This window comes from Schistocerca gregaria, chromosome 3 (assembly GCF_023897955.1).
Source record: "Schistocerca gregaria isolate iqSchGreg1 chromosome 3, iqSchGreg1.2, whole genome shotgun sequence".
NCBI classification, from domain to species: Eukaryota; Metazoa; Arthropoda; class Insecta; order Orthoptera; family Acrididae; genus Schistocerca; species Schistocerca gregaria.
In genome coordinates, this window is record NC_064922.1 from 775,170 (window position 1) to 919,348 (window position 144,179).

At 46.0% G+C, this 144,179-nt stretch overlaps 25 non-coding genes across 25 annotated transcripts; all 25 read right to left on the reverse strand.

The window, feature by feature from the left end:
- Positions 1–28,652: 28,652 nt before the first annotated feature.
- Positions 28,653–28,725, reverse strand: Trnar-ucg (transfer RNA arginine (anticodon UCG)). Its single transcript has one exon. It is a non-coding gene; the product is annotated as a tRNA-Arg (tRNA).
- A 1,453-nt stretch (positions 28,726–30,178) lies between these two features.
- Positions 30,179–30,251, reverse strand: Trnaq-uug (transfer RNA glutamine (anticodon UUG)). Its single transcript has one exon. It is a non-coding gene; the product is annotated as a tRNA-Gln (tRNA).
- A 916-nt stretch (positions 30,252–31,167) lies between these two features.
- On the reverse strand, positions 31,168–31,240 carry Trnak-cuu (transfer RNA lysine (anticodon CUU)). The gene has a single exon. It is a non-coding gene; the product is annotated as a tRNA-Lys (tRNA).
- A 452-nt stretch (positions 31,241–31,692) lies between these two features.
- Positions 31,693–31,765, reverse strand: Trnar-ucg (transfer RNA arginine (anticodon UCG)). Its single transcript has one exon. It is a non-coding gene; the product is annotated as a tRNA-Arg (tRNA).
- Positions 31,766–32,654: 889 nt separating this feature from the next.
- Positions 32,655–32,727, reverse strand: Trnak-cuu (transfer RNA lysine (anticodon CUU)). The gene has a single exon. It is a non-coding gene; the product is annotated as a tRNA-Lys (tRNA).
- Positions 32,728–33,179: 452 nt separating this feature from the next.
- On the reverse strand, positions 33,180–33,252 carry Trnar-ucg (transfer RNA arginine (anticodon UCG)). The gene has a single exon. It is a non-coding gene; the product is annotated as a tRNA-Arg (tRNA).
- Positions 33,253–34,138: 886 nt separating this feature from the next.
- Trnak-cuu (transfer RNA lysine (anticodon CUU)) lies at positions 34,139–34,211 on the reverse strand. The gene has a single exon. It is a non-coding gene; the product is annotated as a tRNA-Lys (tRNA).
- A 1,449-nt stretch (positions 34,212–35,660) lies between these two features.
- Trnak-cuu (transfer RNA lysine (anticodon CUU)) lies at positions 35,661–35,733 on the reverse strand. The gene has a single exon. It is a non-coding gene; the product is annotated as a tRNA-Lys (tRNA).
- A 452-nt stretch (positions 35,734–36,185) lies between these two features.
- Trnar-ucg (transfer RNA arginine (anticodon UCG)) lies at positions 36,186–36,258 on the reverse strand. The gene has a single exon. It is a non-coding gene; the product is annotated as a tRNA-Arg (tRNA).
- An 883-nt stretch (positions 36,259–37,141) lies between these two features.
- On the reverse strand, positions 37,142–37,214 carry Trnak-cuu (transfer RNA lysine (anticodon CUU)). Its single transcript has one exon. It is a non-coding gene; the product is annotated as a tRNA-Lys (tRNA).
- Positions 37,215–37,666: 452 nt separating this feature from the next.
- On the reverse strand, positions 37,667–37,739 carry Trnar-ucg (transfer RNA arginine (anticodon UCG)). The gene has a single exon. It is a non-coding gene; the product is annotated as a tRNA-Arg (tRNA).
- A 927-nt stretch (positions 37,740–38,666) lies between these two features.
- Positions 38,667–38,739, reverse strand: Trnak-cuu (transfer RNA lysine (anticodon CUU)). The gene has a single exon. It is a non-coding gene; the product is annotated as a tRNA-Lys (tRNA).
- A 453-nt stretch (positions 38,740–39,192) lies between these two features.
- Trnar-ucg (transfer RNA arginine (anticodon UCG)) lies at positions 39,193–39,265 on the reverse strand. Its single transcript has one exon. It is a non-coding gene; the product is annotated as a tRNA-Arg (tRNA).
- Positions 39,266–40,148: 883 nt separating this feature from the next.
- Trnak-cuu (transfer RNA lysine (anticodon CUU)) lies at positions 40,149–40,221 on the reverse strand. Its single transcript has one exon. It is a non-coding gene; the product is annotated as a tRNA-Lys (tRNA).
- A 1,449-nt stretch (positions 40,222–41,670) lies between these two features.
- Trnak-cuu (transfer RNA lysine (anticodon CUU)) lies at positions 41,671–41,743 on the reverse strand. The gene has a single exon. It is a non-coding gene; the product is annotated as a tRNA-Lys (tRNA).
- Positions 41,744–42,196: 453 nt separating this feature from the next.
- Trnar-ucg (transfer RNA arginine (anticodon UCG)) lies at positions 42,197–42,269 on the reverse strand. The gene has a single exon. It is a non-coding gene; the product is annotated as a tRNA-Arg (tRNA).
- An 883-nt stretch (positions 42,270–43,152) lies between these two features.
- Trnak-cuu (transfer RNA lysine (anticodon CUU)) lies at positions 43,153–43,225 on the reverse strand. The gene has a single exon. It is a non-coding gene; the product is annotated as a tRNA-Lys (tRNA).
- Positions 43,226–45,204: 1,979 nt separating this feature from the next.
- Positions 45,205–45,277, reverse strand: Trnar-ucg (transfer RNA arginine (anticodon UCG)). Its single transcript has one exon. It is a non-coding gene; the product is annotated as a tRNA-Arg (tRNA).
- Positions 45,278–46,160: 883 nt separating this feature from the next.
- Trnak-cuu (transfer RNA lysine (anticodon CUU)) lies at positions 46,161–46,233 on the reverse strand. Its single transcript has one exon. It is a non-coding gene; the product is annotated as a tRNA-Lys (tRNA).
- Positions 46,234–60,072: 13,839 nt separating this feature from the next.
- Positions 60,073–60,145, reverse strand: Trnak-cuu (transfer RNA lysine (anticodon CUU)). Its single transcript has one exon. It is a non-coding gene; the product is annotated as a tRNA-Lys (tRNA).
- A 2,930-nt stretch (positions 60,146–63,075) lies between these two features.
- On the reverse strand, positions 63,076–63,148 carry Trnak-cuu (transfer RNA lysine (anticodon CUU)). Its single transcript has one exon. It is a non-coding gene; the product is annotated as a tRNA-Lys (tRNA).
- Positions 63,149–71,853: 8,705 nt separating this feature from the next.
- Positions 71,854–71,926, reverse strand: Trnar-ucg (transfer RNA arginine (anticodon UCG)). Its single transcript has one exon. It is a non-coding gene; the product is annotated as a tRNA-Arg (tRNA).
- Positions 71,927–87,506: 15,580 nt separating this feature from the next.
- On the reverse strand, positions 87,507–87,579 carry Trnar-ucg (transfer RNA arginine (anticodon UCG)). The gene has a single exon. It is a non-coding gene; the product is annotated as a tRNA-Arg (tRNA).
- A 507-nt stretch (positions 87,580–88,086) lies between these two features.
- Trnat-agu (transfer RNA threonine (anticodon AGU)) lies at positions 88,087–88,158 on the reverse strand. The gene has a single exon. It is a non-coding gene; the product is annotated as a tRNA-Thr (tRNA).
- A 1,429-nt stretch (positions 88,159–89,587) lies between these two features.
- On the reverse strand, positions 89,588–89,659 carry Trnat-agu (transfer RNA threonine (anticodon AGU)). The gene has a single exon. It is a non-coding gene; the product is annotated as a tRNA-Thr (tRNA).
- Positions 89,660–144,179: the final 54,520 nt, after the last annotated feature.

A 144,179-nucleotide genomic window follows, 5' to 3' on the forward strand; every position in this document is an offset into this window, starting at 1 on the left:
AAAAATCCTTCGTCTGATCCGCCCCTACGACGCTTTCGTCACATCGACTACATCTTGCAATTTACAAATGACATTCGCTACATCCGAGGAGCGGACAATGTGGTTGCTGATTTTCTCTCGCATGTAGGTGCTGTCACAATCTTAATTGACTTAACAGACCTACCTCGGTTGCAATCGGCGGACCCTGATACCATGCAGTTGATTTCGGACCACAGCTCCTCTCTCAAACCGGTACGCTCTACTTTCCCCGGCATACCTGAATTAGTGTGGTGTGATGAATCGACTGGTACGTTGCGGCCGTTCATTCCTAAGCCCCTTCAGCGCCAGGTCTTTGACAAATTACACACATTAGCACACCCCGGTGTCAAAGCTTCCACCCGTCTGGTATCTGAACGGTTTGTTTGGAGAGACATGCGCCGCAACTGTCAGTCTTGGGCCCGGACATGCTTGTTGTGTCAACAGAACAAAGTTTCCAGGCACACTTCCCCATCCCTTGGCTGTTTTGCCCAACCGCCAGGCCGGTTTCATCATGTTCATGTGGACCTCGTAGGACCTTTGCCCCCGTCCGAGGGTTTCCGTTACTTGTTTACAGCCATTGACAGGATGACTCGGTGGGCTGAGGCCGTGCCTATTCCAAACATTACCTCTGAGACAATAAGCCGAGCATTCTTAGATTCGTGGATCTCTAGATTTGGCTCACCTGTTACCTCACTACTGACCAGGGACGGCAATTTGAGTCTTCAGTTTTCTCCGATTTATGTAAAATGTGTGGTATTGTCAAAATTCATAGTTCTGCATACCACCCCCAAAGCAATGGGCTTGTCGAGCGATGGCATCGTACCTTAAAGTATGCCTTGCGTTGTCATGACTCACTATGGACAGAAGCACTGCCCTTGGTGCTTCTTGGCCTTCGTGCGACTTTCAAGGTAGATCTCAAGGGTTCTGTAGCCAAGTTTGTGTATGGCCAACCGGTGGTTTGGCCTAGAGAATTAGTCGCTCCGACCCCACTTCCTCGGCCCACCGAACTCCCTTCACTTCTCGAGCGAGTGTGCTTCCACTGCAGCAAACTTCAGCCGCCACTTCCGGCTAGTCATACACCTCCACGCGTGTACATACCGCGCATTCTAGACTCTTGTGGGTATGTGTTTCTCAGAGATGACTCAATCAAAGCCCCACTTCAGTCACCCTACACAGGTCCTTAAAAGGTTGTCAAACGCTCCGGGAATAACATGGACCTCCTCATAAAAGACTCTGTAACCACGGTCTCACTCAACCGAGTGAAACCAGCTTTCATTGAACCTCAGGTGGACCCCCCTGATTCGGCCCCTATCTCTTCCAGTCCTACTTCAAGTGGCCACTCATCTTCTCATACCATACATTCGGGTACTGATTCTCCACAGCGGGCTTCTTTGCCGAGCACTGCTTCTTCTCCGCTCTCATCTAATTCGAGTGGCCAAACTTTCCGAGTCTTCACTCCTCCCAGCCCTCGCAGTCGAGCTGCCAACCACTTGGATTCTACCATTGTGTCACCATCTTCGTGTGACAGCTCTTGGTCACGCCGTTCAATCCATGTGGGCTCCTCGTTGCCTTCGGCCACACTCCCTTGGCCGTCAGTTGATCACCCGAGGTTGTCGCCTGCGCAGTCCAGTGCACCTGCCACACCCCTCTCCGCAAACGCTTCTCCCTGCCATGGCTTCCCCACACCTCCCTGCCGCCCCCCCCCCCTGGCTCGTACAGGTGCCAACCAAGAATTCACAACACATGTACATCCTGATGACATACATAAATTATCTGTTGTTGTTGATGGTGATAAGGCGTGTGTGTTACTCTCGTGTGACAAAATTGAGGGAGGGAGTGCAGAAACTCGTGTGGTGCGTCGCTTTAAATTAAGCACAAGTGCTGCATGTGGCAATTTGCGTGCCTTTGTTAGGCCTTCTGGCAAGGTGATTCTCTGCCTGCCTGCAGACGGAGTGCTACACCTCCACTCCAGGACAGGACGTCGTCTTCGGCCGCCGGCTTCGCTTGCTGATTTTGCCGTTGACATACCGGGTTTCACCCCCCGGTCTCCTACCAGTCGACCGCTTCCGCCTGACGCTGAAGAACTGTATGTTACCTTCCTAACTTCTCACCCCCCCTCCCCCCATTCACAGGGACGTACTCCATAGTGCGCGGGGGGGGGGGGGGGGGGGTGGGGGGCATGTAGCGTGGAGCGCCGTAAATATCGATATTTGTAAAGAGTGTAAGTGTGCTATCTTTGAGATGGAGAGTTTTGGAGGATGTTTTCCGCTAACGAGTTAGTTAGCCTCATGGACTTGTATCGGTGTAGACGTGAAGTGCTAATAAATTGTCATATGAGAGAATACTAGTTGTTTACCTACAACTATCACCTAATTCCCTCAAAACGTTATTCCCACTAATGTGTAAAGTTACTCTTGAGTACATTACTTTTTCAAACGCTTTTGAGAAGGATGTCAGAAGTGAAATAGGATGGTAATTGTTGACGTCTGTCTTGTCACCTTTTTTATACAAGGGTTTAACTATGGCATATTTCAATCTGTCAGGAAATATTCCCTGATTCAAAAAGCTATTACATATGTGGCTAAGAACTCGACTTATCAGGTGTGGACAAGATTTTAGTATTCTATTGGAGATACCATCAGTTCCATGTGAGTTTTTATTCTTAAGTGAATTTATTATTTTCTTAATTTCAGATGGTGATGTGGGTAGGATTTCAATTTCATTTGTTTGCACCAGGAATGCCTCTTTCATATAGAGTTCTGCCCTATCTGGTGAGCAGCTGGTGCCTATATTTTCCACTACATTTATAAAATGATTATTAAAAATATTTTCTACCTGTGATTTTTCATTTATAAGCTTTTCATTGTGCTTAACAGTAATACTGTTGTCCTGTGACCTTGGTTGCCCTGTTTCCCTTTTAACTATATTCCATATTGTTTTAACTTTGTCATCAGAGGTGCTAATCTCAGACTTGATACACATACTTCTGGATTTTTTTATAACTTTCCTTAATATATTACAATATTTCTTATAATGCTTGAGCTTTTCTTCATCTCAACTTATTCTAGTGTCTTGGTATAGTTCCCATTTCCAGCTACAAGAAATTTTAATCCCTTTAGTCAGCCATGGTTTTTTATCAAGTTTATTTGAATTATGATTCACTAATTTCTTAGGAAAACTGTTTTCAAATATACCCACAAGTTTATCATGGAATAAGTTAAATTTAACATTTGCATCAGGTTCCCGATAAACATCCTCCCAGTCTACCCTTTTTAAGCTTTCCTTAAATTGTTGAATTGTTATATGGTTAATTGGGCGTATTATTTTGTTTGTTTTTTTCACATTACTGTATGGAGCAAAGTCATGAATTGAAAGTAGCTGTGCATCGTGATCAGAAAGCCCGTTCTTAATAGGATAGGTGCTTACTTGTTTTAATTTATCTTGGTCTATGAAAATGTTATCTATCAGGGTGCTACTGTCTTGTACAATACGAGTAGGAAAATCAATGACTGATGCCAGATTGTAAGAGCAAAGTAATAGATCAAGGTCGTTCTTCTTGTTTGAGTGTTTAAGAAAATCTACGTTAAAATCTCCACAAATGATAATGTGTCTTCCCTTTTCTGACAGATAATGCAGCAAGAGATCTAGGTTTTTAGGAAAAATTTGAAAATTTCCAAGTGGGGACCTATACACACTCACAATTATGAATTTACCACTGTCCAATTTAAGCTCACAAGCGCATACTTCAATGTGCTGTTCTACACAGAATTTTGTGGTCTCTATGTTTTTAAAACTATGTTCCCCCTTAACATAAATGGCAGCTCCTCCTTTCTCCATATGGTCTCTACAAAAATAAGTTGCTAGTTTATACCCATTAATATTTACATTTTCCATTTGTGTAGTTATATGATGTTCAGACAGGCACAGTACATCAACTTCTGTTCTATTTTTTATATTGCCAAAACAAATTATTAGTTCGTCTATTTTGTTCCTTAATCCCCTGATATTTTGGTGAAATATATTAACAAAACTGTTTCCTCTACCTTTATTTGAACCATTTATTTTTTTACCTTAAAGAGCTGTCTGTCTGGACATCTTGTTCAACCTAAAAAAGGTGCCCCTATGCCCTTTCGGGTCACAGGGGTTTTGCCTTGAGTGCTAGTGGCCCCCTATAGACGACCTAAAATTAAATCAGCTAATCTATCCTTCCCTAGACTATTTAGGTGCAGGCCATGTTGAGTGTATCCCCATCTCCCAATGCTACCAACAGGCACTGTATAAATGTGTGTCTTTGCACCGTCCAGCAGCTTCGCGCTCAACTCTCTGTGAACTCGCCACACAGAAGGGTTAACCGAGGGCTGATCATAACGCTGCAATACCTCAACAAAGCCCACATTCTTACATCCTGTTGCAGCTCCTATTTTATCCAGGTCACTCTTAATATCATAATTCCTATCCTTAGCCAGGCTGTTTCCAGCCCCACCTATTACTATCACCTCATCATTCTTGTCAAAGTCCCTACAGAGTGGTCCTATGTTTTCTATCACCTGGCTAAGCCTAGCACTTGGCTTAAACAAACTCGTGACCTGGTAATCTGCTCCTAATTTCTCCTGCACTAGTTGGCCTACACCCCTCCCATGACTGCTACCTAGCAGCAAGACTTTTCTTTTCCTATTACTAGAATTTCCCGACCTAATGCTGTTACCAATTTTAGTAGTCTGCTGCACCCTACTTTCAACTACTCCTGTTTTTGGCTCCTCCCTTCCTATTTCAGGTAACAAGCAGGCCAGGCATATTGCGGCAAGGTGTCAGGGGCAGTTAGTGCTACGCCTTGTCTCAGTGTCGCCCTCATACCCGTCACCATTCACATTGATTGTACAAGAACATTGAATTTTTTTTTTATTTCCCAGACCATATGGATATGAAAATTTCACCAAACCAACTTTCTCTTTATACATATATCAAGCTGGCCAAACAGATGTAGGCAAGGAGTCAGCGGCCGTTAGTGCAAGACCTTTTCCCAGTGCCGCCCTCATACCCGTCACCACTCACATGAGTGTAAAGGAACATTGAATTTTATGATTGATTTCCCAGACAATATGTATATGAACATATCACCAAACCAACTCTCTCTTTATACATATATCAAGTTGGCAGATAACGATAAGGGTCAGGGGCAGTTAGTGCTAGGCCTTCTCCCAGTGCCGCCCTAATACCCGTCACCACTCACATTGATTGTACAAGAACATTGAAAATTTTTGTTGTTTTCCCAGACCATATGGATATGAACATTTCACCGAACCAACTCTCTCTTTATACATATATCCAGCGGGCAGATAACGATAGGAGTCAGGAGCAATTAGTGCTAGGACTTGTCCCAGTGCCGCCCTCATACCTGTCACCACTCACATGATTGTTAAGGGACATAGAATTTTTTTATTGATTTCCCAGACAATATGTATATGAACATATCACCAAACCAACTCTCTCTTTATACATATATCAAACAATCCAGGCAGATGGCTGCAAGCAGTCAGCGGCCGTTAGGGCAGGGCCTTTTCCCAGTGCTGCCGTCCTACCCGTCATCACTTACATTGATTGTAAAGGAACATTGAATTTTTTTTATTGGTTTCCCAGACCATATGTATATGAACATATTACCAAACAGACTTTCTCTTTATACATATATCTAGCGGGCCGGGCAGATGGTGGCAAGGAGTCAGGGGCAGAAAGTGCTAGGCCTTGTCCCAGTGCCACTCTGATACCCGCCACCACTCTATTTGATTGTAAAGGAACATTGATTTTTTCTTTTGATTTCCCACAGAATGTGTATATGAACATATCAAAAAAACTACTTTCTCTTTATACATATATCTAACAGACCAGGCAGATGGCGGCAAGGTGTCAGCAGTAGTTAGTGCTAGGCTTTGTCCCAGTGCCACCCTCATACCCCTCACCACTCACATTGATTGTAAAGAAACATTGATTGCTTTTTATTGATTTCTTTTTATTGATTTCACAGACTATATGTATATGAACATATCACCAGAGCAGCATTCTCTTTATACATACACCAAGCAGGCCTGGCAGATGGCGGTAAGGAGTCAGGTGCAGTTAGTGCTAGGTCTTGTATCAGTTTGGCCCTCATACCCATCACCACTCTTATTTATTGTAAAGGAACATTGATTTCTTTTTATTGATTTCTTTTTATTGCTTTCCCAGACCATATGTATATGAACATATCACCAAACCAGCTTTCTCTTTATACATATATCAAGCTGGCCAATCACATAACGGCAGGGAGTCTGAAGCAGTTAGAGCTAGGCCTTGTCCCAGTGTGGCCCTCATACCCACCACCACATTGATTGTAAAGGAACATAGATTTTTTATTTTTTTTTTATTTCCCACACCATGTGTATACGACCTTTTCACCAAACCAACTTCCTCTTTATACATATATCAAGTTGGCCATTCAGATAACGGCAAGGAGTCAGGTGCAGTTAGTGCTAGGCCTTGTCACAGTGCTGCCCTTATACCCATTACCACTCACATTGATTGTAAAGGAACATTGAATTTTTTTATTGATTTCCCAGACCGTATGTATATGAACATATCACCAAACCAACTTTTCTTTATAGATGTATCAAGCGGGCCAGGCAGATAATTGCAAGGAGTCAGGGGCAGTTAGTGCTAGTTCTTGTCCCAGTGCCGCTCTCATACTTATCACCACTCACATTGATTGTAAAGGAACACTGAATTTTTTCATTAATTTTGCAGACCATATGTATTCGAACATATCACCAAAATATCTTTCTCTTTATACATATATCAAGCAGGCCAGGCAGATAATTGCAATTATTCAGTGGCAGTTAGGGCTAGGTCTGGTCTCAGTGCTCCCCTCATACCCATCACCACTCACATTGATTGCTAAGGAACATCGATTTTTTTTTTTTAATTAATTTCCCACACCATGGGTATATGAACATATCACCAAACCAACATTCTCTCTATACATATATCAAGCGGTCCAGGCAGATGGCGGCAATGGATCAGGGGCAATTAGTGCTAGGCCTTGTGCAAGTGCCGCCCTCAAATCCGACACCACTCACATGGATTGAATATTAACAAGGAACCTTTTTTATTGATTTCCCTGACCATACGTATATGCACATATCACCAAACCAACTTTCTCTTTATACAAATATCAAGGGGGCCAGACAGATGGCGGCAATGAGTTGAGGAGCCGTTTGTTCTACGCCATGTCCCAGTGCCGCCCTCATACCCGTCACCACTCACATATATTTTAAAGGAACATTGAATTTTGTTAATTGCTTTCCCAGGCCATATGAATATGAACATATCACCAAACCAACATTCTCTTTATACATATATCAAGCAGGGCAGGCAGATTGCGCCAAGGAGTTTCAGGACACATAGTCCTAGGCCTGGTCCCAGTGCCGCCCTCATAACCGTCACCACTCACATTGATTGTAAAGGTACATTAATTTTTTTTATTGATTTCCCAGTCCATGTACGTATAAAAATATCACCAAGCTAATTTTCTCTTTCTTCACATATCAAGCGTGCCAAGCAGATGGTGGCAGGTAGTCTGGATCAGTTAGTCCAAGTCCTGGTCACAATGCCGTCATCATACCCGTCACCACTCACATTGATTGTAAAGGACCACATGTATATGAAAATATAAAAAAGAAACCAACATTCTCTTGATACATATATCAAGTGGGCCAGGCAGATGGTGGCTAGGAGTCAGGGGCAGTTAGTGGTAGGCCTTGCCCCAGTGCCCCCTCGTTCCCGTCACCACTCACATTGATTCTAAAGAAAAATTGATTTTTTTTATTTATTTCCGAAACCATATGTACATGAAGATATCAAAAAAACGAACTTTGTCTTTGTACATTTATCAAAGGGGCCAGGCTGATGGTGGCAATGAGTTCAGGGGCTGTTAGTGCTAGGCCTTGTCCAAGTGCCCCCTCATTCCCAACACCACCCACATTGATTCTAAAGAAACATAGAATTTTTTTATTGAATTCCCAAACCATATGTAGATGAACGTATCAAAAAACCAAATTTCTCTTTATACATATATCAAATGGGCCAGGCAGATGGCCGCAATGAGTCATGGGCAGTTAGTGCTAGGCCTTGTCCCAGTGCCCCCACATACCCGTCACCAGTCACATTGATTCTAAAGAAAAATTGAATTTTTCTTATTTATTTCAAAAACCGTATGTAATTGATCATACCAAAGAAACCAATTTTCTCTTTATACATATATCAAATGGGCCAGGCAGATGATGGCAAAGAGTCAGGGGAAGTTAGTGCTAGGCCTTGTCCCAATGCCCCCACATACCCGTCACCACTCACATTGATTCTAAAGAAAAATTGAATTTTTTTTAATTATTTCCCAAACCGTATGTAAATGAACATATCAAAAAAACCAACTTTCTCTTTATACATATATCAAGTGGGCCAGGCAGATGGCGGCCAGGAGTCAGGGGCAGTTAGTGCTAGGCCTTGTTCCAGTACCCTCTCATTGATGTCACCACTCACATTGATTCTAAAGAAATATTAAATTTTTTTATTGATATCCCAAACCATTTGTATATGAAAATGTCCAGAAAACCAAATTTTTCGTTATACATATATCAAGTGTTCCAATCAGATGGTGGCAAGGAGTCAGGGGCAGATAGTGCTAGGACTTGTCCCAATGCCCCCACATACCCGTCACCACTCACATGGATTCTAAAGAAACATTGAATTTTTTTTAATTATTTCCCAAACCGTATGTAAATGAATATATCGAAAAAGCCAACTTTCTCTTCATACATATATCAAGTGGGCCAGGCAGATAGCGGCAAGGAGTGACAGGTACTTAGTGCTAGGCTTTGTTCCAGTGCCCCCTCATACAAGTCACCACTCACATAGATTCAAAACAAACATTGAGTTTTTTTAATGATATCCCAAACCATATGTATATGAAAATATAAAAAAAACCAACTTTATACATGTAGCAAGTGGGCCATGCAGATAGTGGCAAGGTGTCAGGGGCAGTTAGTGCTAGGCCTTGTCCCAGTGCCCCCTCACACCCGTCACCACTCACATTGATTCTAAAGAAATATTGAATTTTTTTAAAATGATATCCCAAACCATATGTATATTAAAATATCAAGAAAACCAACTTCCTCGTTATACATATATCAAGTGTTACAATCAGATAGCGGCAGGGAGTCAGGGGCAGATAGTGCTAGGACTTCTCGCAGTGCCCCCTCATACCCGTTACCACTCACATTGATTCTAAAGAAATGTTGAATATTTTTATTGATTTCCCAAACGATATGTATACGAATATATCAAAAAAACCTACTTCCTCTTTATACATGTATCAAGTGGGCCATGCAGATTGTGGCAAGGAGTCAGGGGCAGTTTTTGGTAGGCCTTGTCACAGTGCCCCCTCATACCCGACACCACTCACATTAATTCTAAAGTAACATTGAATTTCTTTTTTGATTTCCCATACGATATGTATATGAAAATATCAAAAAATCAACTTTCTCTTTATACATATATCAAGTGGGCCAGGCAGATTGAGGCAAGTAGTCAAGGGCAGTTTTTGATAGGCGTTGTCACACTGCCCCCTCATACCCGTCACCACTTACATTGATTCTAAAGAAACTTTGAATTTTTTTTATTTGTTTCCCAAACCATATGTATATGAAAATATTAAAAATACCAACTTTCTCTTTATACATATGTGAAATGGGCCAGGCAGATGTCGGCAAGGAGTCAGTGCTAGACCTTGTCCCAGTGCCCACTCATACCCATCACCACTCACATTGATTCTAATGAAACATTGAATTTTTTTTATTTATTTCACAAACCATATGTGAAATGTACATATCAAAAAAAACCAACATTCTATTAATACATATATGAAATGGGAGAGGCAGATGGCGGCAAGATGTCAGGAGATTTTAGTGCTAGGCCTTGTCCAGATGCTCCCACATACCTGTCACACTCACATTGACTATGAAGAAACATTGAATTTTTTATTGATTTCCAAAAGCATATGTATATGAACATTTTTAAATAACCACTTTTCTCTTTATACATATATCAAATGGGCCAGGCAGATGGCAGCAAGGAGTCAGGTGCAGTTAGTGCTAGGCCTTGTCCCAGTGCCCCCTCATACCCGTCACCACTCACATTGATTCTAAAGAGACATTGAATTTTTTTTATTTATTTCCCTAACCATGTGTAAATGAACATATCAAAACAACCAACTTTCTCTATTTACATATATCAAATGGGCCAGGCAGATGGCGGCAAGAAGTCAATGGGCAGTTTATGCTAGGCCTTGTCACTTTGTCCTCTCATACCCGTCGCCACTCACACTGATTCTAAAGAAACATTGAAATTTTTTATTTATTTCCCAAAACATATGTAAATGAACATTTAAAAAAAAACAACTTTCTCTTTAAACATATATCAAATGGGCCAGGCAGATGGTAGCAAGAAGTCAGGGGCAGTTAGTGCTAGGCCTTGTCCCACTGCCTACTCATACCTGTCACCACTCACATTGATTCTAAAAAAAAAATAGATTTTTTTATTTATTTCCCAAACCATATATAAATGAAAATGTCAAAAAAACTTACATTCTCTTTATACACATATCAAATGGACCAGGCAGATGGCGGCAAGGAGTCAGGGGCAGTTAGTGCTAGGCCGTCTCCCAGTGCCCCCTCATACACGTCACCACTCACATTGATTCTAAAAAAAAAATAGATTTCTTTATTTATTTCCCAAATCATATATAAATGAAAATATCAAAAAAACCAACTTTCTCTTTGTACATATATCAAGTGGGCCAGGCTGATGGCGGCAAGGAGTCAGGGGAAGTTAGTGCTAGGCCTTGTCCCAGTTCTACCTCATACCCGTCACCACTCACATTGATGCTAAAGACACATTGAATTTTTTTAATTGATTTCCCAAACCATATGCAAATGAACATATAAAAATACCCAATTTTCTCTTTATACGTATATCAAGCGGGGCAGGCAGAAGGCAGCAAGGAGTCAGGGGCAGTTTGTGCTTGGCCTTGTCCAGTGCCCCCTCATACCCTTTAACCCACACATTGATTCTACATAACATTGCATTTTTTTTATTGATTTCCCAAACCATATGCATATGAAAATATCAAAAATACCAACTTTCTCTTTATACATATATCAAGTGGGCCAGGCAGATGGCGGCAATGTGTCAGGGGCACATTTTGGTAAACCTTGTCACAGTGCCCCCGCAGACCCGTCACAACTGAAATTAATTCTACAGAAATACTGATTTTTTTTATTTATATCCCAAACCATATGTAAATGAACATATAAAAAAAACTTTCTCTTTATACATATATCAAGTGGGCCTGGCAGATGTCGGCAAGGAGTCAGGGGCAGTTACTGCTAGGCCTTGTCCCAGTGCCCCCTCATACCCGTCACCACTCACATTGATTCTAAAGAAACATTCAATTTTTTTTATTTATTTTCAAACCATATGTAAATGAGTATGTAAAAAAACAACTTTCTCTTCGTACATATATCAAATGTGCCAGGCAGATGGCTGCAAGGAGTCACGGTCAGTTATTGCTAAGCCTTGTTCAAGTTACCCTCATACCCTCACCACTCACATTGATTCTAAAGAAACATTGAATATTTTTTATTTATTTCCCTAACCATATGTAACTGAACATATCAAAAACCAACTTTCTCTTTATACATATATCAGTGGGCCAGGCAGATTACGACAAGGAGTCAGTGCTAGGCCTTGTTCCAGTGCCCCCTCATACCCGTCACCACTCACTTTGATTCTGAAGAAACATTGAAATTTTTATTTATTTCCCTAACCATATGTAAATGAACATATAAAAAAAACAACTTTATACATATATCAAGTGGGACAGGCAGAGTGCGGCAAGGAGTCTGGGGCAGTTAGTGCTAGGCCTTGTCCCAGTGCCCCTCATAATCATCACAGCTCACATTGATTCTAAAGAAACATTGAATTTTGTTATTGATTTCCACAACAATATGTAAATGAACATATAAAAAAATCTTTCTCTTTATACATATATCAAGAGGGCCAGGCTGATCTCGGTAAAGAGTCAGGGGCAGTTACTGCTAGGCCTTGTCCCAGTGCCCCCTCATACCCGTCACCACTCACATTGATTCTAAAGAAACATTCAAATTTTTATTTATTTTCAAACCATATGTAAATGAGCATATAAAAAAACAACTTTCTCGTTGTACATATATCAAATGTGCCAGGCAGATGGCTGCAAGGTGTCACGGTCAGTTATTGCTAAGCCTTGTTCAAGTGCCCCCTCATACCCTCACCACTCACATTGATTCTAAAGAAACATTGAATATTTTTTATTTATTTCCCTAACCATATGTAACTGAACATATCAAAAACCAACTTTCTCATTATACATATATCAGTGGGCCAGGCAGATTACGACAAGGAGTCAGTGCTGGGCCTTGTTCCAGTGCCCCCTCATACCCGTCACCACTTACTTTGATTCTAAAGAAACATTGAAATTTTTATTTATTTCCCTAAACATATGTAAATGAATATATAAAAAGAACATTCTCTTTATACATATATCAAGTGGGACAGGCAGAGTGCGGCAAGGAGCCAGGGGCAGTTAGTGCTAGGCCTTGTCCCAGTGCCCCCTCATACTCATCACAGCTCACATTGATTCTAAAGAAACATTGAATTATTTTATTGATTTCCACAACAATAAGTAAATGAACATATAAAAAAATCTTTCTCTTTATACATATATCAAGAGGGCCAGGCTGATCTCGGTAAAGAGTCAGGGGCAGTTACTGCTAGGCCTTGTCCCAGTGCCCCCTCATACCCGTCACCACTCACATTGATTCTAAAGAAACATTCAATTTTTTTTATTTATTTTCAAACCATATGTAAATGAGCATATAAAAAAACAACTTTCTCTTTGTACATATATCAAATGTGCCAGGCAGATGGCTGCAAGGAGTCACGGTCAGTTATTGCTAAGCCTTGTTCAAATGCCCCCTCATACCCTCACCACTTACATTGATTCTAAAGAAACATTGAATTTTTTTTATTTATTTCCCTAACCATATGTAAATGAACATATAAAAGAAAACCACTTTCTCTTTATACATATATCAAGTGGGCCAGGCAGATGTCGGCATGGCGTCAGGGGTAGTTAGTGCTAGGCTTTGTCCCAGTGCCCCCTCATTCGCATCAAATCTCACATTGATTCTAAGCAAATATTGAATTTTTTTTACTGATTTCCCAAACAATATGTAAATGAACATATCAAAAAAAACAAATTTCTCTTTATACATATATCAGGTTGGCCAGGCAGATGACGGCAAGGTGTCAGTGCTAGGCCTTGTCCCAGTGCCCCCTTATACCCATCACAACTCACATTGATTCTAAAGAAACATTGAAATTTTTTATTTATTTCCAAAACCATATGTAAATGAACATTTAAAAAAAACAACTTTCTCTTTATACATATATTAAATGGGCCAGGCAGATGGTAGCAAGAAGTCAGGGGCAGTTAGTGCTAGGCCGTCTCCCAGTGCCCCCTCATACCCGTCACCACTCACATTGATTCTAAAAAAAAAAATTGATTTTTTTTTATTTATTTCCTAAACCATATATAAATGAAAATATCAAAAAAACCAACTTTCTCTTTATACATATATCAAGTGGGCCTGGCAGATGGCGGCAAGTAGTCAGGGGCAGTAAGAGCTAGGCCTTGTCCCAATGATCCTCCATACCCGACACCACCCACATTAATTCTAAAGTAACATTGCATTTTTTTTTATTAATTTCCCAAACCGTATGTAAATGAAAATATCAAAAAACCAACTTTCTCTTTGTACATATATCAAGTGGGCCAGGCTGATGTCGGCAAGGAGTCAGGGGAAGTTAGTGCTAGGCCTTGTCCCAGTTCTACCTCATACCCGTCATCACACTAGTTGATTCTAAAGACACATTGAATTTTTTTAATTGATTTCCCAAACCATATGTAAATGAACATATAAAAATACCCAATTTTCTCTTTATACGTATATCAAGCGAGGCAGGCAGATGGCAGCAAGGAGTCAGTGGCAGTTTTTGCTTGGCCCCACACATTGATTCTACATAACAATGCATTTTTTTATTGATTTCCCAACCCGTATGTAAATGAAAATATCAAAAAACCAACATTCTCTTTGTACATATATCAAGTGGGAGAGGCTGATGGCGGCAAGGAGTCAGGGGAAGTTAGTGCTAGGCCTTGCCCCAGTTCTACCTCATACCCGTCATCACACTCGTTGATTCTAAAGAAACATTGAATTTTTTTTATTTATTTCCAAACCGTGTATAAATGAACATATCAAAAAAACTTACATTCTCTTTATACACATATCAAATGGACCAGGCAGATGGCGGCAAGGAGTCAGGGGCAGTTAGTGCTAGGCCTTGTCCCAATGCTCCTCCATACACGACACCACCCACATTAATTCTAAAGAAACAATGCATATTTTTTATTGATTTCCCAAACCGTATGTAAATGAAGATATCAAAGAACCAACTTTCTCTTTGTACATATATCAAGTGGGCCAGGCTGATGGCGGCAAGGAGTCAGGGGAAGTTAGTGCTAGGCCTTGTCCCTGTTCTACCTCATACCCGTCACCATTCACATTGATGCAAAAGACACATTGAATTTTTTTAATTGATTTCCCAAACCATATGCAAATGAACATATAAAAATACCCAATTTTCTCTTTATACGTATATCAAGCGGGTCAGGCAGATGGCAGCAAGGAGTCAGGGGCAGTTTGTGCTTGGCCTTGTCCAGTGCCCCCTCATACCCTTTACCCCACACATTGATTCTACATAACATTGCATTTTTTTATTGATTTCCCAAACCATATGCATATAAAAATATCAAAAATACCAAGTTTCTCTTTATACATATATCACGTGGGCCAGGCAGATGGCAGCAAGGAGTCAGGGGCAGTTAGTGCTAGGCCTTGTCCCAGTGCCCCCTCAGACCCGTCACAACTCACATTGATTCAAAAGAAACATTTTATTTTTTTTATTTATTTCCCAAATCATATATATATGAAAACATCCTAAAACCACCTTTCTCTTTATACATATATCAAGTGGGACAGGCAGAGTGCAGCAAGGAGTCAGGTGCAGTTAGTGCTAGGCCTTGTCCCAGTGCCCCCTCATACCCGTCACCACTAACATTGATTCTAAAGAAACATTGAATTGTTTTTATTTATTTCCCTAACCATATGTAACTGAACATATCAAAAACCAACTTTCTCTTTATACATATATCAGTGGGCCAGGCAGATTACGACAAGGAGTCAGTGCTGGGCCTTGTTCCAGTGCCCCCTCATACCCGTCACCACTCACTTTGAATCTAAAGAAACATTGAAATTTTTATTTATTTCGCTAACCATATGTAAATGAACATATAAAAAAAACAACTTTCTCTTTATACATATATCAAGTAGGACAGCAGAGTGCGGCAAGGAGTCAGGGGCATTTAGTGCTAGGCCTTGTCCCAGTGCCCCCTCATACTCATCACAGCTCACATTGATTCTAAAGAAACATTGAATTTTTTTATTGATTTCCACAACAATATGTAAATGAACATATAAAAAAATCTTTCTCTTCATACATATATCAAGAGGGCCAGGCTGATCTCGGTAATGAGTCAGGGGCAGTTACTGCTAGGCCTTGTCCCAGTGCCCCCTCATACCCGTCACCACTCACATTGATTCTAAAGAAACATTCAATTTTTTTTTTATTTTTTTTCAAACCATATGTAAATGAGCATATAAAAAAACAAGTTTCTCTTTGTACATATATCAAATGTGCCAGGCAGATGGCTGCAAGGAGTCACGGTCAGTTATTGCTAAGCCTTGTTCAAGTGCCCCCTCATACCCTCACCACTCACATTGATTCTAAAGAAACATTGAATTTTTTTTATTTATTTCCCTAACCATATGTAAATGAACATTAAAAAAAAAAAAACTTTCTCTTTATACATATATCAAATGGGCCAGGCAGATGGTAGCAAGAAGTCAGGGGCAGTTAGTGCTAGGCCTTGTCCCAGTTCTACCTCATACCCGTCATCACACTAGTTGATTCTAAAGACACATTGAATTTTTTTAATTGATTTCCCAAACCATATGTAAATGAACATATAAAAATACCCAATTTTCTCTTTATACGTATATCAAGCGGGGCAGGCAGATGGCAGCAAGGAGTCAGGGGCAGTTTGTGCTTGGCCCCACACATTGATTTTTCATAACATTGCATTTTTTTTATTGATTTTCCAAACCATATGTATATGAAAATATCAAAAAACCAACTTTCTCTTTGTACATATATCAAGTGGGCCAGGCTGATGGCGGCAAGGAGTCAGGAGAAGTTAGTGCTAGGCCTTGTCCCAGTGCCCCCTCATACCCGTCACCACTCACATTGATTCAAAAGAAAAATTTTATTTTTTTTATTTATTTCCCGAACCATATATATATGAAAACATCCTAAAAATACCTTTCTTTTTATACATATATCAAGTGGCCAGGCAGATGTCAGCAAGGAGTCAGGGGCATTTAGTGCTAGGCCTTGTCCCAGTGCCCCCTCATACTCATCACAGCTCACATTGATTCTGAAGAAACATTGAATTTTTTTATTGATTTCCACAACAGTATGTAAATGAACATATAAAAAAATCATTCTCTTTATACATATATCGAGAGGGCCAGGCTGATCTCGGTAAGGAGTCAGAGGCAGTTACTGCTAGGCCTTGTCCCAGTGCCCCCTCACACCTGTCACCACTCACACAGATTCAAAAGAAACTTTTAATTTTTTTTATTGATTTCCAAAACCATATACATATGAAAACATCCTAAAACCACCTCTCTCTTTATACATATATCAAGTGAGACAGGCAGATGTCAGCAAGGAGCCAGGGGCAGTTAGAGCTAGGCCTTGTCCCAGTGCCCCTCATACTCATCACAGCTCACATTGATTCTAAAGAAACATTGAATTTTTTTATTGATTTCCACAACAATATGTAAATAAACATATAAAAAATCTTTCTATTTATACATATATCAAGAGGGCCAGGCTGATCTCGGTAAAGAGCCAGGGGCAGTTACTGCTAGGCCTTGTCCCAGTGCCCTCTCATACTCATCACAGCTCACATTGATTCTAAAGAAACATTGAATTATTTTATTGATTTCCACAACAATAAGTAAATGAACATATAAAAAAATCTTTCTATTTATACATATATCAAGAGGGCCAGGCTGATCTCGGTAAAGAGTCAGGGGCAGTTACTGCTAGGCCTTGTCCCAGTGCCCCCTCATACCCGTCACCACTCACATTGATTCTAAAGAAACATTCAATTTTTTTTATTTATTTTCAAACCATATGTAAAAGAGCATATAAAAAAACAACTTTCTCTTTGTACATATATCAAATGTGCCAGGCAGATGGCTGCGAGGAGTCACGGTCAGTTATTGCTAAGCCTTGTTCAAATGCCCCCTCATACCCTCACCACTCACATTGATTCTAAAGAAACATTGAATTTTTTTTATTTATTTCCCTAACCATATGTAAATGAACATATAAAAAAAACCACTTTCTCTTTATACATATATAAAGTGGGCCAGGCAGATGTCGGCATGGAGTCAGGGGTAGTTGGTGCTAGGCTTTGTCCCAGTGCCCCCTCATTCGCATCACATCTCACATTGATTCTAAGCAAATATTGAATTTTTTTTACTGATTTCCCAAACAATATGTAAATGAACATATAAAAAAAAAACAAATTTCTCTTTATACATATATCAGGTTGGCCAGGCAGATGACGGCAAGGTGTCAGTGCTAGGCCTTGTCCCAGTGCCCCCTTATACCCATCACAACTCACATTGATTCTAAAGAAACATTGAAATTTTTTATTTATTTCCCAAACCATATGTAAATGAAAATTTAAAAAAAAACAACTTTCTCTTTATACATATATCAAATGGGCCAGGCAGATGGTAGCAAGAAGTCAGGGGCAGTTAGTGCTAGGCCGTCTCCCAGTGCCCCCTCATACCCGTCACCACTCACAATGATTCTAAAAAAAAACTGATTTTTTTTATTTATTTCCTAAACCATATGTAAATGAAAATATCAAAAAAACCAACTTTCTCTTTATACATATATCAAGTGGGCCTGGCAGATGGCGGCAAGTAGTCAGGGGCAGTTAGAGCTAGGCCTTGTCCCAATGATCCTCCATACCCGACACCACCCACATTAATTCTAAAGAAATATTGCATTTTTTTTTATTAATTTCCCAAACCGTATGTAAATGAAAATATCAAAAAACCAACTTTCTCTTTGTACATATATCAAGTGGGCCAGGCTGATGGCGGCAAGGAGTCAGGGGAAGTTAGTGCTAGGCCTTGTCCCAGTTCTACCTCATACCCGTCATCACACTAGTTGATTCTAAAGACACATTGAATTTTTTTAATTGATTTCCCAAACCATATGTAAATGAACATATAAAAATACCCAATTTTCTCTTTATACGTATATCAAGCGGGGCAGGCAGATGGCAGCAAGGAGTCAGTGGCAGTTTGTGCTTGGCCCCACACATTGATTCTACATAACAATGCATTTTTTTTATTGATTTCCCAAACCGTATGTAAATGAAAATATTAAAAAACCAACATTCTCTTTGTACATATATCAAGTGGGCCAGGCTGATGGCGGCAAGGAGTCAGGGGAAGTTAGTGCTAGGCCTTGTCCCAGTCCTACCTCATACCCGTCATCACACTAGTTGATTCTAAAGACACATTGAATTTTTTTAATTGATTTCCCAAACCATATGTAAATGAACATATAAAAATACCCAATTTTCTCTTTATACGTATATCAAGCGGGGCAGGCAGATGGCAGCAAGGAGTCAGTGGCAGTTTGTGCTTGGCCCCACACATTGATTCTACATAACAATGCATTTTTTTTATTGATTTCCCAACCCGTATGTAAATGAAAATATCAAAAAACCAACTTTCTCTTTGTACATATATCAAGTGGGCCAGGCTGATGGCGGCAAGGAGTCAGGGGAAGTTAGTGCTAGGCCTTGCCCCAGTTCTACCTCATACCCGTCATCACACTCGTTGATTCTAAAGAAACATTGAATTTTTTTTATTTATTTCCAAACCGCGTATAAATGAACATATCAAAAAAACTTACATTCTCTTTATACACATATCAAATGGACCAGGCAGATGGCGGCAAGGAGTCAGGGGCAGTTAGTGCTAGGCCTTGTCCCAATGCTCCTCCACACACGACACCACCCACATTAATTCTAAAGAAACATTGCATATTTTTTATTGATTTCCCAAACCGTATGTAAATGAAGATACCAAAGAACCAACTTTCTCTTTGTACATATATCAAGTGGGCCAGGCTGATGGCGGCAAGGAGTCAGGGGAAGTTAGTGCTAGGCCTTGTCCCAGTTCTACCTCATACCCGTCATCACACTAGTTGATTCTAAAGACACATAGAATTTTTTTAATTGATTTCCCAAACCATATGTAAATGAACATATAAAAATACCCAATTTTCTCTTTATATGTATATCAAGCGGGGCAGGCAGATGGCAGCAAGGAGTCAGCTTCAGTTTGTGCTTGGCCCCACACATTGATTCTACATAACATTGCATTTTTTTTATTGATTTTCCAAACCATATGTATATGAAAATATCAAAAAACCAACTTTCTCTTTGTACATATATCAAGTGGGTCAGGCTGATGGCGGCAAGGAGTCAGGGGCAGTGAGTGCTAGGCCTTGTCCCAGTGGGCCCTCGATCCTGTCACCATTCACATTGATTCTAAAGAAACATTGAATTTTTTTTTACTTACTTCCTTAACCATATCTAAACAAACACATAAGAAAAACCAACTTTCTCTTTATACATATATCAAGTGGCCAGGCAGATGTCAGCAAGGAGTCAGGGGCAGTTATGGCTAAGCCTTGTTCAAGTGCCCACTCGTACTCTCACCACTCACATTGATTCTAAAGAAACATTGAAATTTTTATTTATTTCCCTAACCATATTTAAGTGAACATATAAAAAAAAACTTTCTCTTTATACATATATCAAGTGGGACAGGCAGTGTGCGGCTAGGAGTCAGAGGCAGTTAGTGCTAGGCCTTGTCCCAGTGCCCCCTCATACTCATCACAGCTCACATTGATTCTAAAGAAACATTGAATTTTTTTATTGATTTCCACAACAGTATGTAAATGAACATATAAAAAAATCTTTCTCTTTATACATATATCGAGAGGGCCAGGCTGATCTCGGTAAAGAGTCAGAGGCAGTTACTGCTAGGCCTTGTCCCAGTGCCCCCTCACACCTGTCACCACTCACACAGATTCAAAAGAAACTTTTAATTTTTTTTATTGATTTCCAAAACCATATACATATGAAAACATCCTAAAACCACGTCTCTCTTTATACATATATCAAGTGAGACAGGCAGAGTGCGGCAAGGAGTCAGGTGCTGTTAGTGCTAGGCCTTGTCCCAGTGCCCCTCATACCCGTCACCACTCACATTGATTCTAAAGAAACATTCAATTTTTTTCTATTTATTTTCAAACCATATGTAAATGAGCATATAAAAAAACAACTTTCTCTTTTTACATATATCAAATGTGCCAGGCAGATGGCTGCAAGGAGTCATGGTCAGTTATGGCTAAGCCTTGTTCTAGTGCCCACTCGTACTCTCACCACTCACATTGATTCTAAAGAAACATTGAATTTTTTGTATTTATTTCCCTAACCATATGTAACTGAACGTATCAAAAACCAACTTTCTCTTTATACGTATATCAGTGGGCCAGGCAGATTACGACAAGGAGTCAGTGCTAGGAATTGTTCCAGTGGCCCCCCATGCCCATCACCACTCACATTGATTCTAAAGAAACACTGAACTTTTTTATTTATTTCCCAAACAATATGTAAATGTACATATCAAATAACCAACTTTCTCTTTATACATATATGAAGTGGGCCAGGAAGATGGCGGCAATGAGTCAGGGGCACATTTTGGTAGACCTTGCCACAGTGCCCCCGCAGACCCGTCACCACTCAAATTGATTCTACAAAAACACTGAATTTTTTTTATTTATATCCCAAACCATATGTAAATGGACATATAAAAAAAAACTTTCTCTTTATACATATATGAAGTGGGCCAGTCAGATGTCGGAAAGGAGCCAGGGTTAGATTGTGCTAGGCCTTGTCCCAGTGCCCCCTCATACCCGTCACCACTCACATTGATTCAAAAGAAACATTTAATTTTTTTATTTATTTCCTAAACCATATGTAATTGAGCATATAAAGAAGTCAGGGGCAGTTAGTGCTAGGAATTGTCCCAGTGCCCCCTCATACCCGTCACCACTCACATTGATTCTATAGAAACATTGAACTTTTTTATTTATTTCCCAAACAATATGTTAATGTACATATCAAATAACCAACTTTCTCTTTATACATATATGAAGTGGGCCAGGAAGATGGCGCCAATGAGTCAGGGGCACATTTTGGTAGACCTTGCCACAGTGCCCCCGCAGACCCGTCACCACTCAAATTGATTCTACAAAAACACTTAATTTTTTTTATTTATATCCCAAACCATATGTAAATGGACATATAAAAAAAAAGCTTTCTCTTTATACATATATCAAGTGGGCCAGTCAGATGTCGGAAAGGAGCCAGGGTTAGATTGTGCTAGGCCTTGTCCCAGTGCCCCCTCATACCCGTCACCCTGCATTGATTCAAAAGAAACATTTAATTTTTTTATTTATTTCCTAAACCATATGTAATTGAGCATATAAGGAAGTCAGGGGCAGTTAGTGCTAGGAATTGTCCCAGTGCCCCCTCATACCCGTCACCACTCACATTGATTCTAAAGAAAAATTGAATTTTTTTTTACTTACTTCTGTAACCATATCTAAACGAACATATAAGAAAAACCAACTTTCTCTTTATACATATATCAAGTGGCCAATCAGATGTCGGCAAGGAGTCAGGGGCAGTTAGTGCTAGGCCTTGTCCCATTGCCCCCTCATACTCATCAGAGCTCACATTGATTCTAAAGAAACATTGAATTTTTTTTATTGATTTCCAAAACCATATGTAAATAAACATATAAAAAATCTTTCTCTTTATACATATATCAAGTGGGATATGCAGATGGCAGCAAGGAGTCAGGGGCAGTGAGTGCTAGGCCTTGTCCTAGTGCCCCCACATACCCGTCACCACTCACATTGAATCTAAAGAAACATTGAATTTTTTTATTTATTTCCCAACCCATATGTAAATGAACATATAAAGAAACCAACTTTCTCTTTATACATATATCAAGTGGGCCAGGCAGATGGCGGCAAGGAGTCAGGTTCATTTAGTGCTAGGCCTAGTCCCAGTGCCCCCACATACTCGTCACCACTCACATTGATTCTAAAGAAACATTGATTTTTCTATATTTATTTCCTTAACCATATGTAAATGAACATATAAAAAAAACATTTCTCTTTATACATATAACAAGTGGGCCAGGCAGATGGCAGCAAGGAGTAAGGAGCAGTTTGTGCTGGGCCTTTTCCCAGTGCCCCCTCATGCCTGTTACCACTCACATTGTTTCTAAAGAAACATTGAATTTTTTTTATTTATTTCCCAAACTATATCTAAATGAACATATAAAGAGACCAACTTTCTCTTTATACATATAACAAGTGGGCCAGGCAGATGACGGCTATGTGTCAGTGCTAGGCCTTGTCCCAGTGCCCCCTTATACCCATCACCACTCACATTGATTCTAAAGAAACATTGAATTTTTTTTATTTATTTCCTTAACCATATGTAAATGAGCATAAAAAAAATCAACTTTCTCTTTGTACATATATGAAATGTGCCAGGCAGATGGCTGCAAGGAGTCACGGTCAGTTATTGCTAGGCCTTTTCAAGTGCCCTCTCATACTGGTCACCACTCACATTGATTCTAAAGAAACATTGAATTTTTTTTATTTATTTCCCTAACCATATGTAAATGAACATACAAAAACCAACTTTCTCTTTATACATATATCAGTGGGCCAGGCAGATTACGACAAGGAGTCAGTGCTAGGCCTTGTTCCAGTGCCCCCTCATACCCGTCACCACTTACTTTGATTCTAAAGAAACATTGAAATTTTTATTTATTTCCCTAACCATATGTAAATGAACATATAAAAAAAAACTTTCTCTTTATACATATATCAAGTGGGCCAGGCAGATGGCAGCAAGGAGTAAGGAGCAGTTTGTGCTGGGGCTTTTCCCAGTGCCCCCTCATGCCCGTCACCACTCACATTGTTTCTAAAGAAACATTGAATTTTTTTAATTGATTTCCAAAACCATTTGTAAATGAGCATATAAAAAAAACTTTGCTCTTTATACATATAACAAGTGGGCCAGGCAGATGACGGCAAGGTGTCAGTGCTAGGCCTTGTCCCAGTGCCCCCTTATACCCATCACCACTCACATTGATTCTAAAGAAACATTGAATTTTTTTCTTTATTTCCCAAACCATATGTAAATGAACATATAAAAAAACCAACTTTCTCTTTATACATATATGAAGTGGGCCAGGCAGATGGTGGCAAGGTGTCAGGTTCATTTAGTGCTAGGCCTTGTCCCAGTGCCTCCTTATACCCATCACCACTCACATTGACTCTAAAGAAGCATTGAAGTTTTTTTTATTGGTTTCCCAAGCCATATGTATATGAACATATAAACAAAACCAACTTTCTCTTTGTACATATATCAAGGGGGCCTGCCAGATGGCAGCAAGTAGTCAGGGGCAAATAGTGCTAGGCCTTGTCCCAGTGCCCCTCAAACACATCACCACTCTCATTGATTCTAAAGAAACATTGAATTTTTTTTATTTATTTCCTTAACCATATGTAAATGAGCATATAAAAAAATCAACTTTCTCTTTGTACATATAGCAAATGTGCCAGGCAGATAGCTGCAAGGAGTCACGGTCAGTTATTGTTAGGCTTTGTCCCAGTGCCTCCTCATACCCGTCACCACTCACATTGATTCTAAAGAAACATTGAAGATTTTTTTATTGGTTTCCCAAACCATATGTATATGAACATATAAACAAAACCAACTTTCTCTTTGTACATATATCAAGTGGGCCTGGCAGATGGCGGCAAGGAGTCAGGGGCAGATAGTGCTAGGAATGTCCCAGTGCCCCACAAACACGTCACCACTCACATTGATTCTAAAGAAACATTGAATTTTTTTTATTTATTTCCTTAACCATATGTAAATGAGCATATAAGAAAAACCTACATTCTCATTACACATATATCAAGTGGGCCAGGCTGATGACTGCAAGGAGTCAGGCTCAGTTAGTGCTAGGCCTTGTCCAAGTGCCCCCTCATACTCGTCACCACTCACCAAACATAGACAGGAGAACAAGACCACACACTTTGCGCATTCGGAATCGATGGCAGGGTATCCCTCGCCGCATTTGCTAAGATGGCCATTTGCTACTTCTGCAGAAGCGGCAGCGGCGACGACGACGACCGCGAGAGGCTCATAGATTTGTGAGAAATACATCCATAAAATGTGATTCAAACTGCCTCGTTCCACCTTATGCTGTACCTTTTTTTTTTTTCCTTTATTGTCATTTTATACCTACAAAGGTAGGCCGGCAGCGGCCTAATATGCCGCTCTTCGGCCACAAGAAACATACAAGAGATAAAAACAGGAAGACATAATCTCAAAACACAGACATGGAGGACAAAAATCAGAAGACAACAGAGAATAAAAAGAATTGAAGTCGTTCACCGACGCAGCACTGTTTCAGTTTTAAAAAAACGGGCAGCACAGCACGGAACAGAGAACACTAGCACAGGTGAACGGTGGAGCAGAAACGAAGAAACACTCGAGGCACAGACGGGACGGAAGACACTGCGGAGATGGGCTTCGGCGCTTGCAGGGGCACTGTCCACACCGAAAAGCTGGGGGCCTGCCAAGGGTAAAAACAGGGGGAGGGAAGGAGGGAGGGGGAGATAGGATGCCATATAGGAGGAGGGGAGAAAACGAAAAGAGGTGGGTGGAAGCCCAGGGAGAGGGGGAGGGGAGGTAAGGATGGAAGGAGGGAGAGAGAGAGGGAGAGAAGGGAGAGAGGGTGCCCACAGGAAAATGAGAGGAGAGGGGAAGGCAAGGCTCAAAGTTGGTAGGAGGGGTAGATGGGGGGGAGGAGGGCATCATCCGGGAGGGGGAGTCGGCGGAAGCCACCTTGGGAGAGGGTGTGGAGAGTGTGAAGATGGAGAGCAGGTGGTATACAGGAGTACAGGCGCGGCAGTGGGTTGGGGTGGGAGAGGATGGAAGAGACAAGCGGGTGGGGAGGATCAAGCTTGCGGGAGGTGTAGAGGATCCGTATCCGTTGGAGGAAGAGGAGGAGGTGTGGGAAGGGGTTGAGGTCATAGAGGAGCCGCGTGGGGGAAGGGAGGCGGATGCGATAGGCGAGGCGGAGTGCATGCCGTTCAAGGATTTGAAGGGATTTGTACAAGGTAGGCGGGGCAGAGATCCAGGCGGGATGGGCATAACAGAGGATAGGGCGGATGAGAGATTTATAGGTGTGGAGGACGGTGGAGGGGTCCAGACCCATGTGCGGCCAGAAAGGAGCTTCAGGAGGTGGAGTCGGGAGCGTGCCTTGGCTTGGATTGTCCGGAGATGAGGGGTCCAGGAGAGGCGACGGTCAAGGGTGACGCCAAGGTACTTGAGGGTGGGTGTGAGGTTAATAGGACGGCCATAAATGGTAAGGTAGAAATCAAGGAGACGGAAGGAAGGGGTGGTTTTGCCTACGATGATTGCCTGGGTCTTGGAAGGATTGACCTTGAGCAACCACTGGTTACACCAAGAGGTGAACCGGTCAAGATGGGATTGGAGAAGGTGTTGGGAGCGTTGCAGGGTGGGGGCAAGGGCAAGGAAGGCGGTGTCATCGGCGTATTGGAGAAGGTGAAGGGGGGGTGCAGGTGGAGGCATGTCCGCCGTATAAAGAAGGTAAAGAAGAGGGGAAAGGACGGAACCTTGGGGCACACCGGCAGAGGGGTAGAAGGTGTAGGAATCAGTGTTGTGGATAGTGACACAGGAAGGGCGGTGGGAAATGAAGGAGGCGATCAGACGGACGTAGTTAATAGGAAGAGCAAAGGTTTGGAGCTTGAAGAGGAGACCAGAATGCCACACACAGTCATAGGCGCGTTCAAGGTCAAGGGAGAGGAATATGGCGGAGCGACGGGAGTTGATTTGTTTGGAGAGGAGGTCCCGACGGGGGGTGAGAAGGGAGATCGGGGCTCCGGGGAAGTGCTGGCGGAGGAGAAGGGTAAGATTGCGGGCCTCCAGGAGAGAGGGATCAGGGTGAGAAAGGAGGTACCTGTAGTAGGGGGAGGTAGAGGAGGGAGTAGATAGGGCAGGTGGGGTGGTATCCATGGCATCCTGGGGGGTTGGAGGGGGGAGAGTCTGCGACTTCTTGGGAGCAGAAGAGGCTGGGGTGCCGCTGGGACGTTTCACAGCGGGAGAGGGATGGGAAGAGGTGTGGGGGATGGGGACGACCGGGAGATGGCGGGAGATGGCAGGTCCCACCGGCGGTGCAGGCACTGGTGGTGGTGCTGGTGCTGGCGCTGGAGCTGGAGCTGGCGCCACTGAAGATGCAGTGGCAGTGGTTGGCACTGGCGATGGCGAGGGCGATGGTGATGGTGATGGTGATGACGATGATGATGGTGTGGCGTGGGTGGTGGCCTGACGGGCAACAACCCTGGCGGGGGTGGCATGAGTTACATGTGGGACGGGAGGGAATGGGTCACGTGAGGCATGGGGGGTAGGAACAGGGGAGGGAGCAACAAAAGGAGCGGGGGTGGGAAGAGTGAGGAGGGGGGGAATATATGGGGGAGGCGGTGATTGAGCACACCACGTGATGGTGGTGGCAGCAAGTGAGGGGGACGTGTACACGATTGCAGTGGTAGTGGCGGTAGTTGTGGGGGTTGTCATGGTGAGAGGATAAGTGGGAGAGGGGAAAAGAGGGAAAATAACAGGGGACAGTCAAAGGACAAGGACAAGAGACTGACAAAGAGGAAGGGTAAGAGGGAAGCAGAGACGACAGAACGAAAGACGGGCAGGGAGCGGCGGCGGCGGCGGCGGTCGGCATCAGCAGCAGCGGCAGGAACCGGATACGATGGCGGCAACCGGCGTCGGCGGGTGACCGGCGGCGGCGGTGGGTAACGGTGGCGGCGGCAGCGGCGGCTGGGACCAACGGCGGCAAAGGCTCGGGACAACGGCAGCTGCAGCGATCACTGAAACTCCTAGCACTTCGATATTAACGACAATAATATCGAAGGGCGCAACCCTCTCGAGTTACGCCGAAGATTGCCTTACTGCTTTGGCAAATGCTTTATCTGCGCCATTCGCCTTAGTCACATCTGAGAGTAATTCTTAATAATGCGCCTGTCGCTAATTGTTCCTCATCACAGATACTGTTTGCTATACGGTCATGACGCACAACTGATTTCCAAAATTCGTCTTCATCCAGTGAGGATGGAACTCACGTTCTTGGTTTACTAGACCAATGCTCTACCACTGAGCTAAACAGGCGCCGCCTAGCGGCACTTTTGCGTACTTCGTCCGTATGGTCGTCTGAAACATCAGACTTCTGCTAACAACACTTCATATTTTCGACTAATATTTGCAGCTATGGCGACCCATTACTGCTTGGCTACACATCTGACACGTAGCGGATTTCTCTCCAAACAAATTTACCTGCACTTCAGAACATGACTTTCACACATGTCTACAAAATCACCTTCATCTTCAAATACAGTTTTCTTGCGACTGATGGAGACGTAGGCAAATTTTAAAGTTGCTACTTCCATTACATCACGTTAATCAGAAAATCGGTAATTTAAATCTGCAGCGGAAAAAAATACCGTTCCGTCCAGCATAGGGCTCGAACCCACAACCCTGTGAATAAGAGTCTCATGCTCTACCGACTGAGCTAGCCATGCTGCCTCGTTCGATACCTGCTGGGTAGCAGATCACACAGTACTCGTTTGGGTTGGTTGGTCCCATACAGAATCTCTCCATGCTTCCTAATGTTTTCCTAACGTCACACTCGTCACGTACTTCACTTTTATTTCATAATCATTTCTGAGAGGTAAAGGATTTGCATGACATTCTGCAGAGCTAGCGGCGTCAAAATTAACACACATACTTGATGTGACTCAAACGCCGAACGAGTTACTTCCCGACGTTGTTTTAGATGTGCAAGTGCCAGTCAAAACTCGCGGTGAGGGCACTCTGCCGAACATTTCGCTAGTTAACACCGGTCTTGTTGTGTGTGTTTCAGGCTCAAGACCATCTCCAAGCACAGAATGGTCAACAGCAACATTCAGACGGTTTCGTACTGCTCAATTGCTACATTAAAACGGTATGTTTGTTTTTCAGAACTGGAAAAACACGACCGTGACGGGATTCGAACCTGCAATCTTCGGATCCGAAGTCCGACGCCTCCTCCATTAGGCCACACGGTCACTGACGACCAAGCACAACTTATATACGACTCATATCGAAAGGCTCACGCCCCTGAGGAATTGTGTTTTCGTTCCACACAGCCGCTGCCCCTTAATCTTTCCCACCCATTCGTTACATTCAACCTCTTACGAGACCGACCAAACATAGACAGGAAAACAAGACCACACACTTTGCGCATTCGGAATCGATGGCAAGGGTGTCCCTTGCCGCATTTGCTACGATGGCCATTTCCTACTTCTGCAGAAGCGGCGGCGGCGACGACGACGACGACGAAGTCGACGACGACGACGACGACCGCGAGCGGCTCTGAGATTTGTGAGAAATACATCTATAAAATATAATTAAGACTGCCTCGTCCCACCTTATGCCGTACTGCTTTGGCAAATGCTTTATCTGCGCCATTCGCCTTAGTCACATCTGAGAGTAATTCTTAATAATGCGCCTGTCGCTAATTGTTCCTCATCACAGATACTGTTTGCTATACGGTCATGACGCACAACTGATTTCCAAAATTCGTCTTCATCCAGTGAGGATGGAACTCACGTTCTTGGTTTACTAGACCAATGCTCTACCACTGAGCTAAACAGGCGCCGCCTAGCGGCACTTTTGCGTACTTCGTCCGTACGGTCGTCTGAATCATCAGACTTCAGCTGACAACACTTGATATTTTCGACTAATATTTGCAGCTATGGCGACCCATTACTGCTTGGCTACACATCTGACACGTAGCCGTGTTCTCTCCAACCCAAAACATCTTGCACTTCAGAACATGACTTTCACACATGTCTACAAAATCACCTTCACCTTCAAATACAGTTTTCTTGCGACTGATGGAGACGTAGGCAAATTTTAAAGTTGCTATTTCCAATAAATCACGTTAATCAGAAAATCGGTAATTTAAATCTGCAGCGGAAAAGAATTCCGCTCCGCCCAGCGTAGGGCTCGAACCCACGACCCTGTGAATAAGAGTCTCATGCTCTCCCGACTGAGTTAGCCGTGCTGCCTCGTTGGATACTTGCTGGGTAGCAGATCACACAGTACTCATATTGGTTGGGTGGTCCCATACAGAAACTCTCCATGCTTCCTAATGTTTTCCTAACGTCACACTCGTCACGTACTTCACTTTTATTTCATAATCATTTCTGAGAGGTAAAGGAATTGCATGACAATCTGCAGAGCTAGCGGCGTCAAAATTAACACACATACTTGACGTGACTCAAAAGCCGAACGAGTTACTTTCCGACGTTGTTTTAGATGTGCAAGTGTAAGACAAAACTCGCAGTGAGGACACTCTGCCGACCATTTCGCTAGTTAACACCGGTCTTGTTGTGTGTGTTTCAGGCTCAAGACCATCTCCAAGCACAGAATGGTCAACAGCAACATTCAGACGGTTTCGTACTGCTCAATTGCTACATTAAAACGGTATGTTTGTCTTTCAGAACTGGAGAAACACGACCGTGACGGGATTCGAACCTGCAATCTTCGGATCCAAAGTCCGACGCCTTATCCATTAGGCCACACGGTCACTGACGACCAAGCACAACTTATATACGACTCATATCGAAACGCTCACGCCCCTGAGGAATTGTGTTTTCGTTCCACACAGCCGCTGCCCCTTACTCTTTCCCACCCATTCGTTACATTCAACCTCTTCCGAGACCGAACAAACATAGACAGGAAAACTAGACCACACACTTTGCGCATTCGGAATCGATGGCAAGGGTGTCCCTTGCCGCATTTGCTACGATGGCCATTTGCTACTTCTGCAGAAGCGGCGGCGGCGACGACGACGACGAAGTCGACGACGACCGCGAGAGGCTCTGAGATTTGTGAGAAATACATCTATAAAATATAATTAAGACTGCCTCGTCCCACCTTATGCCGTACCGCTTTGGCAAATTCTTTATCTGTGCCATTCGCCTTAATCACATCTGAGAGTAATTCTTAATAATACGCCTGTCGCTAATTGTTCCTCATCACAGATACTGTTTGCTATACGGCCACGATACGCAACTGATTTCCAAGATTCGTCTTCCTCCTGTGAGGATGGAACTCACGAACCCTGGTTTACTAGACCAATGCTCTACCACTGAGCTAAACAGGCGCCGCCTAGCGGCACTTTTGCGTACTTAGTCCGTACGGTCGTCTGAAACATCAGACTTCAGTTAACAACACTTCATATTTTCGACTAATATTTGCAGCTATGGCGACCCATTACTGCTTGGCTACACATCTGACACGTAGCGGATTTCTCACCAAACAAATTTACCTGCACTTCAGAACATGACTTTCACACATGTCTACAAAATCACCTTCATCTTCAAATACAGTTTTCTTGCGACTGATGGAGACGTAGGCAAATTTTAAAGTTGCTATTTCCATTACATCACGTTAATCAGAAAATCGGTAATTTAAATCTGCAGCGGAAAAAAATTCCGTTCCGTCCAGCATAGGGCTCGAACCCACGACCCTGTGAATAAGAGTCTCATGCTCTACCGACTGAGCTAGCCGTGCTGCCTCGTTGGATACCTGCTGGGTAGCAGATCACACAGTACTCGTTTGGGTTGGGTGGTCCCATACAGAATCTCTCCATGCTTCCTAATGTTTTCCTAACGTCACACTCGTCACGTACTTCACTTTTATTTCATAATCATTTCTGAGAGGTAAAGGAATTGCATGACAATCTGCAGAGCTAGCGGCGTCAAAATTAACACACATACTTGATGTGACTCAAACGCCGAACGAGTTACTTCCCGACGTTGTTTTAGATGTGCAAGTGCCAGTCAAAACTCGCGGTCAGGGCACTCTGCCGAACATTTCGCTAGTTAACACCGGTCTTGTTGTGTGTGTTTCAGGCTCAAGACCATCTCCAAGCACAGAATGGTCAACAGCAACATTCAGACGGTTTCGTACTGCTCAATTGCTACATTAAAACGGTATGTTTGTTTTTCAGAACTGGAAAAACACGACCGTGACGGGATTCGAACCTGCAATCTTCGGATCCGAAGTCCGACGCCTTATCCATTAGGCCACACGGTCACTGATGACCAAGCACAACTTATATACGACTCATATCGAAACGCTCACGCCCCTGAGGAATTGTGTTTTCGTTCCACACAGCCGCTGCCCCTTACTCTTTCCCACCCATTCGTTACATTCAACCTCTTACGAGACCGACCAAACATAGACAGGAAAACAAGACCACACACTTTGCGCATTCGGAATCGATGGCCATTTGCTACTTCTGCAGAAGCGGCGGCGGCGACGGCGACGACGACGACGAAGTCGACGACGACCGCGAGAGGCTCTGAGATTTGTGAGAAATACATCTATAAAATATAATTAAGACTGCCTCGTCCCACCTTATGCCGTACCGCTTTGGCAAATTCTTTATCTGTGCCATTCGCCTTAATCACATCTGAGAGTAATTCTTAATAATACGCCTGTCGCTAATTGTTCCTCATCACAGATACTGTTTGCTATACGGCCACGATACGCAACTGATTTCCAAGATTCGTCTTCCTCCTGTGAGGATGGAACTCACGAACCCTGGTTTACTAGACCAATGCTCTACCACTGAGCTAAACAGGCGCCGCCTAGCGGCACTTTTGCGTACTTCGTCCGTACGGTCGTCTGAAACATCAGACTTCAGTTAACAACACTTCATATTTTCGACTAATATTTGCAGCTATGGCGACCCATTACTGCTTGGCTACACATCTGACACGTAGCGGATTTCTCACCAAACAAATTTACCTGCACTTCAGAACATGACTTTCACACATGTCTACAAAATCACCTTCATCTTCAAATACAGTTTCCTTGCGACTGATGGAGACGTAGGCAAATTTTAAAGTTGCTATTTCCATTACATCACGTTAATCAGAAAATCGGTAATTTAAATCTGCAGCGGAAAAAAATTCCGTCCCGTCCAGCATAGGGCTCGAACCCACGACCCTGTGAACAAGAGTCTCATGCTCTACCGACTGAGCTAGCCGTGCTGCCTCGTTGGATACCTGCTGGGTAGCAGATCACACAGTACTCGTTTGGGTTGGGTGGTCCCATACAGAATCTCTCCATGCTTCCTAAGGTTTTCCTAACGTCACACTCGTCACGTACTTCACTTTTATTTCATAATCATTTCTGAGAGGTAAAGGATTTGCATGACATTCTGCAGAGCTAGCGGCGTCAAAATTAACACACATACTTGATGTGACTCAAACGCCGAACGAGTTACTTCCCGACGTTGTTTTAGATGTGCAAGTGCCAGTCAAAACTCGCGGTCAGGGCACTCTGCCGAACATTTCGCTAGTTAACACCGGTCTTGTTGTGTGTGTTTCAGGCTCAAGACCATCTCCAAGCACAGAATGGTCAACAGCAACATTCAGACGGTTTCGTACTGCTCAATTGCTACATTAAAACGGTATGTTTGTTTTTCAGAACTGGAAAAACACGACCGTGACGGGATTCGAACCTGCAATCTTCGGATCCGAAGTCCGACGCCTTATCCATTAGGCCACACGGTCACTGATGACCAAGCACAACTTATATACGACTCATATCGAAACGCTCACGCCCCTGAGGAATTGTGTTTTCGTTCCACACAGCCTCTGCCCCTTACTCTTTCCCACCCATTCGTTACATTCAACCTCTTACGAGACCGACCAAACATAGACAGGAAAACAAGACCACACACTTTGCGCATTCGGAATCGATGGCCATTTGCTACTTCTGCAGAAGCGGCGGCGGCGACGACGACGACGACGAAGTCGACGACGACCGCGAGAGGCTCTGAGATTTGTGAGAAATACATCTATAAAATATAATTAAGACTGCCTCGTCCCACCTTATGCCGTACCGCTTTGGCAATTTCTTTATCTGTGCCATTCGCCTTAATCACATCTGAGAGTAATTCTTAATAATACGCCTGTCGCTAATTGTTCCTCATCACAGATACTGTTTGCTATACGGCCACGATACGCAACTGATTTCCAAGATTCGTCTTCCTCCTGTGAGGATGGAACTCACGAACCCTGGTTTACTAGACCAATGCTCTACCACTGAGCTAAACAGGCGCCGCCTAGCGGCACTTTTGCGTACTTCGTCCGTACGGTCGTCTGAAACATCAGACTTCAGTTAACAACACTTCATATTTTCGACTAATATTTGCAGCTATGGCGACCCATTACTGCTTGGCTACACATCTGACACGTAGCGGATTTCTCACCAAACAAATTTACCTGCACTTCAGAACATGACTTTCACACATGTCTACAAAATCACCTTCATCTTCAAATACAGTTTTCTTGCGACTGATGGAGACGTAGGCAAATTTTAAAGTTGCTATTTCCATTACATCACGTTAATCAGAAAATCGGTAATTTAAATCTGCAGCGGAAAAAAATTCCGTTCCGTCCAGCATAGGGCTCGAACCCACGACCCTGTGAATAAGAGTCTCATGCTCTACCGACTGAGCTAGCCGTGCTGCCTCGTTGGATACCTGCTGGGTAGCAGATCACACAGTACTCGTTTGGGTTGGGTGGTCCCATACAGAATCTCTCCATGCTTCCTAATGTTTTCCTAACGTCACACTCGTCACGTACTTCACTTTTATTTCATAATCATTTCTGAGAGGTAAAGGAATTGCATGACAATCTGCAGAGCTAGCGGCGTCAAAATTAACACACATACTTGATGTGACTAAAAAGCCGAACGAGTTACTTTCCGACGTTGTTTTAGATGTGCAAGTGTAAGTCAAAACTCGCAGTGAGGGCACTCTGCCGACCATTTCGCTAGTTAACACCGGTCTTGTTGTGTGTGTTTCAGGCTCAAGACCATCTCCAAGCACAGAATGGTCAACAGCAACATTCAGACGGTTTCGTACTGCTCAATTGCTACATTAAAACGGTATGTTTGTCTTTCAGAACTGGAAAAACACGACCATTATGGGATTCGAACCTACAATCTTCGGATCCGAAGTCCGACGCCTTATCCATTAGGCCACCCGGTCACTGACGACCAAGCACAACTTATATACGACGCATATCGAAACGCTCACGCCCCTGAGGAATTGTGTTTTCGTTCCACACAGCCGCTGCCCCTTACTCTTTCCCACCCATTCGTTACATTCAACCTCTTACGAGACCGACCAAACATAGACAGGAAAACAAGACCACACACTTTGCGCATTCTGAATCGATGGCAAGGGTGTCCCTTGCCGCATTTGCTACGATGGCCATTTGCTACTTCTGCAGAAGCGGCGGCGGCGGCGACGACGACGAAGACGACGAAGTCGACGACGACCGTGAGAGGCTCTGAGATTTGTAAGAAATACATCTATAAAATATAATTAAGACTGCCTCGTCCCACCTTATGCCGTACTGCTTTGGCAAATGCTTTATCTGCGCCATTCGCCTTAGTCACATCTGAGAGTAATTCTTAATAATGCGCCTGTCGCTAATTTTTTCTCATCACAGATACTCTTTGCTATACGGTCATGACGCACAACTGATTTCCAAAATTCGTCTTCATCCAGTGAGGATGGAACTCACGTTCTTGGTTTACTAGACCAATGCTCTACCACTGAGCTAAACAGGCGCCGCCTAGCGGCACTTTTGCGTACTTCGTCCGTACGATCGTCTGAAACATCAGACTTCAGCTAACAACACTTCATATTTTCGACTAATATTTGCAGCTATGGCGACCCATTACTGCTTGGCTACACATCTGACACGTAGCGGATTTCTCTCCAAACAAATTTACCTGCACTTCAGAACATGACTTTCACGCATGTCTACAAAATCACCTTCATCTTCAAATACAGTTTTCTTGCGACTGATGGAGACGTAGGCAAATTTTAAAGTTGCTATTTAAATTACATCACGTTAATCAGAAAATCGGTAATTTAAATCTGCAGCGGAAAAAAATTCCGTCCCGTCCAGCATAGGGCTCGAACCCACGACCCTGTGAACAAGAGTCTCATGCTCTACCGACTGAGCTAGCCGTGCTGCCTCGTTGGATACCTGCTGGGTAGCAGATCACACAGTACTCGTTTGGGTTGGGTGGTCCCATACAGAATCTCTCCATGCTTCCTAAGGTTTTCCTAACGTCACACTCGTCACGTACTTCACTTTTATTTCATAATCATTTCTGAGAGGTAAAGGATTTGCATGACATTCTGCAGAGCTAGCGGCGTCAAAATTAACACACATACTTGATGTGACTCAAACGCCGAACGAGTTACTTCCCGACGTTGTTTTAGATGTGCAAGTGCCAGTCAAAACTCGCGGTGAGGGCACTCTGCCGAACATTTCGCTAGTTAACACCGGTCTTGTTGTGTGTGTTTCAGGCTCAAGACCATCTCCAAGCACAGAATGGTCAACAGCAACATTCAGACGGTTTCGTACTGCTCAATTGCTACATTAAAACGGTATGTTTGTTTTTCAGAACTGGAAAAACACGACCGTGACGGGATTCGAACCTGCAATCTTCGGATCCGAAGTCCGACGCCTTATCCATTAGGCCACACGGTCACTGATGACCAAGCACAACTTATATACGACTCATATCGAAACGCTCACGCCCCTGAGGAATTGTGTTTTCGTTCCACACAGCCGCTGCCCCTTACTCTTTCCCACCCATTCGTTACATTCAACCTCTTACGAGACCGACCAAACATAGACAGGAAAACAAGACCACACACTTTGCGCATTCGGAATCGATGGCCATTTGCTACTTCTGCAGAAGCGGCGGCGGCGACGACGACGACGAAGTCGACGACGACCGCGAGAGGCTCTGAGATTTGTGAGAAATACATCTATAAAATATAATTAAGACTGCCTCGTCCCACCTTATGCCGTACCGCTTTGGCAAATTCTTTATCTGTGCCATTCGCCTTAATCACATCTGAGAGTAATTCTTAATAATACGCCTGTCGCTAATTGTTCCTCATCACAGATACTGTTTGCTATACGGCCACGATACGCAACTGATTTCCAAGATTCGTCTTCCTCCTGTGAGGATGGAACTCACGAACCCTGGTTTACTAGACCAATGCTCTACCACTGAGCTAAACAGGCGCCGCCTAGCGGCACTTTTGCGTACTTCGTCCGTACGGTCGTCTGAAACATCAGACTTCAGTTAACAACACTTCATATTTTCGACTAATATTTGCAGCTATGGCGACCCATTACTGCTTGGCTACACATCTGACACGTAGCGGATTTCTCACCAAACAAATTTACCTGCACTTCAGAACATGACTTTCACACATGTCTACAAAATCACCTTCATCTTCAAATACAGTTTTCTTGCGACTGATGGAGACGTAGGCAAATTTTAAAGTTGCTATTTCCATTACATCACGTTAATCAGAAAATCGGTAATTTAAATCTGCAGCGGAAAAAAATTCCGTTCCGTCCAGCATAGGGCTCGAACCCACGACCCTGTGAATAAGAGTCTCATGCTCTACCGACTGAGCTAGCCGTGCTGCCTCGTTGGATACCTGCTGGGTAGCAGATCACACAGTACTCGTTTGGGTTGGGTGGTCCCATACAGAATCTCTCCATGCTTCCTAATGTTTTCCTAACGTCACACTCGTCACGTACTTCACTTTTATTTCATAATCATTTCTGAGAGGTAAAGGAATTGCATGACAATCTGCAGAGCTAGCGGCGTCAAAATTAACACACATACTTGATGTGACTAAAAAGCCGAACGAGTTACTTTCCGACGTTGTTTTAGATGTGCAAGTGTAAGTCAAAACTCGCAGTGAGGGCACTCTGCCGACCATTTCGCTAGTTAACACCGGTCTTGTTGTGTGTGTTTCAGGCTCAAGACCATCTCCAAGCACAGAATGGTCAACAGCAACATTCAGACGGTTTCGTACTGCTCAATTGCTACATTAAAACGGTATGTTTGTCTTTCAGAACTGGAAAAACACGACCATTATGGGATTCGAACCTACAATCTTCGGATCCGAAGTCCGACGCCTTATCCATTAGGCCACACGGTCACTGACGACCAAGCACAACTTATATACGACCCATATCGAAACGCTCACGCCCCTGAGGAATTGTGTTTTCGTTCCACACAGCCGCTGCCCCTTACTCTTTCCCACCCATTCGTTACATTCAACCTCTTACGAGACCGACCAAACATAGACAGGAAAACAAGACCACACACTTTGCGCATTCTGAATCGATGGCAAGGGTGTCCCTTGCCGCATTTGCTACGATGGCCATTTGCTACTTCTGCAGAAGCGGCGGCGGCGGCGACGACGACGACGACGACGACGAAGTCGACGACGACCGTGAGAGGCTCTGAGATTTGTAAGAAATACATCTATAAAATATAATTAAGACTGCCTCGTCCCACCTTATGCCGTACTGCTTTGGCAAATGCTTTATCTGCGCCATTCGCCTTAGTCACATCTGAGAGTAATTCTTAATAATGCGCCTGTCGCTAATTTTTTCTCATCACAGATACTCTTTGCTATACGGTCATGACGCACAACTGATTTCCAAAATTCGTCTTCATCCAGTGAGGATGGAACTCACGTTCTTGGTTTACTAGACCAATGCTCTACCACTGAGCTAAACAGGCGCCGCCTAGCGGCACTTTTGCGTACTTCGTCCGTACGATCGTCTGAAACATCAGACTTCAGCTAACAACACTTCATATTTTCGACTAATATTTGCAGCTATGGCGACCCATTACTGCTTGGCTACACATCTGACACGTAGCGGATTTCTCTCCAAACAAATTTACCTGCACTTCAGAACATGACTTTCACGCATGTCTACAAAATCACCTTCATCTTCAAATACAGTTTTCTTGCGACTGATGGAGACGTAGGCAAATTTTAAAGTTGCTATTTAAATTACATCACGTTAATCAGAAAATCGGTAATTTAAATCTGCAGCGGAAAAAAATTCCGTCCCGTCCAGCATAGGGCTCGAACCCACGACCCTGTGAACAAGAGTCTCATGCTCTACCGACTGAGCTAGCCGTGCTGCCTCGTTGGATACCTGCTGGGTAGCAGATCACACAGTACTCGTTTGGGTTGGGTGGTCCCATACAGAATCTCTCCATGCTTCCTAAGGTTTTCCTAACGTCACACTCGTCACGTACTTCACTTTTATTTCATAATCATTTCTGAGAGGTAAAGGATTTGCATGACATTCTGCAGAGCTAGCGGCGTCAAAATTAACACACATACTTGATGTGACTCAAACGCCGAACGAGTTACTTCCCGACGTTGTTTTAGATGTGCAAGTGCCAGTCAAAACTCGCGGTGAGGGCACTCTGCCGAACATTTCGCTAGTTAACACCGGTCTTGTTGTGTGTATTTCAGGCTCAAGACCATCTCCAAGCACAGAATGGTCAACAGCAACATTCAGGCGGTTTCGTACTGCTCAATTGCTACATTAAAACGGTATGTTTTTTTTTTCAGAACTGGAAAAACACGACCGTGACGGGATTCGAACCTGCAGTCTTCGGATCCGAAGTCCGACGCCTTATCCATTAGGCCACACGGTCACTGACGACCAAGCACAACTTATATACGACTCATATCGAAACGCTCACGCCCCTGAGGAATTGTGTTTTCGTTCCACACAGCCGCTGCCCCTTACTCTTTCCCACCCATTCGTTACATTCAACCTCTTACGAGACCGACCAAACATAGACAGGAAAACAAGACCACACACTTTGCGCATTCGGAATCGATGGCCATTTGCTACTTCTGCAGAAGCGGCGGCGGCGACGACGACGACGAAGTCGACGACGACCGCGAGAGGCTCTGAGATTTGTGAGAAATACATCTATAAAATATAATTAAGACTGCCTCGTCCCACCTTATGCCGTACCGCTTTGGCAAATTCTTTATCTGTGCCATTCGCCTTAATCACATCTGAGAGTAATTCTTAACAATACGCCTGTCGCTAATTGTTCCTCATCACAGATACTGTTTGCTATACGGCCACGATACGCAACTGATTTCCAAGATTCGTCTTCCTCCTGTGAGGATGGAACTCACGAACCCTGGTTTACTAGACCAATGCTCTAACACTGAGCTAAACAGGCGCCGCCTAGCGGCACTTTTGCGTACTTCGTCCGTACGGTCGTCTGAAACATCAGACTTCAGTTAACAACACTTCATATTTTCGACTAATATTTGCAGCTATGGCGACCCATTACTGCTTGGCTACACATCTGACACGTAGCGGATTTCTCACCAAACAAATTTACCTGCACGTCAGAACATGACTTTCACACATGTCTACAAAATCACCTTCATCTTCAAATACAGTTTTCTTGCGACTGATGGAGACGTAGGCAAATTTTAAAGTTGCTATTTCCATTACATCACGTTAATCAGAAAATCGGTAATTTAAATCTGCAGCGGAAAAAAATTCCGTTCCGTCCAGCATAGGGCTCGAACCCACGACCCTGTGAATAAGAGTCTCATGCTCTACCGACTGAGCTAGCCGTGCTGCCTCGTTGGATACCTGCTGGGTAGCAGATCACACAGTACTCGTTTGGGTTGGGTGGTCCCATACAGAATCTCTCCATGCTTCCTAATGTTTTCCTAACGTCACACTCGTCACGTACTTCACTTTTATTTCATAATCATTTCTGAGAGGTAAAGGAATTGCATGACAATCTGCAGAGCTAGCGGCGTCAAAATTAACACACATACTTGATGTGACTAAAAAGCCGAACGAGTTACTTTCCGACGTTGTTTTAGATGTGCAAGTGTAAGTCAAAACTCGCAGTGAGGGCACTCTGCCGACCATTTCGCTAGTTAACACCGGTCTTGTTGTGTGTGTTTCAGGCTCAAGACCATCTCCAAGCACAGAATGGTCAACAGCAACATTCAGACGGTTTCGTACTGCTCAATTGCTACATTAAAACGGTATGTTTGTCTTTCAGAACTGGAAAAACACGACCATTATGGGATTCGAACCTGCAATCTTCGGATCCGAAGTCCGACGCCTTATCCATTAGGCCACACGGTCACTGACGACCAAGCACAACTTATATACGACCCATATCGAAACGCTCACGCCCCTGAGGAATTGTGTTTTCGTTCCACACAGCCGCTGCCCCTTACTCTTTCCCACCCATTCGTTACATTCAACCTCTTCCGAGACCGACCAAACATAGACAGGAAAACAAGACCACACACTTTGCGCATTCTGAATCGATGGCAAGGGTGTCCCTTGCCGCATTTGCTACGATGGCCATTTGCTACTTCTGCAGAAGCGGCGGCGGCGGCGGCGACGACGACGACGACGAAGTCGACGACGACCGTGAGAGGCTCTGAGATTTGTAAGAAATACATCTATAAAATATAATTAAGACTGCCTCGTCCCACCTTATGCCGTACTGCTTTGGCAAATGCTTTATCTGCGCCATTCGCCTTAGTCACATCTGAGAGTAATTCTTAATAATGCGCCTGTCGCTAATTTTTTCTCATCACAGGTACTCTTTGCTATACGGTCATGACGCACAACTGATTTCCAAAATTCGTCTTCATCCAGTGAGGATGGAACTCACGTTCTTGGTTTACTAGACCAATGCTCTACCACTGAGCTAAACAGGCGCCGCCTAGCGGCACTTTTGCGTACTTCGTCCGTACGATCGTCTGAAACATCAGACTTCAGCTAACAACACTTCATATTTTCGACTAATATTTGCAGCTATGGCGACCCATTACTGCTTGGCTACACATCTGACACGTAGCGGATTTCTCTCCAAACAAATTTACCTGCACTTCAGAACATGACTTTCACGCATGTCTACAAAATCACCTTCATCTTCAAATACAGTTTTCTTGCGACTGATGGAGACGTAGGCAAATTTTAAAGTTGCTATTTAAATTACATCACGTTAATCAGAAAATCGGTAATTTAAATCTGCAGCGGAAAAAAATTCCGTCCCGTCCAGCATAGGGCTCGAACCCACGACCCTGTGAACAAGAGTCTCATGCTCTACCGACTGAGCTAGCCGTGCTGCCTCGTTGGATACCTGCTGGGTAGCAGATCACACAGTACTCGTTTGGGTTGGGTGGTCCCATACAGAATCTCTCCATGCTTCCTAAGGTTTTCCTAACGTCACACTCGTCACGTACTTCACTTTTATTTCATAATCATTTCTGAGAGGTAAAGGATTTGCATGACATTCTGCAGAGCTAGCGGCGTCAAAATTAACACACATACTTGATGTGACTCAAACGCCGAACGAGTTACTTCCCGACGTTGTTTTAGATGTGCAAGTGCCAGTCAAAACTCGCGGTGAGGGCACTCTGCCGAACATTTCGCTAGTTAACACCGGTCTTGTTGTGTGTATTTCAGGCTCAAGACCATCTCCAAGCACAGAATGGTCAACAGCAACATTCAGGCGGTTTCGTACTGCTCAATTGCTACATTAAAACGGTATGTTTTTTTTTTCAGAACTGGAAAAACACGACCGTGACGGGATTCGAACCTGCAGTCTTCGGATCCGAAGTCCGACGCCTTATCCATTAGGCCACACGGTCACTGACGGCCAAGCACAACTTATATACGACTCATATCGAAACGCTCACGCCCCTGAGGAATTGTGTTTTCGTTCCACACAGCCGCTGCCCCTTACTCTTTCCCACCCATTCGTTACATTCAACCTCTTACGAGACCGACCAAACATAGACAGGAAAACAAGACCACACACTTTGCGCATTCGGAATCGATGGCCATTTGCTACTTCTGCAGAAGCGGCGGCGGCGACGACGACGACGAAGTCGACGACGACCGCGAGAGGCTCTGAGATTTGTGAGAAATACATCTATAAAATATAATTAAGACTGCCTCGTCCCACCTTATGCCGTACCGCTTTGGCAAATTCTTTATCTGTGCCATTCGCCTTAATCACATCTGAGAGTAATTCTTAATAATACGCCTGTCGCTAATTGTTCCTCATCACAGATACTGTTTGCTATACGGCCACGATACGCAACTGATTTCCAAGATTCGTCTTCCTCCTGTGAGGATGGAACTCACGAACCCTGGTTTACTAGACCAATGCTCTACCACTGAGCTAAACAGGCGCCGCCTAGCGGCACTTTTGCGTACTTCGTCCGTACGGTCGTCTGAAACATCAGACTTCAGTTAACAACACTTCATATTTTCGACTAATATTTGCAGCTATGGCGACCCATTACTGCTTGGCTACACATCTGACACGTAGCGGATTTCTCACCAAACAAATTTACCTGCACGTCAGAACATGACTTTCACACATGTCTACAAAATCACCTTCATCTTCAAATACAGTTTTCTTGCGACTGATGGAGACGTAGGCAAATTTTAAAGTTGCTATTTCCATTACATCACGTTAATCAGAAAATCGGTAATTTAAATCTGCAGCGGAAAAAAATTCCGTTCCGTCCAGCATAGGGCTCGAACCCACGACCCTGTGAATAAGAGTCTCATGCTCTACCGACTGAGCTAGCCGTGCTGCCTCGTTGGATACCTGCTGGGTAGCAGATCACACAGTACTCGTTTGGGTTGGGTGGTCCCATACAGAATCTCTCCATGCTTCCTAAGGTTTTCCTAACGTCACACTCGTCACGTACTTCACTTTTATTTCATAATCATTTCTGAGAGGTAAAGGATTTGCATGACATTCTGCAGAGCTAGCGGCGTCAAAATTAACACACATACTTGATGTGACTCAAACGCCGAACGAGTTACTTCCCGACGTTGTTTTAGATGTGCAAGTGTAAGTCAAAACTCGCAGTGAGGGCACTCTGCCGACCATTTCGCTAGTTAACACCGGTCTTGTTGTGTGTGTTTCAGGCTCAAGACCATCTCCAAGCACAGAATGGTCAACAGCAACATTCAGACGGTTTCGTACTGCTCAATTGCTACATTAAAACGGTATGTTTGTCTTTCAGAACTGGAAAAACACGACCATTATGGGATTCGAACCTGCAATCTTCGGATCCGAAGTCCGACGCCTTATCCATTAGGCCACACGGTCACTGACGACCAAGCACAACTTATATACGACCCATATCGAAACGCTCACGCCCCTGAGGAATTGTGTTTTCGTTCCACACAGCCGCTGCCCCTTACTCTTTCCCACCCATTCGTTACATTCAACCTCTTCCGAGACCGACCAAACATAGACAGGAAAACAAGACCACACACTTTGCGCATTCTGAATCGATGGCAAGGGTGTCCCTTGCCGCATTTGCTACGATGGCCATTTGCTACTTCTGCAGAAGCGGCGGCGGCGGCGACGACGACGACGACGACGACGAAGTCGACGACGACCGTGAGAGGCTCTGAGATTTGTAAGAAATACATCTATAAAATATAATTAAGACTGCCTCGTCCCACCTTATGCCGTACTGCTTTGGCAAATGCTTTATCTGCGCCATTCGCCTTAGTCACATCTGAGAGTAATTCTTAATAATGCGCCTGTCGCTAATTTTTTCTCATCACAGATACTCTTTGCTATACGGTCATGACGCACAACTGATTTCCAAAATTCGTCTTCATCCAGTGAGGATGGAACTCACGTTCTTGGTTTACTAGACCAATGCTCTACCACTGAGCTAAACAGGCGCCGCCTAGCGGCACTTTTGCGTACTTCGTCCGTACGATCGTCTGAAACATCAGACTTCAGCTAACAACACTTCATATTTTCGACTAATATTTGCAGCTATGGCGACCCATTACTGCTTGGCTACACATCTGACACGTAGCGGATTTCTCTCCAAACAAATTTACCTGCACTTCAGAACATGACTTTCACGCATGTCTACAAAATCACCTTCATCTTCAAATACAGTTTTCTTGCGACTGATGGAGACGTAGGCAAATTTTAAAGTTGCTATTTAAATTACATCACGTTAATCAGAAAATCGGTAATTTAAATCTGCAGCGGAAAAAAATTCCGTCCCGTCCAGCATAGGGCTCGAACCCACGACACTGTGAACAAGAGTCTCATGCTCTACCGACTGAGCTAGCCGTGCTGCCTCGTTGGATACCTGCTGGGTAGCAGATCACACAGTACTCGTTTGGGTTGGGTGGTCCCATACAGAATCTCTCCATGCTTCCTAAGGTTTTCCTAACGTCACACTCGTCACGTACTTCACTTTTATTTCATAATCATTTCTGAGAGGTAAAGGATTTGCATGACATTCTGCAGAGCTAGCGGCGTCAAAATTAACACACATACTTGATGTGACTCAAACGCCGAACGAGTTACTTCCCGACGTTGTTTTAGATGTGCAAGTGCCAGTCAAAACTCGCGGTGAGGGCACTCTGCCGAACATTTCGCTAGTTAACACCGGTCTTGTTGTGTGTATTTGAGGCTCAAGACCATCTCCAAGCACAGAATGGTCAACAGCAACATTCAGGCGGTTTCGTACTGCTCAATTGCTACATTAAAACGGTATGTTTTTTTTTTTCAGAACTGGAAAAACACGACCGTGACGGGATTCGAACCTGCAGTCTTCGGATCCGAAGTCCGACGCCTTATCCATTAGGCCACACGGTCACTGACGACCAAGCACAACTTATATACGACTCATATCGAAACGCTCACGCCCCTGAGGAATTGTGTTTTCGTTCCACACAGCCGCTGCCCCTTACTCTTTCCCACCCATTCGTTACATTCAACCTCTTACGAGACCGACCAAACATAGACAGGAAAACAAGACCACACACTTTGCGCATTCGGAATCGATGGCCATTTGCTACTTCTGCAGAAGCGGCGGCGGCGACGACGACGACGAAGTCGACGACGACCGCGAGAGGCTCTGAGATTTGTGAGAAATACATCTATAAAATATAATTAAGACTGCCTCGTCCCACCTTATGCCGTACCGCTTTGGCAAATTCTTTATCTGTGCCATTCGCCTTAATCACATCTGAGAGTAATTCTTAATAATACGCCTGTCGCTAATTGTTCCTCATCACAGATACTGTTTGCTATACGGCCACGATACGCAACTGATTTCCAAGATTCGTCTTCCTCCTGTGAGGATGGAACTCACGAACCCTGGTTTACTAGAACAATGCTCTACCACTGAGCTAAACAGGCGCCGCCTAGCGGCACTTTTGCGTACTTCGTCCGTACGGTCGTCTGAAACATCAGACTTCAGTTAACAACACTTCATATTTTCGACTAATATTTGCAGCTATGGCGACCCATTACTGCTTGGCTACACATCTGACACGTAGCGGATTTCTCACCAAACAAATTTACCTGCACGTCAGAACATGACTTTCACACATGTCTACAAAATCACCTTCATCTTCAAATACAGTTTTCTTGCGACTGATGGGGACGTAGGCAAATTTTAAAGTTGCTATTTCCATTACATCACGTTAATCAGAAAATCGGTAATTTAAATCTGCAGCGGAAAAAAATTCCGTTCCGTCCAGCATAGGGCTCGAACCCACGACCCTGTGAATAAGAGTCTCATGCTCTACCGACTGAGCTAGCCGTGCTGCCTCGTTGGATACCTGCTGGGTAGCAGATCACACAGTACTCGTTTGGGTTGGGTGGTCCCATACAGAATCTCTCCATGCTTCCTAATGTTTTCCTAACGTCACACTCGTCACGTACTTCACTTTTATTTCATAATCATTTCTGAGAGGTAAAGGAATTGCATGAAAATCTGCAGAGCTAGCGGCGTCAAAATTAACACACATACTTGATGTGACTAAAAAGCCGAACGAGTTACTTTCTGACGTTGTTTTAGATGTGCAAGTGTAAGTCAAAACTCGCAGTGAGGGCACTCTGCCGACCATTTCGCTAGTTAACACCGGTCTTGTTGTGTGTGTTTCAGGCTCAAGACCATCTCCAAGCACAGAATGGTCAACAGCAACATTCAGACGGTTTCGTACTGCTCAATTGCTACATTAAAACGGTATGTTTGTCTTTCAGAACTGGAAAAACACGACCATTATGGGATTCGAACCTGCAATCTTCGGATCCGAAGTCCGACGCCTTATCCATTAGGCCACACGGTCACTGACGACCAAGCACAACTTATATACGACCCATATCGAAACGCTCACGCCCCTGAGGAATTGTGTTTTCGTTCCACACAGCCGCTGCCCCTTACTCTTTCCCACCCATTCGTTACATTCAACCTCTTCCGAGACCGACCAAACATAGACAGGAAAACAAGACCACACACTTTGCGCATTCTGAATCGATGGCAAGGGTGTCCCTTGCCGCATTTGCTACGATGGCCATTTGCTACTTCTGCAGAAGCGGCGGCGGCGGCGACGACGACGACGACGACGACGAAGTCGACGACGACCGTGAGAGGCTCTGAGATTTGTAAGAAATACATCTATAAAATATAATTAAGACTGCCTCGTCCCACCTTATGCCGTACTGCTTTTTTTTTTTTTTTTCCTTTATTGTGATTTTAATACCTGTGACAAACAGGTAGGCCGGCAGCGGACCAAGTATGCCGCTCTTCGGCCTCAGAGTATACACAGAACAGAGATGAGTGAGATATAAAAACAATCAAGACGGCGGGGTACAAACAGTAGACAAAACAGAGTTAAAACGGAGTCGGTCACGTGCGTAGCACAATGGATAAAAGCGGAGAAACACGGTGCACAAACGCAGATGGCAGATGGCCACACGTGAACCAGCGGAGCACAAACGACGAAACACAAACACACTGCAGGAGAGTCGAGGCACAAACACATGCGATGGTCTTCGGCGTAGGACGATGAAAGTAACTGATGGAAGACAGCAGAGTCGTGGCCTGCCAAGGGGAAAAGGTGTGGGGAAGAGGAGAGAGAGGGGGAGGGGAAGATGCCAGTGGAGGAGAGGGATGGAGGAGAAGGGGGAGGGTAGGGGGAGTGGAAGCCCAAGGAGAAAGGGGAGGGGAGGGAGGGAGAGAAGGGAGAGAGGGTGCCCACAGGAAAAGGAGAGGAGAGGGAAGGTAAGGCTCAAAGTTGGTAGGAGGGGTAGATGGAGGGGAGGAGGGCATCATCAGGGAGGGGGAGTTGACGGAAGCCACCGAGGGAGAGGGTGTGGAGGGTGTAAAGATGGAGAGCAGGTGGGATATAGGAATGCAGGCGCGGCAGCGGGTTGGGGTGGGAGAGGATGGGAGAGACAAGAGGGTGTGGAGGATCAAGCTTGCGGGAGGTGTAGAGGATCCGTAACCGTTCGAGGAAAAGGAGGAGGTGCGGGAAGGGAATCAGGTCATAGAGGATCCGCGTGGGGGAAGGGAGACGGATGCGATAGGCGAGGCGGAGCGCATGGCGTTCTAGGATCTGAATGGACTTGTAGAAGGTAGGAGGGGCAGAGATCCAGGCGGGATGAGCATAGCAAAGGATAGGACGGATGAGGGACTTGTAGGTGTAGAGGATGGTGGAAGGGTCCAGACCCCATGTACGGCCAGAAAGGAGCTTAAGGAGGCGGAGGCGGGAGCGTGCCTTGGCTTGGATCGTCCGGAGATGTGGGTTCCAGGAGAGGCGACGGTCGAGGGTGACACCAAGGTACTTGAGAGTAGGTGTGAGGGTGATGGGACGGCCATAAATAGTAAGATAGAAATCAAGGAGACGGAAGGAACGAGTGGTTTTGCCTACAATGATCGCCTGGGTCTTGGAAGGATTGACCTTGAGCAACCACTGGTTACACCAAGTGGTGAACCGGTCAAGATAGGATTGGAGAAGGTGCTGGGAGCGTTGCAGGGTGGGAGCGAGGGCAAGGAAGGCAGTGTCATCGGCGTACTGGAGAAGGTGTAGGGGAGGTGCAGGTGGAGGCATGTCTGCCGTGTAAAGGAGGTAGAGAAGAGGGGAAAGGACGGAACCTTGGGGCACACCGGCGGAGGGGTAGAAGGTGTAGGAATCAGTGTTGTGGATGGTGACATAGGAAGGACGGTGGGAAAGGAAGGAAGCGACCAGACGGACATAGTTGAGAGGAAGAGCAAAGGTTTGGAGCTTGAAAAGGAGACCGGAATGCCACACACGGTCATATGCGCGTTCGAGGTCGAGGGAAAGGAAGATGGCGGAACGACGGGAATTGAGTTGTTCGGAGAGGAGGTGAGTGAGGTGAAGGAGGAGGTCATCGGCTGAGAAGGACGGCCGAAAGCCACATTGGGTAGGGGGGAGGAGGCGGTGTTGGTGAAGGTGCTTGTGTAGGCGGCGGGTAAGAATGGATTCCAGGACCTTGCTGAAGACCGAGGTAAGGCTGATGGGACGGTAGGAGGAGACAGCGGAAGGCGGTTTGTCGGGCTTGAGGAACATCAGGATCCGGGAGGTTTTCCACAGGTCGGGGTAGTAGCCGGTGGACAGGACCACATTGTAGAGCCTGGCCAATGTGGAGAGGAAGGAGGCAGGAGCTTCACGGAGGTGACGGTAAGTAACACGATCGTGACCGGGAGCAGTGTTGCGTTTAGGGCGAAGTGTAGCAATGATATCTTGAGTGGTGATTGGGGTATTTAGTTCTGTGTGTGTGATGTTGTCCAAGTACTGGAAGCCAGGAGCAAGCGGGGGGACAGAGGTATCAGTTCGATCACGGACATCAGGAAAGAGGGAATAATCGAACTGGGGATCGTCAGGGATGGTAAGGATATCGGAGAGGTAGGAGGCGAAATGGTTGGCCTTACTAAGGGCATCAGGGAAGGGGTGGTCATCATGAAGGAGAGGGTAGTAGGGAGAGGGTTTAGATCCGGTAAGGCGGCGGAAGGCTGACCAGTACTTGGACGAGTTGATAGGTAAGGTGGCATTAAGACGGGTGCATGTCTGTCGCCAGTCCCGGCGTTTCTTTGCCGTGAGTAAGTTCCTGATGTGTCGCTGTAGTTGCCGGTGGCGTCGTAGTGTGTCCTGGTCACGTGTGTGAAGGAAGGCACGGTAGAGCCGGCGGGATTCACGCAGGAGAAGGACGGCCTGTGGGGGTAAGGTGGGGCGGTGCGGATGGATGGCAATGGTAGGGACGTGGGCCTCCACGGCCTCAGACAAGGTCTGCTGGAGAAAGGAGGCAGCACGGGTAACGTCATCAGGTTGGTGGTAGGTGAGGGGGTGGCTATCGACCTGGAGAGCAAGGGAGTCCCGGTAGGCATTCCAGTTGGCACGGGAGTAGTCATGGACATATTTCGGGGGAGGGTCATGGCGCGGGTCGGGACGGGGGCGACGACCGTCTGATACAGTGAGGAGGACAGGGAGATGGTCACTGCCAATGGGATCAAGGACGTCCACCGCTATGCGGCCAAGCAGGGTGGGGGAGGCTAGGACGACATCGGGAGTGGTATTGGATTCAGGGCGGGTGTGTTGGGGAATTGGAAGGACGTCGCCTTGGAGGGTGGCAAGGAACCGATGCCACCGCCGTAACTGGGCGGCAGAACGACTATGGATGTTAAGGTCGGCGGCGATCACGTAGGAGGAGAAGGTACGGTCGATGTGGGAAAGGAAGTCGAAAGGAATAGGTGCAGCGGGGCGGACATAGATGGTGGCACAGGTAAGGGTAAGGCCGGGGAAGAAGAGACTAAGGATCAAGTGTTCTGTGGGGTCAGGAAGGAGGGGTTGGAGCCGGACAGGGATCTGGCGGTGGTGGCCAATGGCAACTCCGCCACGCGCTATCTGGAGTGGATTGTCAGACCGGTGAAGGAGGTAGGGCGAGGTGTGGACGGTGTGGTGGGGCTGAAGAAAGGTTTCGTTCAGAAGGAAGGCATCCACACGGTGGGTCGTAAGGGTATGCATAAGGAGGTGCTTGTTGGTGGGAAGGGAGCGGATGTTATTGAACAGGATACGGTGCTGTCGTGCCATAATGGGAATTTAAACGAGGGTGTCGAGACGGGAGAAGGTGAAATGGGCCTGGTTGTGGGAATAGGTGGCGTAGGTGTTGAGGTGGAACACGGAACGGGCAGCGAGGGAAATCTGGTGGAGGGTGTGGGGACGCTGAAAGGGATGGACGTTCTGGAGCACTATTGTGACGAACCTGATGATGTCCTCTGCGGTGGGGGGAGGACGGAGGGAATTGCCAGGAGGGGTGGGGTCATCCAAAGGGCGGAGAGGAACAGTGAGTTCAGGAGCGGATGGAGGAGGTCGAGCCTTGCATTTCTGGGAGTAGGTAGGGTGTTGGAGGTTGCAGGTATTGCAGGAGGGAGGAGACTGAAGGTTGGGGCACTGCCGGAGGAAGTGCGCTTGCTTACAATGCGGGCAGACTGGGGCCTCGCGGCACTCTGATGTTGGGTGTGCGTTATAACGCAGACACCTCTGGCAGCGAATGGATTGTGGTGGGGAGCGGGAGGGGTCAACCTTATACCGGCGGTGGAAGAGGAGGGCACCCTCCTTAAGGAGATGGTCGATGGAGGGAGCGTGTTCGGAGAAAACTCGCATAAGGCGAGTGGGGCCCGCAGAGTTGAAAATGCGGCGAACAGCTCGCACCTCCAGGTACGGGTGGGCCTTCAACTCCGCCAGCACCTCTTCCTCCGTGATCGTCGGGCTAAGCCGAGTGATCACGGCGGTGAGGGTCGGCGGGCGACGTGGGGGTTGGGGTTGACGGGGGGAGGAAGGGGAAGGAGCAGGGGCAAGGGAGGCATTAGGTCCAAATCGGGTGAGAGGAATTCGGGAGAGGATGTCGGAGTGTAGGGTAGGGCTTGGGGAGGTGATCAAGACAGAGTCCCTACGGGGGGTAAGAAGGGAGATGGGGGCTGCAGGGAAGTATTGGCGGAGGAGCAAGGTCAGGTTGCGGGCCTCCAGGAGAGAGGGATCAGGACGGGAGAGGAGATACTTGTAGGAGGGGGAGTTAGAAGAGGAAGTAGAGGGGGCTGGAGGGGAGACATCCATGGCATCTAGGGGTGGGGGAGGGGGAAGATGCTGGGACTTCTTGGGTGCAGAGGAGGCGGGGGTGCCACTGGGACGCTTAACAGCGGGGACAGGATGGGAGGAGGCGTGGGGCACAGGAGTGACGGGGAGATGACGGGAAGCGGCAGGTCCCGGTGTCGGTGCTGGTGCTGGTGCTGCTGTTGGTGCTGCTGTTGGTGCTGCTGCTGGTTGTGGCGCTGCTGCAGGTGGTGGTGCTGGCGCCGGCGATGGTGCGGCATGGGTCGTAGCCCGACGAGACACAACCCTGGCAGGGGCCGCATGAGTGGTGTGGGGGAGTGGGGGAAAGGGGTCGTGTGTGGAGGCTTGGGGAGAAGGAGCAGGGGATGGGGCGACAAAGGGAGCTGGGGTGGGAAGGGTGAGGAGGGGCGGGATATAGTAGGACGGGGGCGACTGAGCACACCAAGTAAGAGTAGTGGCAGCGAGGGAGGGCGTCGTATAGACGATGGCGGTGGTAGTGGCGGTGGTGGTGGGGGTGGTCATGATGGCAGTAAGGAAAACTGGAAACACAGAAAAGAAGAATGGGGACAGACAAGGGACAAAGTCAGGAACAGATTACAGATGACAGATGAGAGACGTCGAGGAGCGAAAGGATGAAGGCAAAGACGAAGACGAGAATAGCGACGACAACGAAAGCAGGAGAGGAAGACGAAGCACTGGGTCCTGGCGGCGGCGGCGGCGGCGGCGGCGGCGGGGGCCGGAAGCTGCGGCGGCGGCGGCGGCGGCGGCGGCGGCGCGGGCCGGAAGCTGCGGCGGCGGCGGCGGCGGCGGCGGCTGGGTCCGGAAGCTGCGGCTGGGTCCGGCGACGACTGCTACTGCAAAACTGGCGGCACTGGAAACTGCTGCTGCTGCTGCTGCTGCTGCTGGCGGTTCCGGAACTGCGACTGCGACTGCGACTGCGACTGCGACTGCGACTTCTGCGAAGCCCTAGCACTTCGATACGTAGCAGTACTCTGCAAGGTATCGAAGGGCGGAACTCTTCCGAGGTCCGCCGAAGAATGTGTGGCCGTACTTTTTTTTTTTTTTTTTTCCTTTATTGTGATTTTAATACCTGTGACAAACAGGTAGGCCGGCAGCGGACCAAGTATGCCGCTCTTCGGCCTCAGAGTATACACAGAACAGAGATGAGTGAGATATAAAAACAATCAAGACGGCGGGGTACAAACAGTAGACAAAACAGAGTTAAAACGGAGTCGGTCACGTGCGTAGCACAATGGATAAAAGCGGAGAAACACGGTGCACAAACGCAGATGGCAGATGGCCACACGTGAACCAGCGGAGCACAAACGACGAAACACAAACACACTGCAGGAGAGTCGAGGCACAAACACATGCGATGGTCTTCGGCGTAGGACGATGAAAGTAACTGATGGAAGACAGCAGAGTCGTGGCCTGCCAAGGGGAAAAGGTGTGGGGAAGAGGAGAGAGAGGGGGAGGGGAAGATGCCAGTGGAGGAGAGGGATGGAGGAGAAGGGGGAGGGTAGGGGGAGTGGAAGCCCAAGGAGAAAGGGGAGGGGAGGGAGGGAGAGAAGGGAGAGAGGGTGCCCACAGGAAAAGGAGAGGAGAGGGAAGGTAAGGCTCAAAGTTGGTAGGAGGGGTAGATGGAGGGGAGGAGGGCATCATCAGGGAGGGGGAGTTGACGGAAGCCACCGAGGGAGAGGGTGTGGAGGGTGTAAAGATGGAGAGCAGGTGGGATATAGGAATGCAGGCGCGGCAGCGGGTTGGGGTGGGAGAGGATGGGAGAGACAAGAGGGTGTGGAGGATCAAGCTTGCGGGAGGTGTAGAGGATCCGTAACCGTTCGAGGAAAAGGAGGAGGTGCGGGAAGGGAATCAGGTCATAGAGGATCCGCGTGGGGGAAGGGAGACGGATGCGATAGGCGAGGCGGAGCGCATGGCGTTCTAGGATCTGAATGGACTTGTAGAAGGTAGGAGGGGCAGAGATCCAGGCGGGATGAGCATAGCAAAGGATAGGACGGATGAGGGACTTGTAGGTGTAGAGGATGGTGGAAGGGTCCAGACCCCATGTACGGCCAGAAAGGAGCTTAAGGAGGCGGAGGCGGGAGCGTGCCTTGGCTTGGATCGTCCGGAGATGTGGGTTCCAGGAGAGGCGACGGTCGAGGGTGACACCAAGGTACTTGAGAGTAGGTGTGAGGGTGATGGGACGGCCATAAATAGTAAGATAGAAATCAAGGAGACGGAAGGAACGAGTGGTTTTGCCTACAATGATCGCCTGGGTCTTGGAAGGATTGACCTTGAGCAACCACTGGTTACACCAAGTGGTGAACCGGTCAAGATAGGATTGGAGAAGGTGCTGGGAGCGTTGCAGGGTGGGAGCGAGGGCAAGGAAGGCAGTGTCATCGGCGTACTGGAGAAGGTGTAGGGGAGGTGCAGGTGGAGGCATGTCTGCCGTGTAAAGGAGGTAGAGAAGAGGGGAAAGGACGGAACCTTGGGGCACACCGGCGGAGGGGTAGAAGGTGTAGGAATCAGTGTTGTGGATGGTGACATAGGAAGGACGGTGGGAAAGGAAGGAAGCGACCAGACGGACATAGTTGAGAGGAAGAGCAAAGGTTTGGAGCTTGAAAAGGAGACCGGAATGCCACACACGGTCATATGCGCGTTCGAGGTCGAGGGAAAGGAAGATGGCGGAACGACGGGAATTGAGTTGTTCGGAGAGGAGGTGAGTGAGGTGAAGGAGGAGGTCATCGGCTGAGAAGGACGGCCGAAAGCCACATTGGGTAGGGGGGAGGAGGCGGTGTTGGTGAAGGTGCTTGTGTAGGCGGCGGGTAAGAATGGATTCCAGGACCTTGCTGAAGACCGAGGTAAGGCTGATGGGACGGTAGGAGGAGACAGCGGAAGGCGGTTTGTCGGGCTTGAGGAACATCAGGATCCGGGAGGTTTTCCACAGGTCGGGGTAGTAGCCGGTGGACAGGACCACATTGTAGAGCCTGGCCAATGTGGAGAGGAAGGAGGCAGGAGCTTCACGGAGGTGACGGTAAGTAACACGATCGTGACCGGGAGCAGTGTTGCGTTTAGGGCGAAGTGTAGCAATGATATCTTGAGTGGTGATTGGGGTATTTAGTTCTGTGTGTGTGATGTTGTCCAAGTACTGGAAGCCAGGAGCAAGCGGGGGGACAGAGGTATCAGTTCGATCACGGACATCAGGAAAGAGGGAATAATCGAACTGGGGATCGTCAGGGATGGTAAGGATATCGGAGAGGTAGGAGGCGAAATGGTTGGCCTTACTAAGGGCATCAGGGAAGGGGTGGTCATCATGAAGGAGAGGGTAGTAGGGAGAGGGTTTAGATCCGGTAAGGCGGCGGAAGGCTGACCAGTACTTGGACGAGTTGATAGGTAAGGTGGCATTAAGACGGGTGCATGTCTGTCGCCAGTCCCGGCGTTTCTTTGCCGTGAGTAAGTTCCTGATGTGTCGCTGTAGTTGCCGGTGGCGTCGTAGTGTGTCCTGGTCACGTGTGTGAAGGAAGGCACGGTAGAGCCGGCGGGATTCACGCAGGAGAAGGACGGCCTGTGGGGGTAAGGTGGGGCGGTGCGGATGGATGGCAATGGTAGGGACGTGGGCCTCCACGGCCTCAGACAAGGTCTGCTGGAGAAAGGAGGCAGCACGGGTAACGTCATCAGGTTGGTGGTAGGTGAGGGGGTGGCTATCGATCTGGAGAGCAAGGGAGTCCCGGTAGGCATTCCAGTTGGCACGGGAGTAGTCATGGACATATTTCGGGGGAGGGTCATGGCGCGGGTCGGGACGGGGGCGACGACCGTCTGATACAGTGAGGAGGACAGGGAGATGGTCACTGCCAATGGGATCAAGGACGTCCACCGCTATGCGGCCAAGCAGGGTGGGGGAGGCTAGGACGACATCGGGAGTGGTATTGGATTCAGGGCGGGTGTGTTGGGGAATTGGAAGGACGTCGCCTTGGAGGGTGGCAAGGAACCGATGCCACCGCCGTAACTGGGCGGCAGAACGACTATGGATGTTAAGGTCGGCGGCGATCACGTAGGAGGAGAAGGTACGGTCGATGTGGGAAAGGAAGTCGAAAGGAATAGGTGCAGCGGGGCGGACATAGATGGTGGCACAGGTAAGGGTAAGGCCGGGGAAGAAGAGACTAAGGATCAAGTGTTCCGTGGGGTCAGGAAGGAGGGGTTTGAGCCGGACAGGGATCTGGCGGTGGTGGCCAATGGCAACTCCGCCACGCGCTATCTGGAGTGGATTGTCAGACCGGTGAAGGAGGTAGGGCGAGGTGTGGACGGTGTGGTGGGGCTGAAGAAAGGTTTCGTTCAGAAGGAAGGCATCCACACGGTGGGTCGTAAGGGTATGCATAAGGAGGTGCTTGTTGGTGGGAAGGGAGCGGATGTTATTGAACAGGATACGGTGCTGTCGTGCCATAATGGGAATTTAAACGAGGGTGTCGAGACGGGAGAAGGTGAAATGGGCCTGGTTGTGGGAATAGGTGGCGTAGGTGTTGAGGTGGAACACGGAACGGGCAGCGAGGGAAATCTGGTGGAGGGTGTGGGGACGCTGAAAGGGATGGACGTTCTGGAGCACTATTGTGACGAACCTGATGATGTCCTCTGCGGTGGGGGGAGGACGGAGGGAATTGCCAGGAGGGGTGGGGTCATCCAAAGGGCGGAGAGGAACAGTGAGTTCAGGAGCGGATGGAGGAGGTCGAGCCTTGCATTTCTGGGAGTAGGTAGGGTGTTGGAGGTTGCAGGTATTGCAGGAGGGAGGAGACTGAAGGTTGGGGCACTGCCGGAGGAAGTGCGCTTGCTTACAATGCGGGCAGACTGGGGCCTCGCGGCACTCTGATGTTGGGTGTGCGTTATAACGCAGACACCTCTGGCAGCGAATGGATTGTGGTGGGGAGCGGGAGGGGTCAACCTTATACCGGCGGTGGAAGAGGAGGGCACCCTCCTTAAGGAGATGGTCGATGGAGGGAGCGTGTTCGGAGAAAACTCGCATAAGGCGAGTGGGGCCCGCAGAGTTGAAAATGCGGCGAACAGCTCGCACCTCCAGGTACGGGTGGGCCTTCAACTCCGCCAGCACCTCTTCCTCCGTGATCGTCGGGCTAAGCCGAGTGATCACGGCGGTGAGGGTCGGCGGGCGACGTGGGGGTTGGGGTTGACGGGGGGAGGAAGGGGAAGGAGCAGGGGCAAGGGAGGCATTAGGTCCAAATCGGGTGAGAGGAATTCGGGAGAGGATGTCGGAGTGTAGGGTAGGGCTTGGGGAGGTGATCAAGACAGAGTCCCTACGGGGGGTAAGAAGGGAGATGGGGGCTGCAGGGAAGTATTGGCGGAGGAGCAAGGTCAGGTTGCGGGCCTCCAGGAGAGAGGGATCAGGACGGGAGAGGAGATACCTGTAGGAGGGGGAGTTAGAAGAGGAAGTAGAGGGGGCTGGAGGGGAGACATCCATGGCATCTAGGGGTGGGGGAGGGGGAAGATGCTGGGACTTCTTGGGTGCAGAGGAGGCGGGGGTGCCACTGGGACGCTTAACAGCGGGGACAGGATGGGAGGAGGTGTGGGGCACAGGAGTGACGGGGAGATGACGGGAAGCGGCAGGTCCCGGTGTCGGTGCTGGTGCTGGTGCTGCTGTTGGTGCTGCTGTTGGTGCTGCTGCTGGTTGTGGCGCTGCTGCAGGTGGTGGTGCTGGCGCCGGCGATGGTGCGGCATGGGTCGTAGCCCGACGAGATACAACCCTGGCAGGGGCCGCATGAGTGGTGTGGGGGAGTGGGGGAAAGGGGTCGTGTGTGGAGGCTTGGGGAGAAGGAGCAGGGGATGGGGCGACAAAGGGAGCTGGGGTGGGAAGGGTGAGGAGGGGCGGGATATAGTAGGACGGGGGCGACTGAGCACACCAAGTAAGAGTAGTGGCAGCGAGGGAGGGCGTCGTATAGACGATGGCGGTGGTAGTGGCGGTGGTGGTGGGGGTGGTCATGATGGCAGTAAGGAAAACTGGAAACACAGAAAAGAAGAATGGGGACAGACAAGGGACAAAGTCAGGAACAGATTACAGATGACAGATGAGAGACGTCGAGGAGCGAAAGGATGAAGGCAAAGACGAAGACGAGAAAAGCGACGACAACGAAAGCAGGAGAGGAAGACGAAGCACTGGGTCCTGGCGGCGGCGGCGGCGGCGGCGGCGGCGGGGGCCGGAAGCTGCGGCGGCGGCGGCGGCGGCGGCGGGGGCCGGAAGCTGCGGCGGCGGCGGCGGCGGCGGCGGCTGGGTCCGGAAGCTGCGGCTGGGTCCGGCGACGACTGCTACTGCAAAACTGGCGGCACTGGAAACTGCTGCTGCTGCTGCTGCTGCTGCTGGCGGTTCCGGAACTGCGACTGCGACTGCGACTGCGACTGCGACTGCGACTTCTGCGAAGCCCTAACACTTCGATACGTAGCAGTACTCTGCAAGGTATCGAAAGGCGGAACTCTTCCGAGGTCCGCCGAAGAATGTGCCGTACCGCTTTGGCAAATGCTTTATCAGCGCCATTCGCCTTAATCACATCTGAGAGTAATTCTTAATAAAACGCCTCTCGCTAATTGTTCGCCATCACAGATACTGTTTGCTATACGGCCATGACGCGCAACTGATTTCCAAAATTCGTCTTCCTCCTGTAAGGATGGAACTCACGACTCCTGGTTTACTAGACCAGTGCTCTACCACTGAGCTAAAGAGGCGCGGCCTAGCGGAACTTTTGCGTACTTCGCCGCACGGTCGTCTGAATCATCAGACTTCAGCTGACAACACTTCATATTTTTGACTAATATTAGCAGCTATGGCGACCCATTACTGCTTGGCTACACATCTGACACGTAGCCGATGTTCTCTCCAAACAAAATCACCTGCACTTCAGAACATGACTTTCACATGTCTACAAAATCACCTTCACCTTCAAATACAGTTTTCTTGCGACTGATTGAGACGTAGGCAAATTTTAAAGTTGCTATTTCCATTACATCACGTTAATCAGAAAATCGGTAATTTACATCTGCAGCGGAGAAAAATTCCGTTCCGCCCAGCGTAGGGCTCGAACCCACGAACCTATGATTAATAGTCTCATGCTCTACTGACTGAGCTAGCCGTGCTGCCTCGTTGGGTACCTGCTGGGTAGCAGATCACACAGTACTCGTTTGGGTTGGTTGGTCCCATACAGAATCTCTCCATGCTGCCTAATGTTTTCCTAACGTCACACTCGTCACGTACTTCACTTTTATTTCATAATCATTTCTGAGAGGTAAAGGATTTGCATGACATTCTGCAGAGCTAGCGGCGTCAAAATTAACACACATACTTGATGTGACTCAAACGCCGAACGAGTTACTTCCCGACGTTGTTTTAGATGTGCAAGTGCCAGTCAAAACTCGCGGTCAGGGCACTCTGCCGAACATTTCGCTAGTTAACACCGGTCTTGTTGTGTGTGTTTCAGGCTCAAGACCATCTCCAAGCACAGAATGGTCAACAGCAACATTCAGACGGTTTCGTACTGCTCAATTGATACATTAAAACGGTATGTTTGTTTTTCAGAACTGGAAAAACACCACCGTGACGGGATTCGAACCTGCAATCTTCGGATCCGAAGTCCGACGCCTTATCCATTAGGCCACACGGTCACTGACGACCAAGCACAACTTATATACGACTCATATCGAAACGCTCACGCCCCTGAGGAATTGTGTTTTCGTTCCACACAGCCGCTGCCCCTTACTCTTTCCCACCCATTCGTTACATTCAACCTCTTACGAGACCGACCAAACATAGACAGGAAAACAAGACCACACACTTTGCGCATTCGGAATCGATGGCCATTTGCTACTTCTGCAGAAGCGGCGGCGGCGACGACGACGACGAAGTCGACGACGACCGCGAGAGGCTCTGAGATTTGTGAGAAATACATCTATAAAATATAATTAAGACTGCCTCGTCCCACCTTATGCCGTACCGCTTTGGCAAATTCTTTATCTGTGCCATTCGCCTTAATCACATCTGAGAGTAATTCTTAATAATACGCCTGTCGCTAATTGTTCCTCATCACAGATACTGTTTGCTATACGGCCACGATACGCAACTGATTTCCAAGATTCGTCTTCCTCCTGTGAGGATGGAACTCACGAACCCTGGTTTACTAGACCAATGCTCTACCACTGAGCTAAACAGGCGCCGCCTAGCGGCACTTTTGCGTACTTCGTCCGTACGGTCGTCTGAAACATCAGACTTCAGTTAACTACACTTCATATTTTCGACTAATATTTGCAGCTATGGCGACCCATTACTGCTTGGCTACACATCTGACACGTAGCGGATTTCTCACCAAACAAATTTACCTGCACGTCAGAACATGACTTTCACACATGTCTACAAAATCACCTTCATCTTCAAATACAGTTTTCTTGCGACTGATGGAGACGTAGGCAAATTTTAAAGTTGCTATTTCCATTACATCACGTTAATCAGAAAATCGGTAATTTAAATCTGCAGCGGAAAAAATTCCGTTCCGTCCAGCATAGGGCTCGAACCCACGACCCTGTGAATAAGAGTCTCATGCTCTACCGACTGAGCTAGCCGTGCTGCCTCGTTGGATACCTGCTGGGTAGCAGATCACACAGTACTCGTTTGGGTTGGGTGGTCCCATACAGAATCTCTCCATGCTTCCTAATGTTTTCCTAACGTCACACTCGTCACGTACTTCACTTTTATTTCATAATCATTTCTGAGAGGTAAAGGAATTGCATGACAATCTGCAGAGCTAGCGGCGTCAAAATTAACACACATACTTGATGTGACTAAAAAGCCGAACGAGTTACTTTCCGACGTTGTTTTAGATGTGCAAGTGTAAGTCAAAACTCGCAGTGAGGGCACTCTGCCGACCATTTCGCTAGTTAACACCGGTCTTGTTGTGTGTGTTTCAGGCTCAAGACCATCTCCAAGCACAGAATGGTCAACAGCAACATTCAGACGGTTTCGTACTGCTCAATTGCTACATTAAAACGGTATGTTTGTCTTTCAGAACTGGAAAAACACGACCATTATGGGATTCGAACCTGCAATCTTCGGATCCGAAGTCCGACGCCTTATCCATTAGGCCACACGGTCACTGACGACCAAGCACAACTTATATACGACCCATATCGAAACGCTCACGCCCCTGAGGAATTGTGTTTTCGTTCCACACAGCCGCTGCCCCTTACTCTTTCCCACCCATTCGTTACATTCAACCTCTTCCGAGACCGACCAAACATAGACAGGAAAACAAGACCACACACTTTGCGCATTCTGAATCGATGGCAAGGGTGTCCCTTGCCGCATTTGCTACGATGGCCATTTGCTACTTCTGCAGAAGCGGCGGCGGCGGCGGCGACGACGACGACGACGAAGTCGACGACGACCGTGAGAGGCTCTGAGATTTGTAAGAAATACATCTATAAAATATAATTAAGACTGCCTCGTCCCACCTTATGCCGTACTGCTTTGGCAAATGCTTTATCTGCGCCATTCGCCTTAGTCACATCTGAGAGTAATTCTTAATAATGCGCCTGTCGCTAATTTTTTCTCATCACAGATACTCTTTGCTATACGGTCATGACGCACAACTGATTTCCAAAATTCGTCTTCTTCCAGTGAGGATGGAACTCACGTTCTTGGTTTACTAGACCAATGCTCTACCACTGAGCTAAACAGGCGCCGCTTAGCGGCACTTTTGCGTACTTCGTCCGTACGATCGTCTGAAACATCAGACTTCAGCTAACAACACTTCATATTTTCGACTAATATTTGCAGCTATGGCGACCCATTACTGCTTGGCTACACATCTGACACGTAGCGGATTTCTCTCCAAACAAATTTACCTGCACTTCAGAACATGACTTTCACACATGTCTACAAAATCACCTTCATCTTCAAATACAGTTTTCTTGCGACTGATGGAGACGTAGGCAAATTTTAAAGTTGCTATTTCCATTACATCACGTTAATCAGAAAATCGGTAATTTAAATCTGCAGCGGAAAAAAATTCCGTCCCGTCCAGCATAGGGCTCGAACCCACGACCCTGTGAACAAGAGTCTCAGGCTCTACCGACTGAGCTAGCCGTGCTGCCTCGTTGGATACCTGCTGGGTAGCAGATCACACAGTACTCGTTTGGGTTGGGTGGTCCCATACAGAATCTCTCCATGCTTCCTAAGGTTTTCCTAACGTCACACTCGTCACGTACTTCACTTTTATTTCATAATCATTTCTGAGAGGTAAAGGATTTGCATGACATTCTGCAGAGCTAGCGGCGTCAAAATTAACACACATACTTGATGTGACTCAAACGCCGAACGAGTTACTTCCCGACGTTGTTTTAGATGTGCAAGTGCCAGTCAAAACTCGCGGTCAGGGCACTCTGCCGAACATTTCGCTAGTTAACACCGGTCTTGTTGTGTGTGTTTCAGGCTCAAGACCATCTCCAAGCACAGAATGGTCAACAGCAACATTCAGACGGTTTCGTACTGCTCAATTGATACATTAAAACGGTATGTTTGTTTTTCAGAACTGGAAAAACACCACCGTGACGGGATTCGAACCTGCAATCTTCGGATCCGAAGTCCGACGCCTTATCCATTAGGCCACACGGTCACTGACGACCAAGCACAACTTATATACGACTCATATCGAAACGCTCACGCCCCTGAGGAATTGTGTTTTCGTTCCACACAGCCGCTGCCCCTTACTCTTTCCCACCCATTCGTTACATTCAACCTCTTACGAGACCGACCAAACATAGACAGGAAAACAAGACCACACACTTTGCGCATTCGGAATCGATGGCCATTTGCTACTTCTGCAGAAGCGGCGGCGGCGACGACGACGACGAAGTCGACGACGACCGCGAGAGGCTCTGAGATTTGTGAGAAATATATCTATAAAATATAATTAAGACTCCCTCGTCCCACCTTATGCCGTACCGCTTTGGCAAATTCTTTATCTGTGCCATTCGCCTTAATCACATCTGAGAGTAATTCTTAATAATACGCCTGTCGCTAATTGTTCCTCATCACAGATACTGTTTGCTATACGGCCACGATACGCAACTGATTTCCAAGATTCGTCTTCCTCCTGTGAGGATGGAACTCACGAACCCTGGTTTACTAGACCAATGCTCTACCACTGAGCTAAACAGGCGCCGCCTAGCGGCACTTTTGCGTACTTCGTCCGTACGGTCGTCTGAAACATCAGACTTCAGTTAACAACACTTCATATTTTCGACTAATATTTGCAGCTATGGCGACCCATTACTGCTTGGCTACACATCTGACACGTAGCGGATTTCTCTCCAAACAAATTTACCTGCACTTCAGAACATGACTTTCACACATGTCTACAAAATCACCTTCATCTTCAAATACAGTTTTCTTGCGACTGATGGAGACGTAGGCAAATTTTAAAGTTGCTATTTCCATTACATCACGTTAATCAGAAAATCGGTAATTTAAATCTGCAGCGGAAAAAAATTCCGTTCCGTCCAGCATAGGGCTTGAACCCACGACCCTGTGAATAAGAGTCTCATGCTCTACCGACTGAGCTAGCCGTGCTGCCTCGTTGGATACCTGCTGGGTAGCAGATCACACAGTACTCGTTTGGGTTGGGTGGTCCCATACAGAATCTCTCCATGCTTCCTAATGTTTTCCTAACGTCACACTCGTCACGTACTTCACTTTTATTTCATAATCATTTCTGAAAGGTAAAGGATTTGCATGACATTCTGCAGAGCTAGCGGCGTCAAAATTAACACACATACTTGACGTGACTCAAAAGCCGAACGAGTTACTTTCCGACGTTGTTTTAGATGTGCAAGTGCCAGTCAAACCTCGCAGTGAGGGCACTCTGCCGACCATTTCGCTAGTTAACACCGGTCTTTTTGTGTGTGTGTTTCAAGCTCAAGATCATCTCCAAGCATAAAGCGACATTCAGACGATTTCGTACCGCACAATTGCTACATTAAAACGGTATGTTTCTCTTTCAGATCTGGAAAAACACGACCGTGACAGGATTCGAACCTGCAATCTTCGGATCCGAAGTCCGACGCCTTATCCATTTTTTTTTTTATTATCAGATTGACTTTGTATATTTCACGAGAATTCAGACAACCATATTCAAATCATCATTTAATATTAGCTGCAAAAAGAAAATCAACAAATTAGTTGAAACACAAATAAAACATTACTTCTGAAGGGGAAGACCAACCCGTTATCCCACCCGTATGAATTTTGGGTATATACACTCCAGGAAATTGAAATAAAAACACCGTGAATTCATTTTCCCAGGAAGGGGAAACGTTATTGACATATTCCTGGGGTCAGATACATCACATGATCACACTGACAGAACCACAGGCACATAGACACAGGCAACAGAGCATGCACAATGTTGGCACTAGTACAGTGTATATCCACCTTTCGCAGCAATGCAGCTGCTATTCTCCCATCGAGAAGATCGTAGAGATGCTGGATGTAGTCCTGTGGAACGGCTTGCCATGCCATTTCCACCTGGCGCCTCAGTTGGACCAGCGTTCGTGCTGGACGTGCAGACCGCGTCAGACTACGCTTCATCCAGTCCCAAACATGCTCAATGGGGGACAGATCCGGAGATCTTGCTGGCCAGGGTAGTTGATGTACACCTCCTAGAGCACGATGGGTGGCTCGGGATACATGCGGACGTGCATTGTCCTGTTGGAACAGCAAGTTCCCTTGCCGGTCTAGGAATGGTAGAACGATGGGTTCGATGACGGTTTGGATGTACCGTGCACTATTCAGTGTCCCCTCGACGATCACCAGAGGTGTACGGCCAGTGTAGGAGATCGCTCCCCACACCATGATGCCGGATGTTGGCCCTGTGTGCCTCGGTCGTATGCAGTCCTGATTGTGGCGCTCCCCTGCACGGCGCCAAACACGCATACGACCATCATTGGCACCAAGGCAGAAGCGACTCTCATCGCTGAAGACGACACGTCTCCATTCGTTCCTCCATTCACGCCTGTCGCGACACCCCTGGAGGCGGGCTGTACGATGTTGGGGCGTGAGCGGAAGACGGCCTAACGGTGTGCGGGACCGTAGCCCAGCTTCATGGAGACGGTTGCGAATGGTCCTCGCCGATACCCCAGGAACAACATTGTCCCTAATTTGCTGGGAAGTGGCGGTGCGGTCCCCTACGGCACTGCGTAGGATCCTACGGTCTTGGCGTGCATCCGTGCGTCGCTGCGGTCCGGTCCCAGGTCGACGGGCTCGTGCACCTTCCGCCGACCACTGGCGACAACATCGATGTACTGTGGAGACCTCACGCCCCACGTGTTGAGCAATTTGGCGGTACGTCCACCCGGCCTCCCGCATGCCCACTATACGCCCTCGCTCAAAGTCCGTCAAGTGCACATACGGTTCACGTCCACGCTGTCGCGGCATGCTACCAGTGTTAAAGACTGCGATGGAGCTCCGTATGTTACGGCAAACTGGCTGACACTGACGGCGGCGGTGCACAAGTGCTGCGCAGCTAGCGCCATTCGACGGCCAACACCGCGGTTCCTGGAGTGTCCGCTGTGCCGTGCGTGTGATCATTGCTTCTACAGCCCTCTCGCAGTGTCCGGAGCAAGTATGGTGGGTCTGACACACCGGTGTCAATGTGTTCTTTTTTCCATTTCCAGGAGTGTATATATATATACATGCCAAAAAAAAATAAGAAGAAATACAACAAGGGAGGGGACTCAAGCTCAGGGAAGAAACAGGAATCACAGGGGAACTTAACCAACACCTTGACGGTTAAACACAAGAAAAAGCATATTCGCAAAAAGCGTTCGGTATTGTGGTAACCACTGCCATTTCCAATGCGCAGTTGACAAATAATGATGAAAAACGCGGGGATCTGGGTCATTACCGCCTTCAATGACGTAGTGGACATAGTAACCCAAGAGCCAGACAATCGTGTTCGTTTTCGTCTGAGGAAAATAAGAGATGTCCGGATGTAAGAAGATGTCGTCTGGGAATGCGGTTTCAGGCCCTCTAACAAGAAAAGCTAATTGACGGCGGACCCAGAGCCAATGATCCCGTCCGCAAGCAACTAGCCTGTGAAGTAAGGTGTCAGTTTCATGACATTCCTTACACTGATCAGTTGGACGAAGGCCAATACGAAAAAGACGATCACAAGTAGGTATCAGACGGTAAATGACCTTATACCACGTTGAAACAATCTCCATCGGCAAAATGGGAAGACTAAGATGAGACCAGACCGTTTTCCATGAAGTTTATGGGGAAGCAAGTTCAACAGAAGAAGGGAAACATGCTGTATCCCAACGGATTTGTAGCATGTTGGTAGTAATATGCGTCATAGAAAGTATATCAGCACCCAGAATACCAACAAGTACAAAGTTTTCACGAATGTGCCGCAATTTAGGATTAATCCGTCCAACATCAACAGGAGGGGTCAGACTGGCCGGCCGGAGGCGGGAAAGTAAACGAGAGGTGACTGAATGCGGAGCCCGCGTACAGGTTAAAACATTGCGGCGGGCAAATAAGATGAACGTCTTCACTTTGATATCTGAAAGACCCAATCCTCCAAGCTTCCGGACACGGAAGACATGGCGGCGCCACAGAAATCGACTAGACAGCTGTTTCAGCCTGCGGGCCATCATCGCGGGAAGCGGGAAGACCTGCGCAACGTAGTACATTTTACTGAAGACATAGGTCTCTAAAACCCGTGCCTTGTGAAGGAGGATAAGGGAACGGCGGTCATGTTCAAGGATCGCCCCGTGAACACGACTCGTAACCTCACGCCAATTTAGTGCCGCCATTTTGATCGGATTACGATCCACTATGATCCCCAAGGTCTTATGGCGATCGACAACCGTCGCCCAAGGAATGACGACATGATCAAAGCCTCTCAACGGCAGGAACGTGCATTTGCGATCATTAATGCGAGCACCAGCAAGACCACAAAATGAATCCAAGGTATCCTTAAGCCGCGGTATGTCCTCGGCATGTCGTACTAAAACCATGACGTCATCGGCGTATGCACGGACTGCAAAAATTTCCCCCAATATATTCCAGCCACGTAATTGCATGGTGAGATGGCGAAGTAAGGGCTCTAAGGATAGAACAAAAAGTGACATGGATAAGGGGCTTCCCTGGGGTAACCCCCGTCTGATCGATATCCGGGGGGTAGGGTGACCGTTCACAATCACCGAGACACTGATACCGGTAAAAAGATTAGTTAAGACTTGTCGAGCATCATTATTAAAGCCGACAGCGGTGAGCACTCTCGATAAAAAATCATGGCTGACGCGATCGAACGCTTTTTGGAAATCAAGAAAAAGCAAAGCCCCTGGGATATTAGCGGCAGCCGCCACCGAGATTACATCGCGACATTCGAGAACGGAAGTCAGTATCGTGCGTCCAGGCACACAGCTTTGGTGGGCGGCAATAATGGTATCGAGCAGCTTAGAGAGACGGATATTAATTGCTCGAGCGACAAGTTTATAATCAAAGTTAAGGAGAGTAATAGGACGGAGGGAATCAATTGCAGGTCGACCTGTGGATTTCGGGAGGAGGACCATTCTGCCTTCCTGAAAAGGAGCAGGAAGTGAGACTCCCCGCATCACTTCATTTACCATTGACGTTAAGGTGTCACCAATGAGCGGCCAAAATTGAACATAGAACTCCTTAGGAACACCATCTAATCCAGGCGACTTGCGGGACTGCGCTCCTGCAACAACATCATATATGTCATCCTTCTGAAAGGGACGCAGAAAGGCGTCGTTTAATTGAGGAGTAACGACGCGAGGCAGCAAGGAGGTAAAGTCGTCAAGAGAAGTTTTCGCCGGGACATGAGTATCGTACAGATCAGTAAAATAGGTGTAAATGAAGTCAGAAATGTCACGGTGAGAGGTGAACACGCGGCCGTCAGCGGTTGTGAGGGAGGCAAGGCACCCACGTTTCCGGCGCGACCGTAAACGGACTAGATGGTAGAGTGACGTCAGTTCCTCTTGTAGAAGGGAACGTGGTTGAGACCTCGTCCGCAGGCCCTCCATTTGAATGCGTTTGAGCTGCAGCAATTTGGCTTTGATGCGCTGTATATCAGTAACCCGGAGGGGAGCATGCGTAGCACTATCGTACAGTTGACGTAAGACAGAATAGTAAAATTCTTGCGTTCGTCGATCTTCTGCCACCTTCGCAGCCCCAAAACGCATGAGAGCACTACAGATGTGTGGTTTTGCATACAGTGTCCACCATGCCACGATAGACGGGTACCGGTCCATAGTACGAGAACGAGTCCAAATGTCCTCCAGGACGATACCAAGGGAGGTATCTTGCAAATACGCGATATTGAGCATCCAAGGAGGACGAAACAATTTTACCGGTTGTCGCTCGTAATTAAACGTAACGGCTACAGCGCAATGATCAGTAAAACAGGCTGGTATCACATCAACAGCCAGAAGTTGCCCACACAAGGAATCGGAAATTTAAAAGCGATCGAGGCGACTGCTAGACGTGGGAGTAAAGTAGGTATGTCGCACAAGTGTAGGATAGCGAGAAACCCACACGTCACGCAGGTGCAAGGAGCGCACAAGGTCATCGAGTTCTTTACTGAAATTAAAATTAGGAGACTGATCTACCGGCCGTAGAACACAATTGAAGTCCCCACCTAAAATTATCTTTGTCGGGGATTTTCGAAGCAGGTAAATGACTTCTTCTTTATAGAAACTCGAACGTGCCGTAGTACAACCCGAACCAGAAGGGGCATAAAGAAGGAGTAAACTGAGATCATAAAACGTGCACCCGATCCCCTTCCACTGTCGAGTACTTCGAAATTCATCAACGGAATGCCTTCTCTATAAAACAAGGCAGTGCCCGTAGAAAGTTCGGAAGCGACATTAAAAAACGTCGATAACCCAGGAATGGAAAACTGGTCGAATAGGACTTCCTGTAAAAAAACAACATCTGCCCCAGACTGACAGATAAACTGTCGCAAAGCGGCGAGCCGAAGCTCAGAACATATTCTGTTAATATTCAGAGTAAGAAATGTATATGCTTGCATGGAACTTCAACCCAGAAAGAAGAACAAAGATCGGTAGAGAGCCGTCAGCTGACGGAGCAACATACAAGTAATCATACCAGAAACAAGCGCTGAACCACAGAGAGAAAAACTACGAAACAGAACCCTCATCTTCCCACTGCTTTTTCTTCGGCCGTGACGCGGCTCTCTGTGGCTGTTTACGGATTCGACTGCGGCTCCGCGGTGCCGACGCTGCAGCGTTCGGCTGCGTGGGAGCATCATGTAGACATTCCGTGTCAGATTGCGGGAGAGAGGCCTCTACATCCCACTCGTCCGCAGACATGGGTTCACGGTGGGACAGTTGGTGAATAACAACGGGATCCACTGGCTCTGGAGAATCAATCAGTTGTTTGATGGGAGGAGGCTGTGACCCAGAGGGGGCGACAGAAATTCCAGAAGGGGGATGCGAAACAGAGTCAATAGGAGAAGTGTCAGAGAGAACCGGAGAAGACACGTGGCAACCAGAAGCAGGTTCCGTCACGGGCGCCTCCAAAGAGGCTGCCGCGGCAGCAGGAACAACGTCAGATAAGGTGTCAGGGAGCTTCTGCAAAGGCGTGATAGCACCTGTGGCGTCCTCATCCACGAATTCCGACTGAGAAAGAGAGTCCTTTACCGGAGGCCCATCGGAAGGGCGAGCCAATAAGGAAGATTCATCAGCCGCATCATCCTGTGTTCGCCGACGCTTGTTGTGAGAAATCAGCGCGGGCACATCGGAATTAAGGGCAGCAGCATCCCTACTCAAGGACAACGGGGGAAAATCACGGTCGTTGTTGGGCAACGGATCACTGCGTCCCTCAGTAACAGTGAGCGATTCAGTCCGAGATCCTTGCGGGAGAAGATCAGCTAAAGTAAATTTTTTACGCTGTTCGTATGTAGGTCTTAATACCACCACACGCCGCGGACAATTAGTACGGAAATGACCAGTTTCATTACAATAATAACATGTTCCTTCCTGGCCACTGTACGTGATATGGACCCTATAACCACATACCTGTAGGTGAGAAGGAATAGGTTTTTTGACCACCATTTCCACCGACCGAATACCACTATATACCTGTAAGCGGTGCTGAGCAGACCAGCGTTCCTTTCGAATATGGCGTACGTCCCCATAAGGAAGCAAAACGGACTTCAGAAAACAGTCGTCAACCTCGGGCGGAAGGTTAAATATCCGAACATTCGTATATATCACTTCTGCATTTGCCAAGAGAACCATACTAGTGGAACCATCACGGTGCTTAAAGGGTACCTGAGAACCATGACGAGAAAGTAGCCTATCAACCTGGAGCGGGTCAAGAAACTTAACAAAAAACACATATAATTCGCTGTCGAAATATGCGGTATGCACCTGATCAGTAGTGACCTTAACTGTAACCAGTCATGTATCTCCAAAGAACCGGGCTGGACGTGACGCGTGGATTTGTCAAAGGTAAAACTGACTGTACCTGTACGCGGAACTTTCGTGGGAACCATGGTGGACATCACGGCGAGAGACGACGCCGCGACAGGAAGGGCCGCACGAACACCAAACACCAGGCGACAACCAGCGATGCGACGCGCACGGAGACCAACACGGCACTAAACTGACAGGAGGAAAACACGCTGCGCTATGGTAGAGGCGGAACTAAAAGCACGACCTAGTCGCCCGACGCGTGAAGCGAGAATGTGTTTATTTCTGGAGGCGCTGCGTATCGATCCCAGTACCTCTCGCACGCTAAGCGAGCGCTCTACCATCTGAGCTACGCCCCCCCCCCCCCCCCTTCATTAGGCCACACGGTCACTGACGACGAAGTATAACTTATATACGACTCATCTCAAAACGCTCACACCCCCTGAGGAATTGTGTTTTCGTTCCACACAGCCGCTGCCCCTTACTCTTTCCCACCCATTCGTTACATTCAACCTCGTACGAGGCCGACAAACATAGACAGGAAAACAAGACCACACACTTTGCACATTCGGAATCGATGGCAGGATGACCCTCGCCGCATTTGCTACGATAGCCATTTGCTACTTCTGCAGAAGCGGCAGCGGCGACGACGACGACGACCGCGAGAGGCTCAGAGATTTGTGAGAAACACATCTATAAAATGTAATTCAGACTGCCTCGTCCCACATTATGCTGTACCGCTTTGGCAAATGCTTTATCTGCGCCATTCGCCTTAATCACGAGTAAATCATAATAAAACGCCTGTCACTAATTGTTCGTCATCACAGATAGTGTTTGCTATACGGCCATGAAGCGCAACTGATTTCCAAAATTCGTATTTCTCCTGTGAGGATGGAACTCACGACCCCTGGTTTACTAGACCAGTGCTCTACCACTGAGCTAATGAGGCGCCGCCTAGCGGGACTTTTGCGTACTTCGTCCGTACGGTCGTCTGAATCATCAGACTTCAGCTGACAACACTCAATATTTTCGACTAATATTTGCAGCTATGGCGACCCATTCCTGCTTGGCTACACATCTGACACTTAGCCGATGTTCTCTCCAAACAAAACCACCTGTACTTCATAACATGACTTTCACACATGTCTACAAAATCACCTTCATCTTCAAATACAGTTTTCTTGCGACTGATGGAGACGTAGGCAAATTTTAAAGTTGCTATTTCCATTACATCACGTTAATCAGAAAATCGGTAACTTACATCTGCAGCGGAAAAAAAATCCGTTCCGCCCAGCTTAGGGCTCGAACCCACAACCCGGTGATTAAGAGTCTCATGCTCTACCGACTGAGCTAGCCGTGCTGCCTCGTTGGATATCTGCTGGGTAGCAGATCACACAGTACTCGTTTGGGTTGGTTGGTCCTATACAGAATCTCTTCATGCTGCCTAATGTTTTCCTAACATCACACTCGTCACGTACTTCACTTTTATTTCATAATCATTTCTGAGAGGTAAAGGAATTGCATGACAATCTGCAGAGCTAGCGGCGTCAATATTAGCACACATACTTGACGTGACTCAAAAGCCGAACGAGTTACTTTCCGACGTTGTTTTAGATGTGTAAGTGCCAGTCAAACCTCGCGGTGAGGGCACTCTGCCGACCATTTCGCTAGTTAACACCGGTCTTGTTGTGTGTGCTTCAAGCTCAAGATCATTTCCAAGCATAAAATGGTCAACAGCAACATTCAGACAGTTTCGTACTGCACAATTGCTACATTAAAACGGTATGTTTCTCTTTCAGAACTGGAAAAACACGACCAAGACAGGATTCGAACCCGCAATCTTCGGATCCGAAGTCCGACGCCTTATCCATTAGGCCACACGGTCACTGACGACCAAGTATAACTTATATACGACTCATCTCGAAACGCTCACACCCCCTGAGGGATTGTGTTTCCGTTCCACACAGCCGCTGTCCCTTACTGTTTCCCACCCATTCGTTACATTCAACTTCTTACGAGACAGACCAAACATAGACAGGAAAACAAGACCACGTACTTTGCACATTCGGAATCGATGGCAGGGTGTCCCTCGCCGCATTTGCTACGATGGCCATTTGCTACTACTGCAGAAGCGGCGGCCACGACGACGACGACGACGACGACGACGACGACGATCGCGAGAGGCTCAGAGATTTGTGAGAAATACATCTATAAAATGTAATACAGTCTGCCTCGTCCCACCTTATGCCGTACCGCTTTGGCAAATGCTTTATCTGCGCCATTCGCCTTAATCACATCTGAGAGTAATTCTTAATAAAATGCCTGTCGCTAATTGTCCGTCATCGCAGATACTGTTTGCTACACTGCCACGACGCGAAACTGATTTCCAAAATTCGTCTTCCTCCTCTGAGGATGGAACTTACGACCCCTGGTTTACTACACCAGTGCTCTACCACTTTTTTTTTATTATTATGGGACTAGAACCCACAATCTCCGGTTTAGGAGACCGATGCCTTATCCATTTTTTTTTTCTTACGACCCCTGGTTTATTAGACCAGTGCTCTACCACTTTTTTTCCCTTTTTTTCTCTTGTCTTTTTTGTTTTTTTGTTGATTTATTTCTTATTCTTTATATTTTTTTTAGACCAGTGGTGTACAAGACAAATGCTCCACCCCTTTGTTTCTTTTTTTACCATTTTTTGTTTCGTTTTCGTGTGCCATTGTTTAAATGTTAGGGGTGGCAATCAGATTCAGGCCTGCGGAAACAAAGCGGGCAGGTGTCGAAACCCAAGGCCTGGCCTCGATGATTCCACCGTCCTGTTTCCGAATGGCACCTGTAAAACGGCGTCTTACTTTCCCCTACTGTCTCGGTTCTTGGTCTTACTTTTGTTTTTCTTGTTCGCCCTAAAGGTCCACGTAAACTTCAGTCCAGGTGTAGAGAATAATTTTACATAAAGGCGGCAAAACCAGCTACAGTATAAAAGAAATCGGCTCACACAGGCGACCTTAGCCAACACCCTCCCTTTCAAATGTCAGGCTAAGCATATTTGCAAAATCTTTACGGAGTCCTGGCAAGCGCAATCGGTTCCAGTAAGCAGTAAGGATGTACTGCCGAAACGTTAGGTGTTCATCCTCTTCATGACAACTATTGACAAAGTGTACGAAGTGTCCAAGCAACCACATAACGGTATTGAGCTTCGTTCACGGATAAAAGGAAGAATCGGGCCGTACGATGATGTCAATGGTATAAGATGTTTCGGCAGTCCTAGTGACAAAAGCCAGTTGTTTCCTGAGCCAAAGCCAATTAGCAAGGTGCCCACTGCAGGTGAATCGATGCTCAAGTGTGTCCAGGAGACCACACCGAGTGCAGTTGTCCGTGTCAGAAAGACCAATACGGTGCAGTCGTACGTTGGTGGGGACCAAACCATTAACTACCCTACACCATGTGGACGCCACAGCCATTGAGTGGATCGGCAGACTAACATTCTTCCAGACGTTCCTCCAGGACACTGATGGAGACGCCAGTTCGATTGGATTGGGACCAGCCAGCCCCTCACAACGGGCAATCAAGCTCTTGGTCGTTGGCACCGGTCGTCGCAAGAAGACGTCACCGAGGTAACTAACCGCAATTTAAAATTTCCGGACGTGTTCCAACTTAAAATTGAGGCGACCAACGTCGACAGGTGGAGCAAGGCTCTTCGGACGCAGAACAGTAAAAAGTCTGGATGTAATTGAAGTCACTTCTTGCGTAACAATGAGACTCGTACGGCAGACGTACAAGGCAGATGCCTTGCGAGTAATGTCAGTGAGGCCCAAGCCTCCGGAGATACGCGGTTTCGTCATAATCTCGTAACGCAACTTGAATAGATGACCCTTCCATATAAACCTGCTACGCAATTGGCGCAACCTTTTCGCCACCATAATGGGAAGTGGGAACAGCTGAGCAATATAATAGGCTTTACATAACACGTACGTGTCTAAAATTCTGACTTTTTGCAAAATGGTAGCAGAGCGCTGCTCATGGACCATCAGAGCCCCCTGTATCTTCTCGGTGACAGATTTCCAATTAAGAGCCGCCATTTTTATAGGACACCGATCAATGCTAATCCCCAATGACGTATGGCGATCGACAAAAGTGGCCCAAGGGACACCAGCATCGCGAAACCCTCGAATATCAAGGAATTTACATTTACCCTGATTGAGACGCGCTCCAGAGACACAACAGTATGCATCAACTACCCCTTTCAACAATGTGATATCATCACGTTGACGGAGGAGAACGACGACATCGTCCGCGTACGCCTTAACAGTGAACTTCCCACCAGAGAGGGTCATACCCTGAAGCTTGGAAGCAAGAGTCCGAAGCAGCGGTTCCAGGGACAATATGAATAGAGACATAGAGAGCGGACTACCCTGAGGTACCCCTCGGCGGGTAGCAATGGGCGGCGTCAGCTGCCCATTGACTGACACCCGAGCAGTTATTCCCCTATACAAATTACCAAGAACACCACGTGATGAAGTGTTAAAACCTATTGTATCTAAAACACGATTTAAAAACACATGACTGACGTGATCAAAAGCCTTGTAAAAATCGAGGAAAGCAAAGGCACAATGAACGTTTGTAACCGCCGCAACCGAGACAACATCCCGATATTCGGCTACTGGGGTCAGAATAGATCTACCAGCGAAACAACATTGATGTGCACCAATCACACTCCGAAGCAGAGAAGACAATCGACTATTGAGCGCTCTAGCAGCTGTCTTGTAATCAAAGTTCAGCAATGTGAGCGGACGAAGATTGGCAGTAGATAAACGACCAGTGGACTTCGTTATTAAAACAATTTTCCCTACTTTAAAATCGGCTGGCACATCCATCCCCCTGACAATCTCATTTAAAATCTGCGTAAAAGTTCCACCCAAAAGAGGCCAAAAACGGAGATAAAATTCTTTAGGCAGGCCGTCTGGACCCGGCGATTTACCGGACGGAGAGCGAGCAATAAAACCGAAAACATCATCTACCTGGAACTCCCGGAGAAAGTCGCCGTTCGCGTCAGGCGTGATCGTCGCAGGAAGATCCTCAAGGCCATCATCAGAAAGTGACGCACCAGAATCATCGGCAGAATGGAGACTAGCGTAATACTGATGAAGAGCACGCGTCATATCCTCCTGTGCAATAAGCTGTCGTCCATCATCCACCATAAGAGAAGAGATGAAGGTGCGACGACGTCGAGCCTGATGCCGCAGCAGGTGGTACAAAGAAGTCAGTTCACCTTCAACAAGAGAGTGAGGTTTCGACTTTACTCGCAGACCATCCAACTGTCGTCGTTTGAGGGTCAAGAGCTTTGCTTTAATACGACGAACATCATGGATCCGCAGAGGAGAAAGACCCGCCGCGTCATACAGTTTACGCAGGACAGAGTAGTAAAATTCATACGTGTTCTTAAAATCACGCGCCCTTGCGGCACAGTAAAAAATCAAAATCTGACGAATCTTGGGCTTGGCAAACGCAGTCCACCAAACGAGCAAGGAGGGGTAACGCGGGACAGAGTGAAGACATCGCTCCCACACGGCACTTACAACTTCATCAATGGCACTGTCGGCAAGGTGGGAAACATTTAACATCCACTGGGAACGATAAAGTCTTGCAGGTTGGTGACTAAGATTTACAGTTGCAGTAAAAGCACAATGGTCAGAAAAACTAGTAGGAATAACATCGACAGAAAGAATGTTATCACATAAAAAATCAGAGAAGTAGAATCTGTCGAGTCTACTGCATGAGGACGCGGTAAAAAACGTAAATTTCACCAGGGTGGGATATTTGTGTTCCCAAACATCACGCAGGTGCATCGTACGAACCAAGTCATGTAAATCTCGGCAATAATTAAAATTGGGGGACTGGTCTTCGGGGCGTAAAACACAATTAAAATCGCCTCCGAGCAGGAGACTCCGAGGACTCTTGCGCAAAAGATAAATAAGCGCTTCCTTATAAAAGCGCGATCGAGCCACAGTAGGACCCGAACCAGAGGGGGCATACAAAGCAACTAGGCAGAGATCAAAAAGACGACAACCAATTCCACGGCCAGAGTCAAGGAATTCAATGTCAGTAACAGGAATACCTTCTCGAAAGAAAAGAGCAGTTCCTGTCGAATTTTCCGGTGCGACATTAAAAACAGTTTGAAATCCAGGGAGAGAGAGATCAGAAAACAATACTTCCTGCAAAAATACTACGTCCGCACAGGAGCCGTAGAGAAACTGCCGCAAAGACGCAATGCAAACGTCGGACTCAATACGGTTAACATTTAAGGTAAGGAAGGTGTATGCTTGAACCATGGAGAGAAAAGCGAGAGAAGAAATCACCTACACCGTCGCATCAACATCACAGTCCATAGCAGGGGAGACGGAGGCATCCGAGGGAAGAGGACTGCTACCCCCTTCCGCGGATCCCTTACGTTTCGGTTTTTTACGAACAGCATTGACGTTCGGCTGAACGCGCAACTTGCGTCGGCTGACGGGCAAGGAAGCGGCAGCCGCCGGTGACGTAGGAGGGTCAAGTTCTGTATCTGACAACACCCGCGCCGGTCCACAGTCAGGGTCCCGGGTCGCGGGGGAAACATCCGACGAAACGGACTGGTCTACACCAATACTAGCTTCTGGCAAACATGGACTACACGGAGGCGAAACGTGAGCAGGAAGGTCTGAAGCTGCAAAGTTGGATGGAAGCGGAGCAGCTCCGCTGGCAGAGGTGTGGGGCAGCGAAGCAGGAAGTTGTTGCGACTCAACTTGTTGTGACAACGAAGTCGGTTCGGAAGGCGGCGCCAACAGGCCCGACCGACGAGCCGACTCGAGAGAAGCCTCGTCGGAAGCCGGAGGGGCGTCAGCAGCCGCTACCGGAACAGCTACTTCAGGGGAACAGGGAGCATCTACACTACTCTGTGGCTCGGAGGATGTCGGTCTCTCGGATTGGGGCATCTTGGGGAGATCCTCATCCGTACTATTTCCATCTTGTGCGCGACGCCGTTTATTATTCAAAAGCGGCACACCCACCTGAGGAACAGACGGAACAACATCAGAATTGGCACGCAAAGGAGGAAATTCTGTGTCAGGGGCGTGCAAAGCCTGCGGCGGGGCGCTACTACCACTGGACTGTTCGACACCAAGAGCAGAACCACCGGCAACGAGGTCAGCGACCGTTAACTTGCGACGCTGTTCGAGAGAATATTTTAACACAAAAACCCTCCGCGGACAGTTGGTACGCACGTGGCCGCTCTCATTGCACAAAAAACAGGTGCCAACCTGACCACTATATGTTACATGGACACGATATCCACCGATCTGCAGGTGCGAGGGAATATTCTGCTTCACGTGCATTTCGATGGAATGAATACCACTGTAACACTGCAGGCGATATTGGCTGGACCAGCGTTCAAGGCGAATACTCTTAACATCACCATACTTGAGTAAACCCTCCTTAAGATACACATTATCCACCTCCGGCGGAAGGTTGTAAACACGAACACTGGTGTACGTAATGGAAGCATTTGAAAGCAGTACGGTACTGACAGAATCATCCCGATGCCGAAAGAGAACCTGATGACCAAATTTGGAAATAATTTTATCAACCTGAAGGGGGTCCATAAATTTAACAAAGAAAACATAGAGTTCTGTATCAAAATAAGCAGTGTGCACCTGATCGGAATGGATGCCAAAGATATCTACTAACCAAACATGAATCTCAAGGGAACTAGGTTGCACGTGGCGGGTGGACTTGTCAAAAGCAAAACTAACTGTAGCCTGACGAGGAATAACCTGAGACTACATTTTCAAAAACTACGCGGTCTAAACCGCTACACAAAAAACACTGAAATACACACAGAAAGTAACACAAGGAACGAAACAACGACGGAGAAAAACTCACTAAAGGTACAACACTACACGTAAACAAAACGATATCCCACTAAACGTAACGCTACGGCGGAGCGGAAGACTAGGCACGTCCACACTGCACGGCGTCTGAAGCGGAACTGTGCCACTGAGCTAAAGAGGCGCCGCCTAGCGGCACTTTTGCGTACTTCGTGCGTACGGTCGTCTGAATCATCAGACTTCAGCTGACAACACTTCATATTTTCGACTAATATTTGCAGCTATGGCGACCCATTACTGCTTGGCTACACATCTGACACGTAGCCGATGTTCTCTACAAACAAAACCACCTGCACTTCAGAACATGACTTTCACACATGTCTACAAAATCACCTTTACCTTCAAATACAGTTTTCTTGCGACTGATGGAGACGTAGGCAAATTTTAAAGTTGCTATTTCCATTACATCACGTTAATCAGAAAATCGGTAATTTACATCTGCAGCGGAAAAAAATTCCGTTCCGCCCAGCATAGGGCTCGAACCCACGACCCTGTGATTAAGAGTCTCATGCTCTATCGACTGAGCAAGCCGTGCTGCATCGTTGGATACCTGCTGGGTAGCAGATCACACAGTACTCGTTTGGGTTGGGTGGTCCCATACAGAATCTCTCCATACTGCCTAATGTTTTCCTAACGTCACACTCGTCACGTACTTCACTTTTATTTCATAATCATTTCTGAGAGGTAAAGGAATTGCATGACAATCTGCAGAGCTAGCGGCGTCAAAATTAACACACATACTTGATGTGACTCAAAAGCCGAACGAGTTACTTTCCGACGTTGTTTTAGATGTGCCAGTGCCAGTCAAAACTCGCGGTGAGGGCACTCTGCCGACCATTTCGCTAGTTAACACCGGTCTTGTTGTGTGTTTTTCAAGCTCAACACCATCTGCAAGCACAAAATGGTCAACAGCAACATTCAGACGGTTTCGTACTGCTCAATTGCTACATTAAAACGGTATGTTTCTTTTTCAGAACTGGAAAAACACGACTGTGACTGGATTCGAACCTGCAATCTTCAGATCCGAAGCCCGACGCCTTATCCATTAGGCCACACGGTCACTGACGACCAACTATAACTTATATACGATTCATCTCGAAACGCTCACACCCCCTGAGGAATTGTGTTTTCGTTCCACACAGCCGCTGCCCCTTACTCCTTCCCACCCATTCGTTACATTCAACATCTTACGAGACCGACCAAACATAGACAGGAAAACAAGACCACACACTTTGAGCATTCGGAATCGATGGCAGGGTGTCCCTCGCCGCATTTGCTACGATGGCAATTTGCTACTACTGCAGAAGCGGCGGCCGCGACGACGATGACGACGACGACGACCGCGAGAGGCTCAGAGATTTGTGAGAAATACATCTATAAAATGTAATTCAGACTGCCTCGTCCCACCTTATGCCGTACCGCTTTGGCAAATGCTTTATCAGCGCCATTCGCCTTAATCACATCTGAGAGTAATTCTTAATAAAACGCCTGTCGCTAATTGTTCGTCATCACAGATACTGTTTGCTATACGGCCATGACGCGCAACTGATTTCCAAAATTCGTCTTCCTCCTGTGAGGATGGAACTCACGACCCCTGGTTTGCTTAGGCAGTGCACTACCACTTTTTTTTTTTAGTGAAAATTAGGGCCTGTCCGGGATTTGAACCCGGGACCTCCTGCACCCAAAGCAGGAATCATACCTTTTTTTTTTTTTCGGGCCTCCATCCACCCCTTCTAGCCCGTCCTCACGCTCGCCAAAATTGCCTTCATCGGCTCGGCTTCTCCGCCATAAAAAAAAGTCACCGTTTATATTAAATAATATTCGTGTGACAGTTTAATGCTCTTCAGTATGCATTTGGATAGTTGGTTAAAACACTATATTGCATGTGGGGATTAAACAAATTAACTCTTTTGCGAGAATGTGAGTAACTCATCACAACGTCCAAGGAAGACTGCAAATGTGAAAATAAACTGGAGGGTGCTGGAGTCTTCCGCAGCATGAAGGAACAAATCTTCTCCTCCTCTTTTATGGGAGATTCAAACATAAAAGAAACACGTCTTCCGTGCATATAAACGAATCTTCCTAAATACACTCCTGGAAATTGAAATAAGAACACCGTGAATTCATTGTCCCAGGAAGGGGAAACTTTATTGACACATTCCTGGGGTCAGATACATCACATGATCACACTGACAGAAACACAGGAACATAGACACAGGCAACAGAGCATGCACAATGTCGGCACTAGTACAGTGTATATCCACCTATCGCAGCAATGCAGGCTGCTATTCTCCCATGGAGACGATCGTAGAGATGCTGGATGTAGTCCTGTGGAACGGCTTGCCATGCCATTTCCACCTGGCGCCTCAGTTGGACCAGCGTTCGTGCTGGACGTGCAGACAGCGTGAGACGACGCTTCATCCAGTCCCAAACATGCTCAATGGGGGACAGATCCGGAGATCTTGCTGGCCAGGGTAGTTGACTTACACCTTCTAGAGCACGTTGGGTGGCACGGGATACATGTGGACGTGCATTGTCCTGTTGGAACAGCAAGTTCCCTTGCCGGTCTAGGAATGTTAGAACGATGGGTACGATGACGGTTTGGATGTACCGTGCACTATTCAGTGTCCCCTCGACGATCACCAGAGGTGTACGGCCGGTGTAGGAGATCGCTCCCCACACCATGATGCCGGGTGTTGGCCCTGTGTGCCTCGGTCGTATTCAGTCCTGATTGTGGCGCTCACCTGCACGGCGCCAAACACGCATACGACCATCATTGGCACCAAGGCAGAAGCGACTCTCATCGCTGAAGACGACACGTCTCCATTCGTCCCTCCATTCACGCCTGTCGCGACACCACTGGAGGCGGGCTGCACGATGTTGGGGCGTGAGCGGAAGACGGCCTAACGGTGTGCGGGACCGTAGCCCAGCTTCATGGAGACGGTTGCGAATGGTCCTCGCCGATACCCCAGGAGCAACAGTGTCCCTAATTTGCTGGGAAGTGGCGGTGCGGTCCCCTACGGCACTGCGTAGGACCCTACGGTCTTGGCGTGCATGCATGCGTCGCTGCGGTCCGGTCCCAGGTCGACGGGCACGTGCACCTTCCGCCGACCACTGGCGACAACATCGATGTACTGTGGAGACCTCATGCCCCACGTGTTGAGCAATTCGGCGGTACGTCCACCCGGCCTCCCGCATACCCACTATACGCCCTCGCTTAAAAGTCCGTCAACTGCACATACGGTTCACGTCCACGCTGTCGCGGCATGCTACCAGTGTTAAAGACTGCAATGGAGCTCCGTATGCCACGGCAAACTGGCTGACACTGACGGCGGCGGTGCACAAATGCTGCGCAGCTAGCGCCATTCGACGGCCAACACCTCGGTTCCTGGTGTGCCCGCTGTGCCCTGCGTGTGATCATTGCTTGTACAGCCCTCTCGCAGTGTCCGGAGCAAGTACGGTGGGTCTGACACACCGGTGTCAATGTGTTCTTTTTTCCATTTCCAGGAGTGTAAGTAAGAAAAGAATAATTGTAATGTGAGTATTAGATCTCCGAAATTCCACGGGGTTCCTGTAGAACAGTCTCGTAATGCTGTCGACAGGACAGGCATCGCCCCCCAAAGTGTCACCACTGTCGGGGCGGTCCGTCGCATATTCGTGACCGTTCGATTCCCGCAATCCGGATCCTAATTGCGGCCATTATAATTCTGAAGGGGCCATCCTGTAGTAGTTTCGTACTGCAGACGTCGCCCTGGATGAATATCTCTCTACGTTAATGTTCGGAGTAGGAAAGACGCATACTTTTCTCTATATTTGTCTATTCGTTGAAGTTTCTGGTGTTGAGTTAGTAGGTATAACCAATAGTCTTCTTTATTTTTTTCTGGCGCCGATAATATATAATACACCGTCTGACCTTGAAGCCAATTGACTGCTCGTCGTTTTGAGGGGGGGGGGGGGGGTTATGGAACGGCATTGGGAGTGAGGAGTCCAGCTGGAGTAATCATCCTAGGTGCAGTACGCAGCATACATGAGAGCTTCCGCGCAAAGAGAATCCAGATGTCCTTCACATCGTCGCATAGAAAGCGATGTTCAGTGGTATCTAGTAAAGTACAGTGAACGCAATTCGGAGTGTCGGACAAGTCAATCATGTGTAGCTTTGAATTTGTCGGTATGATCCTATTGACCGCCATGTACCACGTAGACCGCACCTGCGATGGTAAGTGTGCGTCGTGAATGTTTTCCCAGATCTTTGCCCAATTGCAGTCTTTATACTTTACTTCTATTCTGTTCCGCGATTTACTGTCCGTCAGGCAGCTGTAACGAGCTCTGACCCTGTAAAGATCATTCTCAGGTATGGTGCATTGAACATAGCTGTAGTCTAGGAAAAAATTACTAAAGTGGCATAATGCAGTCGGGATGTGACTTACGTTGACAGGAGGCGTCATGCTGGCTAGTGCGATTTCATGGAGAAGAAGGGCCGTTAAGGAATGTGTTGTTCGTTGTCATTGTTTATACACGTTGCTGATATATAATGCTTTTGCTTTGTGGTAAACATCAGTCAGATTGAGGCCGCCCTTTCCCATGGGGAGCGTCAAGGTTTCAAATGCGGCTTTGAAAATTTGTCCCCTACTGACAAAGTGGCCGAGCGCCGCAAGCATGCGTTGTGCTATGACTTTTGGTATTGGGAGGATTTGCGCAACATAATTGACTTTTGAAACGATGTAAGTATTGACTAAAAGCACTCTTTGTATGGCGTTGAGATTTCGCAAATGATGTTGCCGTATGCCGGCCCGAATTTGTGCCAACAATCTCCTATAGTTAAGAGCAGCCGTGCAGCGGATGCTGCGCGTGTATTCAATGCCGAGACATTTAAAAGTTGCCATCCTTTTTAGTGAACGGCTATTGACAAGTTCTAGTCCCCTACCAAGTGCCATAACGCCAGACTTTTTACAGTTGACTTTCGCTCCTGAGGCGGCTTCATAAGTGTTTATCAGCTGAAACGCGCGTTCTAAGTCTTCAACTTTCGTCACCACGAAACTGACGTCATCCGCAAATGCCTGGAAGACAATCTTCTGGCCATGTATACGTAATCCCGGAAGGTCTTGCGTCAGGGAGAATAGCAAGGGTTCAAGAGCAACTGCAAACAAAGCCATTGACATCGGGCAACCTTGTCCGACCGACCTAGTGATGGAAATAGGTTTACATAGTTGTCCGTTGAGACAGATCTTGGATGTTCCGTTTCTCAGCAGGAGTGTAACAGTGTCAATAACTTTCCGTGGAAAATTCATTGCTGCCATCGCGCACAGAAGATATGAGTGACTGACTTTATCGAATGCTTTTTCAAAATCTAGCGAGACTAGAGCGCATCGGATGTCACAAGCGGCGGCTGTAGCTATGATATCTCTATATTCGCTTAACGTCTGCTGGATGTTTCTAGTTTTCCCAACGCTCGTTTGATAGGCCCCCGTGACAGTACTGAGTACCGTACTGAATCGCTGCATCATGACCCGCGCGAATATCTTATAATCCATATTAAGTAATGTAATCGGTCGGAGATTGTCGACTGTCTTGCCCGCTGGGGTTTTAGGGACCAATACCACTATGCCCTCACAGTATTCCCTTAAGATATCATCTCCAGCGTTTAGGATATCATTACAGACCATGGTCACCTTTGGAACTAAATGGTGTCGAAAAGTTCTATAAAACTCGGCCGTTAATCCGTCGGGGCCAGGCGATTTATTCTGTGGGCTCCCTCGAATGGCGTCCGCTACTTCATCGTCAGTTATTACTGCAGCGAGGCCGTCTGCTTCTTCCGTGCTCAATGTCGCAAAACGGCGTGCCATGAGGGCTTGCTGCGCCGCTATATCCACCGGGTGTTCCGTTAACTGTGCTGTGAAATGTTTATAAATCTCGTCTCGTATGTTGCGCTGGTGGTGTAAGTGTCGACCATCTGCAGTGTGCAGTTCTGTCAATATCTTTCTGTGCCCCCTTTTCTGTTCGCGAATAACATGATACATTGATGTCGTTTCGTCCTGTATGGCGTTTTGCAGACGTGTCCTGACTTTACAGCCTTCCAATTGCTTCCGTTTGAGGGTTAAAATCGTAGCCGTTATTCGTTTAATATTCATACGATTTGCTATTACCGTTGCATCTTCTCGATATAAATCCCTTAAACACTGAAAGTGGAATTCCAGGGTTTGCTTCTGCCAGGCACATCGATCTCTGTAATAATTCTTCATCGCTTTTGTTAAGGCGGGTTTTGCACATTTTACCCACCACGTAATGGCAGAGTCGTATGCGGGAAACTTTCGTTCGCATTCTGCCCACGTGTTGCGGAAGACTGTGTGACACTCGGGTTCTGTTAAATGCGCTACATTTAGTTTCCAGGTCCCCTTGCCCTGTACGTCCCTTGTTTGGCTAAATTGACGGTACATAAATATGCCACATGATCTGTAAAGACAGTCGGCCATAGCTCTGCCTGCAAAACATGTTCACTCATATTTGCTGATGCGTAGATTCTATCGACGCGGCTAGCTGAGTGACCAGCAACGAATGTGAATCCGGGCCTGTCACCGTGTCTATGCTCCCATGTGTCTATTAAATTTAACTCTTCAATGATGGCGCGAAGCTCGGCGGACGGATTGAAATTTAGTGTCTGGTCTTTGGGACTGAGTACACAGTTAAAATCACAAGCGAATATAAGTTGGTCTGAAGGTGGTGTGAAAAGTGGGACAATGCCATCTTTAAAAAACTCTGCTCTTTGTCGTCGTCTCCCAGAACCGGAAGGGGCGTAGAGATTAATAAATCTGGTAGTATCGATAGTAGTCGCTATACCTCTGCTATTCGCCAGGCGTTCGATATGTGACATCACTATCCCTTCCTTAGCCATGATCGCGGTCCCTAGTTCAGTACCATTTCCAGGATTAACGACGGCATTGTAACCTGTGATACGGTCAAGGTTAATATTGGTCACTTCCTGCAGCATAATGAGATCAATATCAGCGGCATAGAGAAAATCTTGAAGGTTTTTTAAGTTGAGAGGGCTACTGATCTTATTGATGTTCAATGTCGCAATGCGGTAAGCTTGCAAGGACGTCATGAGAACAGAGGTCTAGGTGACAATATGCCTACTATTGATGTTCATGGCGAACATCATCTAAAACAAGTCCGCGTCATCAGCCACTGCACCGACGCCGGCGGTAGCCGTGTGTTGCTGGTGGGACACACCTGCTTGAGCTTCTGATGACGGATTCTCTATACCGCGCCGATCCCGTACTAAATCTTCTTCCCGACCACCCTCTTCAACGTCATCTGACCAATCGCACACGAACTTGTCTGCGTTCATATCGCAATCCGAGAGCTTGGAACATTCAGGCATAGGGTTCGGATCCAATGAATCGGCCACCGCAGGGTCCCCTGAGGGCGATCGTCCGAGATCAGTGACCGATTCGTCCGTCCGAGATTTTTTTGCCGTTTTGCTGGTTGCCGACGACGATGGGTCAGTTACTTCAGTCAGTTTCTGTCTGACGTGGTTCGCCTTTTCACGCAATATTGGCGCCTTTGCTTCTGCCCCTTGATGTGCTAGCCGGCGTTTCTTCTGAGATTTGGGAGACCGCGGGGGCTGGTGGCCAGCCATCTCGTTCGACTCCATCCGGTCCACGTCGGACTTGTCGTCTCGAAACGGTACGCCCGCCGGAATACTTTCGGTGTCCGGTGGGTGCCCCATCTGCGAGTGAGTATTGCCCTCCTTCTGGGTGTGTGAAGAAGGAACATTCGGTACATCGTTCGCTTCCATCGGTGTAGCGCCTTCGTGCACTGCGCGCAAACCCTCTAGCGAAACATCTAAACTAGGTTCCGAGGTGACATTAGCCCGAGCGGCGGCGACGTATTATAATGGCAACGTCGACGTCGGGCCGCGCAACTCACGCTCACCGGCCGGTATTTGCGCCACGCGTCATTGGACACACTGAGCACGGATATGTTCTGTGGACCCACATCCCGCACAAGTTCTAGGCTGCCCGTCATAAATCACTATGGCCCTGTAGCCACACACAGTGATGTAGGACGGAATGTGCTTTAACATATCTATCTTCACCTGACGGACACCGTTTAGCACTGGGAAAATATGCATGGTCTACCACTTTTCTGCGGTATTGCTGATGACTGTTCCATATTCCCTCAATTTGGCATTAATCTGGTCAGCGGAAATTTCAAAGGGTAATTCAAATATGCGAACAGTTTTCACTCCGAGACCAGCAAGCGAAATTCTGACATCACCAACATTGCCGACAGAATGGTTGAACTTCAACATTCCTCCACAAGATTGAACGACCTGCTCGCATTTCTCGGGATTCAACAATTTGAGGTACACCGCACTGCTGACGATAGACAGGTGAATGCCAATCATATCATCAATAGTTATTTTCATGACGTCTCTAATAAATAACTCAACCTCAAAGGATTTGGGTCGTGCATAATGAGGGTCAAAACTCAAATTCAACGTGTCTTTCCGTATAAGTTGATCCATTATAGTCGAATGCAATTCATCACGCCACAATAAAACTACGTAGGAATGCGCATACTCACCAAACAGCACGCGACCGCCACAGGCGAGAGCGAAAACAACCCTCGTCCGACCGCCAAGGCCGCTGCCGGCTGACTGCGCCCACTGAGCTAAAGAGGCGCGGCGTAGCGGAACTTCTGAGTACTTCGTCCGTACGGTCGTCTGAATCATCAGACTTCAGCTGACAACACTTAATACTTTCGACTAATATTTGCCGCTATAGCGACCCATTACTGCTTGGCTACACATCTGACACGTAGCCGATGTTCTCTCCAAACAAAACCACCTGCACTTCAGAACATGACTTTCACACATGTCTACAAAATCACCTTCACCTTCAAATACAGTTTTCTTGCGACTGATGGAGACGTAGGCAAATTTTAAAGTTGCTATTTCCATTACATCACGTTAATCAGAAAATCGGTAATTTACATCTGCAGCGGAAAAAAATTCTGTTCCGCCAAGCGTAGGGCTTGAACCCACGACACTGTGATTAAGAGTCTCATTCTCTTCAGACTGAGCTAGCCGTGCTGCCTCGTTGGATACCTGCTGGGTAGCAGATCACACAGTACTCGTTTAGGTTGGTTGGTCCCATACAGAATCTCTCCATGCTTCCTAATGTTTTCCTAACGTCACACTCGTCACTTACTTCACTTTTATTTCATAATCATTTCTGAGAGGTAAAGGAATTGCATGACAATCTGCAGAGCTAGTGGCGTCAAAATTAACACACATACTTGACGTGACTCAAAAGCCGAACGAGTTACTTTCCGACGTTGTTTTAAATGTGCAAGTGCCAGTCAAACCTCGCGGTGAGGGCACTCTCAAGACCATTTCGCTAGTTAACACCGGTCTTGTTGTGTGTGTTTCAAGCTCAAGACCATCTACAAGCACAAAATGGTCAACAGCAACATTCAGACGGTTTCGTACTGCAGAATTGCTACATTAAAACGGTATGTTTCTTTTTCAGAACTGGAGAAACACGACCGTGACAGGATTCGAACCTGCAATCTTCGGATCCGAAGTCCGACGCCTTATCCCTTAGGCCACACGGTAACTGACGACCAAGTATAACTTATATACGACTCATCTCGTAACGCTCACACCCCCTGAGGAATTGTGTTTTCGTTCCACACAGCCGCTGCCCCTTACTCTTTCCCACCCATTCGTTACATTCAACCTCTTACGAGACCGACCAAACATAGACAGGAAAACAAGACCACACACTTTGCGCATTCGGAATCGATGGCAGGGTGTCCCTCGCCGCATTTGCTACGAGGGCCATTTGCTAATTCCGCAGAAGCGGCGGCAACGACGACGACGACGACGACGACGACGACCGCGAGAGGCTCAGAGATTTGTGAGAAATACATCTATAAAATGTAATTCAGACTGCCTAGTCCCACCTTATGCCGTACCGCTTTGGCAAATGCTTTATCTGCGCCATTCGCCTTTATCACAACTGAGAGTAATTCTTAATAAAACGCCTGTCGCTAATTGTTCGTCATCTCAGATACTGCTTGCCATACGGCCATGACGCGCAACTGATTTCCAAAATTCGTCTTCCTCCTGTGAGGATGGAACTCACGACCCCTGGTTTACTACACCAGTGCTCTACCACTGAGCTAAAGAGGCGCGGCCTAGCGAAACTTTTGCGTACTTCGTCCGTACGGTCGTCTGAATCATCAGACTTCAGCTGACAACACTTAATATTTTCGACTAATATTGGCAGCTATGGCGACCCATTACTGCTTGACTACACATCTGACACGTAGCCGATGTTCTCTCCAAACAAAACCACTTGCACTTTAGAACAGGACTTTCACACATGTCTACAAAATCACCTTCACCTTCAAATACAGTTTTCTTGCGACTGATGGAGACGTAGGCAAATTTTAAAGTTGCTATTTCCATTACATCACGTTAATCAGAAAATCGGTAATTTACATCTGCAGCGGAAAAAAATTCCGATCCGCCCAGCGTAGGGCTCGAACCCACGACCCTGTGATTAAGTCTCGTGCTCTACTGACTGAGCTAGCCGTGCTGCCTCGTTGGATACCTGCTGGGTAGCAGATCACACAGTACTCGTTTGGGTTGGTTGGTCAAATACAGAAACTCTCCATGCTGCCTAATGTTTTCCTAACGTCACACTCGTCACGTACTTCACTTTTATTTCATAATCATTTCTGAGAGGTAAAGGAATTGCATGACAATCTGCAGAGCTAGCGGCGTCAAAATTAACACACATACTTGACGTCACTCAAAAGCCGAGCGAGTTACTTTCCGACGTTGATTTAGATGTGCAAGTGCCAGTCAGATCTCGCGGTGAGGGCACTCTCAAGACCATTTCGCTAGTTAACACCGGTCTTGTTGTGTGTGTTTCAAGCTCAAGACCATCTACAAGCACAAAATGGTCAGCAGCAACATTCAGACGGTTTCGTACTGCAGAACTGCTACATTAAAACGGTATGTTTCTTTTTCAGAACTGGAGAAACACGACCGTGACAGGATTCGAACCTGCAATCTTCGGATCCGAAGTCCGACGCATTATCCCTTAGGCCACACAGTAACTGCCAACTAAGTATAACTTATATACGACTCATCTCGAAACGCTCACTCCCCCTGAGGAATTGTGTTTTCGTTCCACACAGCCGCTGCCGCTTACTCTTTCCCACCCATTAGTTACATTCAACCTCCTACGAGACCGATCAAACATAGACAGGAAAACAAGACCACACACTTTGCGCATTCGGAATCGATGGCAGGGTGTCCCTCGCCGCATTTGCTGCGAGGGCAATTTGCTACTTCGGCAGAAGCGGCTGCAGCGACGACGACGACGACCGCGAGAGGCTCAGAGATTTGTGAGAAATACATCTATAAAATGTAATTCAGACTGCCTCGTCCCACCTCATGCCGTGCCGCTTTGGCAAATGCTTTATCAGCGCCATTCGCCTTAATCACATCTGAGAGTAATTCATAATAAAATGCCTGTCGCTAATTTTGCGTCATCACAGATACTGTTTGCTATACGGCTATGACGCGCAACTGATTTCCAAAATTCGTCTTCCTCCTGTGAGGATGGAACTCACGACCCCTGGTTTACTACACCAGTGCTCTACCACTGAGCTAAAGAGGCGCGGCCTAGCGAAACTTTTGCGTACTTCGTCCGTACGGTCGTCTGAATCATCAGACTTCAGCTGACAACACTTCATATTTTCGACTAATATTGGCAGCTATGGCGACCCATTACTGCTTGGCTACACATCTGACACGTAGCCGATGTTCTCTCCAAACAAAACCACTTGCACTTTAGAACAGGACTTTCACACATGTCTACAAAATCACCTTCACCTTCAAGTACAGTTTTCTAGCGACTGATGGAGACGTAGGCAAATTTTAAAGTTGCTATTTCCATTACATCACGTCAATCAGAAAATCGGTAATATACATCTGCAGCGGAAAAAAATTCCGATCCGCCCAGCGTAGGGCTCGAACCCACGACCCTGTGATTAAGTCTCGTGCTTTACTGACTGAGCTAGCCGTGCTGCCTCGTTGGATACCTGCTTGGTAGCAGATCACACAGTACTCGTTTGGGTTGGTTGGTCAAATACAGAATCTCTCCATGCTGCCTAATGTTTTCCTAACGTCACACTCGTCACGTACTTCACTTTTATTTCATAATCATTTCTGAGAGGTAAAGGAATTGCATGACAATCTGCAGAGCTAGCGGCTTCAAAATTAACACACATACTTGACGTGACTCAAAAGCCGAGCGAGTTACTTTCCGACGTTGTTTTAGATGTGCAAGTGCCAGTCAAATCTCGCGGTGAGGGCACTCTCAAGACCATTTCGCTAGTTAACACCGGTCTTGTTGTGTGTGTTTCAAGCTCAAGACCATCTCCAAGCACAAAATGGTCAACAGCAACTTTCAGACGGTTTCGTACTGCAGAATTGCTACATTAAAACGGTATGTTTCTTATTCAGAACTGGAGAAACACGACCGTGACAGGATTTTTTTTTTTTTAAGGGGCTCCCATCTCCCCTTATAGCCTTCCTTGCCCTCACCAAAATATGCCTTCATCGGCGAGCTTCAACGCCTCATATCTGTCGTGGTGGTATACGTCCGTCGCGGACGGCTTCTCTCGTGAATCATGTCGTGAAAATCTAATAAGAAATGTTAAGTCTTCCACAAAATCAAATTTTCTGTTGTCCTTGAAATGCACAATAAAAGACACTGCACCCCTGCAGACGATGAAAATGTCAAAATAAAATATCCATCCTAAAAGAAGCCACGGGCGACTACGAGCAATATGTCTGAATAGAGTTCTTCGTTAAAAGATACACAAGAAATTCAATGACCATTCTTGGTGAACAAGATGCGCGTGGAGAGGACAAACTAAAAACTCACTACGAAGTCCATAAGAAGTATGTAATAAAATAAGAGTAAAATAATATTGCCCCTTCCATATGAGAAACGAAACGCACAACTGCTGTGATCCAAATGAAAGTAGTATAAAAAGCATTTTTCTTCTGTAACGCATAATAGCCTCACACACGCATGAAAACCATCGGGTCAAAGGCAAACAAAAATGATTGAAAAATGAACAAGTATAGATAGCCTCTTCAGTCTTCAACACAGTTTTCCATATATCAATGATTGAACGTTTTTGTAACCATGTTGTAACGCAGCACGCAGAAAATTAGCAAAAAGTTCGTTGTAATGCTTCAGCCGCTGTACATGGGAATGTGCATCCCACAAGTACGCTAAATACCTAGACGCATCCTGAACGTGGCACTCCAGAATTGCGTAGACCGTGTGGCCTAGGAGCCACACCGTTGCATTGTGCTTGGTGCGAGGGAAGGGTTGGAACCCTGGCGCAAGAACATCACTGACAGTCACGTGTGAGGGTGTCGTCCGGTTAATCAGAGCCACCATGACCCTACACAGGGCCCAGGCTGGTGCCACAAAACGACACTGAAAGCGATGCTCCCTTGTGTCCGGAACGCCACAAGCACCACAGTTGGCAGATGGCAGCAGACGGATTTCCGAAAGACGTTGGTTTGTGGCCACCGTATTGTTGACCAGTTTATACCACTGGGACCGAACGCCGGAGGGCAACACAGGATGATGAACATTAAGCCAGACCTGCCGCCAGTTGGTCGCGGGGAAGCGAAGAGCGAGCTTGTGAGGGGGTGGCCTCCCCACCATTGCCGCATACAGTCGGCGAACATTCCGGTTCCTGTCCAGCGCCGCTTCCAGGACATAGCTCCGCTGCAGGTAGTAAGCTCTGACGTAGCCGAGTTGATACGGGATGCCCACGACGGACACTGGTGCGCTCTCGGAGGGCGGCCGGTAAGCGACTAGCATGGCCGCCGCCGTTCCATCCGGGCTGTCAACCTGCAGGGTGCACCAGCAGCGCCGAACACTTCCGGGAGAAATCTACGAGGCCGAGTCCCCCGAAGGTGGTGTCGAGGACACACGTTGCCGCCCGAACCTTGAAAATTTCGTGGCGCCACAGGAGCCAGTACGCGGCCTGCGAAAACGATCGGGCGAGGGGTCGCGGAACGTCCAGGAGTTGTGCCACGTACCAGGCCTTAGAATACACGGCGCTGTTAATGAGGTCGACTTTCTGGAGGAGTGTGAGACGTCGGCTGGCGTAAGTCTTACATAGGCCTTTGACATGATTCAGCAGCCGGCGCCAGGTGCGCGCCCGCATCTGCTGAGGATTAGCGGTTACATCAAGTCCCAAGATCGTATGAGTACGGGCTACTCGAAACCATGTCTGACCGGGATCCACTTTGCAATTTCCTAAGGGAATCAGCACAGTCTTCCTTGGATTAATCAGGGCACCCGACGCACATTCATACCACCGCAGTAAGGGCCGTATTTGATGAAAATCATTGTCGTCGCCGATAAAAACACCTACGTCATCAGCATAAGCGAGACACGTCACTGAGGCACGATGAATGCCCACGCCGCCTATCGTGCGGTCCAGCGCACGCAGCAGTGGGTCCAAAGCAATTACAAAAAGGTACATAGATAAGGGACAGCCCTGTCGCACCGATCTACTAAGAACTATAGGTGGCGTTCGCCATCCATTGATTGTCACCACCGAACTGGCCCCTGTCAGGAAATGGCGTATCACGCGAATGAAGCGGAAGCCAAAGCCCATCCTTTCCATAACGTGCATCAAATAATCGTGGCTCATCCTGTCAAACGCATTGGCAAAGTCCACAGAAAGGACTGCTGCTGAAAGTCGGTGGACGGTGGAGTATGCGATGACGTCACGATAGGTAGATGCCGCATTGAAAATGGTACGCCTCTTAACGCCGCATGATTGAAAGGGACAGATGACTTAGTCCATTACTGCCTGTAACTTCGCTGCAACACATCTGGCGGCCAACTTGTAATCAGCATTCAACAGCGTAATCGGCCGCAGATCGGTGACCCGGCACGTACCCCGTTTTTTGGGGATCAGAACAATGTGCCCTCGGGATGACAACGCCGCGAAGCACTTCGTTCACCACTACCGTAAACCTGTCCCCTACAATGTCCCAGAAAGTAACATAAAACTCTGTAGGAAGACCGTCGGGGCCAGGCGACTTGCCCGTTGTACTGGCCTTCAAGATCTGTAAGACTTCCTGGTTCGACATCTCTACAACCAGCTCTTCACGGTCAGGGTCGGACATGCAGTCGGCTAAGTCTTCTAATAAAATTCGCATGGCCTCGCCGTCCGCGGCAGTATCGTGAAAAAGCGAAGTATAATAGTCGGCGATATGGCGTACAATTTCGTGCCGCTGCGATAAGACAATCCCCGCATCAGTTTCCAACGCATCAATATACTTTTTGCGAGCCTGTTTCTTCTCCCGGGCAAGATGATAGAGCGACGGCTCCTCGTCATCAACGTGGCACAAGGGACGGCTCCGAATCGTTAAACCCTTCGACCTTTCCCGGTGCAGCCGCAGAATCCTAGCTTTAATTTTGCCCAGACGGAGTCTAATGTTCGCGTCGGGGGCAACAGGTGAATTAATAACATCCTGGAGGCACTGCTGATAGAATGCCAACGTACGCCTGTGCCAGTAACTCGCTTCTCTACTATATAATTGCGCCGCCTTCCGCAGAAGCGGTTTGGCATGCGCCACCCACCACTCGATGCAGGACCCGTAATGATGGACCTTTGCTAAACACCGCTGCCATGCGACACACAGCTCTGCACGGAGCCCTTCGGCACCCAGATACCCGGTATTTAATTTCCAGTATGCTGCGAGTGATTTCGCGCGACAGCACTGCAACCGCAAAGCACACACGTAGCCACAATGATCACTCATGGCGACAGGCAGAACTTCGACGGCGCATAAAGCATCTGTTAGCTCCCGTGAAACATAGATCCTATCTATTCTACTGGCCCCGCCAGTAGAAAAGTGCGTATACTGCGTCAGGGTTGGGTGGTAGTGACGCCACGTATCACGCAAGTCCACTGCAGTTAAAAGGGTGTTCAGTTCTGCACATTTAGTGGGGGTGGGATACTGGTCCGCATTAGCAACAACACAATTAAAATCACCGCCGAATATAAGAGGACGAGCCGTAGCTAAAAAGGGACAGACGTCCGTGGTAAAGAAACGAGCTCTTGTGCGTTTTTGATCAGTCCCCGAGGGCACATACACGTTGACAAATTGGACACCCTCAATAACACACGCCAGTACACGACCATCTGGGAGAAGTCTGATGTCCGTAGGTTCGAAAAACGACTTATATAAAATTGCTGTGCCACCGTTATTGTCACTATTAAGGTTGTAAATAACATCGTAACCTGGAATATTGCTAAAAACATCACTAGACACTTCTTGAAGAAGAGCAATACTAAAGTTTCCATGATATAAAACATCTTTAAAGGCAGCTACCTTGTGCACCGCTGAGATTCCGGCAACGTTTAAAGTCAAAACGGAAAACACACTCGGTGGGAGTGAATGCGTTGACATTTTAAACAGATGGACAAGACAAAACAATATAAAAAGCACCAACGAAGTGATAAAACGCCGGACTTATACTTAAATGAATGGCAGTTGGCATAAAATGGAAATCTCAATATTCTTAAAACACTGTAGTGGTTGGTAGCAAATCTACAAAGATATGGCACAACAATACACTGGACACAGTTCAAGACACATCCGTTTCTAGGTCAATTGCATGTAGGTGATCTCATGACAACGGTGTGGGTCTGCGGCCATTCCTACTGTCCCCCCTCGTCCTCCTGCTGCTGCCACCACGGGCTGCGACTGTCAGGTGGCGGGGGTGGTCGTGCGTCGCCAGACGTCTGGGTGGCCTCCGCCTGGCCGCCGCGCGATGCCACGGCCGGCTGTGACGGCACAGAATGTTTGCGCGGACGCTGTGGTAATTGCTCGCTGCCCTGTTCTAACTTACGTTTCGCAGCGGCAAAGTCCTGTTCCTTCCCGGCACTGAGAAATTGTTTCAACCATTCAGTGTGTGCGCGAATTTTCTCTGTCCTGGCGGGGCTGCTACTACGCGAGGAACCCTGTGACATTGCCTCACTTTCACTGCCACTCTCCGTGGCTGGCGGATGCGCGAGGGCGGCCGGGTTCGGATCCTTGACCTGTTTACCCTTGCCCCGCGGGCGACGTGGCTTCTTACTTTCCGCTGAAGGCGTGACACTATCGGCAGAAGTGGGCACCGGAAGGGGCGGCGGGGGTAAAGAAGCGTCTGTCACCTCCACCGGTGCCGAGTGAACGGCATCATCACGGTCGGTCGGGGCAGGCGGGTCCAGGACAACCTCCATTTCCTCCTGCCCGACAGTCGCGTTACGATGTCCCGCGACAGACGTGTCTTCGACGGAAGCAACGGCCGTCGGTCGCTCGGCCGGTCGGTCGGTCGGCCCGGGAAAGGGTCTTCCGGCTACAACCTCGCTCAGAAGGGCACCAATGTTACGCCTCCACCCACAACATCTTCCCGCGGTAACTGAACAGGCCGTCGTCGAGGGCAGTCACCCCTCAAATGTTCCGTAGAATGACAGACGGCACATGTCGGCGGTTGCCCGATATACGAGACCTGTGCACGAACCCCACCGATTACAAACTACGAAGGAATGTGATGTTTCAGGTCCATCCGTACACTACGGACACCACTAGCAACTTTGTAACGATAGTCACTGGACCATTTCTCCATGGTAATGTTCACCAAATCGCGACAAGGCACGAGACAAAATTTGATCAGGGCATTCCGGCGGTGCATTAAAAACACGGACAGATCGAATTCCAAACCCTGACGCCACAATTTGCACATTACTAATACTGCCGTCGGAATGCTTAAAACGACGAGTGCCACCAAATTTAGCAACAAATTTTTCACACATGTCCCCAGAGGTAAATTTTAAGAACAAGCAATATTGTACTAAGTCCAATTGAAAGGTGTCTACAATTTCTTCCGGTATTTTTAAGTCTTCGAATAACCATTCGTGTATTTCAAACGCGGTAGGGCGGACAGCACTTCTATCAAATACACACTGAGCGGTGTTCGCTCTCGAAAATGTCGACATGGTGTTACTTACAAACCGTGAAAGATGAAATCACGAAGAACGAAGCGCCTAAGTCCGGCGAAGTAAACAAACCGACGACGGCTGCGGAGCTCCGCGCGACCTGCTGCCTGGTGCTTTCCGCGCAGACGTCTAACATGGAGGCGCCGGGGCTTGAACCCGAGACCTTTCACACACTAAGCGAACGATCTGCCAACTGAGCTACGGCTGCTCACACGACCAGGCCTGGCTGTTCTCCATTCTTTGCGACTCTGATGTGCACGGACACGATGGTTGGTTGGTTTGTAGCGGCGAAGGTACCAGAGTACAAAGGCGCGGACACGTTCATATACACAAGAGTTCCAAGTAGTTTCTCCTTTGTAGTTATATTTGACTTGTACATTGTGCGTGCCTCTAAGTAGCCGACCTCAATATAAAATTTCTTGATATGCGTTAGTGTGTTGTTTAGTTTGCCCACATTCACCGGGGGTTCCAGGGAACCTGGCTGGACAATTGTGAATAGTCGGGAGGTGATGTTATTTCTGTCCTTATTAATCATAAACAGGGTTATTTTGATGTAAAGTGCAGTTGCCTTTGTAACCAAATTAGTTAGCCCTAACCCGCCCATCAGTCTTGCTTTGGTCACACTGTCCAGTCTAACTTTAAATATGTTGCCTTTCCACAAGTACCTATTTGCAAGACGCATTACCTTTTTCACCTGTAACGTCGGTGCTGGGAATATTTGTGCTACAAAACAGGCTTCAGAAAACACGTAGGTGTTAATTAATTGAACATTTTGCAATAAATTCGCGGATCGCCAACGAAGCTCCCTTAACGCACCCTGTATTTTGTTCGCCGTGTCCCGCGAATTTAGTGCAGCCATCTTCATTGGACAATTGTTCATAGTAATGCCTAGAGTTTTGTGGGAATCAACTAGTGACGCCCATTGGCTGCGTACCCTGTCAAACCCTCTTAGGTTTAAGATTGTACTCTTATGGGTGTTCACTTTTGCACCAGAGGCGCGACTATATTGACGTATCGTCTCTTCCAGAATTGTAATTTCTCCTCCGTTTCGAAGGACGACGCCCACGTCATCGACATATGCTTTTGCTGTAAACGTGACTCCGGAGATTGTGACACCACTTAATTTGTCGCTGAGTTGCCGTAGCAAAGGTTCAAGTGCAGGAACATACAAAAGCATTGATAACGGGCTTCCTTGTGGAACTCCCCTCTCTATATGAATAGTTTTCGTCGGCTGTCCGTTGACGTAAGCCTTGGCAGTTATTCCGGTCATCATCTGATGGATTACTCTAACTGCTCGATCGTCAAAAGCCAGATGTTTAAATATGAGGTCCACGTATCGGTGGCTGACATGGTCAAATGCCTTGCAGAAATCGACGAAGTATATTGCACACATGATGTCAGTGACTGCCACGATAGAAATGAGGTCTCTGTATTCGGAGATGACTGACATGATCGTCCGGCAGGCTTGATGGCCTTTTATTACTATTCTGAGAAGTGGTGTGAGTCTCTCCTTAAGTGCTCGTGCAATGGTCTTGTAATCATAGTTCATCAACATTAAGGGGCGAAACTGATTGATGTTCTTTTGTCCTTTACTTTTCGGAATCAAGACTAGTTTTCCTTCCTTAAGTTCAGTTGGTAATTCTCCTCCTTGTATGGTTTCGTTTATTATATCCGTGAATGTTGACCCAATAATATGCCAAAACTTGTGATAAAATTCTTTTGGTAATCCATCTGAACCCGCCGATTTGTTGGAAGGTGACGCCTTTACGAGATGTAATATTTCGTCCTCTGCAAAGGCAGCAAGCAGACAGTTATTTTCATCAGTAGTGATCCGTTCCGTTAATAAGTGTAAAGTTTCAGGACGTGCAGTCTCGGCAGTCTGGTCTTTAGCGTAGAGGTGAGCGAAATGCTGATGTATGGCGCGCACCATGTCATTATGGTCGGTAATTACAGTCCCGTCTTCGAGTTTGAGGTGTTCAATAAAACTGCGTCGCCTATGAAGTTGGTGTTTGATCAGGTGAAACATGGAAGTAGTTTCTACTTGTAGTAGAGACTTCGCCTTTGATTTAAGTTTTAATCCCTCCAACTGCCGGCGTGAGATGCTTAGAAGCTTCGCTTTTATTTTTCGAATTTGCTCTAGGTGAGTAGCAGCTACATAATGTTTGTCATGTAGTTCCCGCAATACCGTATAATAAAATTCGATTGTCTTTTTGCCATCTCTAGTTTTTTGAAAACTGTATGATTTTAAGGATTGCCGAAGTTTAGGTTTGGCAAACTTGACCCACCATTCGATTTTAGATCCATATTTATGCACTGATTTCAAACATGCCGTCCATGTGGCTTTGATCCAGTCTTCCAGTTCGTCATCTTTGAGATGGGCAATGTTGAGCATCCACTAACTGCGGTAAAATTTAGTAGGTTGTCTTGCTAAATTGATAGTCATAGAAAACCCACAGTGATCCGAGCAGTATGTCGGGATTACTTCCACATCCAACACGTTATGAATTAGATTCTCCGACACATACTGCCTATCGATCCGACTGCATGATGTAGAAGTGAAATGCGTGAACTTGACTAGCGTAGGGAATTTGACTTCCCATGCATCTTTGTACTTCATGTTTTTAATTAAGTCATGCAGCTCCTTGCTGTAATTAAAATGCGGCACCTGATCTTTCCTGTTAACTACACAATTGAAGTCGCCACCAATTATTACAGACGCATAATTTTTCCTCAGCAAGTAGATAATGTCATCCTTGAAAAAATTAGCTCTCGCCGCTTTGTTGGTGTTACCGGACGGTGCATAAACATTTATAACGGTGACATCAAATATTTTACAACTAAGGCCTCTTCCTGTAACCAGTTTATCCAACAACATTACCGGTAAACCTTCACGAGTTAAAATTGCGGTTCCTGTATTAGCGTCCGGGAGGACATTATGAAATATTTGAAAACCGGGTACGGTGAAATCAGTGAATAACACGTCTCGCAACAACACAACATCGGCCTCTGTTTCATAGATAAATTGTTTTAACACTACTTTTTCAAATCTGACGTCATCCTGTTAACGTTAATAGTTAATATTTTATAAGGTTGAATCATCAGAGAAGGTTAATTTTTATGTAGGGGTGTCAAAGTTGAGGGAGTACACAAAATTCTAGATGTACACTTCGCCCAATGTGCACAATGTATTTGAGGGGAAGAAAAGTCAGCCTGAAGTCCGCCGCTTTTTCACTAAATGGCTGCACCTGTGCCCGTGTCTTTCGTTACATTTGCTATCGCAAGAAAAGCAGGGACGGTGAGGCTTAATATAGACACTACCTGTAGAAGTACAACATCGGCTGCAGACCCGTAGATAAACTGTCGCAACAACCCTGTCTTCAAAGCTGTCGTAAACTTGTTTATATTAAGAGACAGAAATTTATATGCCTGGGTCGTGCCCATCGGAGGAGGGAGAAAGCTGCATTGCATTAGCAGCCCAGTCCATCGCAGTCAGACTGTGAAGTGACAGTGCCAGGTTCGCGTCCTGATTCCGCGGCACCTCTAATCGGAGTCTTCCTTCGGGCCGCGGAGACATTTGGTTTGGGTTTAGTTTTCCGTCGTCCACCAGCCGGGAGTTCCATGGCAGAAGGCGGGGTGGGCGGATCATGACTGAAATCGGTAGCCGGAGTGCCGGCTTCCTCCACTGGAGCTAACTCGTGTGAAGACGCGGCGGCGGAAGGCAAGGTGTGTTTGTTTGTATCCACACGGTCTGTTGGTAAACAGTCGTCCGGCTTCCCAGGTTGGTTGAGTTCATGAAGGGGCAGGTCGGTGTTGACAACGGGCTCCAGACCAACCTCTTCATCGTGTGTCTGTAGAGCCGACATCGGACGGTCGTCCTCTTGTTGTGCGTCCAAGTCGTGTTGTGGCGGGCCGGCCGGCGGCGTCACAACAGTCAGCTGTAAACACTATCCGGCACTGTTGTTTACCGACGCCGCCGTGGAAGCAGCGGCGTCGGAGCCCTCATCTATGCTGTGTACGGCAAGGGATCCTGCGAGGGAGGGTTTGCGTCCGTGACCGAGATCGGGTCGTTGACCGACAACTCTTCATCAGTTCCACTATCGTCACAGGTACGGCGTCGTTTGTTACCGACTGATAACGTTGTGCTGACAGCAAGTGGAAGCTTCTCGCTCTTCTGCGCTAATGGCGGGAAGGACTCGTTGCTAAGATCAGGTTCAACGGCCTCTGATGTACCGGGTGGCAAAGATGCCTCCTCCAAATTCTGATATTGGGTCATAATATCAGCTAGTGTCAACCTCTGGCGTTTTTGTAAGGTGTTTTTAAGGACGAAAATACGCCGAGGACAGTCACTGCGTAGATGCCCGCTCTCGTTACAAATATAACAAATTTCTACTTGCCCGCTATAAACGACATGTGCTTTATAGCCACAGACCACGATATTCGAGGGAATATTAACTTTAATGCTCATATCAACAGAACGAACCCCACTGTAGCATTGCAATTTGTGTTGGCTAGTCAATTTTTCCATTCTGATTTGCCGAATATCACCGTATTTAGCAAGAACATCTTTCAATAAGTAATGCTCAACTTCTGGTGGCAAATTGAATACTCGAACCTGTTTATATTCTACATCGGCATTGGTGATTAACACTATACTCACCGAGTGGTCGCGATGATGGAATTCCGCCTTTCCTCCAGTTCTCTGCAATATCTTCTCCAGTTGTAACGGAGTGAGAAACTTGACAAAGAAACAGTAATCCCCCATACCATAGTACGCTGTGTGAACCTGGTCAGAAGTTATCCCAATTACATCTACAATCCAATCATGAATTTCCAGAGAGCTTGGTTGCACACGACGCGATGCCTTGTCAAACTCAAAACATAATGTATTCTTACGGGGAACCGATTTAGCCATAACTGTAACGATAAGCGGCCGAAACCGCTAGTAAGAGAAAAAAAACAATAAGAGTACACAAAAACGCAAAATAACACGAGAAAAAAAACACAATCACGGTCACAAGAAACGATGTAAACACGGCTTGCGGCGCTACGACGCCACGGAAGTGAATGCACGTCCGAACGCTGTCGCGTCTCAGCGGAACTGCCAACTAAGCTACGGCTGCACACACGACCAAACCTGACTATTCTCCATTCTTTGCGACTCTGATGTGCACGGACACGATGGTTGGTTGGTTTGTAGCGGCGAAGGTACCAGAGTACAAAGGCGCGGACACGTTCATATACACAAGAGTTCCAAGTAGTTTCGATGCTCTGGTATTACGAATGCAAATTCCGACTGTTTTTAACGTCTTAAATTGAAAGGGCGGTCTCAAACTGCTTCATTTCACTCCTTGTCGACAATCACACAGCACCTGAGGTAACAGGCACATCTCGAGCCCCATGGTGCACTCCATTGTTCATGCCAACTCAGTGCCTCGCTCTTTGCTACTGTGTACCACTCTTGTCGTCCAACTGCAAAACACTGGGCCAAAACAAGTTTCCGCGTCTCCATTGCATTGATCATACTACGAAACGGTCCCCAAGCTTGGCAGTCACCCATGCAGCCGACTTTGCCGACTTCACGCAACGCTCACGCTAGTGACAGCCTTATTTATAGTTCGACGTCGCGCCAAAGCGAATGAGCACATTTCGCCTACGGCTTAGGCCGCCCTCCTAGTGTGGCTGCTCGGTGTCTGCAGGCAGCGATGGGCTGCAAGCTTCCTGTGTTCGCACCTATATCACCTATGCCTGCTTGTCAGAGACAGACTATCGCAAAACATAGAACTCACTCTATGAATTGATTGCTACGGCATCTGTTATCAGCATCACAACTAGCAACACCAGTAGCAGCCGACTGCACGCAAAGAATGAGAACGTGCAGTGGGATTTACGTGAATTCGGCACAAGGCCGATCTTTCCGACGTAGGTTTGAGAATCTTATGGGAACACTTGTACTGTTTCTAAATTAAGTGTAGGTGTGGGAGGAGGGTGCTTCCTGCGCACGAATAAAAGAACGCTTGCCAATTGTGGATGCTAATCGTTCGCTTGTATCTGCCTCGACACCTCTTCTTGTTGTGAATTATTACACTTGCATGGGAAGGTGCGCATGTAGGTGTGTTAAAAATTCTGGAGGCGCTGGGTATTGATCCCAGTACCTCTCGCACACTAAGCGAGCGCTCTACCATCTGAGCTACGCCCACCCCCCCGTTGACTAATAGAGCTACATACAGCCACATCAACGTCACAGACCCTTACACTCCCATTATTCCGCAGACAAATCCTACTCTCTATGTATCAGTGAGGGTGTCTCTCAGGTTTCGTGCATTCTGTATCGAATCGTAGTTGGCCACAATGAAAGTGGCACGCATAACGTCGAAAATAGAGTTCGGACATCGCTCTGAGTATGACGAACGTGTTGTCCACTCTCTAGACTTCAATGACGTTAAGCCTTGATACCTTAGACAGATCTGCACTCGATGACACCTCGATAACAGCCCGTCCCCACACTTACATCTTGCTCTCCTTATGTCAGTACACATCATATCAGTCTGTGACGCTGGTTTTGCAACTTCTTGCGTGCCTTTAGGTTCGCCGCGACCAACACTTACCATGCACTGACCACAAAACATGGAGGCGCCGGGGCTTGAACCCGAGACCTTTCACACACTAAGCGAACGATCTGCCAACTGAGCTACGGCTGCACACACGACCAAGCTTGCCTATTCTCCATTCTTTGCGACTCTGATGTGCACGGACACGATGGTTGATTGGTTTGTAGCGGCGAAGGTACCAGAGTACAAAGGCGCGGACACGTTCATATACACAAGAGTTCCAAGTAGTTTCGATGCTCTGCTATTACGAATGCAAATTCCGTCTGTTTTTAACGTCTTAAATTGAAAGGGTGGTCCATTTCACTCCTTGTCGACAATCACACAGCACCTGAGGTAACAAGCACATCTCGAGCCCCATTGTGCACTCCTATGTTAATGCCAACTCAGTGCCTCGCTTTTTGCTACTGTGTACCACTCTTGTCGTCCAACTGCAAAACACTGGGCCACAACAAGTTTCCGCGTCTCCATTGCACTGATCGTACTACGAAACCCTCCCCAAACATGGCACTCAACCATGCAGCCGACTTTTCCGACTTTACACGACGCTCATCTGGAGGCATTCTGTAATCTGTGGACCTGCAGAGTGTTGATGAAACACAGAAATTGCATCTTGATTGAATACAACAGGCACAATGCGGACTTTTCTCCATGGGAGTAATGTCTCAAACTGTCTACGCTTTGATCGTTCGATCGAAGACCAGTAGTAGTTTCCGAAGCACATCTGGAACCATTCTGTAATCTGTAGACCCTCAGATTGTAGATGAAATACATAAATTGCATCGGGACTGAATACAACAGGCACCATGCGGACTTCTCTATAAGGGAGTAGGGTTTAAAATTGTCTACGCTTTGATCGTTCCATGGAAGACCAGTAGTAGTTTCCGAAGCACATCTGGAGGCATTCTTTAATCTGTGGACCTTCAGAGTGTTGATGAAACAGGGAAATTGCATCGTGATTGAATACAACAGAAACCATGTGGACTTTTCGACATGGGAGTAATGTCTTAAACTGTCTACGCTTTGATCGATTCCTGGAAGACCAGTATTAGTTCCGAAGTACATCTGGAGGCATTCATTAATCTGTGGACCTTCAGAGCGTTGATGAAACACAGAAATTGCAACGGGATTGATTACAACAGTGACCATGCGGAATTTTCATCTTGGGAGTAATGTCTCAAAATGTCTACGCTTTGATCGTTCAATGGAAGACCAGTAGTAGTTTCCGAAACACGTCTGGAGGCATTCTGTAATCTCTGGACCTTCAGAGTGTTGATGAAACATAGAAATTGCATCGGGATTGATTACAACATGCACCCTGGAGACTTTTCTCCATGGGAGAAATGTCTCAAACTGTCTTCGCTTTGATTGTTCCCTAGAGGACGGCAGTAGTTTCCGAAGCACATGTGGTGGCGTTCTGTTATCTGTGGACCTTTAGAATGTTGATGAAACACGGAAATTGCATCGGAACTGAATACAACAGTCCCCCATGCGGACTTTTCTCCATGGGAGTAATGTCTCAAAATTTCTACAGTTTGATCGTTCCTTGGAAGATCAGTAGTAGTTTTCGAAGCACAATTGGAGGCATTCTGTAATCTGAGGACCTTCCGAGTGTTGATGAAGCACAGAAGTTCCATCAGGATTGAATACAACAGGCACCATGCGGACTTATCGCCAACGGAGTAATGTCTCAAACTGTCTATGCATTGACCGTTCCTGGAAGACCATTAGTAGCTTCCGAAGCACATCTGGATTCTTTCTGTAATCTGTGGACCTTCAGAGTGTTGATGAAAGACAAAACTTCCATCGGGATTGAATTCAACAAGCGCATGGGGTCTTTTCTTCATGGGAGTAAGGTCTCAAATTGTCTTCACTCTGATCGTTCCCTGGAAGAACTGTAGTAGTTTCCGAAGCACATGTCGAGGCGTTTGACATCTGTGGACCTTCAGAGTGTTGATTAAACATAGAAATTGCATCGGGATTGAACACAACAGGCCCCATGCGGACTTTTCTCCATGTGGGTAATGTCTCAAACTGTCTACATTGTAATCGTTTCCTGGAAGACCAGTAGCAGTTTCCGAAGCACAGCTGGTTGCATTCTGTAATCTGTGGACATTCAGAGTGTTGATGAAAGACAGAAAATGCTTTCTACGCTTTGATCGTTCCGTGGAAGACCAGTAGTATTCTTCGAGCACATCTGGAGGCATTCAGTAATCTGTGGACCCTCCAAGTGTTGATGAAACACATAAATTGCTTCGGGATTGATTACAACAGGCACCCTGCGGTGTTTTCTCCATGGGAGTAATGTCTCAAATTGACTATGCTTTGATCGATTCCGTCAGGACCAGTAGAAGTTTCCGAAGCACATCAGGAGGCATTCAGTAATCTGAGGTGCTTCAGAGTGTTGATAAAACACAAAAATTGAATCGGGACTGATTCCAACAGGCACCATGCGGACCTTTCTCCATGGGAGTAACGTCTCACACTGCCTACGATTTGTTCGTTCCCTGGAAGACCAGTAGTATTCTTCGAGCACATCTTGAGGCATTCTGTAACTTGTGGACCCTCAGAGTGTTGTTGGAACACAGAAATTGCATCGGGATTGAATACTACAGGCACCATGCGGACCTTTCTATAAGGGAGTAAGGTCTCAAATTGTTTACGCTTTGATCGTTCCCTGGAAGACCAGTAGTAGTTTCCGAAGCACATCTGGAGGCAGTCTGTAATCTTTGGACCTTCGGAGTGTTATGAGACACAGAAATTGCTTTGGGATTGATTACAACAGGCACCATGCGGACCTTTCTCCATGGCAGTAGTGTCTCAAACTGTCTACGTTTTGATCGAGACCTGGAAGACCAGTATTAGTTTCCGAATTACATCTGGAAGCATTCAGTAATCTGTGGACCTTCAGAGTGTTGATAAAACACAGAAATTGAATCGGGATTAAGTATAACTCTCACCATGCGGACATTTCTCCATGGGAGAAATGTCTCAAAATGTCTTCGCTTTGATCTTTTCCTGGAAGACCAGTAGTAGTTTCCGGAGCAGATATGGAGGCGTTCTGTAATCTGTGGACCTTCAGAGTGTTGATGAAACATAGAAATTACATCGGGAAGGAATACAACAGGCACCATGCGGACTTTTCTCCATGGGATTAACGTCTCAAACTGACTATGATTTGATCGATTCCTGGAAGACCAGTAGTAGTTTCCGAAGCACATCTGGAGGCATTCAGTAATCTGAGGTGCTTCAGAGTGTTGATAAAACACAGAAATTGCATCGGGATTGAATACAACAGGCACCATGCGGACCTCTCAATAAGGGAGTACGGTCTCAGATTGTTTACGCTTTGATCGTTCCTTGGAAGACCAGTAGTAGTTTCCGAAGCACATCTGGAGGCATTCTGTAATCAGTGGACTTTCAGAGTGTTGATAAAACACAGAAATTGCAACGGGATTGAGTGCAACAGGCCCCATGCTGACTTTTGTAAATTCGAGTAACGACTCAAACTGTCTACACTGTAATCGTTTCCTGGAAGAACAGTAGTAGTTTCCGAAGCACATGTGGTGGCGTTCTGTTATCTGTGGACCTTTAGAATGTTGATGAAACACGGAAATTGCATCGGAACTGAATACAACAGTCCCCCATGCGGACTTTTCTCCATGGGAGTAATGTCTCAAAATTTCTACAGTTTGATCGTTCCTTGGAAGATCAGTAGTAGTTTTCGAAGCACAATTGGAGGCATTCTGTAATCTGAGGACCTTCCGAGTGTTGATGAAGCACAGAAGTTCCATCAGGATTGAATACAACAGGCACCATGCGGACTTATCGCCAACGGAGTAATGTCTCAAACTGTCTATGCATTGACCGTTCCTGGAAGACCATTAGTAGCTTCCGAAGCACATCTGGATTCTTTCTGTAATCTGTGGACCTTCAGAGTGTTGATGAAAGACAAAACTTCCATCGGGATTGAATTCAACAAGCGCATGGGGTCTTTTCTTCATGGGAGTAAGGTCTCAAATTGTCTTCACTCTGATCGTTCCCTGGAAGAACTGTAGTAGTTTCCGAAGCACATGTCGAGGCGTTTCACATCTGTGGACCTTCAGAGTGTTGATTAAACATAGAAATTGCATCGGGATTGAACACAACAGGCCCCATGCGGACTTTTCTCCATGTGGGTAATGTCTCAAACTGTCTACATTGTAATCGTTTCCTGGAAGACCAGTAGCAGTTTCCGAAGCACAGCTGGTTGCATTCTGTAATCTGTGGACATTCAGAGTGTTGATGAAAGACAGAAAATGCATCGGGATTGAATACAACAGGCACCATGCGGACTTATCTCCTTGGGAGTAATGTCTCCAACTGTCTACGCTTTGATCGATTCCTGGAAGTCCAGTAGTAGTTTCCGAAACACATCTGGAGGCATTCAGTAATCTGTGGACCTTCAGAGTGTTGATGAAACACAGAATCGGGATTGAATGCAACAGCCTCCAAGCGGACCTTTCTCCATAGGCGTAATGTCTTAAAATGTCTTCGCTTAGATCTTTTCCTGGAAGACCACTAGTACTTTTCGAAGCAGATGTTAATTCGTTCTCTTATCTGTGGAAATTCATAATGTTGATGAAACATAGAAATTGCATCGGGATTGAAAACAACAGGCACCATGCCGAGTTGTCTCCTTGGGAGTAATGTCTCAAACTGATTACGCTTTGATCGTTCCCTGGAAGGCCAGTAGTAGTTTCCGAAGCAGATTTGGAGGCGTTGTGTAATCTGTAGTCCTTCAGATTGTTGATGAAACATAGAAATTGCATCGGGATAGAATACTACAGGCACCATGCGGATTTTTCACCATAGGAGTAATGTCTCAAACTGTCAACGATTTAATCGTTCCCTGGAAGACCAGTAGTAGTTTCCGAAGGACATCTGGAGGCATTCAGTAACCTGTGGACCTTCAGAGTGTTGATGAAACACAGATATTGCATCGGAATTGAATACAACAGACACCATGCGGTGTTTTCTCCATAGGAGTAATGTCTGAAACGGTATACGCTTTGATCGTTCCCACGAAGACCAGTAGTAATTTCCATAGCATATCTGGAGACGTTGTGTAATCTGTGGTCCTTCAAAGAGTTGATGAAACACAGAAATTGAATCGGGACTGATTACAACAGGCACCATGCGGACTTTTCTTCATGGGAGTAATGTCTCCAACTGTTTATGCTTTGATCCTTTCATGGAAGACCAGTAGTAGTTTCCGAAGCACATCTGGAGGCATTCAGTAATCTGTGGACCTTCAGAGTGTTGATAGAACACAGAAATTGAATCGGGATTGAATACAACAAACACCAGGCGGACTATTCTCTATGAGAGTAATGTCTCAAACTTTCTACGCTTGATCGTTCCCTGGAAGACCAGTAGTATGCTTCGAGGACATCTGGAGGCATTCAGTAATCTGTGGACCCACCAAGTGTTGGCGAAACACAGAAATTGCATCGGGATGGAATACAACAGGCACCATGCGGACTTTTCTTCATGGGAGTAATGTCTCCAACTGTTTATGCTTTGATCCTTTCCTGGAAGACCAGTAGTAGTTTCCGAAGCACATCTGGAGGCATTCAGTATTCTGCGGACCTTCAGAGTGTTGATAAAACACAGAAATTGAATCGGGATTAAATATAACTCTCACCATGCGGACCTTTCTCCATGGGAGAAATGTCTCAAAATGTCTTCGCTTTGATCTATTCCTGGAAGACCAGTAGTAGTTTCCGGAGCAGATATGGAGGCGTTCTGTAATCTGTGGACCTTCAGAGTGTTGATGAAACATAGAAATTACGTCGGGAAGGCATACTACAGGCACCATGTGGACTTTTCTAAATGGGATTAACGTCTCAAACTGACTATGATTTGATCGATTCCTGGAAGACCAGTAGTAGTTTCCGAAGCACATCTGGAGGCTTTCAGTAATCTGAGGTCCTTCAGAGTGTTGATAAAACACAGAAATTGCATCGGGATTGAATACAACAGGCACCATGCAGACCTATCAATAAGGGAGTACGGTCTCAGATTGTTTACGCTTTGATCGTTCCCTGGAAGACGAGTAGTAGTTTCCGAAGCACATCTGTAGGAATTATGTATTCTGTGGACCTTCAGAGTATTGATGAAACTCAGAAATTGCATCGGGATTGTATACAACGGGCACCATGCGGTCTATTCTTTATGGGAGTAATGACTCAAAATTTCTACGCTTTGATCGTTCCCTAGAAAACCAGTAGTAGTTTTCGAAGCGCATCTGGAGGCATTCGGTAAACTGTGGACCTTCAGAGTGTTGATGAAACACAGAAATTGCATCGGGATTGATTACAACATACACCATTGGGAATTTTCTCTATGGGAGTAAAGTCTCAATTTCTCTACGCTTTGGTCGTTCCCTGGTAGACCAGTAGTAGTTTCCGAAGCACATCTGGAGGCATTCTGTAAACTGTGGACCTTCAGAGTGTTGATGAAACACATAAATTGCATCGGGATAGAATACAACATACACCATGCCGACTTTTCTCCATGGGAGTAAAGTCTCAAACTGACTACGCTTTGATCTTTTCCTGGAAGACCAGTAGTAGTTTCCAAAGCACATCTGGAGGCTTTCAGTAATCTGTGAACCATCAGAGTGTTGATAGAACACAGAAATTGAATCGGGATTAAATACAACTGGCACCATGCGGACCTTTCTCCATGGGAGTAATGTCTCACACTGTCTTCGCTTTGATCGTTCCCTGGAAGACCAGTAGTAGTTTCCGAAGCAGATCTGGAGGCGCTGTGTAATCTGTAGTCCTTCAGATTGTTGATGAAACATAGAAATTGCATCGGGATAGAATACTACAGGCACCATGCGGACTTTTCACCATGGGAGTAATGTCTCAAACTGTCAACGATTTAATCGTTCCCTGGAAGACCAGTAGTAGTTTCCGAAGGACATCTGGAGGCATTCAGTAACCTGTGGACCTTCAGAGTGTTGATAAAACACAGAAATTGAATCGGGATTGATTACAACAGGCACCATGCGGACCTTTCTCCGCGGTATAAATGTCTCAAACTGTCTAGGCTTTGGTCGATTCCTGGAAGACCAGTATTAGTTTCCGAAGCACATCTGGAGACATTCTTTAACCTGTGGACCTTCAGAGTGTTGATGAAACACAGAAATTGCATCGGGATTAAATTCAACAGTTACCATGCAGACTTTTCTCCATGGGAGTAATGTCTCAACCTGTCTACACTGTAATCGTTTCCTGGAAGACCAGTAGTGGTTTCCGAAGCAAATCTGGGTGCATTCTGTAATCTGTGGACATTCAGAGTGTTGATGAAAGACAGAAATTGCAACGGGATTGAGTGCAACCGGCCCCATGGTGACTTTTCTTAATGGGAGTAACGTCTCAAACTGTATACACTGTAATCGTTTCCTGGAAGACCGGTAGTAGTTTCCGAAGCACATCTGGGGGTATTATGTAATCTATGGACATTCAGAGTGTTGATGAAAGACAGAAAATACATCGGTATTGAATACAACAATCACCATGCGGACTTTTTTCCATGGGAGTAATGTCTTAAATTGTCTACGTTTTGATCGTTCCCTGGAAGGCCAGTAGTAGTTTCCGAAGCACATCTGAAGGCATTCTGTAATCTGTGGACATTCAGAGTGTTGATGAAAGACAGAAATTACATCGGGATTGAATACAACATTCACCATGCGGACTTTTTTCCATCTGAGTAATGTCTCAATATGTCTATCCTTTGATCTTTCGCTGGAAGACCAGTACTACTTTCCGAAGCTGAACTGGAGGCGTTGTGTAATCTGTGGTCTTTCAGAGTGTTGATGAAACTCAGAAATTGCATCGGGATTGATTACAACAGGCACCATGAAGACTTGTCTCCATGGGAGTAATGTCTCAAACAGTCTACGCTTTGATCGATTCCTGAAAGACCAGTATTAGTATCCGAAGCACATCCGGAGGCATTCAGTAATCTGTGGACTTTCAGAGAGTTGATGAGACACTGAAATTGCTTCGGGATTGATTACAACAGGCACCATGGGGTGTTTTCTCCATGGGAGTAATGTCTCAAACTGACTATGCTTTGATCGATTCCTGGAAGACCAGTAGTAGATTCCGAAGATAATCTGGAGGCATTCAGTAATCTGTGGTGCTTCAGATTGTTGATAAAACACAGAAATTGAATCGGGACTGATTACAACAGGCACCATGCAGACCTTTCTCCATGGGAGTAATCTCTCAGACTGTCTACGCTTTGATCGATTCCTGGAAGACCAGTATTAGTTTCCGAAGCACATCCGGAGGCATTCAGTAATCTGTTGACCTTCAGAGTGTTGATAAAACACAGAAATTGAATCGGGATTGAATACAACCAACACCATGCGGACTATTCTCTATGGGAGTAATGTCTCAAACTTTCTACGCTTTGATCGTTCCGTGGAAGACCAGTAGTATTCTTCGAGCACATCTGGAGGCATTCAGTAATCTGTGGACCCTCCAAGTGTTGATGAAACACATAAATTGCTTCGGGATTGATTACAACAGGCACCCTGCGGTGTTTTCTCCATGGGAGTAATGTCTCAAATTGACTATGCTTTGATCGATTCCGTCAGGACCAGTAGAAGTTTCCGAAGCACATCAGGAGGCATTCAGTAATCTGAGGTGCTTCAGAGTGTTGATAAAACACAAAAATTGAATCGGGACTGATTCCAACAGGCACCATGCGGACCTTTCTCCATGGGAGTAACGTCTCACACTGCCTACGATTTGTTCGTTCCCTGGAAGACCAGTAGTATTCTTCGAGCACATCTTGAGGCATTCTGTAACTTGTGGACCCTCAGAGTGTTGTTGGAACACAGAAATTGCATCGGGATTGAATACTACAGGCACCATGCGGACCTTTCTATAAGGGAGTAAGGTCTCAAATTGTTTACGCTTTGATCGTTCCCTGGAAGACCAGTAGTAGTTTCCGAAGCACATCTGGAGGCAGTCTGTAATCTTTGGACCTTCGGAGTGTTATGAGACACAGAAATTGCTTTGGGATTGATTACAACAGGCACCATGCGGACCTTTCTCCATGGCAGTAGTGTCTCAAACTGTCTACGTTTTGATCGAGACCTGGAAGACCAGTATTAGTTTCCGAATTACATCTGGAAGCATTCAGTAATCTGTGGACCTTCAGAGTGTTGATAAAACACAGAAATTGAATCGGGATTAAGTATAACTCTCACCATGCGGACATTTCTCCATGGGAGAAATGTCTCAAAATGTCTTCGCTTTGATCTTTTCCTGGAAGACCAGTAGTAGTTTCCGGAGCAGATATGGAGGCGTTCTGTAATCTGTGGACCTTCAGAGTGTTGATGAAACATAGAAATTACATCGGGAAGGAATACAACAGGCACCATGCGGACTTTTCTCCATGGGATTAACGTCTCAAACTGACTATGATTTGATCGATTCCTGGAAGACCAGTAGTAGTTTCCGAAGCACATCGGGAGGCATTCAGTAATCTGAGGTGCTTCAGAGTGTTGATAAAACACAGAAATTGCATCGGGATTGAATACAACAGGCACCATGCGGACCTTTCAATAAGGGAGTACGGTCTCAGATTGTTTACGCTTTGATCGTTCCTTGGAAGACCAGTAGTAGTTTCCGAAGCACATCTGGAGGCATTCTGTAATCAGTGGACTTTCAGAGTGTTGATAAAACACAGAAATTGCAACGGGATTGAGTGCAACAGGCCCCATGCTGACTTTTGTAAATTCGAGTAACGACTCAAACTGTCTACACTGTAATCGTTTCCTGGAAGAACAGTAGTAGTTTCCGAAGCACATCTGGGGGCATTCTGTTATCTGTGGACATTCAGAGTGTTGATGAAAGACAGAAAATGCTACGGGATTGAATACAACAGGCATCTTGCGGATTTTTCTCCATGAGAGTAATGTCTCCAACTGTCTATGCTTTGATCGATTCCAGGAAGGCCAGTAGTAGTTTCCGAAGCACATCTGGAGGCATTCAGTATTCTGTGGTCCTTCAGAGTGTTGATAAAACACAGAAATTGAATCGGGATTAAATACAACTGGCAACATGCGGACCTTTCTCCATGGGAGTAATGTCCCAAACTGTCTTCGCTTTCATCTTTTCCTGTAAGACCAGTAGTAGTTTCCGAAGCAGATATGGACTCGTTCTGTAATCTGTGGACATTCAGAGTGTTGATGACACATAGAAATTACATCGGGAAAGAATACAACAGGCACCATGCGGAATTTTCTCTTTGGGAGTAATGTCTCAAACTGTCTAAGCTGTGCTCGTTTCCTGGAAGACCAGTAGTAGTTTTCGAAGCTGATCTGGAGGCGATCTGTAATCTGTGGACCTTCAGAGTGTTAATGAAACACAGAAATTGCATCGGGATTGAATACAACAGGCACCATGCGTACTTTTCTCCATGGGAGAAATGTCTCAAACAGTCTACGCTGTGATCCTTCCCTGGAAGACCAGTAGTAGTTTGCGAAGCACATTTGGAGGCGATCTGTAATTTGTGGTCCTTCATTGTGTTGATGAAACACTGATATTGCATCGGAAATTTAATACAATAGGCACCATGTGGACTTTTCTCCATGGGGGTAATGTCTCAAGTTGTCTACGATTTTATCGTTCAATGGAAGAACAGTAGTAGTTTCCGAAGCACATCTGGAGGCATTCTGTAATCTGTGGACTTTCAGAGTGTTGATGAAACGCAGTTATTGCATCAGGATTGAATACAACAGGCACCATGCGAACTTTTCTCCTAGAGAGTATTTTGTCTAACTGTCTTCGATTTGATCGTTCCGTGGAAGCCCACTAGTAGTTTCCGAAGCACATCTGGAAGCGTTCTCTAATCTGTGGACCTTCAGAGTGTTGATGAAACGCAGAAATTGCATCGAGATTGAATACTACAAGCACCATAAGGACTTTTCTCCAAAGGAGTAATGTTTCAATCTGTCTACGCTTTGACGATTCCGGAAAGACCAGTAATTGTTTCCGAAGCACATGTGGAGGAGTTCTGTAATCTGTGGAACTTCAGAGTGTTTATGAAACATAGAAATTGCATCGGGATTGAATACGACAGGCACAATGCGGACTTTTCTACATGGGAGCAACGTCTCAAACTGTCTACGATTTAATCGTTCCCTTGAAGACCAGTAGTATTCTTCGAGCACATCTGGAGGCATTCTGTAATTTGTGGACTCTCAGAGTGTCGATGAGACACAGAAATTGCATCGGGATTGAATACAACAGGCACCATGCCGACCTTTCTATAAGGGAGTAAAGTCTCAAATTGTTTACGCTTTGATCGTTCCCTGGAATACCAGTAGTAGTTTCCGAAGCACATCTGGAGGCATTCTGTAATCTGTGGACCTTCAGAGTGTTGATGAATTACAGAAATTGCATCGGGATTGAATACAACATACACCATGCAGACTTTTCCCCATGGGAGTAAAGTCTCAAACTGTCTACGGTTTGATCGTTCCCTGGTAGACCAGTAGTAGTTTCCGAAGCACATCTGGAGGCTTTCAGTATTCTGTGGTCCTTCAGAGTGTTGATAAAACACAGAAATTGAATCGGGATTAAATACAACTGGCACAATGCCGAACATTCTCCATGGGAGTAATGTCTCAAACTGTCTTCGCTTTCATCTTTTCCTGGAAGACCAGTAGTAGTTTCCGAAGCAGATATGGACTCGTTCTGTATTCTGTGGACCTTCAGGGTGTTGATGAAACATAGAAATTACATCGGGAACGAATACAACAGGCACCATGCGGATTTATCTCCATGGGAGCAACGTCTAAAAAAATGTCTACGTTGTGATCGTTTCCTGGGAGACCAGTAGTAGTTTCCGAAGCAGATCTGGAGGCGTTGAGTAACCTGTGGTCCTTCTGAGTGTTAATGAAACACAGAAATTGCATCGGGATTGAATACAACAGGCACCATGCAGACTTTTGTATATGGGAATAATGTCTCAAACTGTCTACGCTTTAATCGTTCAATGGAGGAACAGTAGTAGTTTCCGAATCACATCTGTACTCATTCTTCAATCTGTGGACTTTCAAAGTGTTGATGAAACATAGAAATTACATCGGGAAAGAATACAACAGGCACCATGCGGAATTTTCTCTTTGGGAGTAATGTCTCAAACTGTCTAAGCTGTGCTCAGTTCCTGGAAGACCAGTAGTAGTTTCCGAAGCTGATCTGGAGGCAATCTGTAATCTGTGGACCTTCAGAGTGATAATGAAACACAGAAATTGCATCGGGATTGAATACAACAGGCACCATGCGTTCTCCATGGGAGAAATGTCTCAAACAGTCTACTCTGTGATCCTTCCCTGGAAGACCAGTAGTAGTTTCAGAAGCACATCATTAGGCATTCTGTAATCTGTGGACCTTCAGAGTGTTGATGAAACGCAGGTATTGCATCAGGATTGAATACAACAGGCACCATGCGGACTTCTCTACATGGGAGTAATGTCTCAAATTGTTTACGCTTTAAGCGATTCCTGGAAGACAGGCATTAGATTCCGAAGCACATCTAGAGGCATTCTGTAATCTGCGGACCTTCAGAGTGTGGTTGAAACACAGAAATTGCATCGAAAATTGAATACAATAGGCACCATGCGGACTTTTCACCATGGGAGTAATGTCTCAATCTGTCAACGCTTTGATCGTTCCCCAGAAGACCAGTTGTCGTTACCGAAGCTCATCTGAAGGCAATCTGTAATCTGTGGACCATCAGATTGTTGATGAAACACTAAAATTGCATCGGGAGTGATTACAACAGGCACCATGCGGACTGTTCTCATTGGGACTTATGTCTGAAACTGTCTATGCTTTGATCGTTCCCTGAAAGACCAGTAGTAGTTTGTGAAGCACATTTGGAGGCGATCTGTAATTTTTAGTCCTTCAGTGTGTTGATGAAACACTGAAATTGCATCGGGAGTGATTACAACAGGCACCATGAGGACATTTCTCCATGGGAGTAATGTCTCAATCTGTCTATGCTTTGATCGATTTCCGGAAGACCTGTTGTAGATTCCGAGGCACATCTGGAGGCATTCTGGAATCTGTGGACTTTCAGAGTGTTGATGAAACGCAGAAATTGCATCAGGAGTGATTACAACAGGCACCATGCAGACTTTTCACCATGGGAGTAATGTCTGAAACTGTCTACACTTTGATCGTTCCCTGGAAGACCTGTTGTAGTTTGCGAAGCACATTTGGTGATGATCTATAATTTGTGGTCCTTCAGTGTGTTAATGAAACACTGAAATTGCGTCGGAAATGGAATACAATAGGCAGCATGCGGACTTTTCTAAATGGGAGTAAAGTCTCAAACTGTCTACGCTTTGATCGATTCCTGGAATACCAGTAGTAGATTCCGAAGCACATCTGAAGGCATTCTGTAATCTGTGGACTTTCAGAGTGTTGATGAAACACAGAAATTGCATCAGGAGTGATGAGAACAGGCACCATGCGGACTTTAATCCATGGTAGTAATGTCTGAAACTGTCTACGTTTTGATTGTTCCCTGGAAGACCAGTAGCAGTTTGCGAAGCACATTTGGTGGCGATCTGTAATTTGTGGTCCTTCAGTGTGTTAATGAAACACTGAAATTGCGTCGGAAATGGAATACAATAGGCACCATGCGGACGTTTCCCCATGGGAGTAATGTCTTAGTCTGTCTACGCTTTGATCGTTCCCTGGAAAACAAGTAGTAGTTTCCAAAGCACATCTAGAGGCATTCTGTAATCTGTGTACATTCAGATAGTTGATGACAGAAAGAAATTGCATCGTGATTGAAAACAACAGGCACCATGCGGGCTTTTATCTATGGGATTAATGTCTCAAACTGTCTACGCTTTGATCGTTCCCTGGAAGACCAGTAGTAGTTACCGATGTTCATCTGGAGGCAATCTGTAATCTGTGGACCATAAGAGTGTTGATGAAACACTAAAATTGCATCGGGAGTGATTACAACAGGCACCATGCGGCCTTTTCTCCATGTTGGTAATGTCTCAAACTGTCTTCGCTTTGATCGTTCCCTGGAAGACCAGTAGTAGTTTGCGAAGCACATTTGGAGGCTATCTGTAATTTGTGGTCCTTCAGTGTGTCGATGAAACACAGAAATTGCATCGGGATTGAATACAACAGGCACCATGCGGACTTTTCTCCACGGCAGTAATGTCTCTAACAGTCTACGCTGTGATCGTGCCCTGGAAGACCAGTAGTAGTTTCCGAAGCACATCTGGAGGCATTCTGTAATCTGTGGACCTTCAGAGTGTTGATGTAACACAGAAATTGCATCGGGATTGAAAACAACAGGCACATTGCAGACTTTTCTCCATGTGAGTAATGTCTCAAACTGTCCACCCTTTAATCGTTTCCTGGAAGACCAACTTTAGTTTCCGAAGCACATCTAGAGGCATTTTGTAATCTGTGGAAATTCAGAGGGTTGATGAAACATAGAAATTGCATCGGCATTGAATACGACAGGCACCATGCGGTCATTTCTACATGGGAGTAATGTCTCAATCGGTTTATGATTTGATCGTTCCCTGGAAGACTTGTAGCAGTTTCCGAAGCACATCTGAAAGCAGTCTGTAATCTGTGGACCTTCGGAGTGTTGATGAAACACAGAAATTTCATCGAGATTGATTACAACAGGCCACTTGAGTACCTTTCTCCAAGGGAGTAATGTCTCAAACTGTCTACACTTTGACGATTCCGGAAAGACCAGTAGTAGTTTCCGAAGCACATTTGGGGGCGATCTGTAATTTATGGACCTTCAGTGTGTTAATGAAACACTGAAATTGCGTCGGAAATTGAATACAATAGGCACCATGCGGACTTTTCTCCATGGGAGTAATGTCTAAAACTGTCTACGATTTGATCGGTCAATGGAAGAACAGCAGTAGTTTCCGAAGCACATGTGGTGGCATTCTCTAATCTGTGGAACGTCAGATTGTTGATGAAACACAGACACTGCATCGGGATTTAATGCAACAGTCACCATTTGGACATTTCTCTTTGGGAGTAATGTCTCAAACTGTCTACGCTGTGCTCGTTTCCAGGAAGACCAGTAATAGTTTCCGAAGCTCATCTGGAATCGATCTGTAATCTGTGGACCTTCAGAGTGTTGCTGAAACAGAGAAATGGCATCAAGATTGAATGCAATAGGCCCCATGCATACTTTTCTCTATGGGAGAAATGTCTCAAACTGTCTACGCTGTGGTCGTTCCCTGGAAGACCAGCAGTAGTTTACGAAGCACATCTGGAGGAATTCCGTAACCTGTGGACCATCAGAGTGTTGATGAAAATCTGAAATTGCGTCGGGAGTGATTACAAGATGCACCATGCGGACTTTTCTCCATGGCACTAATGTCTGAAACTGTCTACGCTTTGATCGTTCCCTGGAATACCAGTAGTAGTTTGCGAAGCACATTTGTAGGCGATCTGTAATTTGTGGTCCTTCAGTGTTTTACTGAAACACTGTAATTGCATCGGAAATTGAATACAATAGGCACCATCGGATTTTTCTCCATGGGAGTAATGTCTAAAACTGTATACGATTTGATCGGTCAATGGAACAACAGCAGTAGTTTCCGATGCACATCTGGAGGCATTCTCTAATCTGTGGAACGTCAAAATGTAGATGAAACACAGAAATTGCATCGGGATTGAATGCAACAGGCACCATGCGGACTTTTATCCATGGGAATAATGTCTCAAACTGTCTACGCTTTGATCGTTCCCTGGAAGACCAGTAGTAGTTACCGAAGCTCATCTGGAGGCAATCTGTAATCTGTGGACAATCTGATTGTTGATGAAACACAGAGATTGCAGCGGGATTGAATACAACAGGAACCATACGGATTTTTTTCCATGGGAGTAATGCCTCAAACTGTCTACGCTTTGATTGATTCCTGGAAGACCAGTTGTAGATTCCGAAGCAAATCTGGAGGCATTCTGTAATCTGTGTATTTTCAGAGTGTTGATAAAACACAGAAATTGCATTGGGATTGAATACAACAGGCACCATGCGGACTTTTCTCCATGGGAATAATGTCTGAAACTGTCTACACTTTGATCGTTCCCTGGAAAACCAGTAGTAGTTTGCGAAGCACATTGGGAGGCGATCTGTAATCTGTGGACCTTCAGAGTGTTGATGTAACACAGAAATTGCATCGGGATTGAAAACAACAGGCACAATTCAGACTTTTCTCCATGTGAGTAATGTCTCATACTGTCCACACTTTAATCGATTCCTGGAAGACCAACTTTAGTTTCCGAAGAACGTCTAGAGGCATTTTGTTATCTGTGGAAATTCAGAGGGTTTATGAAACATAGAAATTGCATCAGCATTGAATACGACAGGCACCCTTCTGTCTTTTCTACATGGGAGTAATGTCTCAATCAGTTTACGATTTGATCGTTCGCTGGAAGACTAGTAGCAGTTTCCGAAGCACATCTGAAAGCATTCTGTAATCTGTGGACCTTCAGAGTGTTGATGAAACACAGAAATTTCATCGAGATTGATTACAACAGGCAACTTGAGTACCTTTCTCCAATGGAGTAATGTCTGAAACTGTCGACACTTTGATCGTTCCCTGGAAAACCAGTAGTAGTTTGCGGAGCTCATTTGGAGGCGATCTGTAATTTGTGGTCCTTCAGTGTGTTGATGAAACACTGAAATTGCATCGGAAATTGAATACAATAGGCAGCATGCGGACTTTTCTCCATGGGAGTAATGTCTCAAACTGTGTACGCTTTGTTCGATTCCTGGAAGACCAGTAGTAGATTCCGATACACATCTGGAGGCACTCTGTAATCTGTGGACTTTCAGAGTGTTGCTGAAACACAGAAATTGCATCGGGTTTGAATACAACAGGCACCATGCGTACTTTTCTCCATGGGAGAAATGTCTCAAACTGTCTACGCTGTGATCGTACCCTGGAAGACCAGTAGTAGTTTACGATGCACATCTGGAGGCATTCTCTAATCTGTGGACCACCAAAGTGTTGATGAAAATCTAAAATTGTATCGGGTGTCATTACAACAGGCACCATGCGGACTTTTTTCTATGGGACTAATGTCTGAAACTGTCTACGCATTGATCGTTCCCTGGAAGACCAGTAGTAGTTTGCGAAGCACATTTGGAGGCATTCTGTAATCTGTGGACTTTCAGAGTGTTGATGAAACCCAGAAATTTCATCGGGAGTGATTACAACAGGCACGATGCGGACTTTTCTACATGGGAGTAATGTCTCAAACAGTTAACGCTTTGATCGTTCCCTGGAAGACTAGTAGTAGTTACCGAAGCTCATCTGAAGGCAATCTGTAATCTGTGGACCATCAGAGTGCTGATGAAACACTGAAATTGCATCGGGGGTGATTACAACAAGCACCATGCGGACTTTTCTCCATGGGAGTAATGTCTGAAACTGTCAACGCTTTGATCGTTCCCTGGAAGACCAGTAGTAGATACCGAAGCACATCTGGAGGCACTCTGTATTCTGTGGACCTTCAGATTGTTGATGAAACACAGAGATTGCAGAGCCATTGAATACAACAGGCACCATGCGGAGTTTTCTCCATGGGAGTAATATCTTAAACTGTCAACGCTTTGATCGTTCCCTGGAAGACCAGTAGTAGTTTCCGAAGCATATATGGAGGCATTCTGAAATCGGTGGACTTTCAGAATGTTGGTGAAACACAGATATTGCATCGGGAATGATGGCAACAGGCACCATGCGTACTTTTCTCCATGGGAGTAATGTCTGAAACTGTTTACATTTTGATCGTTCTCTGGAAGACCTGTAGTAGTTTGCGAAGCACATTTGGCGGTGATCTGTAATTTGTGGTCCTTCAGTGTGTTGATGAAACACTGAAATTGCATCGGAAGTTGAATACAATAGGCAGCATGTGGACTTTTCTCCATTTGAGTAATGTCTCAAACTGTCTACGCTTTGATCGACTCCTGGAAGACCAGTAGAAAATTCCGAAGCACATCTGGAGGCATTCTGTAATCTGTGGACTTTCAGATTGTTGATGAAACACAGAGATTGCAGCGGGATTGAATACAACAGGCACCATGCTGACTTTTCTCCGTGGGAGTATTGTCTCAAACTGTCAACGCTTTGATCGTACCGTGGAAGACCAGTAGTAGTTCCCGAAGCACATCTGGAGGCATTCTGTAATCTGTGGACCTTCAGAGTGTTGATGAAACACAGAAGTTGCATCGGGATTAAATACGACAGGCACCATGTGGACTTTTCTACATGAGAGTAATGTCTCAAACTGTTTACGCTTTGATTGTTCAGTGGAAGACTAGAAGTAGTTACCGAAGCTCATCTGGAGGTATTCTGTAATTTGTGGTCCATCAGAGTGTTGATGAAACACTGAAATGGCATCGGGAGAGATTACAACAGGCACCATGTGAACTTTTCTCCATGGGAGTAATGTCTGAAACTGTCTACGCTTTGATTGATTCCTGGAAGACCAGTATTAGTTTCTGAAGCATATTTAAAGGCACTCTGTAATCCGGGGAACTTCAGAGTGTGGATGAAACACAGAAATTGCATCTGGATTGAATACAACAGGCACCATGTGGACATTTCTCCTTGGGAGTAATGTCTGAAACTGTCTATGCTTTGATCTTTCCGTGGAAAACCAGTAGTAGTATGCGAAGCACATTTGGAGTCGATCTGTTATTTGTGGTACATCAGTGTTTTGATGAAACACTGAAATTGCATCCGAAATTGAATACAATAGGCAGCAAGCGTATTTTTCTCCATGGGAGTATTGTCTCAAATTGTCTACGATATGATCGTACCCTGGAAGACTCGTTGTAGTTTCCGTAGCACATGTCGAGGCGTTCTGTAATCTGTGGACCTTCAGAGTGTTTGTGAAACACAGAAATTCCATCGGGATTGAATACAACAGGTTCTATGCATACTTTTCCCCATTGGGTGTAATGTCTCAATCTGCCTACGGTTTGATCGTTTCCTGGAAGACCAGTAGTAGCTTCCGAAGCACATCTGGTGGCTTTCTGCCGGAAATTCCATTGGGATTGAATACAACAGGCACCATGCGGACTTTTCTCCAGGGAAGTAATGTCTCAAACTGTTTACGCATTGATAAATTCCTGGGAGACCAGTAGTATTTCCCGAAGCACATCTGGAGGCGTTCTGCAATCTGTGGACCTTCAGATTGGTGATGAAACACAGAAATTCATCGGGATTGAATACTACAAGCACCATGCGGACTTTTCTACATGAGAGTACTGTCTCAAACTGGTTACTCTTTGATTGTTCAATGGAAGACTAGTAGTAGTTACCGAAGCTCATTTGGAGGTATTCTGTAATCTGTGGACCATCAGAGTGTTGATGAAACACTGATATGGCATAGGGAGAGATTACAACAGGCACCATGCGAACTTTTCTCCATGTGAGAAATGTCTCAAACTGCCAACGCTTTGATCGTTCCCAGGAAGACCAGTAGTAGTTTCTGAAGCTCATTTAAAGGCACTCTGTAATCTGGGGACCTTCCGAGTGTAGATGAAACACAGAAATTGCATCGGGATTGAATACAATAGGCAGCATGCAGACTTTTCTCCATGGGAGTAATGTCTCAAACTGTCTACGCTTTGTTCGATTCCTGGAAGACCAGTAGCAGATTCAGAAGCACATCTGGAGGCACGCTGTAATCTGTGGACCTTCAGAGTGTTGATGTAACACAGAAATTGGATCGGGATTGAAAACAACAGGCACAATGCAGAATTTTCTCCATGGGAGTAATGGCTCAAACTGTCCACCCTTTAATCGATTCCTGGAAGACCAGCATTAGTTTCCGAAGCACATCTGGGGGCATTCTGTAATCTGTGGACCTTCAGACTGTTGATGAAACACAGAAATTTCATCGAGATTGATTACAACAGGCAACTAGCGGACCTTTCTCCAAAGGAGTAATGTCTCAAACTGTCTACGCTTTGACGATTCCGGAAAGACCAGTAGTAGATTCCGAAACACATCTGGTTGCATTCTGTAATCTGTGGACCTTTAGAGTGTTGATGAAACACAGAAATTGCATCGGGATTGAATAAAACAGGCACCATGCGGACTTTTCTATATGGGAGTATTGTCTCAAATTGTCTACGATATGATCGTTCCCTGGAAGACTCGTTGTACTTTCCGTAGCACATGTCGAGCCGTTCTGTAATCTGTGGACCTTCAGAGTGTTGATGAAACACAGATATTTCATCGTGATTGATTACAACAAGCACCATGCGGACTTTTCTCCAGAGGAGTATTGTCTCAAAATGTCTATGCTTTGATCGTTCCCTGGTAGTCCAGTAGTAATTTCCGAACACATCTGGAGGCATTCTGTAAACTTTGGACCTTTAGAGTGTTGATGAAACATAGAAATTTCATCGGAAGTGAATACAACAGGCTCCATGGGTACTTTTCTCCATTGGAATATTGTCTAAAATTGTCTATACTTTGATCGTTCCCTGGAAGACCATTAGTAGTTTCCGTAGCACATGTCGAGCCGTTCTGTAATTTGTGGACCTTCAGAGTGTTTATGAAACACAGAAATTCCATCGGGATAGAATACAACAGGTTCTATGCGTACTTTTCCCCATTGGGAGTAATGTCTCAATCTGTTTACGCTTTGACTGTTCCCTGGAAGACCAGTAGTAGTTTCCGAAGAACATGTGGAAGCGCACAGTAATCTATGGACATTCAGAGTGTTGATGAAACACAAAAATTGCATCGGGATTGAATACAACAAGCACCATTCGGACTTTTCTCCATGGGAGTAATGTCTCAAACTGTCTACGCTTTGATAAAATCCTCGAAGACCAGTAGTAGCATGTGAAGCACATCTGGAGGCGTTCTGTAATCTATGGACCTTCGGAGTGTTGATGAAACACAGAAATTGCATCAGGATGGATTACAACAGGCACCATGCAGACTTTTCGCCATGGGAGTAATGTCTCAAACTTTCTACGCTTTGACCGATTCCTGGAAGACCAGTAGTAGTTTCCGGAGCACATCCGGAGGCGTTCTGTAATCTGTGGTCCTTCAGAGGGTTTGATGGAACACAGAAATTGCATCGGGATTGAATACAAAAGGCACCATGCGAACTTTTCTCCATGGGAGTAAAGTCTCAAACTGTCTACCTTTTGACATTTTAACGCTCACTGGAAGACCAGTAGCAGTTTCCGAAACACATCTGGAGGCGTTCTGTAATCTGTGGTCCTTTAGGGTGTTGATGAAACAGCAAATTGCAACGGGATTGAATGCAACAGGCACCATGCGGATTTTTCTCAATGGGAGTAATGTCTCAAACTGTCTACGCTTTGATCGTTCCCTGGAGGAGCTATAGTATTTTCGGAGCACATCTGGACTCATTCAGTAATCTGTGGACCTGCAGATTGTTGATGAAATACAGGAAATGCATCGGGATTGATTACAACATGAAAAATGCTTTTTTTTCTCCATGGGAGTAATATCTCAAACTGTCTATGCTTTGGTCGCTCCCTGGAAGACCAGTAGTAGTTTCCGAAGCATATCTATGATTGATCTGTAATCTGTGGAATTTCAGAGTGTTTACGAAACACAGAAATTTGCATCGGGATTGTATACAACAGGCGCCATGCGGAAGTTTCTCCATGTTAGTAATGTCTCAAAGGGTCTACGCTTTGATCGTTCCTTGGAAGACCAGTAGTAGTTCCCGAAGCACATCTATAGGCATTCTGTAATCTGTCGACCTACAGAGTGTTGATGAAACACAGAAATTGTTTCGTGATTGAATACAACAGGCACCATACGGACTTTTCTCCATGGGAGTAATGTCTCAAACTGTCTACGCGTTGACCGATTCCTGGAAGAACAGTAGTAGTTTCCGGGGCACATCTGGAGGCGTTCTGTAATCTGTGGTCCTTCAGAGGATTTGATGGAACACAGAAATTGCATCGGATTGAATACAACAGGCACCATGCGAACTTTTCTCCAATTGAGTAAAGTCTCAAACTGTCTACCTTTTGACATTTGATCGCTTACTGGAAGACCAGTAGTAGTTTCCGAAACACATCTGGAGGCGTTCTGTAAGCTGTGGTCCTTCAGGGTGTTGATGAAACAGCAAATTGCAACGGGATTGAATACAACAGGCACCATGCGGAATTTTCTCAATGGGAGTAATGTCTCAAACTGTCTACGCTTTGATCGTTCCCTGGAAGTCTAGTAGAAGGTTCCGAAACACAGGTGGAGGCGTTCTGTAATCTGTGGATCTTAAGAGTGATTTTGGAAATAGAAATTATATCGGAATTGAATACAACAGGCACCATGCGGACTTTTCTCCATGGGAATTATGTTCAAACTGTCTACGATTTGATCGATTCCTGGAAGACCAGTAATTGTTACCGAAGCTCATCTAGAGGCATTCTGTAATCTGTGAACCCTCAGAGTGTTGATGAAACACAGAAATTGCATCGGGATTGAATACAACAGGCACCATGTGGACCTTTCTCCATTGGAGTATTGTCTCAAGCTGTCTACGCTTTGATCGTTCAATGGAAGACCAGTAGTAATTTCCGAAGCACATCTGGAGGCGTTCTGTAATCTGTGGTCCTTCAGGGTGTTGATTAAACAGACAAATTGCAACGGGATTGAATACAACAGGCACCATGCGGAATTTTCTCCATGGGAGTAATGTCTCAAACTGTCTACCCTTTGATCGTTCCCTGGAGGAGCTATAGTATTTTCCGAGCACATCTGGACTCACTCTGTAATCTGTGGAACTTCAGAGTGTTGATGAAATACAGGAATTGCATCGGGATTGATTGCAACATGCAAAATGCTGTTTTTTCTCCATGGGAATAATGTCACAAATTGTCTGCGCTTTGATCGAACCCTGGAAGACCAGTAGTAGTTTCCGAAGCACGTCTATAATCGTTATGTAATCTGTCAACCTTCAGAGAGTTGACGAAACACAGAAATTGTATCGGGATTGTATACAACAGGCACCATGCGAAATTTTCTCCATGTTAGTAATGTCTCAAAGTATCTACGCTTTGATCGTTCCTTGGAAGACCAGTAGTAGTTCCCGAAGCACATCTATAGGCATTCTTTAATCTGAGGACTTTCAGAGTGTTGATGAAACACTGAAATTGCATCGGGATTGAATACAACTGGCATCATGCGGACTTTTCGCCATGGGAGTAAAGTCTCAAACTGTCTACGCTTTGATCGATTCCTTGAAGATCAGTAGTAGTTTCTGAAGCACGTCTGGGTGCATTCTGTTATCTGTGGACCTTCAGAGTGTTGATGAAACACGGAAATTGCATCGTGATTGAATACAACAAGCACCATGCGGACTTTTTCCATGGGAGTAATGTCTCAAACTGTCTACGCTTTGATCGATTCCTGGAAGACCAGTAGTAGTTTCCGAAGCACATCTGGAGGCGTTCTGTAATCTGAGGACCTTCAGAGTGTTGATGAAACAGAGAATTTGCTTCGGGATTGAATACAACAGGCACCATGCGGACTTTTCTCAATGGGTGTAAAGTCTCAAACTGTCTACGCTTTGACCGATTCCTGGAAGACCAGTAGTAGTTTCCGAAGCACATCTCGAGGCATTCTGTAATCTGTGGTCCTTCAGGGTGTTGATGAAACAGACAAATTGCAACGGGATAGAATACAACAGGCACCATGCGGAATTTTCTCCACGGGAGTAATGTCTCAAACTGTCAACGATTTGATCGTTCCCTTTAGGAGCTATAGTATTTTCGAGCACATCTGGACTCATTCTGTAATCTGTGGACCTTCAGAGTGTTGATGAATACAGGAATTGCATCGGGATTGATTACAAAATGTAAAATGCGGTTTTTTCTCCATGGGAGTAATGTCTCAAACTGTCTACGTTTTGATCGTTCCCTGGAAGACCAGTAGTAGTTTCCGAAGCACATCTGGAGGCGTTCTGAAATCTTTGGACCTTCAGTGAGTTCGTGAATCACAGAACTTGCATCGGGACTGATTACAATAGTCACCATGCTGACTTTTTTCCAATGGGAGAAATGTCTCAAACTGTCTACGCTTTGATCGTTCCCTGGAAGACCAGTAGTAGTCTTCGAAGCACATCTGGAGGCGTTCTGTAATCTCAGGACCTTCAGAGGGTTTGATGGAACACAGAATTTGCATCGGGATTGAATACAACAGGCTCCATGCGGATTTTTCTCCATGGCAGTAATGTCTCAATCTGCGTACGGTTTAATCGTTCTCTGGAAGACCAGTAGTGGTTTCCGAAGCACATCTGAAGGCGTTCTGTCGTCTGTGGACTTTCAGAGTGTTGATGAAACACAGAAATTGCATCGGGATTAAATACAGCAGGCACCATGGGGAGTTTTCTCCATGGGAGTAATGTCTCAAACTGTCTTCGCTTAGATCGTTCCCTGGAAGACCAGTAGTAGTTTCCGAAGCACATCTGGAGGCATTATGTAATCTGTGGAGCATCAGAGTGTTGATGAAACACTGAAATTGCATCGGGATTAAATAAAACAATCACGATTTGGACTTTTCTACATGGGAGTAACGTCTCAAACTGTCTACGATATGATCTTTCCCTGGAAGACCAGTAGTAGTTTCCGAAGCACATCTGGATGCGTTTTGTAATCTGTGGAGCTTCAGTGTGTTGATGAAACACAGAAAAAGCATCGTCATTAAATACAACACTCACCATGCGGACTTAAGTCCATGGGAGTAATGTCTCAAACTGATTACCTTTTGATCGCTTCCTGGAAGACCAAAAGTAGTTTTCGAAGCACATCTGGAGGCATTCTGTAATCTGTGACCTTCAGAGTGTTGATGAAACACAGAAATTGCTCTAAGATTGAATACAACAGGCACCATGTGGACTTTTCCCCATGGGAGTAATGTGTCAAACTGACTAAATTTTGATCGATTCCTGGAAGACCATTAGTAGTTTTCGAGGCACATCTGGAGGTATTCTGTAATCTGTGGAATTTCAGAGTGTTGCTGAAACACAGAAATTTCATCGATATTGAATACAACAGGCACCATGCGGACCTTTCTCCATGGGAGTAATATCTAAAAACTGTCTACGTTGTGATCGTTCATTCGAAGACCAGTAGTAGTTTCCGAAGCACATCTGGAGGCATTCTGTAAGCTGTGGACTTTCAGAGTGTTGATGAAACACAGAGATTGCATCGATATTGAATATAACATGCACCATGCGGACTTTTCTCCTTAGAAGTAATGTCTCAAATTGTGTACGCTTTGATCGTTCCCTGGAAGACCAGTAGTAGTTTCCGAAGCACATCTGGAGGCATTCTGTAATGTGTGGAGCTTCAGAGTGTTGATGAAACACAGAAATTGCTCTGGGATTGAATACGACAGGCACCATGCGGACTTTTCCCCATGGTAGTAATGTCTCAAACTGACTAAATTTTGATCGATTCCTGGAAGATTATTAGTAGTTTTCGAAGCACATCTGGACTCATTCTGTAATCTGTGGACTTTCAGAGTGTTGTTGAAACACAGAAATTGCATCGGGATTGAATACAACATGCACCATGCGGTCTTTTCTCCATAGGAGTAATGTTTCAAACTGTCTTCGCTTTGATCGTTCCCTGGAAGACCAGTAGTAGTTTCCAAAGCACATCTTGTAGGCATTCTGTAATCTGTGGATCTTCAGAGTGTTGATGAAACACAGAAATTGCATCGGGATTGAATACAACAGACACCATGCGGAGTTTTCTCGATTGGAGTATTGTCTCAAACTGTCTCTGTTTGATCGTTCCCTCGAATACCAGTAGTATTTTCCGAAGCTCATCTGGAGGCATTCTGTAAACTGTGGACCTTCAGAGTGTTGATGAAACACAGAAATTGCTTCGGGATTGAATACAACATGCACCATGCGGACTTTTCTCCATAGGAGTATTGTCTCAATCTGTCAACGATTTGATCGTTCCCTGGAAGACCAGTAGTAGTTTTCGAAGAACATCTGGAGGCATTCTGTAATCTGTAGAGCTTCAGAGTGTTGATGAAACACAGAGATTGCATCGGGACTGAATACAACAGACACCATGCGGATTTTTCTCCATTGGTTTTTTGTCTCAAACTGTCTTCGTTTGATCGTTCCCTGAAGACGAGCAGTAATTTCCGAAGCTCATCTGGAGGCATTCTGTAATCTGTGGACCTTCAGAGTGTTGATGAAACACAGAAAATGCATCGGGATTGAATACAACAGGCACCATGCGGAGATTAGTCCATGGGAGTAATGTCTCAAACTGTCTTTGCTTTGATCTTTCCCTGGATGACCAGTAGTAGTTTCCTAAGCACATCTGGAGGCATTCTGTAATCTGTGGAGCTTCAGAGTGTTGATGAAACACAGAAATTGCATCGGGATTGAATACAACATTCACCATACGGACTTTTCTCCATGGGAGTAATGTCTCAAACTGTCTTTGCTTTGATCGTTACCTGGAAGACCAGTAGTAGTTTCCGAAGCACATCTGGAGGTATTCTGTAATCTGTGGAGCTTCAGAGTGTTGATGAAACACAGAAATTGCATCGGGACTGAATACAACAGACACCATGCGGAATTTTCTCCATGGGAGTAATGTCTCAAACTGTCTTCGATTTGACCGTTCCCTGGAAGACCAGTTGTAGTTTCTGAAGCATATCTGGAGGCAATCTTTAATATGTGGACCTTCATAGTGTTGATGAAACACAGAAATTGCATCGGGATTGAATACTACAGTCCCCATGGGGACGTTTCTCCATTGGAGTATTGTATCAAAATGTCAATGATTTGATCCTTCCGTATAAGACCAGTAGTAATTTCCGATGCACATCTGGAGGCATTCTGTAATTTGTGGACCTTCAGAGTGTTCATGAAACACAGAAATTGTATCGGGATCGAATAGAACAAGCACCATGCGGACTTTTCTCCATGGAAGTGTTGTCTCAAACTGTCTACGAATTGATAAATTCCTGGAAGACCAGTAGTAGCTTCTGAAGCACATCAGGATTCGTTCTGTAATCTGTGGCCCTTCGGAGTGTTGATGAAACACAGAAATTGCGTCAGGAAGGATTACAACAGGCACGATGCAGACTTTTCTCCAATGGGAGTAATGTCTCAAATTCTCTACGCTTTGATCGTTCCCTGGAAGACCAGTAGTAGTCTTCGAAGCACATCTGGAGGCGTTCTGTAATCTGAGGACCTTCAGAGGGTTTGATGGAACACAGAATTTGCGTCGGGATTGAATACAACAGGCTCCATGCGGATTTTTCTCCATGGGAGTAATGTCTCAATCTGCGTACGGTTTAATCGTTCCCAGGAAGACCAGTAGTGGTTTCCGAAGCACATCTGAAGGCGTTCTGTAGTCTGTGGACTTTCAGGGTGTTGATGAAACACAGAAATTGCATCGGGATTGAATACAGCAGGCACCATGCGGAGTTTTCTCCATGGGAGTAATGTCTCAAACTGTCTTCGCTTTGATCGTTCCCTGGAAGACCAGTAGTAGTTTCCGAAGCACATCTGGAGGCATTCTGTAATCTGTGGAGCATCAGAGTGTTGATGAAACACTGAAATTGCATCGGGATTAAATAAAACAGTAACAATTTGGACTTTTCTACATGGGAGTAACGTCTCAAAATGTCTACGATTTGATCTTTCCCTGGAAGACCAGTAGTGTTTCCGAAGCACATCTGGATGCGTTTTGTAATCTGTGGAGCTTCAGTGTGTTGATGAAACACAGAAAAAGCATCGTCATTAAATACAACAGGCACCATGCGGACTTTAGTCCATGGGAGTAATGTCTCAAACTGACTACCTTTTGGTCGATTCCTGGAAGACCAAAAGTAGTTTTCGAAACACATCTGGAGGCATTCTGTAATCTGTGGACCTTCAGAGTGTTGATGAAACACAGAAATTGCTCTAAGATTGAATACAACAGGCACCATGCGGACTTTTCCCCATGGGAGTAATGTCTCAAACTGACTAAATTTTGATCGATTCCTTGAAGACCATTAGTAGTTTTCGAAGCACATCTGGAGGTATTCTGTAATCTGTGGACTTTCAGAGTGTTGTTGAAACACAGAAATTGCATCGGGATTGAATACAACAGGCACCATGCGGAATTTTCTCCATAGGAGTAATGTCTCAAACTGTCTTTGCTTTGATCGTTCCCTGGAAGACCAGTAGTAGTTTCCGAAGCACATCTGGAGGCATTCTGTAATCTGTGGAGCTTCAGAGTGTTGATGAAACACAGAAATTGCATCCTGTTTGAATACAAGAGACACCGTGCGGAGTTTTCTATATGGGAGTAATGTCTCAAACAGTCGTCGCTTTGATAGTTCCCTGGAAGACCAGTAGTAGTTTCCAAAGCTCATCTGGATGCGTTTTGTCATCTGTGGAGCTTCAGTGTGTTGATGAAACACAGAAAAAGCATCGTCATTAAATACAACAGGCACCATGCGGACATTTGTCCATGGGAGTAATGTCTCAAACTGACTACCTTTTGATCGATTCCTCTAAGACCAAAAGTAGTTTTAGAAGCACATCTGGAGGCATTCTGTAAGCTGTGGACTTTCAGAGTGTTGATGAAACACAGAGATTGCATCGGTATTGAATATAACATGCACCATGCGGACTTTTCTCCTTAGAAGTAATGTCTCAAATTGTGTACGCTTTGATCGTTCCCTGGAAGACCAGTAGTAGTTTCCGAAGCACATCTGGAGGCATTCTGTAATCTGTGGAGCTTCAGGGTGTTGATGAAACACAGAAATTGCTCTGGGATTGAATACGACAGGCACCATGCGGACTTTTCCCCATGGGAGTAATGTCTCAAACTGACTAAATTTTGATCGATTCCTGGAAGATTATTAGTAGTTTCCTAAGCACATCTGGAGGCATTCTGTAATCTGTGGAGCTTCCGAGTGTTGATGAAACACAGAAATTGCATCGGGATTGAATACAACATTCACCATACGGACTTTTCTCCATGGGAGTAATGTCTCAAACTGTCTTTGCTTTGATCGTTACCTGGAAGACCAGTAGTAGTTTCCGAAGCACATCTGGAGGTATTCTGTAATCTGTGGAGCTTCAGAGTGTTGATGAAACACAGAAATTGCATCGGGACTGAATACAACAGACACCATGCGGAATTTTCTCCATGGGAGTAATGTCTCAAACTGTCTTCGATTTGACCGTTCCCTGGAAGACCAGTTGTAGTTTCTGAAGCATATCTGGAGGCAATCTTTAATCTGTGGACCTTCATAGTGTTGATGAAACACAGAAATTGCATCGGGATTGAATACTACAGTCCCCATGGGGACGTTTCTCCATTGGAGTATTGTATCAAAATGTCAATGATTTGATCCTTCCGTATAAGACCAGTAGTAATTTCCGATGCACATCTGGAGGCATTCTGTAATATGTGGACCTTCAGAGTGTTCATGAAACACAGAAATTGTATCGGGATTGAATAAAACAAGCACCATGCGGACTTTTCTCCATGGAAGTGTTGTCTCAAACTGTCTACGAATTGATAAATTCCTGGAAGACCAGTAGTAGCTTCTGAAGCACATCAGGATTCGTTCTGTAATCTGTGGCCCTTCGGAGTGTTGATGAAACACAGAAATTGCGTCAGGAAGGATTACAACAGGCACGATGCAGACTTTTCTCCAATGGGAGTAATGTCTCAAATTCTCTACGCTTTGATCGTTCCCTGGAAGACCAGTAGTAGTCTTCGAAGCACATCTGGAGGCGTTCTGTAATCTGAGGACCTTCAGAGGGTTTGATGGAACACAGAATTTGCGTCGGGATTGAATACAACAGGCTCCATGCGGATTTTTCTCCATGGGAGTAATGTCTCAATCTGCGTACGGTTTAATCGTTCCCAGGAAGACCAGTAGTGGTTTCCGAAGCACATCTGAAGGCGTTCTGTAGTCTGTGGACTTTCAGGGTGTTGATGAAACACAGAAATTGCATCGGGATTGAATACAGCAGGCACCATGCGGAGTTTTCTCCATGGGAGTAATGTCTCAAACTGTCTTCGCTTTGATCGTTCCCTGGAAGACCAGTAGTAGTTTCCGAAGCACATCTGGAGGCATTGTGTAATCTGTGGAGCATCAGAGTGTTGATGAAACACTGAAATTGCATCGGGATTAAATAAAACAGTAACAATTTGGACTTTTCTACATGGGAGTAACGTCTCAAAATGTCTACGATTTGATCTTTCCCTGGAAGACCAGTAGTAGTTTCCGAAGCACATCTGGATGCGTTTTGTAATCTGTGGAGCTTCAGTGTGTTGATGAAACACAGAAAAAGCATCGTCATTAAATACAACAGGCACCATGCGGTCTTTAGTCCATGGGAGTAATGTCTCAAACTGACTACCTTTTGGTCGATTCCTGGAAGACCAAAAGTAGTTTTCGAAACACATCTGGAGGCATTCTGTAATCTGTGGACCTTCAGAGTGTTGATGAAACACAGAAATTGCTCTAAGATTGAATACAACAGGCACCATGCGGACTTTTCCCCATGGGAGTAATGTCTCAAACTGACCAAATTTTGATCGATTCCTTGAAGACCATTAGTAGTTTTCGAAGCACATCTGGAGGTATTCTGTAATCTGTGGACTTTCAGAGTGTTGTTGAAACACAGAAATTGCATCGGGATTGAATACAACAGGCACCATGCGGACTTTTCTCCATAGGAGTAATGTCTCAAACTGTCTTTGCTTTGATCGTTCCCTGGAAGACCAGTAGTAGTTTCCGAAGCACATCTGGAGGCATTCTGTAATCTGTGGAGCTTCAGAGTGTTGATGAAACACAGAAATTGCATCCTGTTTGAATACAAGAGACATCGTGCGGAGTTTTCTATATGGGAGTAATGTCTCAAACAGTCGTCGCTTTGATAGTTCCCTGGAAGACCAGTAGTAGTTTCCAAAGCTCATCTGGATGCGTTTTGTCATCTGTGGAGCTTCAGTGTGTTGATGAAACACAGAAAAAGCATCGTCATTAAATACAACAGGCACCATGCGGACATTTGTCCATGGGAGTAATGTCTCAAACTGACTACCTTTTGATCGATTCCTGGAAGACCAAAAGTAGTTTTCGAAGCACATCTGGAGGCATTCTGTAAGCTGTGGACTTTCAGAGTGTTGATGAAACACAGAGATTGCATCGGTATTGAATATAACATGCACCATGCGGACTTTTCTCCTTAGAAGTAATGTCTCAAATTGTGTACGCTTTGATCGTTCCCTGGAAGACCAGTAGTAGTAGTTTCCGAAGCACATCTGGAGGCATTCTGTAATCTGTGGAGCTTCAGGGTGTTGATGAAACACAGAAATTGCTCTGGGATTGAATACGACAGGCACCATGCGGACTTTTCCCCATGGGAGTAATGTCTCAAACTGACTAAATTTTGATCGATTCCTGGAAGATTATTAGTAGTTTCCTAAGCACATCTGGAGGCATTCTGTAATCTGTGGAGCTTCAGAGTGTTGATGAAACACAGAAATTGCATCGGGATTGAATACAACATTCACCATACGGACTTTTCTCCATGGGAGTAATGTCTCAAACTGTCTTTGCTTTGATCGTTACCTGGAAGACCAGTAGTAGTTTCCGAAGCACATCTGGAGGTATTCTGTAATCTGTGGAGCTTCAGAGTGTTGATGAAACACAGAAATTGCATCGGGACTGAATACAACAGACACCATGCGGAATTTTCTCCATGGGAGTAATGTCTCAAACTGTCTTCGATTTGACCGTTCCCTGGAAGACCAGTTGTAGTTTCTGAAGCATATCTGGAGGCAATCTTTAATCTGTGGACCTTCATAGTGTTGATGAAACACAGAAATTGCATCGGGATTGAATACTACAGTCCCCATGGGGACGTTTCTCCATTGGAGTATTGTATCAAAATGTCAATGATTTGATCCTTCCGTATAAGACCAGTAGTAATTTCCGATGCACATCTGGAGGCATTCTGTAATTTGTGGACCTTCAGAGTGTTCATGAAACACAGAAATTGTATCGGGATTGAATAAAACAAGCACCATGCGGACTTTTCTCCATGGAAGTGTTGTCTCAAACTGTCTACGAATTGATAAATTCCTGGAAGACCAGTAGTAGCTTCTGAAGCACATCAGGATTCGTTCTGTAATCTGTGGCCCTTCGGAGTGTTGATGAAACACAGAAATTGCGTCAGGAAGGATTACAACAGGCACGATGCAGACTTTTCTCCAATGGGAGTAATGTCTCAAATTCTCTACGCTTTGATCGTTCCCTGGAAGACCAGTAGTAGTCTTCGAAGCACATCTGGAGGCGTTCTGTAATCTGAGGACCTTCAGAGGGTTTGATGGAACACAGAATTTGCGTCGGGATTGAATACAACAGGCTCCATGCGGATTTTTCTCCATGGGAGTAATGTCTCAATCTGCGTACGGTTTAATCGTTCCCAGGAAGACCAGTAGTGGTTTCCGAAGCACGTCTGAAGGCGTTCTGTAGTCTGTGGACTTTCAGGGTGTTGATGAAACACAGAAATTGCATCGGGATTGAATACAGCAGGCACCATGCGGAGTTTTCTCCATGGGAGTAATGTCTCAAACTGTCTTCGCTTTGATCGTTCCCTGGAAGACCAGTAGTAGTTTCCGAAGCACATCTGGAGGCATTGTGTAATCTGTGGAGCATCAGAGTGTTGATGAAACACTGAAATTGCATCGGGATTAAATAAAACAGTAACAATTTGGACTTTTCTACATGGGAGTAACGTCTCAAAATGTCTACGATTTGATCTTTCCCTGGAAGACCAGTAGTAGTTTCCGAAGCACATCTGGATGCGTTTTGTAATCTGTGGAGCTTCAGTGTGTTGATGAAACACAGAAAAAGCATCGTCATTAAATACAACAGGCACCATGCGGACTTTAGTCCATGGGAGTAATGTCTCAAACTGACTACCTTTTGGTCGATTCCTGGAAGACCAAAAGTAGTTTTCGAAACACATCTGGAGGCATTCTGTAATCTGTGGACCTTCAGAGTGTTGATGAAACACAGAAATTGCTCTAAGATTGAATACAACAGGCACCATGCGGACTTTTCCCCATGGGAGTAATGTCTCAAACTGACCAAATTTTGATCGATTCCTTGAAGACCATTAGTAGTTTTCGAAGCACATCTGGAGGTATTCTGTAATCTGTGGACTTTCAGAGTGTTGTTGAAACACAGAAATTGCATCGGGATTGAATACAACAGGCACCATGCGGACTTTTCTCCATAGGAGTAATGTCTCAAACTGTCTTTGCTTTGATCGTTCCCTGGAAGACCAGTAGTAGTTTCCGAAGCACATCTGGAGGCATTCTGTAATCTGTGGAGCTTCAGAGTGTTGATGAAACACAGAAATTGCATCCTGTTTGAATACAAGAGACATCGTGCGGAGTTTTCTATATGGGAGTAATGTCTCAAACAGTCGTCGCTTTGATAGTTCCCTGGAAGACCAGTAGTAGTTTCCAAAGCTCATCTGGATGCGTTTTGTCATCTGTGGCGCTTCAGTGTGTTGATGAAACACAGAAAAAGCATCGTCATTAAATACAACAGGCACCATGCGGACATTTGTCCATGGGAGTAATGTCTCAAACTGACTACCTTTTGATCGATTCCTGGAAGACCAAAAGTAGTTTTCGAAGCACATCTGGAGGCATTCTGTAAGCTGTGGACTTTCAGAGTGTTGATGAAACACAGAGATTGCATCGGTATTGAATATAACATGCACCATGCGGACTTTTCTCCTTAGAAGTAATGTCTCAAATTGTGTACGCTTTGATCGTTCCCTGGAAGACCAGTAGTAGTAGTTTCCGAAGCACATCTGGAGGCATTCTGTAATCTGTGGAGCTTCAGGGTGTTGATGAAACACAGAAATTGCTCTGGGATTGAATACGACAGGCACCATGCGGACTTTTCCCCATGGGAGTAATGTCTCAAACTGACTAAATTTTGATCGATTCCTGGAAGATTATTAGTAGTTTTTGAAGCACATCTGGACTCATTCTGTAATCTGTGGACTTTCAGAGTGTTGTTGAAACACAGAAATTGCATCGGGATTGAATACAACAGACACCATGCGGAGTTTTCTCGATTGGAGTATTGTCTCAAACTGTCTCTGTTTGATCGTTCCCTCGAAGACCAGTAGTTTTTCCGAAGCTCATCTGGAGGCATTCTGTAAACTGTGGACCTTCAGAGTGTTGATGAAACACAGAAATTGCTTCGGTATTGAATACAACATGCACCATGCGGACTTTTCTCCATAGGAGTAATGTCTCAATCTGTCAACGATTTGATCGTTCCCTGGAAGACCAGTAGTAGTTTCCTAAGCACATCTGGAGGCATTCTGTAATCTGTGGAGCTTCAGAGTGTTGATGAAACACAGAAATTGCATCGGGATTGAATACAACATTCACCATACGGACTTTTCTCCATGGGAGTAATGTCTCAAACTGTCTTTGCTTTGATCGTTCCCTGGAAGACCAGTAGTAGTTTCCGAAGCACATCTGGAGGTATTCTGTAATCTGTGGAGCTTCAGAGTGTTGATGAAACACAGAAATGGCATCGGGATTGAATACAACAGACACCATGCGGAGTTGTCTCCATGGGAGTAATGTCTCAAACTGTCTTCGCTTTGATCGTTCCCTGGAAGACCAGTTGTAGTTTCCGAAGCATATCTGGAGGCATTCTGTAATCTGTGGAGCTTCAGAGTGTTGATGAAACACTGAAATTGCATCGGGATTAAATACAACAGGCACGATTTGGACTTTTCTACATGGGAGTAACGTCTCAAACTGTCTACGATTTGATCGTTCCCTGGAAGACCAGTAGTAGTTTCCGAAGAACATCTGGATGCGTTTTGTAATCTGTGGAGCTTCAGTGTGTTGATGAAATACAGAAAAAGCATCGTCATTAAATACAACATGCCCCATGCGGACTTTTCTCCATAGGAGTATTGTCTCAATCTGTCAACGATTTGATCGTTCCCTGGAAGACCAGTAGTAGTTTCCGAAGCACATCTGGAGGCATTCTGTAATCTGTGGAGCTTCAGAGTGTTGATGAAACACAGAAATTGCATCGGGATTGAATACAACAGACACCATGCGGAGTTTGGTCCATGGGGGTAATGTCTCAAACTGTCTTTGCTTTCATCGTTCCCTGGAAGACCAGTAGAAGTTTCCGAAGCACATCTGGAGGCATATTGTAATCTGTGGAGCTTCAGAGTGTTGATGAAACAAGAAATTGCATCGGGATTGAATACAACAGACACCATGCGGAGTTTAGTCCATGGGAGTAGTGTCTCAAACTGTCTTTGCTTTGATCGTTCCCTGGAAGACCAGTAGTAGTTTCCGAAGCACATCTGGAGGCATTCTGTAATCTGTGGAGCTTCAGAGTGTTGATGAAACACAGAAATTGCATCTAGATTGAATACAACAGGCACCATGCGGACTTTTCCACATGAGAGAAATGTCACAAACTGACTAAATTTTGATCGATACCTGGAAGACCATTAGTAGTTTTAGAAGCACATCTGGAGGCATTCTGTAATCTGTGGAGCTTCAGAGTGTTGATGAAACACAGAAATTGCATCGGGATTGAATATAACAGACATCAAACGGAGTTTTCTCCATTGGAGTATTGTCTCAAAATGTCTTCGTTTGATCGTTTCCTGGAAGACCAGTAGTAGTTTCTGAAGCACATCTGGAGGCATTCTGCAATTTGTGGAGCTTCAGAGTGTTGATGAAACACAGTAATTGCATCCGGATTGAATACAACAGACACCATACGGAGTTTTCTCCATGGGAATAATGTCTCAAACTGTCTTCGCTTTGATCGTTCAATAGAAGACCAGTAGTAGTTTCCGAAGCACATCTGGATGCATTCTGTAATCTGTGGACCTCCAGAGTGCTGATGAAACACAGAGACTGCATCGGCATTGAATACAACAGTCACCATGCGGTCTTTTCTCCATGGGAGTAATGTCTCATTCTGCCTACGCTTTGATCGACTCCCGGAAGACCAGTAGTAGTTTCCGAAGCACATCTGCAGGCATTCTGTAATCTGTGGACATTTAGGGTGTTGATGTAATACAGATATTGCATCATGATTGATTACAAGAAGCACAATGCGGACTTTTCTCTATAGGAGTAATGTCTCAAACTGTCCACGCTTTGACCGTTCGCTGTAAGTCCAGTAAAAGTTTTCGAAGCACAGGTGTAGGCGTTCTGTAATCTGTGGACATTCAGAGTTTTCATGAAACACAGATACTGCATCGGGATTGAATACAACAGGCACCGTGCGGTCTTTTCTCCATGGGAGTAATGTCTCAATCTGCCTACGCTTTGATCGACTACCGGAAGACCAGTAGTAGTTTGCGAAGCACATCTGAGGGCATCCTGTAATCTGTGGACCTTCAGAGTTTTGATGAAACACAGAAATTGCATCGGGATTGAATACATCAGGCATCATGCGGAATTTTCTCCATGGGTGTAATGTCTCAAACTGTCTTTGGTTTGATCGTTACCTGGAAGACCAGTTGTAGTTTCCGAAGCACATCTGGAGGCGTGGTGTAATCTGTGGACCTTCAGAGTGGTGATGAAACAAAGAATTTTCATCGGGATTGAATACAACAGGTACCATGCGGAGTTTTCTCCATGGGAGTAATGTCTTAATCTGCCTACGCTTTGATCGTTCCCTGGAGGAACAGTAGTAGCTTCTGAAGCTCATCTGGAGACATTTTGTAATCTATGGACCTTCAGAGTGTTGATGAAACACTGAAATTGCATGAATCTTGAATACAACAGGCACCAAGAGGACTTTTCTCCGTGGGAGAATCGTCTCAAACTGTCTACGATTCGATCGTTCCCTGGAAGACCAAGAGTAGTTTCCGAAGCACATCTGGTGGCTTTCTGTAATCCGTGGACCTTCAGAGTGTTAATGAAACTCAGATTATGCATCGGGATTGAATACAACAGGAACCATGCAGACTTTTCTCAATGGGAATAATGTCTCAATTTGACTACGATTTGATCGTTCCCTGTAAGACCAGTAGTAGTTTCCGAAGCACATCTGGAGGCATTTTATAATCTATGGACCTTCAGAGTGTTGATGAAACACTGAAATTGCATGGGGATTGAATAGAACAGGCACCATGCGGATTTTTCTAAATGGGAGAATCATCTCAAACTCTCTACGATTCGATCGTTCCCTGGAAGACTAATAGTAGTATCCGAAGCACATGTGGTGGCGTTCTGTAATCCGTGAACCTTCAGAGTGATAATGAAACTCAGAAATTGCATCGGGATTGAATACAACAGGCACTAAGCGGACTTTTCTCCATTTGAGAAACGTCTCAAACTGTCTACGATTCGATCGTTCCCTGGAAGACCAATAGTAGTTTCCGAAGCACATCTGGTGGCGTTCTGTAATCCGTGGACCTTCAGAGTGTTAACGAAACTCAGAAATTGCATCGGGTTTGTATACAACAGGCACCATTTGGACGTTTCTACATGGGAGTTACAACTCAAACTGTCTACGCTTTGGTCTTTGTCTGGAAGACCAATTGTAGTTCCCGAAGCACATTTGGTGGCGTTCTGTAATCTGTGGACCCTCAGTGAGTTGATGAAACACAGAAATTGTATCGGGATTGAATACATCTGGCATCATGCGGACTTTTCTCCATGGGTGTAATGTCTCAAACTGTCTTTGGTTTGATCGTTACCTGGAAGACCAGTAGTAGTTTCCGAAGCACATCTGGAGGCATTCTGTAATCTGTGGAGCTTCAGAGTGTTGATGAAACACAGAAATTGCATCGGGATTGAATACAACATGCACCATGCGGACTTTTCTCCATAGGAGTAATGTCTCAAACCCTTTACGCTTTGATCGTTCCCTGGAAGACCAGTAGTAGTTTCCGAAGCACATCTGGAGGCATTCTGTAATCTGTGGAGCTTCAGATTGTTGATGAAATACAGAAATTCCATCCGGATTGAATACAACAGACACCATACGGAGTTTTCTCTATGGGAGTAATGTCTCAAACTGTCTTCGCTTTGATCGTTCCCTGGAAGACCAGTAGTAGTTTCCGAAGCACATCTGGATGCATTCTGTAATTTGTGGACCTCCAGAGTGTTGATGAAACACAGAAACTGCATCGGCATTGAATACAACAGTCACCGTGCGGTCTTTTCTCCATGGGAGTAATATCTCATTCTGCCTACGCTTTGATCGACTCCCGGAAGACCAGTAGTAGTTTCCGAAGCACATCTGGAGGCATTCTGTAATCTGTGGACCTTTAGGGTGTTGATGTAATACAGATATTGCATCATGATTGATTACAAGAAGCACAATGCGGACTTTTCTCTATAGGAGTAATGTCTCAAACTGTCTACGCTTTGACCGTTCCCTGTAAGTCCAGTAGAAGTTTTCGAAGCACAGGTGGAGGCGTTCTGTAATCTGTGGACATTCAGAGTGTTCATGAAACACAGATACTGCATCGGGATTGAATACAACAGGCACCGTGCGGTCTATTCTCCATGGGAGTAATGTCTCAATCTGCCTACGCTTTGATCGACTACCGGAAGACCAGTAGTAGTTTGCGAAGCACATCTAAGGGCATCCTGTAATCTGTGGACATTCAGAGTGTTGATGAAACACAGAAATTGCATCGGGATTGAATCCATCAGGCATCATGCGCACTTTACTCCATGGGTGTAATGTCTCAAACTGTTATGTTTTGACCGTTCCCTGGATGACCAGTTGTAGTTTCCGAAGCACATCTGGAGGCGTGGTGTAATCTGTGGACCTTCAGAGTGGTGATGAAACAAAGAAGTTTAATCGGGATTGAATACAACAGGCACCATGCGGAGTTTTCTCCATGGGAGTAATGTCTTAATCTGCCTACGCTTTGATCGTTCAATGGAGGAACAGTAGTAGCTTCTGAAGCTCATCTGGAGACATTTTGTAATCTATGGACCTTCAGAGTGTTGATTAAACACTGAAATTGCATGAATCTTGAATACAACAGGCACCATGCGGACTTTTCTCCGTGGGAGAAACGTCGCAAACTGTCTACGATTCGATCGTTCCCTGGAAGACCAATTGTAGTTTCCGAAGCACATCTGGTTTCGTTCTGTAATCCGTGGACCTTCAGAGTGTTAACGGAACTCAGAAATTGCATCGGGATTGAATACAACAGGCACCATGCGGACTTTTATTTGCCTACGATTTCATCGTTCCCTGTAAGACCAGTAGTAGTTTCCGAAGCACATCTGGAGGCATTTTGTAATGTATGGACCTTCAGAGTGTTGATGACACACCGAAATTGTATCGGGATTGAATACAACAGGCACCATTTGGACGTTTCTACATGGGAGTTACAACTCAAACTGTCTACGCTTTGATCGTTGTCTGGAAGACCAATTGTAGTTCCCGAACCACATCTGGTGGCGTTCTGTAATCTGTGGACCTTCAGTGAGTTGATGAAACACAGAAATTGCATCGGGATTGAATACATCAGGCATCATGCGGACTTTTCCCCATGGGAGTAATGTCTCTATCTGTCTACGCTTTGATCGCTCCCTGGAAGACCAGTAGTATTTTCCGAGCACAACTGGAGACATTCTGTAATCTATGGACCCTCAGAGTGTTGATGAAATACAGAAATTGCATCGGGATTGAATACAATAGGCTCCATGAAGACTTTTCTGCATGGGAGTAATGTCTCAAACTATTACGCTTGGATCGTTCTCTGGAAGACCAGTTGAAGTTTTCGATGCACATCTGGAGGCGTTCTGTAATCTGTGGACATTTAGAGTGGTGATGAAACATAGAAATAGCATCGGAATTGCATACATCAGGCACCATGCTGAATTTTCTCCGTGGGAGTAATGTCTCAATCTGCCTACGCTTTGATCTTTCCCTGGAGGAACAGTAGTATCTTCCGAATTTCATCTGGAGGCATTTTGTAATCTATGGACCTTCGGAGTGTTAATGATACACTGAAATTGCATCGGGCTTGAATACAACAGGCACCATACGGACTTTTCTCCATGGGAGAAACGTCTCAAAGTGTCTACGATTCGATCGTGCCTGGAAGACAAATTGTAGTTTCCGAAGCACATCTGGTGGCTTTCTGTAATCCGTGGACCTTCAGAGTTTTAATGAAATTAGGAAATTGCGTCGGGATTGAATACAACAGGCACCATGCGGAATTTCTCCATGTGAGAAACGTCTCAAACTGTCTACGACTCGATCGTTCCCTGGAAGACCAATTGTAGTTTCCGAAGCACATCTGGTTTCGTTCTGTAATCCGTGGACCTTCAGAGTGTTAACGAAACTCAGAAATTGCATCGGGATTGAATACAACAGGCACCATGCGGACTTTTATTTGCCTACGATTTCATCGTTCCCTGTAAGACCAGTAGTAGTTTCCGAAGCACATCTGGAGGCATTTTGTAATGTATGGACCTTCAGAGTGTTGATGACACACCGAAATTGTATCGGGATTGAATACAACAGGCATCATTTGGACGTTTATACATGGGAGTTACAACTCAAACTGTCTACGCTTTGATCGTTGTCTGGAAGACCAATTGTAGTTCCCGAAGCACATCTGGTGGCGTTCGGTAATCTGTGGACCTTCAGTGAGTTGATGAAACACAGAAATTGCATCGGGATTGAATACATCAGGCATCATGCGGACTTTTCCCCATGGGAGTAATGTCTCTATCTGTCTACGCTTTGATCGCTCCCTGGAAGACCAGTAGTATTTTCCGAGCACAGCTGGAGACATTCTGTAATCTATGGACCCTCAGAGTGTTGATGAAATACAGAAATTGCATCGGGATTGAATACAATAGGCTCCATGAAGACTTCTCTCCATGGGAGTAATGTCTCAAACTATTACGCTTGGATCGTTCTCTGGAAGACCAATAGTAGTTTCCGAAGCACATCTGGTATCGTTCTGTTATCCGTGGACCTTCAGAAATTGCATCGGGATTGAATACAACAGGCACCATGCGGCCTTTTCTCCATGCGAGAAACGGCTCAAACTATCTACGATTCGATCGTTCCCAGGAAGACCAATAGTAGTTCCCGAAGCACATCTGGTGGCGTTCTGTAATCCGTGGACCTTCAGAGTGTTAATGAAACGCAGAAATTGCATCGGGATTGAATACAACAGGCACCATGCAGACTTTTCTCAATGGGAATAATGTCTCAATTTGACTACGATTTGATCGTTCCCTGTAAGACCAGTAGTAGTTTCCGAAGCACATCTGGAGGCATTTTGTAATCTATTGACCTTCAGAGTGTTGAAGACACACCGAAATTGCATCGGGATTGAATACA